Genomic DNA, 144,179 nt, shown 5'->3' on the forward strand with positions numbered 1-144,179 from the left:
AAAAAAACAGGATTAGGCGCAGAAAAATCTTTTTAGTTGCTTGCAGATAATAAAATAGTAATTGATAAGGCTCACAACAGTCTTTCAGTAAAGCACTGGCTTTTCACAATTCTAGAAATATATGAAAATATTACTAGTCATTTGGTTTGAAAAAAAAATTCACATGAATGATCCAAAGCAGTAATATAAACTTCGAAGCAGTTACTTTTGTTCGTTTTAATTCCAACTTCGCTCCTTATTTTCATCAGAAATTTTTATTTTGAATTATTACCCTTAAAGAACCGCTCTTATATAATATCTGGCTTATATTTTAGATCCATTTTCAAGGTTTTATTGCTGAAGTTAAAATGTGAGTTTAAATGAAAATAAGCCAAGCATAACTTTATTGTACTAAAATTTCAATTAAAGGTGTAAATTCCTATAAATTAAGTTTAAAATTTTTAGCTCTGTTCTTCGGACAGCTTTTGATTGGATTAAATAAAAAAAAAACTAGTTTTTTTAACTGAAAGTAAGGAGCGACATTAAAAATTAAAACAAACAGATATTACTCCGTGTATGAAAGGGGCTGTTCCCTTCTCAACGCCCCGCTCTTTACGTTAAAGTTTGATTCTTTCTCTCAATTCTACTTTATTAAACAGTAAAAAAAAGTTTAAGGGCGTTGAGAAAGGGACAGCCCCTTTCATACACGGAGCAATATCTGTTCGTTTAAGTTTTAATGTCGCTCCTTACTTTCAGTTAATAAAACTAGTTTTTTTATTTAATGTCTGAACGTCTTTGAATGAATGCATGTTTGATTTTGGCTCTCCGCACATAAATTATTAAAATGAAATTTGCCAATTAATTCTTTTTTGGCTAAATGGCTTTCTCTTAGTTTTGATCAGACGATTTTGAGAAATAAGGGGCGGGGAAGGAGGCCTAGTTACCCTCCAATTTTTGGTTACTTAAAAAGGCGACTAGAACTCTTAATTTTCAACGAATGTTTTTATTAGTAAAAAATATACGTAACTTAAGAATTAACTTACGTAACAAACTTCTATATTATTATATTTTCATTATGTATATAAGGGGGTTCGTCCCCTCGTTAATACCTCGCTCTTGAAACTCAAGCTTAAGTTCTGTCCCAATTCTTGAAGAATAACCGCTGAATCAGAAAGGCCGAAGAATAAATAGTTGTAATTACTAAAAATACTTAAGCATAAAGAGCGATGTATTTAGGAGGAGAAAAACCCCTCATATGCGTAATAATTTCTGTTCGTTTTAAATTTTAATGCTACTCCTTACTTTGAATTGAAAAACTTTTTAATGTTTAGTTTTTCCTTGTTTTTTTTTTATAGTAATGCTAGAAACTCCTGTGACCTTTTCATTGAATAATCTCTTCCCCCATGACATATTCCTCCAAGGAAAGATCCTCCCACATAGACCCCTCCCCTCAACCCCCAACCAAAAAAATACCCCTGAAAATGTTTGTACACTTCTCAATAACCATTACTGTATGTAAACACTGGTCAAAGTTTGTAACTTGCAGCCCCTCCCCCGGAGACTGTGGGGAGTAATTCATCCCCAAAGACACAGTTTTATGGTTTTCGACTATGTTGAACAAATGGTTATCTCAAATTTTTGATCCATACACTTTGGGAAAAATGAGCGTGGGAGGGGGCCTATGTGCCCTCCAATTTTTTAGTCACTTAAAAAGGGCACTAGAACTTTTCATTTCCGTTAGAATGAGCCCTCTTGCGACATTTTAGGAGCACTTGGTTGATACGATAACCCCTGAAAAAAAAACACGCACCTGTGATCTTTTTTCTGCCAAAAAAAATGCGAAATTCCATTTTTTTGTAGATAGGAGCTTAAAATTTTCGCAATAGGGGTTGATACGCTGAATACGATGATGTAATTTTCGTGAAGATTTTATGATTTTTAGGGGGTGTTTCCCCCTATTTTCCAAAATAGGGCAAATTTTCTCAGGCTCGTAACTTTTGATGACAAAGACTAAATTTGATGAAACTTATATATTTAAAATCAGCATGAAAATCTAATTCTTTTGATGTATCTTTTAGCATCAAAATTCCGTTTTTTAGAGTTTCGTTTACTATTGAGCCGGATCGCTCCTCACTACAGTTCGTTACCACGAACTGTTTGATACTAGACGTCCGAAGAAGATCAGTTTGTTCAAAAAACACCTAACGGTTGACTTTTGACAAGGATCTTAGGATCGCTGAGACATCCCTAGTACCCATATTGGAAGAAATCACCAATCCAGCATATATTCAGGACGAGTGGAGTGGTTTTGTCAACCTCCTATACGCCTTCAAAGGTTTTTGAGAACCGAAATTTTAAGGCGGCAAGCCTAAAAGTTTAAAATGTAAGTGGATCATTATGTTTTACCTTATTTTTATTGATTATAAAATATTTAAGCAGAACAGTTCCTAGGGTTGGTGGTGCCGGGTGAAAAATTAATTACAGCAATCTCCTCCTGTCTCAAATATAAGTAAAAAAGCCGAATCAAAGTTAGAAACTGGATTAAAGTGGTTAACGCCCAACCACCCGATCCCCAGTCGCAGTGCCCAGGACTTCCTGCCCCAGTTGTACACCTTTGAACGGCTCTGTAATTTAAGCTAGGTTACCATGCAAGACATAACCTAACTTAGAAAACAAGATTTGAGAAATACACGAATGACGGCATTGTACTTTTTTGCCAAAACTGGTTCTTTTATCTATGACCTAAAATAAAGTAAAAGAAAAAAGACAGCTAATTTTAATCTAGGTTTTTAAAATAGGCTCAATGATATTGCCCAGTTACGCTAGATGACGTTAGTTGTTTCTATTTTCAGAGACGAACTTTTGTTCCCCTTTTTAATGTTTGGCAAATACTTATATTAGAGGGAAAAATTTCCAGGGCAGAACTAGATTTGTTTTTCAACATAGTCTTTTTATAGTTTAATGAGACTTAATCTAGCGCTTCCCAATTTTTAGATCCGTCAAAAAAATAGGTGTTTTTCAAAATATGTGTCTCTTTTAGAAATGTTTAATGTTGGAGGTGAGCCTCTCTATCCACCAAGCCATTATTTTATTTCAAGAAACAAGAAATAATCACAGGGGCCCAATTCATATCCAAGTTGATAGCTGAAAGCCACTGTGGAATCAATTCATTTCCTGGTTCACGAATTTTGCCTTGGTGACAAGAGTCGCGTGCTCTTGTGCATTATCTTGGGATTTAGAGCCTCCTAGCCGAGTGGATTGGTGCGCTGGATTTAGGATCCTTTGTCCGAGAGGATGGGGGCTCGAATCCTAGTGTACCCAATTATTTGGTTTGGGACGGGGTCATTAGCGTGACTCCGTACGTCAGCCAGAGTCGACCCAGTTCTTAATGGGTGCCTGGAGTTATCTGGGGAAGGTAAACAGGAAGGGTGTGCGAAAGCACAGGATAGTTGGCCCCCAACCCCCCATTGCACTTCCTGGCCACCACCTGGCCACCACATCAGCACCACTCACAGAGAAAGTAAACACGCATTAAAGGGTTGTAAATTTCCGCTGGAGGAGGGGGGGGGTCTAATGAGCACTGATGTATTTTTCTTGGCGAGAAAGGGACTTTAATTTCTGGAAATATCAACTTTTCTCCTCTAAAACATCGTGAGAATGGTCCAATAAACTGGATTGATTATTCAGAACAAATAATTCCTGAGACCACACTGGTTAAGCATAACAAAACGAGGAATGTAGAACAATGAAGAAATAACGAGTTGAATCATAGTCAGTGAAAAAAAAAACATGCAAATATTGCGGATGAAAATTCTACTCAGCTGTCCATAGTCCAGGAAGAAGGATAATAATATATATGAAAGTCCACAGGAAAATACAAGAAGACAAACCTGAAGAAACTAGAACAAAATTAGAAGAGGTTCTTCCTTACACAACAGAGAAAAGGCAACTGGATAAAAACCCGTATGTTGAATGAAGGGTCGTATTCAGCATTTTTTTGTTGGGGGGTGGATTTTTTTGTGGGGGGGGGTGCAAAAACATTAAAAAACGCATAAAAATTGTTTATATTCATTTTGTTACGCTTTTACGAGTAGGACGAACATTTCAGGGGGATGGGTCAAACCCCCACCCCCTCTAGACATTGCCTTGGTTGAATGGCATATTTCGATTAGGAGTTTTGTGTAAGCCCTTTTTTAATGCTAGTGTTTTCACAGCATGGAAAATGCCAGAAGAAAAAGGAGGATTAAGTGTTTATTTTTGTTGCGTTTTTAAAAATAAACCTAATAAGTACGTAGGTAAAAACATACGTTTCTATAAACACCACTACTCCACTACTATAAACACCACTACTACACCACCTACTACGTTTCCACTACTATAAACCTCCACTACTATAAACTACGTCCTCCACTACTATAAACACCACTACTACACCACCTACTACGTTTCCATAAAACATACGTTTCTATAAACACCACTACTCAGGATTGTTCCTGCCATAGTTGAAAAAAAACTCTGAGTTTGTTTAAAGTAATAAAAGTGGTTTTTTTTTTTTTTTTTTTATTGTTCCAGGTTTGTTGTTCAGTTTTGATATATAGAGTAAAATCGTGAAGTTTTTCTTTGCACCTTCGAAAGGGATGCTGTCATTTGGAGATTGAGGTGCTAATGCATCTTTGTTCGCTTTTTTGATTCTACTGTCTATAATATTTGCACTTTTCTTCCGAATATCCTCTTTGTTTAAAAAATGAGGAATAATATGTTTAGTTGAAAAAAACTACAGATCAAAAGAAAACAAAGACGTATTTTTTTTATAATCGTTTCAAATTTGCTAATAAGTGAACAAACGAAGGAGAGGAAGTTGTGGTCTATTTAAATTGACTTATACACGAATTAAGACAGTGTGAGATCTCCTTTCTGCAATTTGACTTTAAGCTTTCTAAGGTGTTGAAACTAATATGGTATGGATTGGGGAGAGATGAAAAGGGGACAACTACTCCCATAATTAAAAATAATTGTTTGTATCTTCATTTAAAAAAAAAAAAAAAAAATTCTTGCCCTCCCCGTATTTTCATGAATCGACAACACTGGTATAAAATCTATACTATTACACTAATCAAGAGTTTCAATTAGTCTTGAGGGCCGTAATTAGTTAGCTAATTAAGAGTGCGGATATAAAACGGTACCTGTGACTTTTCAGAACTAAATAAAGGTAGAAAAAAAACTCGTTTAGGTTCTACTTCAATACAGCGTGTCGTATGCTGTATTTTATGACCGTTAGTATGTTTAAGCTGGCTAACCATAAGCGTTGGAGGTAAGGGGATGAATTTCTTAAAATCACGAATTACCTAGAAACATGCTTGCAAATGAAATCTAGCTTCGTTACTCTGAATTTTTCTAGTTTCTTTAATTTCATTGAGTTTATTTAGTTTCTATAAGGGTCTGAAATTTCGAATTTATATCGAAGTCATAACAATAAGCTCAATTGTAGTGATACAACTAGGTAGATCAAATTTAATCTTAAGCCCCAACCACCCGCTTTTGAGTTACTATTGTAGAATATAACAGCACGTGTACTATCAAAGATTTCCGACAACTTCTTAGAATTAGGGAAACTATTGTCCATCCATGTTTGTTCAACTAGAAGATTTCCATGTCCATCGCATGTGTAGATGCTACACAATCAGAGCCTTTTCTCCAATAGAATTGACAAAAGGGCCGACAATGATTGAAGTGGAGATAAACTCTGTATTAAGTGTTTATTGTTGTTTGTGAATTATTTCCGTTAGAATGATACCTAATGGGAGTTCCTATGCTGTGCCGAATTAGGTAAAATTGTTTGATTTTACTGCCAATTTAAATATTCCCAAAGGTAATTTTCTAGAATGAGTGGAACCTTGACGGAAGAGAGCTCACAGGGGCGGATCCAGAGGGGACCCTCGGCCTCCCCTAAGAATTTTTCTACGCCCTCATTTGTTTTGATTTCGTTTTTTACTCTTTTTTCTAAGTAAACTTGTCAATTTGGTCAATTGTTGGCGCTTTTGTCACATCCCCCTCCACTGACATTTTGCTCTAGATCCTCCTTTGAGGGGTCATTCACAAAGTAGTCATTTAAGAAGTGCTACCAATACCAAATTTTGAGAAAAAAAATATCTTATTCGATTAATTGGAAGGGTGGCTCGAATTGTTTGGTCATTGTTGGGTCAAATTTTTGGTCATTGTTTTTGTCAAATTTTTTGTCACTGTCGACCCGTAAATGTAGCAAAATCCCGGTTGCTATGTAAAGGAAGTCTCAGGACTGAAAAAATGGTATGTATAGACAAGAGGCTCAAATTTGAAGTGTGATTCGAGGCGTATTTAAGGTTTTCAGGCACATAGACAGAGCTTAACATAAAGACAGGCCCAAAGGCGTCGTAGAGAAAATAAGGAACATAGAAGCAAATCAGACAGGATTCTAAAAATATGGATGATTTTGATTGTCAATTAATGGAGAGATTGTCAATTAATGACAATGTCAATTAATGGAGACCATCTAGCCCTCAAAAGCCAACCATTACGAATGGTTTACAGTATTTTTGGTCCGTAGTTATTGGACGCCATTATAATCTTACAAAGCCTGGAACGCAAGACAAACTAAACAGCACAAGACACGGTCGAGGGGGTGTTCAGAAGAAAAAGCATATGTGTTTATTTTAAATTAATACCATATTTGACATTTTCAATTATTGGGAATTAATGAATTAGGCCAAAAGATGACTGTGGAGCTGTTTCTGAAACAATTAAGCAAGAATTTTCAACGTTTAAGCTTCAAACAATACTTTTACAAAACAGATTAACTGCTTTTTTAGATTATGAATTTTGATTCATTCATTTATTTTATTTATTGTGGGAGTTATGACGATATGCAGTTTCCAGAGGAAAAGTAAAGTAATGATGTTTTTTTCTTCTTCATATTTATAGTTGAGTATGGTGGTATTAGTGGTGCCGGTGGCCTAGCGTTCTTTTATTTTATGTATTTTGTTTTCTCTATCTCCCCCTCGGACAAGCTTTGCTTTTCAGGGGAGGTAGTAACCATTTTTTGTTTATTATCTGTTTAATGAATAAACCAAAAATAGAGACGAAGACCACACTGCCTTTCCATAACAAACAAATACAAAGTAGAAACAATAGGGAAAATCTTTTCAAGACAGTGGAAATCAGTTCTGTGAATATTTCGGCCTTATGTCCAAGGGCCGTCTTCAGCACAATAAGAGAACGAAAGAGAAAATATGTATTGTGAGAATTAAAACTAATAATGTTTTTTAAAAACTTTTTTTTTAAAAACAGCCCTAGCATCCTTACTTCAACGAAGTTCGAACCAGGACTGACAAAAAGAATGAAATGAGAACATAAATTCATTCAAACTAAAAAGAACAGATTGATTAAATGCAATTTCTCAGAGCCAACCATGCATTTGTTCTCTTTAGTTTGAATGAATTTATATTCTCTCTTCATTCTTTTTGTCAGTCCTGGTTGAAGTTCGTTAAAGTAAGGATGCTAGGGCTGTTTTTTAAAAAAAAGTTCTTTTTACTTATTTGCGATGTAAAAAAAGTAAAATTTGAACTTCTCCTGAATAATCGGACAGTATAAACAGATACATGGGGACAGAAAAAAGTATAAAAAAAAACTACTATACAAAACTTGATAGGGCAGCTGTAGGAATACTTGCCCATGGCCACTTGGCCACTTGGCCATGGCTGGCCATATATATATATATATATATATATATATATATATATATATATATATATATATATATATATATATATATATATATAAATATATATATATATATATATATATATATATATATATATATATATATATATATATATATATATATATATATATATATATATATATATATATATATATACATATATATATATATATATATATATATATATATATATATATATATATATATATATATATATATATATATATATATATATATATATATATATATATATATATATATATATATATATATATGTTATATAAAGCCTAATCCGTTGTGTGCTCCCCGTTTTCTCTTATATTCATAGTTTCTCAAGAAAAAAAATTACCTTCTACTGGATGTTTATTTTGAAAACGGTTTATTTATTTATTTATTTTTTTTCTTTTTTTTTACATTCAAACCATTCAAATTTCTATTATAAGCAGTGTGTTCACTAGATAAAATGTCGAGATACAGAGAGGCAAGAAATCTCTGGTGATTTCTTCTGACTTTCTTCTCGAATCAGTTTAATAACAATAAAAACGAAATAAGTTTCATTTTTCTATGTAATATTATTTCCATTATTTGAAAAGCGTCTGGGTGTCAGTATTATTAACTTACCAAAATCCAAAGCGGGGATAAAATAATGAAATGTTTCACGAATTGTTCCTATAAACATCTATAAACTAGCAAACATCTAGTTCCTATAAACTAGCAAACATCTCTTATTAAAAAAAAATAGTACGACCTATAAGATTATGAAAAGGTGATTAATTTGTCTATGTTTTTACTCTGCTTTCCAAAACAGCCTTAATTGATCATGTTCTCAATATTTCTTATATTTCATGTTCTTATATTCATAGCTAAAAAAAATTTCAAAATTAGGTTTTATTTGAATCTGATTAAATAAGAAAAACAAAATTATTAACTATTCATAAATAACTTAATAATATTATATATAGACCAAGTAGCTTTATATAAAATATTAAAATATATTAAATGAGATATATAAAACAATCGTTAAATTATGAATAATAGATATATTATAATAGTTTGTACATTTGTATATATATATATATATATATATATATATATATATATATATATATATATATATATATATATATATATATATATATATATATATATATATATGTATACATATACACACATATATATGTATATATATATATATATATATATATATATAGATATATATATATATATATATATATATATATATATATATATATATATATATATATATATATATATTTGTATGTGTGTGCGTGTGTATGTGTGTGCGCGTGTGTATATATAAATTAAATATTTTCCGACTGAATTTTATTAGGGTTCCTTTTCTTGGTACTTTTTATTCCAGGAGTTGAACTATTGCAACATCTGAAATAAAACACGTTGATGTTTTAGAAGATAAGTCATGTCATATACAAGGTAATCTGACCACTTCTTTTAGAAGCCTGTCATTTTCTAATTCACTTACATTAGCCAATTCATTAGTTTTTATCAGCTATTTAAAGTCACATGGCTAAGGTCGACGTAAACAATTCGCTTAGACTAAAAGCCCTACCCAGCCCAGCTTACTACTGAATCAGATGTCGTGCCAATTTGGAGTCAATTGTATGCTACTTAATAATCTGATATATGTGTTAAATCGACTAGCATATGACCAAGTGCCCAGACTAATTGACTAAATGGCTGTAATAGCCTCCCTTAAAGTTATTACTAATCTTTACCGTGATCTTAAATAGGTGGGATCAGTCCTGACAGCTGAATTTTCTTCTGTACAACTTTTGACAAGCTGCCCTGTTGGAATTTGTCTGCGAATTAATGAATCAAGTAATCACTATACCGCAGTGCTAAAGTAAAGCCTAAGTTAGACGTTATTTTAAGTGGTATTTAGTAGAAATTATTTCTCTATTATTAGTGTTTCCGTCGTCTTTTTTTTTACTAAAAATTATCAACAACTAGCAACAGTGTCTGTCGAGCGACAAGCAGCAAAAAGGAGTAATTGCAGCGTGCATTCTTCTACAAGGAACAGAGAAAAGAATACTCATCCCCGACCCAGGGGCGTAATTTCTACGGGACAGGAAGGGCAGCTGTCCCTCCCAGACCTCAATTGTCCCCACCCCCAGACCTCATTTAGCCCCTACCAGATGAGATTTAGTTTCTTCCAAAATCTTGTTAAAATAAGGTAAACCTTTATAATTTAAGCAATACAGAAATAGATCAGTTTTTTTAGTACATAGTTACCTTTATTTTACTATAAAGTATGTTAATAGTACTAAATTGTACCTTTATGATAACAAATTGATTTTTTTTTTGTTCTTACTGTAATTTTCACTTGATTTTGGAATTTTGGCTACAACTTTGCCCCCCTCCCAGGATTTTGACGAAATTACGTCACTGTCCCGACCCCGATGCAAAGTTTGAAGTCCCCAGTGCTACTTGGCTTAATTTGCTCTGCAAATTGGTGCCAGCAACGAGAGAGTAGACATCCTCCTCCTGCAAAATATCTGATCTTGAGCAGCCACGGCTGCATCTTCAGTTCTTATTCCTGTCTTGTTTAGGAACTGGTGTAAACTATAGGACCATGTGATCCTTAAACGACTCCGTGGTTGTTTCCGAGCCAGCGGCCACGGGGATGAATCGTAGACGATGTGACAGGGGGTTTCAATTGGCCTTCGAAGGAGATGGCCCTAGCGTCTCTGAGTGCGCTGCACTAGATGCAAGGAAAATGGAATCTGATTCATACGGGTCAGGAGGTTTGCGCTGCGAATGCAATCACACAAGCGTGGGAAAAACACCTGAAAGTTTCAAAACTTATCCAAGCGTCGCCTGGAAGCGGAAATGGCGCAAGTGAAGAACACAAAATTCCGAGAAAAACGTCGTTGAATGTTTGCAACCTTGCAAAACAGGAATTGTTTGAGAAAAAAACACGAAAAAACTACATGCTGAAAAGCATGGCAATTTAAAGGGATGGTGAGAAATTCCAAGCAAAATATCAGACAGTTTTGACACAATAAATTGCCAAAATGCTGTTATGCCAATTGTGATTTAACAGTTCGTCAGCTTGTCAGATACGTCAAAACCGTTTCAAGCGTATTAAATATCGGACTTGCGTACTTACGGTAAAACTGACCTGTAAGGTGTGAGTATAAACTGAGTAAAAATCATAAAGAAATTCAGATTTAATATAATAACAACTGCATGCAAAAGAATGATAAGAAACTGATACATCTAAATTTCATGATTATACCTTTCATTGTTTCCCCTGCCTTGATATGTGACAGCTTTCTCTTCGGGACAGCTCTCAACTCTAGCGTTCTTGGAACTGGGCGGTTTACTTGAAACATCTTTGGCAGTTTTACGAACTGCCTTGAAGCAAGTCCTGGCAAGTTCTTTTTGAAGACTTCTCTGTAGTAATTTAAATCAACAGCCGGTATGAATCTGATGAGAGGAATCTTTTGTCTTGTCTTTTGGAAAGTTCATGAACCAAATGACATGCTTTGGAACCTCAAGGTTCTCAGCTACCCTTACCTCTGAGATGCCTTTCTTTCTGCAATGAACATCTGCGAAAAACTCTTTGAGCCATACTCTTTTACAGAAATTGTGGCGGAATTTGAGCCATTTGACCTTTGAGAAAGGCACTACTGAAAATAGTCTGGGCACCAAGTTGAAGCTACCTTACTTATTTCCAACGTATATGTTATGTCCGGTACAACTTTTCTGAGTACATAGGTTTAGAGAATCAATATTAGTGATTCTGATTTGTCCAGGTCCAGCTTTCCGGAGGGGTGGCATTATAGAAAAAAAAACATGTTTAGAAATATGCATTTTTTTTTAAATTTTCAAATGATAAGAATAGAAACATGACTAATAACTTTGAGGCTAGACAGAACTCATACAGCAAGAAAAGTCACTTGTTATTTATGGAAGAAAAAAAAATCTTAAGTTGGACTTTTTGAATATTTTCCAAGGTTAAATGACATATATAAAACAATCGTTAAATTATGCAATAATAGATATATTATAATAGTTTGTACATTTATATATAAATATGTACATTTATATATATATATAAATACTTCTTTGTTAAATACTTCTGATCTGCTCCTGACAGAAATGAATGTTAGGCCTATATTTTGATTTCCAATTGAATTCTGATCTTGAATATAAATTTATCTCTCAGTTAGGTTATTTCGATTGTACATGAATGGGAAAGTTTTAAAATGGAATTAAAAAAAAAACCTAGTTTCAGTATAGTTTTTAGATCACTTGGGTTTGGGGTCTAGACTAGTCTGGAACACGGTATTTTTTCCACCTTTGAAAAGATAGAGTTCAATGCGAGTCTAGTTTAATATGAGGGCTGGCTAATTCAAAGTGAATTGTTGCCAATTCAACCAAGACTACAATTTTTATTTCAATTAAACGAAATTCTACCGTCTTTTTGAAGATTTTGAAAAAAGTCATGCACTCACAAGCACTCCCAAACCCAGGGCTTGTCCCTGAATTCTTTCTTTGGTTAAGCTACAGATTAGCTACCTCTGATGACTCAATTTCGCTTCGAAGTGCCTAATACGCTAATTCCGCTTACAAGCGTCGAAAGGGCAACTAGCCCCCTCCAAAGCTATGTTTTCCTCAAGTGCATCAGACAAATTTTTTTTTAATAAGCCATTTTGCTCAAAATTGTTTAAAGGCCAAATAACTATGCCTCCAGGGTTTACACACCTCCCCCCACCTCCTGGAAAGGCTGTAAGTGATGTATTTTGTTCATTGTTAACATATAAGGATTTTTATTGGAAAAGAGGGCATGTTGAATCCTGGGTCTCTAAAAAGGCTTAGGGTATTAAGATGAAACTTTAAGGAAATATTAAGAGGGATGCCGAACACAATCAAAACACTCAATGTGCTTGATGGTTGTGAAAAGGGAACATCAACAACATCTAAAGAACAACTAAGGTTATTAAGTTGAAAATTTCAAGGTATGTTGAAGAGATATTGAAGAAATATTTTAGTTAACGACGTCCCCCCTCCTTGCTCTGCTTATGTCCCCCTCTGTTCAATACTGATCACAATTTTAGAATTTTCATTTATTTCAAACTAGTCAAAGTATCTAATAGCTATATTTCCAGGAATGCCATGCCCCCATAGCCCCGAGGCAAGGATTATAAATAATATAATTTACCCATTGTTTACATGCATGATTAATCGTTAGGAAAATGCGAAAATATTTGATTCTGAGTGTATCCGAAAAAGGCTATGGGCACTAAGGTGAAACCTTGGAGAATGTTGAGGGGTATATTCTGCCAAATCAAAAGGCACTATGCGCATCCATTTTATCAAAAAGGAGGATCTGCAATATTTCAGAAAGGATGAGGGTATTGAGTTGAAACCTTCAGGACATATTGGGGGGAGGCATGAAAAGTGGTTGCAGGGCCACCAACTCCCTCTCATGCCTTTTTAATTGTAATCCCTCCAAAAATATCTGATCCAAATGCGTGCTGATTGTCAATGAGACGTATCATCATTATCTAAGGAGTGGAAGAAGGTATTAAGTTGAAAATTTCAGGGGATGTTGACGAGCTACAGGAAGGTAGCAAATAAACATACAGAAGATACTAATATAAATCAATAAATAAATATTGAAACGATTAAAAATTAAATTGAATAAGCGCTGAAACATAAAACAATCTGCTCTAACGGTAGAAGCTTAAAGCCTCCTGCGTCATTTGCGCTTTACTGAAAACGAATTTCATTATAATTATTTTCTTTTATGCTTACAAAACGGAAAATAAAATGAAGAGAAATAAAATAAAATCTTGAACTGCTGAACTGTTTGAATCTTGAACAGTGAAATAAAATCTTGAACTGCTGAACTGTTTGAATCTTGAACAGTGAAATAAAATCTTGAACTGCTGAACTGTTTGAATCTTGAACAGTGAAATAAAATCTTGAACTGCTGAACTGTTTGAATCTTGAACAGTGAAATAAAATCTTGAACTGCTGAACTTTTACTAATTAATACCATTATGCACCAAATCTACAGTTTTATTTTATTGTTTCATTTCAAAGGACTGTTCAAGACACATATAGTTTACAAAGCCTTTTTTTAAGTGATTTTTATTTGTTTTAAGCTTGATTCGCATATTGAATTTAAGTTTTACTCGTTTTAAGATTTATTTATCCATTTATATTAGTACCTGTTGTATGTTTGTTTGATTTGATTGTTTATACAATATCTGTTCGTTTTGGGCTTCATTTATCCTTTAATAGTAATTTCTTGACGTTTTGAGTTAGAATTATTATAGAAATTTATTTCTGCTGCTCTTAAGTTTAATATGGATATTTAATTTTCTTTAAAAACTTCTGTTTTGGAATTAAAAATATTAGTATTACCAAATGAGTGGCAAAAAATATTGTTGATAATAGTTTTCCTAACCACGTTCGCAGCATGTCAAATAGTTGCTTTTGTATCAAAAGTGTGATCTTAAAATCAATGAAGAACACTGATCATCCATAAATCTTAGCTCTTTTAACGACAGGCATTACTGAAATGCTGCTCTGGCGCGATAAATCGGTATCAGGAATTGGAAGGAACACTTGATATATCGAAAGACTGAAAAATAAAACCTTCAAATATTGAACAAGAATTTAAAACTTTAGAACAAGCATAAACATTCAAAACACAAAACTATATTCGTATCTGAAATTAACTGACAGGCCTTTTCATGAAGAAGAGAAGGTGGTTTTAATAGGGATAGGAAAGTATTCATCCAAACAATAGAACAGTAATTTATGTACGGCTAAGTGAGAGAAATATAAAGAAGCTTTAGAATACATCCAGGAAAAATGTACCTTAGCGCACGTATCATGCCTAAGTTTCTTGACACTTTTAATCGGAGAAGGTTAATATGGTTCTTAAATGAAACATTCTCACCGACAAGGATTCCTAGAAACCTAAAAAATATATTCTATGATCTTGAAATAATACCTTTAGAACTAGGAATAATAATCAAACCAAGAAATTGCAAGCCAATTCTGGAAAAAAAGAGACTTGGAAACATTTAGAGCGAGACAATTTGCTTCAAACCACTCATAAGCTCTGTCCGTCATATTTGAAGATTTATTATCAAATTATTTTGATCCCCCTCGGCACAAACAAGCGTACTATCATCACCAAATGGAAAAAAAATCATCATTTTTTTTAACACTCTCCAATTTTCCACAGTATATATATATATATATATATATATATATATATATATATATATATATATATATATATATATATATATATATATATAACGAAAAGAGAAATCATCAATGCAACAGCACAAACACATTATATATATATATATATATATATATATATATATATATATATATATATATATATATATATATATATATATATATATATATATATATATATACATATATATATATATATTCTTTGTTATAAAAAACCTTTTGTTGCTGCTTATTTTTTGAGCAAACCAACTAGGGTAGACTAGGAAGTGAGGCGTCCTAGCCGAGCGGTTCGCGCCCGAGATTTAAAATCCCTCGTCCGTGTGGACAGGGCTCCAAGTCCTTGTGTAGCTGGTTATTTGTTTTGGAAAGGCTATCAGTGATGTAACTCTGCAAGCTCAGTCAGAGTCGAGCCGGCTCAGATGAGTACCTGGAGAAATCTGGAGAAAAATAGGAAGTGTTGGATAATTTATTCCCCCGGCCACATATTACACTCCCAGCCGGAGGCAGTGATTTAGGCTACGCAGACCAGCATGCGATTTTTTTTCAAGGTCACATTTTGGTAGTTGAAGTTTGCGAGAAATAAAAAAAAACACAAAAATTCCTATCAAATAACAATTTTATAATTATTCCTAAAAAAAAGAAATTTGTAAGTTATGACTAATAAGTGAACTATTCCTAAGAATAAGTGATCACATTGTCAGAAATTCTAATTAAAGAAAAATTCTTTCTGATACACACTTCGCCATTATTCCTAAAAATAAGTTATTTGTGAATTATTGTGATTAATAAACTATGAGTGACATTTGAATTATTCCTAAAACTAAATGACCATAGAGTGAGAAATTTTAACAATTTATTTTTATCTATTCAATTTTTACTTATTCCTAAAAATAAAGGGTTACCGAAATATTGTGGCTAGTGAATTATGAGTTATAAATGAGCTTTGTCACTGTAAGAAACTTTTAAACAGAAAACGTCATTTCACACACATTTTACAATTATTCCTAAAAATAATTGGTGGTGAATTGTGATTGGTAAGAAAATTAACCCTATCACAGATTAAACTGTGAGAAGTTTTAACAAAAAATTGTTATCTCATACAAATTTCACAATTATTCCTAAAAATAAATGATTAGTGCATTACTGTGATTAGGAAATTATGAGCGACAAATAAATTAGTCCTAAAAAATAAGCGGCCACATTGTGAGAAATTTTAACCAAAAAGAAAATGCTATTCCATATACTTATTACAATTATTCTAAAAAATGAGTGAGACCGGAATTATTGTGACTAGTAAATCATGAGCGATACGTAAAATACTCCTAAAAATAAGTGATATTGTCAGAATCATTACATTAAAATAAGTTGTAATTATGTCTAAAAATAGGCAGGCATTCAACTGAATCTCCTTATACAAATTCCAAGATAATATGATAATTTATTATACTAGGAGTCTATTCATTCTGAAAGTATTAATCCGAAAATTATCCCTTACATTCGCGTTTATGGGTTTTGTATAAATATACCAAGGTGTCAAAAACTATTCGTTTGAACCCCCTTGTGGATTAACCATCGAGTCAGTCTACACAAGCTACTAAACTCAATAGGGCTTTTCGCACCGAACAAGAGGGTGTACCTTATTCTTTTGTCCAGAATTCAATAGAGGAGGTCGTTTATATGCTTCATCGTATTGTTGAAAGTTTGTTTCAAAGCAAAGCGATTCAGATCTAATATCCCTGCTGGGCTTGGAGAACAGGATTTAGGATCCTAATGATAGAGTTTTAGATCATAATTTCCGGATACTATCTTTGGATTCAACACCTTTTCTTGTGATAGACAATCATTAGTACTATTCTTGTGCTAATGCTAGTTCATGGATGTAACGAGATTTGTGGTAAAGACGGTAATAGGTAAATTTGCTGCTGAGTGGCTAAAGGGGTTAGAGAGGGGTGGGCTGATTATATTCAGAATTGTCTGAATGGAATGTCTGAATAGATTATGAAGGCTTGTTCGTTCATTTTAATGTCAGTAAAATTTAAGAATTTCGTATAAATACCTACATAATATATTATTCTCTCCAGGTGCTCTCCGGGTATTAGGCTTTACAATTGCATGCTGACTATGAGCTCTTAAAAGCACAAGTGTCAACTTTATTTTTATTACTAAATAAGTAATTCTAATGCCTGGGATTCAGCTCCACATGGTTTTGACAAAAAAGTTCCAAGTACCAAGGATATTAAAACAAAAAACAAAGTTGACCTTCTGGATCCTTGTTAAGTCTGTTCATGACCAAAGACCTCAAGTATCTTAGATTTTTCTTCTGGTTGCTTCAAACTTATGAAGTTTTTAGGGCAGTGCCACGTTTTATTCAGGATTGCCACGATGAACCATCACAATAAACAGCAAAACATATTAATTAAATTTTACAAGGTTTTTTGTTCATAAGAATTCATCCATTTACGATCTGTTAACTCCAAAAAGAACTACACATTCAAAGAAAAGCTAAAAATTCTTCAGCTGTTTGGTACTATATATTATTGGCTTATTTTTACCAACATTTCTTTTTTTCAAATTTAGTGCCTCCTAATACCATGGAAACATTTGAACATGATTTTTTTTTTTCAAATTTAGTGCCTCCTAACCTGATGCTATGGAAATATGTTTCACTAGAACTGAAATCCCGAGTTTTTTTCTAAGCTCAAAAGGTAGCCATGATCGTGTAGGTTTTCGCTTAAGCGTTTTAAACTATCAAGTTCTTTATTATTCTTTAACTATACATATTTAAAACTATTCACATAATATCCCCGGCAAGGAGACTGGCTTGAAAGCCGGGCGACAATACAAACAGTAAAAACAAACAAACCCAGAAGGAACGGATGTCATCACACTTCTCACTCTATCTCACACCAAAAAACAAATGCCGAAAAACATTTATTAAAATTATTATCAATATTTATCCGATAGCTGAAGGGCCGGGAGCGACTCACAGATTAATATTTACTAATTAGCAGAGCTTTGATTTTAGTTTTTAATGTTAATAGCGATAGACTCTGATCAAAAAAAGATTCATATGCGTTCCCATAATTCATTTCATTTTCATTTTCCTTGGTACCAGAGCAGTTCCTAGGGTAGGTGGCACCCGGAGGAAAATATGTTACATCCACCCTTTCTCGACTGAAATGTAAGCAAAAAAAGCAAAATCAAATTGAAATATTGGATCGAAGTGGACAGCCTTCCAGCAACGGCGGTCTCCACAGCCTTGGTGCCTGATGCAGATTACTCCGGTCGCCCCCCCCCCTCTGAACGGCTGTGCTTGTAGCTTTAAAAAAGATTGTTGCTGTTTTCAACCTTGAACATATCTTGTATGCTACACCTTCCTAGAAGATATTCACTAAAACTAGTAAAGCAAAAGTTCTTTCAATTGTTTTTCTGTTTCACCATTTATTTCCCCAACTTACCAAAGTGGACACACGACTCAGGAGTGATTAATAGACATTTCGCAGCAAACTCAGAATTCACTATTACAAAACTTAGTGAATGGATTTATAATTGAGCTATCGATTCTTTTGTTTGTAGGGTAGACTTAGCCCTCATGCCATTGTCTTTGTTCTGTTGATATGTATGTTCACTTATTTGTCTTTACTTTTTTCATTATTTTTATGCGCTTGTAGACAGTTTTTCAAGTAAATTAGATTAAACTACAACATATTTTGAAAAAGAATTAAAGTTGAAGACTGTGAAACATCCTATCCGTCTGGACTTAACACTAAACGGAAAAAATAAAAATAAAATATTTTATTGAAAGAAAATAGCCCAAAAACACTTTCAGAAGTAAAAATAGCCTCAGAATTTAGAGACATGTGAAATCGAACTAACATTCTTTCAGCATCTGCATCATCATTTAAGCCTACTTTAAAATATGAAAAAAAAAATTGTTTTGGAAATTCCTTATTTGTTGACAGTTACAGGGGATTTTCCGCCATCCCATAGTTCGCTAACAATGTTAGCTAACAGGCATTTGTTTGGACAGCAGAAACAGAATTGTTAGCTTACAGATATATTCTGCTATAAATTCTCCAACAAATATTCAATTTGTTAAAGATTTTCTCTAACAATGCTAGCTAAAAGTTTTTAGTTGGACTGCAGAAACACTATTGTTGGGAAAATTGTTAGCTAACAGTTTTTTGTTTGGACGGCGGAAAAACCCCTTGCATGACCCTATCACAAATTATCAAAGCTGCACCATTAAGGCCTTGAAAACCCTACCAACTTCTTAATTTACTTAGTAAGCTACTTTATAGGCTAATAGCTTTATCACTAGCATTCTTTTGCTTAATATAATAGCTGTTGCAGGCTCTGTTAAACATGGAGATCTGTCGAAAAATTCAGTAACGTCAGTTGGGGTGGGTATTCACCCCCCTTTTGATTTTTCTGTTCCTTTTTTGGTATGAAAATTGTTTTTTTTATTGCAAAATTGAAAAATAACCAATTTCCCCCAGATTAAAAAAAACACATTTTACACCCTCCCTCCCTAATTTTTTTGAATTGATACCACTGGGCAAAATATTCTTCCAGTCAAACTCTTAGCAGCAATAAACCAAAAGTGGTCTACACAGTGGACTTCCTTAATAATAAAAACAGAAGCTTAACTAAAGTAACTTTTAACCAAAAAGAACAGAAAAAACTAAACTTCACCAAATAAACTAAAAAATAAGATTATCATGACGATAATGATATATTCTATGTCGCAGTAAATCGACAAATCCAGCCAATTGATAAGGTAAGCCATAATTAATCAAACCTCAGGTAAATATTTAGTAATTTTTTATATTAGTTTATATGTTTTATGTATTTTTTATGTATTCATATATTGAAATGAAATACTTAGTTTCTTATAATCAAGTTTAATTTTCACGTAGCAATGCTTCGAGAATGATAATCATCACTGGACAAATGGACCCTCGAAATATTTATCTGGAAGGATCTGGAATCATGAAATATTAAAAATTAACTATAGGGATGTTTGGTCCAAATTTGATTTGGGTTTAAATCAAATCTCAGTGGACTAGAAAGTGAATAAACATGAATGATAGTAGAAGTAAAGAAAACTTTGATTAAATTAAAACTAATGTATTTTATATGTTTGAATCAGTATGAAAAGCAGATTACTTTGATATAGGTTAGGCCTAATCTGGGATTTAAAACGCTTCACTCCTGGTAGTTCCATCTTTCGTAAATTTTTAAGAGTTTTTCCTTCACCGGGTCTTGATAAAAACACCATCAGATTCCGAGTTTTGTTAAAATTCTTATTCCGATTTCCGGATTCTGGAATTCGATTCCAATACAGATTCCGAGTTTGATTTAAAAAAAAGTAAAACTCGTAAGTGTTTAAATAACAAGTGTTAAAAAGTCACCCATCGAAGGTAATTAGCATAAGAAAACGCGAGGAAATTGAGAAAAAGGAGTGAAAAAATCACATAACAGGGTTCAAACTTAACGAAAACTTGAAATTTAAATTGAAAATGGACGAGAACCCGAAAGTGGAGGTTGCGAACTTTCATCTACGATTGTGACAAAGGTTTAACTTAGAGAAAGATAAAGAAAGATTCCTTGAGAAAGGCTGGATGGTCGTTTTTTTTTATACTGGGGCAATTGCACCGATCACTTGATCGGAGCTCTGATGCTCTTTTCAGTTACAAAAAGGAGTGGTTTCTCTGTTTTGCTGAGACAGATACAGAGCTTGGAGATAAGAGGGACAACTATCTATTTATGATTACCACAAAACAATATTAGATACGGACAACCATTTATAAAACCTTTTTTTTTCCGAAATGAAAGTAAATAGTAGAAATCAAAAGTTTAAGACAAATTATCCTATCAGAAGTAATATATTTTTAATTATGTGAATAATCCAAAATTTATCCTTCATCGTCAACATCTATTTTCTTTAAATTAAAATATTTTTTTTTCTTCATTTTGATGGCAACGCTGGGACTTTTCAAATGCGGACCCGATTGGGCCCAATCACTCCAATCGCTTTTTATCTGGCCCTACTCCTCATCTACATTACCCTGTAGATCCTCTGTTTGAGGTCAGCTTACTGACGGTAAAAATAAGATCAGTGCTTTGGCACGCGGTTCGGGTCTCTTTGGATCTAAAATCGGGGTAGTAGCTTGCTAATTTTGGTATCAAAGAAATTAGTAGAAAAATCTATAAAGAAATTTAGGTATCGTAATAGTCCATATCAAAGGCGTATTCAGGATTTGTATTCGAGTAGGGGGTGAGGTCGGCTTACGTAGAAACTTTAAAAGCGCACCAACAATTTGTTTATATGCATTTTATTACATTTTATCGTCAAATAATGTTTTATTTTTGGGGTGGGGGGTCAAACCGTTTAAACTCTCTGGATTCAGCCTTGGCCCATATATCGGATACCGGTAAGATCATAACTTTCAAAAACTGCTTTGCTTGTGAATCATTAGTCAGTAATGTAGAGGAAAGAGAACAGGGAACAAATATGGCTTATTTACTACCCTATTCCATAAAAATAAAAAATACGAAGTCATAAGGATTAAAAATTTTGCCTTTTGCAAAGTATTCGTCGTTTTTTTTATCGAGTATAATCGCAGAATAAAACTCTCAGGGGCCCCACTCCTCGAACACCCATTAGGAGGTGATTCGTAATTACACCCCTGGATTTTGAAAACTATCTTTTTATTTCTAAATCGGAAAAGCTACCATTCTAAATTTGGAGGAATATCATTTTTGTATTTGGAAAAAATGTAAAAAATCCTTGCCCCGATAGTATTTTCGTGAATTTTCGTTAATTTTGTTTCGTGAATTTTCGTTTCGATAGTATTTCGTGTATTTTCGTGTTACTACTGCCGAGTACTAAATTTAAGAAAATTTTAGTATGAAATCCAATTTATTAGATTTTTTTAGAGCACCAGAACTAGCCCGCTACTAGCCCGACCTTAAATACCTTTGGGTTAGAAAATTAACAAACAGCTGCCCTGATTTCAGATCCCAAAGAGCACCAACCCGGGTACTGTAGACCCTATTTCTGGGAGAACTTTTTAGCAGATGGGATTTGGCTGTTACCTCTGAAGTGCAGAAGTTCTAGATCTCACTTTTTGGCTTAGCAGTAACGATTTGCGTTTTTCTCTATCTTAGAGTACTAGTAAGAAAGAGATTTAATTCACCCTTGTTATTTCTTAGTAATTGAATCTTCATCAAGTCTTTCCCGTTCCTACGGTCCTAATCCCTTTTTAATTGTCACTTCTTTTGTGCTTGTCTTATGTATCCCTGTTATTCCCAGGCTGATTATTTGTGATCTACTCTGGAAACTGTCCCTTATCGTAATAAATTAGGAGGGATAGGTAATTCCAAAGCCCCAAGGAGCTTAAACCATCAGTCAATTAGTGAACTGATTTCCAGTTTACTTTGTAATCCAGTTTGTTTTAGTCGTTTATAACTAATATGATCGGAGTTTGTCGTCTGAGATACATGCAGATAAAAAACTATGGAAGAAGAAATAATTGCCTTAATGCTCATGTAAAAAGATTAAGAATTTTGATAAATCTGATCAAAAAGCTGCTTAAATAATTGGAAGTTTCAAAGTTGATGTCACCACTATTGCTCAAAATCGAAACATACTCTCTATAAGGAGACTTCTAGGTTTCTAGATTAACTTCTGGCAACCCTGCTGATGGTAGCTTTATTAAAGCTTGCTGATTCGGGGGACAGAGATAGCCTGGGCTGGTTTTCTCTGGAATTTTAGAGAATCTCCAGTTATTGTGACTATTTAAGCTCCTTAGTTTCTGTGCATTTGTTGCTCAGAATTTGAGTTTTTCATTTAATTCAATGTAACTTGCAAATGGAGAGATGAATTTCGATGACAATTGAATAAAGATGCCTAAGAGTATGATATGCATTGAAACTGGGATGGAGACCCAAGCTTAATTAGGGTGAGGGGGAGGAGGATTTAAGTGCTAAAAAAGTTGAGCTTTTGCTTGCGAATGAAGTAATGGAGCTCAATGAAAGTCAAGCCAAAGATGTCAAAACCACAAGACAAATAATGTTTGGAGATGAAGACCGTAGCTTAATTAGGGGGAGGAGGCATTTAATTCAGTGTAACTTGCGAGTGGAGTACCGGACAGCAATGAAGATTGAACCAATTATGCCTAAGACCATGACAGCCATCAAGTTTTTATATGAAAACCCTAGCTCAAATAGAACGAGGGGGAGTGAGTTTTAAGTGCTGAAAAAAGTCAAGCTTTTTGTTTAATTTAATATAACTTGTGAATGGAGGAACGGATCCAAATGAAAGCTAGACCAAAGACGACCGTCACTCGAAACAAAATATTGTTGTACATCACGTTCTTTTGCAGTGGTTGCTGGCCAACAGTTTCAATGTTACATAGATTCATACAGCCCTCCATTTTGATCAAAAGCCATATGTAAAAACATTTATTGACCCCTTTGTCAGCAAGCGATCTAAGGGAAAAAGCGAAGGCTGATTAGGAGAAACTCATTTTAAATTCAGCCGTGGGTAAGATGTGTGAGAGTCTGCACAATAGGAGCCGTTTTGACGTTTTAACCTACCCAAAAGAATATGCCCGAATCAGTGCAGATCCAAATTTCTAATCATTTGAGTCCCGTTTGAAGTTTATACGGCCACCTCTTCCATAAAACCATATATGCTCCAGGGGCACAAGTTATAACCCTTCCCCTAGATTGAGGGGGGAGGGGTGTGTAAACCCCGAAGTTTCTGTTATCTAACCGTTGGACTATCTCAAAGAAAATGCCTATCTCGAATTGATTGGATGCATTTACGGAAGAGAGGGTTTTTGGGGGGCATGCCCTCTGATCACTTTTGACTCTAAAAAAGGCAAACTATAACTTTCAATTTCCAATCAAATGAGCTATCTCTGCAGTTTTATACCCACCCCTTGCACAAGAACCTTATATGCCTTTGGGGCATAACTTAAAACACTATTTTCTCGGCTCTGTGGGGTTGTGTCGACCCCATAGTTTTTGCTATCTCATGTTTGAACTATTTTTAGCAGAATGGTTATCTCGAATTTTTATAGGATGGGTTTGGGGCAAAAAGGGCGTGTGGGGTGGTGGGCGGTATTTGCCCTCCAATCTCTTTTGATTCTTAAAAAGTGAAACTAAAACTGTCAATTTCTAAGCAAATGAGCCCCCTCTGAAGTTCATACGACCACATACGACTATCATAAGAACCATATATGCCCCCTAGGGCATAAATTACAACGCTTGCCCCTGGGTCCTGAGGAGTTCTGTCGATTCCAGAGTTTTTGTCATCTGATCTTTGAGCTATTTAAAAACAATTATTGGATGTATTTTGGGATATATGGGTCTGGGAGGGTAGGTGCCTCGAATCACTTTTGACTCTTAGAAAGGGCACTATAGCGTCAGATTTCTAATCAAATGAGCCTCCTCCGAAGTCTATACGACCACTCTTTCTATATGGAGGGGCTCTGGGAAAAAACCTTGGATCCTTATGGCCTTTGCGTTCGTGGGGGAAAGCTGGTTGCCATCGGATCACTTTTGACTCTTTAAAAAGAAAGTAGAATTTTGTATTTTTAATCATTTGAGTCCCCTCCGAAGTTTATGGGACCACTTCTTCCATAAAAGCCATATGTGTCCCTGCGACATCAGTTACAACCCTTCACATGGGTCTGGGGGGGAGGGTATATTGTCCCCGAAATTTTTGTCATCTGAGCTTTGGACTATTTGAAATAAAATAGCAATCTCAAAATTTTGATCAGATACATTTGAGGAAAAGAGGGTATGGGGGGGGTACCTTCCCTTGTATGAGAACCTTATATACCCCCGGGACATAGTATACAACACTTGTCCCCGGGTTCTGGGGAGCTGTGTTGTCCCTGGAGTTTTTGTTACATGATCTTTCGTCTATTTTGAAAAAAATGCTGTATAAGAAATTCGATCGGACGTATTTGGAGAAAAGAGGCCTTGGGGTGGGTGGACTAGTTGCCATGGGATCACTTTTGGCTCTTAAAAAATGAATAGATCAATCAGCGTCTAATCATTTGACTCCCCTACAAAGTTTTTGCGACCAACCCTTCCACAAAAACTTTACATGCCCCGGGGAATAAGTTACAACCCTTTCCCTGGGGGGAGGGGGTATGTTGACCTCGAATTGCTTGTTAACTGATCATTGGGCTATTTCAATTAAACTGGCTATCTCGAAACTTTGATCGGATGTATTTGGGAAATAGAGGCTTGGGGTGGGTGGGATAGTTTCCATGGGATCACTTTTGGCTCTTAAAAAGGGAATTAGACCTTTCATTGTCTAATCATTCACCCCCCCCCAGCTTTTGTGACCACCTCTTCCACAAAAACTTTATATGCCCTGGGGAATAAGTTACAACCCTTTCCCTGGGGGGGGGTATGTTGACCCCGAATTGTTTGTTATCTTATCGTTGGACTATTTCAATTAAACTGGCTATCTCAAAATTTTGATCAGATGTATTTGGGGAAAAGAGGGTCTGGGGGGATAAATGCCCTCCAATCACTTTGACTCATAAAAAGGCCACTAGAACTTTCAACTTCCAACCAAATGAGCTACCTATGAAGTCTAAACGACCATCCTTTACATAAGAACCTTATATAGGCCCAGGGCATACCTTAAAACACTTGCCCCTGGCTCTGGGGGTTTGTGTCGACCCCAGAATCAATTTTTAGAAATAAAGCCATCTTAAAATTTTCATCGGATTGATTTGGAGAAAAGGGGCATGAGGGGCTAGGTGCCCTCGGATCCTTTTTACTCTAAAAAAGTAAGCTAGAATTTTCAATTTTTCAATCAAATGAGCCCCCTCTGAGATTTGTGCGAATACCCCTTTCATTAGAACCATACACACCCTCAGGGCATAAGTTTCAACACCTGCCCCTGGTGGGTTTTGTCGAACCCAGAGTTTTTGTTATCTGATCTTTGAACTATTTTGAACAAAATCGCTATCTTAAAATATTTATCAGATGTATTTTGGAAAAAAGGGCATGGGGGATAGCTGCCCTCCGGTCACTTTTGACTCCTAAAAAAGAAATTAGAGCTTCCGATTTCCAATCGAACGAGCTCCCTTTGAGGTTTTTGTTACCACCCCTACCGTCTGAAGTACCTCTAGGAGAAAAGAAATGACAAGTAAACTAATAATAAAACATTGGAGCCTTTCGTAGGTAAAAGAGGTTGTCCCCTCCTCAACGCCTCGCTCTTTACGCTAAAGTTTTTTATTATTTTTAAAAAGTAGAACTGTAACAAAGAGTCAATCTTTAGCGTAAACACCAAGGTATTGAGGAGGGGACAATCCCTTTCATATACGGAATAATTTCTGTTCGTTTTAAATTTTAATGTTGCTCCTTACTAGCGGCTAACAAAACTTGTTTTTTTTTTAAATTTAATTAGAATTAAGAGCCTTGATTCTTTCATCCTTATAATGTTGCAAACATTTTTCAGGATTTTGGCTGTAACCCTTAATTGATAAGCCTCTGTTTGACGACTAACCGGGGTTTTATCTTTACCAGAGTTCAGAAAAGTCGTGATTTTAAATTACCAGTAAAAACTATATGTATTATTTTGTGCTCAAACTTTTCTTAAATTCATAGTAACTTTTGGAGTGCATGATGATGATATGATGATATATTTATTCTAACTTAACACCAAACTACATACAAAAATTAACACGATTCAGCCAAGACCAAACGGTCGACGTGGGGTAAATCAGGTAAAAACACACACATATAACATCATTTAAGTTGACTATAATAAAAAAGGAATAAAAAAAAATATATATAAAATATTAATAATATTACGGAGCAGCGACTCATACCATGTTCATCCCAATAGGAAAATATATTACATTTGAATGTATATGGACGATATAAACAGGGTCTTAAATTCTAAGACTGTACATAATTCTTTGATTTTATTCTAAGTAGCTATGTTTTTGAAAGTCCCAGCCAAGCAAAACTTTTTGAGAACTCCTCCCTCATTAGCAATGATTTGGTGTTAAACAAGTTGTTTGTCGGGCAAAACAAATTGAAATTAAGCTAAATAAAAAAATCAGAGGTAACACTGTAGCGCTGCCTATAGTAAAGGCTATATAATTTCTGTTCGTTTTAAGTTTTAATGTCGCTCCTTACTTGCAGATAAAAAAAAACCTGTTTCTTAATTTTAATTCTGAACATTTTTGAACTAATGCGTGTTTTGATTTTGGCTCACCGCAAATAAATAATTAAAACAGGATTTGCATATTAATTTTTTTTTATAAATGGCTTTCCCATAGTTTTGATCGGATGATTTTGATAAAAAAGCGGTGGGGGAGGAGGTAGGGCTAGTTGTCCTCCCATTTTTGGTTACTTGAAAGTGTAACTAGAACTTTTTTTAAAGAACGTTTTTATTAGTAATAAATATACGTAACTTATGAATTAACTTACACAAAGAACTTCTATATTGGTATATTTTTATTATGTATATGAGGGGGTTCACCCCCTCGTCATTACCTCACTCTTTAAACTAGAGCTTGAATTTCCTCCCAATTCTTTAAGAATGAACCCTGAATCGCATTCCGTAGAATAAATAGTTGAAATTACTAAAAAATACTTTAGCATAAAGAGCAAGGTATTGTGGAGGAGAAGAACCCCCTTATACACGTAATATTTTCTGTTTGTTTTAAGTTTCAATACTGCTCCTTACTTCCAGTTGAAAAAAACTTTTTTTATTTATTTTCTCATTTTTAATTTATTAATCCTAGAAAATCCTTCGCCCTCATCATGGAAATTCTCTTCCCTCATGATAAGTTCATCCACAGAAAGATCCTCCCACATAACCCCTACCCCTGACCCACTCCAACCCCAACGCGAAAAAGTCCTCCTGAAAACCTCAGTACACTTCCCAATAACCATCACTATATGGAAAGAATGGTCAAAGTTAGTAGTTTGCAGCCCCTCCCCTGGGGATTGTGGGGGATTAAGTCTTCCTCAAAGACATAGTTATCTGGTTTTTCGACTTTGCTGAACAAAACGGTTATCTCAAAATTTTGATCCAGTGACTTTGAAAAAATGAGTGTGGGAAGGGGCCTAGGTGCCCTTCAATTTTTTTGATGACTTAAAAAGGGCACTATAAATTTTAATTTCTGTTAGAAAGAGCCCTCTTGCGATATACTAGGACCACTCTGTCGATACGATCACCCCTGGAAAAAAACAAAAAACAAAACACGCATCCGTGATCTGTCTTCTGGCAAAAAATACATAATTCCACATTTTTGTAGATATAAGCTTGAAAGCTCTACAGTAGGGTTCTCTGATCCGCTGAATCTGATGGTGTGATATTCGTTAAGATTCTATGACTTCTAGGAGGTGTTTCCCCTATTTTCTAAAATGAGGCAAATTTTCTCAGGCTCGTAACTTTTGATGGGTAAGGTTAAACTTAATTAAACTTATACATTTAAAATCATCATTAAAATGCGATTCTTTTGATGTAACTATTGGTATCAAAATTCCGTCCTTAGAGTTTCGGTTACTATTGAGCCGGGTCACTCCTTACTACAGTTTGTTACTACTAACTGTTTGATAGCATTCACAATTCTTTTAATTCTGCTTTAAGCAGACATATTTTGAAAACTCCAGTTATGCAATACGTTTTGAGCACGCTCCTCTCATTCGCAATGATTTGGATATTAAATAAGTTGTTCGTGTGACAATATCAACTAAACTTCAGTCAAATAATAATATTTCTTGAGATAGGTATTTGGGGAGCACTCACTCAACGCTTTATACATAAATTTAATTGAGAATGATTTAACAAATTACATTACAGAGCCAATGGTCTATAGAAATGAATCTATAACAAAAGTATAATTAGGTTAGTACCTGAAAAAGTGAGAATAGAATTAAAAACATACATCAAATTGTATTGCCTGAATGCATTTCCTATTTTCTTGTTGTCTTGTTTTCATTCCTAGTTGAACTTCCTTGCAGTAATGATTCTGGGTCGGTTTTCATTTTTAATTTTAGTTTTAATGGTTGCATTTTGTTGTGAGTCTTTTTTTAGTTTTATGTGTGCTTTGCCGAGGACAGCTCATCAATACAGAGCCTAAATATTCATTTAAGGTTAAGAGTTTCACGGTCTTTAGATTTTGGATTTTGTTTAGGCCTTTTCTAAACAACAACTAAAAATTTTCAGACGCGAATTCTTCCAGTTTTTTTCCTTCTTATTTTTTTGTTTAATTTTTTTTATCTTTTTGTCACTTTCATGTAGGTTCAGACGAATATGCAATCGTCTGTAAGTACCAGATAAAAACTTAAATCAATAAAGAGGCTAGTACATCAAATCTATAGATTTAGGTTAAAGTTTATAGATTTATAGATTTATTTATTTATTTAGTTTATTTATTTATAGATTTAGATTTAATTTAAAGTTTATCCAATGTTCTTTTGAATGCATACTATGAACTAAGTCAATCATAACAGATGTCTAATTGGCAGAAAAATAAGGATTCATTTTGGCTTTCATTTTAAGGAATGTTATCAGATCTGAATTTTCTTTTTAGAAAAAGCCCCTAGGCTGTCGTTTAGTAGTTATTCATTCCGATATTTCATTAAATGTTTTCAAAGGTCGAGAAAAACGAATCAGAGGAGGTTCCCTTGGTAATCGGTTCCAAAGCGGAGTGATTCTAGAAACGCTAAGGAAATTCGATTTGGAGACCATAAACGCCTAAGACCAAAAGAAATCAAATCAAACACTTTTGCCATCATCAAAAGTGCTTTGCGAGTTTTCCAAAAACCAATCACAAAATCGTGATGATATAATTTCCTTTGCTTTGATTCGCTAAGTGGGCAAAGAATCAATCAAGGCTTGGAAAAGAGATTGCTAAACTCAATTGCAGGGAAAAAGAGAGGAAAGAGGGTAATGGCTCTATTGTTTAGTCCCGGTAATTTAATATTGAACTTGTTTGTTCCTTCGCAAACAAGGTCATACATAAAATCATAATCTTTGGAGTGGAAGAGGTTTCTTAGCCAATAAAGAGTTTATACTTAATAAATTTTCAACAAATATTTCTTGGCAGACTCGATATATATATATATATATATATATATATATATATATATATATATATATATATATATATATATATATATATATATATATATATATATATATATATATATATATATATATATATATATATATATATACCAAATACAGTTATTGTACCCCAGCCTTACAAAGGTGTACATTTATTGGTGATCAGTACTTGATCCAGTTTAAACTGAAAATGATAAATCGAAGAGAAAATAAGAGATAGCTTTCCAGTAGATATCTGTTAAAAAAAAATGTGCTTTGATTTTATTGGTTCAATTTCCTGGCTTGTTATAATGATGCAATCACATTAATCCTTGAGCGTATGCCAGAAATAAATACAAGCTAGTCCCTAGAGTTCCCAGAAAGTGTCATATTTTCTTAATATTACGTAATTTCGCTCTTCCACATATTATTGTTATTCCATAGAAACGGGGAGGATTTCCGTCCCTTCTTCAAAAGACACCCACACTTGGACGCCAATCCTCAAGTGACAACATATTCTATGTTCTGTATCTTTAGATTTAGACAGCTGGGGTTAATTAATAAATGTGACATGTAAAGTGGTATTTATACAGGCAATACGTACAATTATTAGGACGGGAGAATAACCTACCAAATTCTACATTAAGTTTAAGTAATTAGTGCGTTAGGCTGCATTAGGGAAATTCCCTAATGCAAACGATTTGTTCAAATATATCCGTTTCCATGAAAGTCCAAGGTTACTTTTGTTATATAAAAACAATTTTTATCGTGACCCATAGGTAATTAGAATTTGTTGTTGAATACTTTCTAATACAAAGCAGACTAACTGATATTTGGATTGATAATAATTCATAGCTTCAGACCCTTTACAAATTTTTATTCTTTTTTTCCAGGCGGCACCTCTCTTCGCCTTATTCAAGCAAGTTGTATATTAAGTGGCAGAGACAAAACATACTTTTCTACAATGCTGGGCTTCAAAATGGCTCGTAAGGCTAGTTTTGATCATGTTGGGGATTGTTTTCATAACAACAATAAAAATTTTTTATTACAACAATAACAACAACATAAAACATCAATAACAACAACATAAAACAACAATAACAACAACATAAAACAACAATAACAACAACATAAAACAACAATAGCAACAACATGAAACAACAATAACAACAACATAAAACAACAATAACAGCAACATAAAACGACAGCAAAAACAACATAAAACAACAATAATAACAACATAAAACAGCAATAACAACAACAATAAAATTATTCGTTACTCAGTCAAGGTCAACGCTAGTTATTCCCTTAAAGAATCTGTAAAGTGATGTATATAGAGTAATTTGTACATAATATACGACGCAAGATGATATTGCACTTCTATTCGTAATTTTTTTTTTTGTAGAAAGGGGGAAAATTTTCATATAGCTCACATACGATGAGGCCAATAAATTTTTATTGAAAACATATTTTGTTTTGCGTGTTTAGATTTGAACAGCTACAGTTTGCTGATGAATGGGATCTGTAAGAGTAAGGTGATATCTATATAGATAATCTGTGTATATATACAACGCGACGATAAATTAAAAATTTTTACATCAGTTTAAAAAAATTATTACATTCAGCTACATAAAAATACATCAAATACGTTTTGTCTGTACAGGTGATATTTATATAATCTACAACATGATATTAAATTGCAAAATCTTACATTACATTTAAGTAATTATTATATTGAAGCACACTGAGTTACCGTTAGTGATATCTGTGTTGGTAATCTATATATAATCTAAGACTTGGACATAAATTATATAATCTATATCAAGTTTAAGTAATTATTATTATATTAAGCTACATCAAGTAGTTTGTAAATTGATTTATATGTTGGTAACCTGTGTATAATCTATGACTCAAAAATAAATTATAAATCCTACACTAAGCTTTATTTTTCAAATTGTGAACATAACTTTTTTTGTTGGGGGTGGGGAGGTTCGTCCTTTATTTTTCTCGAGGTTTTTTTTAGTTGTTGATAAAGTATGGACAAACAAATCAATTCATATATTTTTCGATTCTGTTTGCTGCCGCCTGACACTCATTACAGAATGGCCCAATTTTGACTGAAGACGCTTGTTTGCCTGCCATTCCACGCAAATTAACTGTCCTGTGTCAATATTCTAAGCTCTTGGTTCAGCCTGCGTAAGACCATAGGTCTTACGCAATAAGGGACCATATGTCCCTTATTCACCTCTTATTTCAGGCAGTTTAATGGTCCTATGTCAAATTCTAGGCAGTCATGAGTTGCTGAAAAGATAACGAACAAATATTGGTCCAATAAGAGAGGCACACTTACTCCCGCCGTTTACCCGTGCTATTTAACGAAACACTTGGAAAACTATTGACTCTATCACTATCTTTGCTCTACGACTATATACCTTGGTTCTTCTGCCCTTGGAAGGACGCATGGACGAATATCAGATAGACATATCTATTAACAAATGAACTAACATCATTTTTATACAATCCTAATAAGGGGGGGGATTAATTCCATAATTGCCTCTCGCTCAATTGGACTGTCTGTCTTGGCTTTTTCTACAATTAGTCATAACTTGATGTCCACAGCTATTACCCATTTTAATTCAAAAATGGGGAAAGGAGCTGAGACATGGCATGCACCAACCGCAACACTAAAGGCCATCGATGTATTCCAAACGAGGAGCCTGAGAAGCATCGAAGGTCTGAGGTGGTTTGATTTTGTGAATAATGAGAAACTGCTTCATTTCACCAAGCAGCCTCTGTTATCCGCCCAGGCAGCTGAGCGTACTTTACGCAGCTGAGACGATCTTTGGCTTAGACCCTATGAAAGCCGGTTGGAAGTGACCCCGCGGCCGACCAAAGAAACGATGGTCCGAAAACCTGTCCGAGTTCCTGACGGTGGCAAACGTCAGACCGAGCGATACACATATGCTAACTCTGGAACAAAGCGGATGGAGTAGGCAAGTATCAGTCTTTACGCCGAGCAGCGCCCGGCAGGAGACCTAAGTCGAGTAAGAAAGTCAAAGTCAAGCTTCTAAGTCTAAAAAGTATCATTATACTAAGTAAATTGATTCCTACAGTAAAGAGGGTATTGCCTCTATAGTTGCCACAATCTCTCTTATTGTCTTTCTTTTAAAGGGGTTTAATTAAAGTTTCCTTAAATCGCTAGCTCCTTCCCCTTTTCAAAAAACACATTTATTGTCTTTAGTAGCTTTTCTTTGAACTAATAACCACCATATTTAAGAACCAATCATTTACCACACTATTAGCACGTGGGGCCTTAACCAATTATTTTACCAACTCGACTGGAACAAAAAGAATTTAATATTTGGCGAAAACATAAATAAAATGCATTGACAAATAAACTTCAAATGCGAAAACTTGCAGACATGACATTTCATCGTGTTAAAATAGAATAGATTATTCAATTAAAATCTTTGGATTTAAAAAAATGCCCTTTCCCTCCAATAGAAACACAAAATTATATGACTCAGAAATAGAAAGCCCCTTTCTAGCCTTTTCTATGTAACAATCCACCTTCATAACCAGAATTCCTGTCACCTCTTTGTTTTTAAATAAAGATGGCGTTGGCAAACAAATCAAACAGTAGATCTCTGAAAGATGCTATAGTTATTTCCAAAATAACGTTTCACTTTATTTCTGTCGTAGGATTTTTGTTATTTTTTTTTTATTTACCTTAAGTGATGATTCTGATAAGAAGACTACAAGACCTATCGTTTGAACTTTTCAACTCTAAAATTTATACATTATTACATTATTTATACATTACATTGTGATGAGTAAAATGTTCTAAAAAGATAACTTTAATAAATGCAAGAAAAAAGTTGAGAAAAATAAATAAAAAATGATGAAATGCTGAAGACTATGAACCTGGTTTATGTAAAAAAAAAGAAAGTACCTAGTGACTTTAGAAAGACTATTCTAACCACTTCATAAGTATCAAGCCACTTTATATGAAAAGTCAAAACAGGGGGCCAATTCGAGAACATGTAAAGGGAGGAGCACAGGTTTGTTCGATTATTATAAAGATTAAAAAATTTAAAGTCAAGGGGGGAGGGGGGCTTGGTTTTCTTCAAATTTTTTAAACGAAAGTACAAAAAGAAGACTTTGTTTCAATCTAGCGGTGGCATTCAGGGTGCAAAATAGGTTTGAAAATAATGTACAGAAGATTAAGTCGCTTGGACTAGGACTAACGGAGGGCAAAGAGGTCATATTGGTAAACGAGAAAATCAGTCCTTTGGATCCCGTGACTTACGTAAGAAGTACTGTTAATAAAATTGGTGGATGCAGTGAAGACACAAAACGTAAAATAGCCATGGTGAAGGGTGATTTATCACAATTGAAAAAAGTCTTGAAGAATAGGAAAATAAGTCTTGGATCTACTATAAAATATTAGAAACAAAAACATTTGCAATAGCCAGGAATGGCTCAGGAATATAGGTACTTAGAGAGGTTGGAGAAGATATCAAGTGTTTTCCAGAGGAATCTTTTAAGAAAAATTTTAGATAATCATTCGAATAACCATATAAGAACAATAAGCAGTTCGAAAATACTGTTTGGTCCCAACTTTAAGTAAGGAAGTAAGTAACACGGCACTAGACCCTTAAGGTCCAAACCGACGGTGCTGATATCCGTTTCATCGCTCTTCATCCAGGAAGCGCAATGAGGGGTTGGGGGCCAACCATCCTGTGCTTTCAAACACCCTTCCTGCTTACCTTCCCCAGATTCTTCCAGAGCTGGGTCGACTCTGGCTGAGCTTACAGAGTCACGCCACTGACCCCCGTCCCAAACTAAATAACTGGTCAAAACTGGAATTGAACCCGTGCCCCTTGGACACGGAATTCCCACGCCAGCGTGCCAATCACTCAGCCAGTTTAAAGTGCTATATTTGAAAGAAAATTACACATTAAGATGCCTAATTAAGTTTACGAATTAAGGATGATAGATTATCAAAGATTGTACTTTTTGGCCATCGAACTTGGGCAATCAAAAAGCAGGTTGTCCCCCCAAACAGGATAGGAAGCAGTAATAAGGAAGGATTTAATATATTGTGGTCCATATACGTATGTTACTAATAAACCCTTTCTAAAGAATGTATCTTTTAGTTTCATTTTTTTAAACTTGCTAAAACTTGCCATCAAACTTGAAATAAAATACTAAAATAAGTCCTCCCATTTGCACTGGTCATCACGTGCCGAAACGTCCTTCATCGGCAACTGGTTTTCATCATAACACATTCCTAAATGCATGTGTAAGACTCATTCCAGCCAAAAGAATCTTGTAAATCTAGAAATCTATCTTAAAAAATATGACATATGTAACCCGATATTTTTAGTAATTTATTTACAAATATTTTCTTCGAAACAAGTTTTTTTCAAAAAAAAGTAATGAGCTCCATTCAGCCATGAACGAGCAAAATTTTAAAATAAATGACCAAGACAAACTCAAAACGAGCAAAAACTAACATTAGTAGGACCGACAACCCCCATCCCTTCTCCAGGCCAGGACATAATTTGCACTTTTCTGAAAAAAAGCAAATGACCACGGATTGTCAGTTTAATATAGGCTACATACAGATATTTATTCCTGAGAATTTTAATAATTTTATTTATTAAAGTAAACAAATGAAAACATTCAAAATGCATTTTGTGGTCTCAATGGGTTTCCAATCCATTTAGCCCCCTTCGAAGTTTATTCGACTACCCTTTCCGTACAAAAACTATATGTTCTGGGGCGTTACAACCCTTGCCTTGAGAGCTGTGTGTATGTGGGGAGGGGGCAAGGATTGTAATTTGCAAAGACATAATTACTAAAGCTTTCAACTGCGCTGAGCAAAATGGTCCTCTCAAAATTTCAGTTAGATCTGTTTGGGGAAATGATGGGCGTGAAGGGGCTGGAATTTCCCTCCAATCACTTTTGAATATTCAAAAAGGGAATAGAATTTCTGATTACCAGTCCAATGAAACCCATCCGAAATGTATACGACCACCCTTTCTATAAAAACCTTGTGTCCCCAGGATATAACTTACTTCTCTTTCCCTGAGGGCTGTGGGAGGGGGGTGTCATCCTCAAAGAAATAATTTCTGGACTTTCAACTTTGCTGAACAAACAAAATTGCCATCTCAAAACTTCGATTGGATGTGTTTGGGAAAATGATTGGAAGGGGGGCTGGTTGCCCTCCAATCACTTTCAACTATTAACTAGGCCTCTCAATTTTCAATTGAATATGTCCCTTTTGAAGTTTCTATAACAACTCCTTCTGTACAATGTGTCCCGGTGGAAACTCCCCCCCCCCCCAAAAAAAAATGACCGTATAATACATTGTTCCCACATAGCACAAAGTATTTTGTAAAAACAAAACCATGCATTCCCAACAATCATCTATCAAAGTCAAGTTATCAGTACTGTAGGTATTACAAAATTACCTGTATACCATTCAAGATAAATTAACAACAACGTTGAAGAAACAAATATTAATAAGAAGTTCTGCTAACAATAAAAATTTTTATTATTACTAAACGGGATTTTGATATATGCTTAGTGGATGATATCCAATATTTTTTCTAGTGAATAGAATTTTTAATACATATTCAAAAATCTTACTGCTATAATGCTCAAAAGATTTGATTTCATTTTATAGATCCATCATTTAAAATATCTGAAAATATTTGAACTTCGGAAAGTTTTATTTTAGTTACACTGACTCTAACGAGTTCTTTAAATTATTGATTAAAAAAAAAATTTCTGAGACAAGTAAAGAGTAAAGTTGAAACTTAAAATTAAAAAAAAGTATTACTTCACAGCGTATCTAAAATATATCGATAAAACTAGTGCTGATAAACCAATTGGTGATAAACCAACAATGTTTGCAAGATTACAGAAAACTAGCGCTTTACTGAAACACAAAACAATACAGGAGTTTTAGTAATTTTTATTGCACTTGGTATTAATCAAGTGACATATAGCAATCGCAAATTCTGTCGGTGTGTCAGTCTGTCGGCCTGTCTGTCTGTCGGTCGGTCCCGGTTTTGCTACTTTAGGCACTTCTAGATAAGCTAGGACGATGAAATTTGGCAGGCGTATCAGGGACCAGACCAGATTAAATTAGAAATAGTCTTTTTCCTAATTTCTCCATCTGGGGGGGGGGGGGGTTGTTGGGCCGGTTAATTCGGAAACAATAGAAAAAATGAAGTACTTTTAACTTACGAACGGTTGAAAAGATCTTAATGAAATTTGATGTTTGGAAGGATATCGTGTCTCAGAGTTCTTGTTTTAAAGCCCGACCGGATCTGGTGATATTGGTGGGAGTTGGAAGGGGGAAACCTAAAATCTTGGAAAACGCTTAGAGTGGAAAGATCGGGATGAAACTTGGTGGGAAAAATAAGCACAAGTTCTAGATACATTGACATAACTGGAACGGATCCACTCTCTTTGGGGTTGTTGGGGGGAGGGAGGGTTAATTCTGAAAAATTAGAAAAAAATGAGGTATTTTTAAATTACAAACGGGTGATTGGATTTCAATGAAATTTGATATTTAGAAGGATATCGTGTCTCAAAGCTCTTATTTTAAATCCCAACCGGATCTGGTGACATTTGGGGGAGTTTGGGGGGAACTTAAAAGCATGGAAAACCCTTAGAGTGGAGGGATTGGGATGAAACTTAGTGGGAAAAATAAGCAGAAGTCTTAGATACGTGATTGAATAATTGGAATGGATCCGATCTATTTGGGGGAATTGGGGGGGGGGTGTTGATTCTGAAAAATTAGAAAAAATGACATGTTTTTAACTTACGAAGGAGTGATTGGATCTTCATGAAACTTCATATTTGGAAGGACCTCGTAAATCAGATGTCTTATTTTAAATCTCAACTGTATTCAGCGTCATTGGGGGGGGGCCGAAAATTTTACAAAATACTTAAAGCGGAGAGATCAGGATGAAACTGGATGGGAAGAATAAAAACAAGTCTAAGATACGTGACTGACATAACCGGACCGGATCCGCTCTCTTTGGTGGAGTTGGGGGGGGGGGGGGTAATTCGGAAAAATGAGGTGTTTGTAACTTAAGGACGCAAACACAGAAACAAGAAGAACAATAGGAAATTTTTCAAGACAGCGGGAAACAAATTAGAATGAATATTTCAGCCCTATGTCCAAGGGCCGACCTCAGCAATACAAATAAGAAAAAAAACTTACAAGAGGAAATCAATAAAACTAAAATGAACAGTTTTTCAAAACAGTCCCAGCATCCTTACCTCAGCGAAGCTCAACCAGGACTGATAAATAAATTGTTATGAAACGAGGCAATTCATTGAAATGAAAGAAAATTATTTAAAAGTTATTATATAAACGAAAATTATTCCAGTTACTCGCCAAAGAGGTGTCTATCAAATACCATGCGACAGTGGCAAATTCTATGTAAGGATAACCCACCAGAATTTCGAGAAACGCCTACAACAACATAAAGATGATATCACCAAAGCTCTGAATTCTCATAATATTGCTTCTATTTCTTTTTATTCTGCTTTAAGTAGCCATGTTTTCGAAAATCCTAGCCACAAAATATTTTTTGAAGAGTCCGCCATTATTAGCAATGATCTAGGCATAAAGCAAGTAGTTCGAGAAACAATTGAAATCAGACTTAAAATTAATAATAATATTTCCTTAAATAGGGATTTAGGAGAATATTCACTGAATGCTTTATACACAAATTTAATTAAAAATGACCTTACAAAATATTTATAATATTTGTAATATTTTGTAATATTTGTATACGAATTCTAATAATACTCCTGTTTCTTTTGATTCTGATTTAAGCAGATTTAATTAAAAATGACCTCACTAAATATTATTAAAAACCAATAGATATTAACACAGAACCTGTCACAAATAGACCTATAAGATCAGCAGTGAAAAAAGCTAGGCTGGTATTAAAAACAGGTTTTTAAATCATTTTCTTTCATTTCAATGAATTGCCTCGTTTCATAACAATTTATTTATTCAGTAAACAAACTATCAAAGTGACAATAAGGAACTTGCATTACTTACGGCCCTTGCACCGTAAATGAAAGTTGCCAGTAAATCACCAAATCTGAGTATCAAATCAAACAAAGTATCAAAGTAACAATAATGAAGTTGCAGAACTCAGAGCCATTTCTCCAGGACTGGGGGGGGGGCTCAACCATGAAAGCATAGTTGTTTAGCCTTAGAACTATTTTGAACAAAATAGCTATCTAAAACTTTTGACCGGATGCCCTTTCGGAAAGTGGGGCGTGGGCTAGTTACCAATTGATCAATTTTTACTCTTAATGAAAACAGGAAGTTTCAGTTTCTGATCGAGAGAGCCTCCTCTAAAGTTCATTTAACCACCCCTTTCACTAAAACCTTATATTCTATTAATGGGCAAGTTACACAAGTTACATTCCTTGCCCCAGGGGCTATGGAGGATTTCTGAACCTCTAAGCTATACTAATTTGAATAATGGACTATGTTGAACAAAAAGGCTATTTCAAAATGTTGATAAGATGCACTTGCAGAAAATAGGCACATAGATGGGCTTTGATCACTTTCAATTCTTAAAAAGAGCACAATAAATTTCGATTTCCGATTGAAGGAACTTCTTCCAGAGTGTTTGCGACCACGCCTACCATAAAGCTTTTTATGATGAAGATGGGCTACTAGTATAGCTTACAACCCTTTCCCCCAAGGCTGGAGGGAGTTCGAGCCCGGAACCATAGCTATATGAAATTTGAAGTTGCCCTCAGTGCATAAGTTACAACGCCTGCACCGGGCTCTTGGGGGTTTTATCAGCCTCAGATTTTCGTTGTCTCATCTTTATACTATTTACTGCAAAATGGCTATCTAAACGTTTTGTCAGATTCATTTAGGGAAAAGGGGTGTGGGGTGGTTAGTTGTCCTCTGCTCACTTTTGACTCTGAAAACAAAAAGAAACTTATATGCCCGCAGGGCATTAGTTACATTCCTTCTCGGGTTTTGGGAGTAGAGGGTGAGTAGGTTGGGTGTTATATTGACCCCAAAGTTTTGTCATCTGATGGTTTGACTATTTCAAACAAAATGACCATCTCTAAATTTTGATTGTATGCATTTGCGGAAAAGAGTATGGTGAGGGGAACTTTTGATTAATCTTAAAAAAGTAAATATAACTTTCAATATCCAATCAAATGAGCCACCTCTGATGTTTATACGAACACCCTTTACATGAAACCCTATCTGCCCCCGGAGCAAACTCGCAACACTTTCCCCGAGCTCTGGGGCGTTGTGTTGACCCTGGAGTTTTTGTTGTTTAATCTTTAATCTATTTTGAACAAAAAGCCTATCTTAAAATTTTGATCAGACACATTTGGGGAAAAACAGGCATGGGGAGGGGGCTAGCTGCCCTCCAGTCACTTTTGACTCTTAAAAACGTCACTGGAAATTCCAATTTACAACCGAATGAACCCCCTCCGAAGTCTGTACTACCATCCCTTCCCTAAAAACCTTATATGCTCCTTGGGCATAATTTACAGCCCTTTTCCCCAGGATCTGGTGGGCTGTGTTATCCCTAGAGTTATTATGTGATCTTTGGTCTAATTTGAACAAATGCCTATATAAACATTCGATCAGAGGCACTTGGGGAAAAGAGGGTTGGGGGAGGGGTTAATTGCCATCTGATCACTTTTGACTCTTAAGAAAGGAATTAAAACTTTGAATTTCTACTTATTTGAGTTCCCTCCAATGTTAATACAACCCCTTCATCCATAAAAAACTTGATGTACCTCCAGGGCATAAACCACAGCCCTTCCCTAGGTTCTGGGGGGGAGAGTATGTTAACCCCAAAGTTTTCTTTATCTGATCATTGGAGTATTTTAAACAATCTGGCAATCTCAAAATTTTGATCGGATGCATTGGGGGAAAAGAGGATGTGTGGAGGGGGGTAGATACCCTCCGATCCCTTTTGACTTACAAAAAGGTAATTAGAACTTTCAATTTACAATCAAATAAGCCCCTTCGGAAGTTTATGCGAGCATTTCTTCCATAAAAACCATATATGCCCCCGGGATATAGCTTAAAACACTTGCCCCCCGGCTCTGGGGAATTGTGTTAAACCCAGAGTGTGGTTTTTGTGGAAACAGTGCTCGTATTAACTTTAGAGGGGTTCATTCGATCGGAAATTGAGACATCTAGCTTTTTTTAAGAGTCAAAAGTGACCAATGGGCAACTAGCCCACGCCCCAATTCCCAGAGGGCATCCAGTCAAAAATTTGAGATAGCCATTTTGTTCAAAATAGTTCGAAAGCCAAGTGACTATGCTTCCGGGGTTGACCCCCCAACCCCGTTGAAATGGGTCTGACCTACGGAACTTAATTATTGTTTGTTGGATGCTTTGCTTACTTTTGTGCTTAGATTTAGTGATATATGTGGTAACTTTGATTGATGGTGCAAGGGCTGTAAGTTGTGAATGTTGCTTATTGATACTTTGTTTACTTTGATACCTTGTAAACTTTGATCCTTTCTTTACTTCGATGCTTTGGTACTTTGATATTGTTACTTTGATACTAGTTTTGATACTTTGATGAAAGTTTGATGTTAAATAAAATTAACTTATTTTGAAATAAAATTTTTTTATTAAAAACTATTTGCAGTCAAAAAACGAACAGAAATTCATTAAAAAAAAATTCTGAAAAAGATTAGTTTTTCCAAGAAAAGATCAGCAGATATAAATACCTGTTAAAACTCAAATTCAAAACGACCAGAAATTGTGAAAAAAATCAATTATGAGTACAATAAATGAAGCCTAAAAGGGACAGAAATTAAAAAAACATTCATAACAAAAAAAAATAAAGCAATTACTAATACAAATGAGTAGATAAATCTTAAGACAAGTAAAGCTTAAATTGAATATGCAAAGCAAGCTTAAAACGAAAAAAAAAAATATTTTGCTATTGAAGCATAAATGAAACGCATAACAAACAGAAATTAAGTAAACATTCATAGCAAACAAACATACAATAGTTAGTAATATAAATGAGTAAATAAATCTTAAAACGAGTGAAACTCAAATTGAACATACAAATCAAGGTTGAACGAACAAAAATCTCTAGCAACAAGAGTTTGGATTTTGCCTCCTTCTCTACAAAGAACCTCCCTCCTCTTTCTTCTTCTCTAAAAATTTAGCTTTTTTTAAACGTAATATGTGTGCCCATAAAATAAATGGATTTATTAGCATCTTACTAAAATCGATTCTTCAGTACCCGGGTCGGTACAGATTTGAATCTATACTTTGTGTAGTAGATTAAAAAATTAATATGTAAATAAATATTAATACATTGAATCCTCATGGCTAGATGGATTAAATATTGATCAAGTGAAGTGGAACATTTTTTAAATTTTGTAACTTGCAAATCTTGTAAACTTTGTTTCGACCAGATTTCGACATCATGTAATTTTTTTGACAAAATCTGTTTCGACATCTTATAAATTTTGTTTTGACTAGAAATCGCAATTGCGCTGCCTATAATATTTAAAGCTTTAACGTGCGTACCTTTCTCAATAACATATACTAAATATAAACAACGAGCGAAATGCCTAACTTTTATTCTTTAGCATGAGGAATCTGGGGAGGTTGACATCCCAAAACGTAATTACTGGACCTTTCAACAATGCTGAACAAAACTGTTCCCTTAAAATTTTCATCGGATGTGATTTGCAGAATGATAAGCTTGTGGAGCAGAGGTTGGTCGCCCTCCAGTCACTATTGACTCTTAAAACGGGCACTAGATCTTACGACTTCCAATTAAATGAACCTCATCCGATCTGAAATTATGCAACCATCCATTCCATAAAAACCTTATATGCCCAGGGTATATCCTACAAGCATTGCTCCTGGGCTCTGGAAAGTTTTATCCAACCTGAAGGCGTTGTTGTGTGCTCTTTGAAGTATTGTGAACAAAATGGCTACCTCACAATTTTGGTCGGATGAGTTTGGGGAAAATAGGGTGCCAAAGGAGGGGGGTTAGTTACCCTCCATCACTTTTAATTCTTAAAAGAGAACTAGAACTTAAATTTCCAGTCAAATAAGCCTCCTTTAAAGTTAATGCAACCACCCCTTCGATAAAAAGCTTATATACCTCTGAGGCAGAACTTACAACCTTTGCCCCCCCCCCAGACTCTGGGGGCTGTGCCAACCTCACTGGCCTTGTTATGTTATCTTTGGGATGTTTTTGAGCATATCGTTATCTGAGATTTCTATCAGATTCATTTAGGGAAAAAAAACAAGGGGGGAGGGCTAGTTGCCCTTCGATACATTGACTCTCAAAAAGAACACAAAATCTTCTGATTCCCAATCCAATAAGCGCCCTCCAAACTTTATAAGACCACTCTTTGCGTAAGAACGCTATATACCCCAGGGTATGACTTACAACCCTTACCCTGGTGGCTCTGAGGGGGAGGATTGTCATTTACAGGACCTTTCAACTACGCTGGACAAAATGGCTATCTCAAAATTTTGACTGGATGTAACTGGGAAATAATGGGCGCGGAGGAGGGGGATGGTTGCCATCCAATCATTTTCAATCATTAAAAAGGCACTAGATATTGCAATTTCCAATCGAATAATTCCCTTTCGAAGCTTCTACGACAACTCATTCTATACGAAGTGTCCTGGTCTAAGACGAAAAAGGGGGTAGCTACCCTCCGATCAATTTGACTCTTACAAAGGGCCCTAGAACTTTTAATTAACAGTTGAGTGAGCCCTCTCCAAAGTTTGTACGACCACCCTTTCTATAGAAACCTTATACACCCCCAGGGCATAACTAACAACACTTGCCCTGAGTGCTGTGGGGGTTGTCATCCTCAAAGACACAATTTCTAGACTTTTAAACTACGTTGAACAAAATAGTTATCTCAAAATTTTGATTAAAAGTATTTGGAAAATAATGTGCGTGGGGGTTGGGGGGGTCTATTTGCCCTCAAACCACTTTTGACTGTTAGAAAGGGAACTATTACTTTGAATTAACAATTGAATGAGCCCCTTTTGAAGTTTCTACGACAACTCTATCTATACGAAGTGTCCTGGTCTAAAAAAAAACAAAAAACATTGAGTCCACATCACTGTCTAGTTAGGCAGCGCTGTTGTGCTGCCTAAGATAATTATTTAAGGTGAGTTCGCAATTATAACCCTCGGAGTAAGGAATCAATCTTCCGGTCTTTTATTGCGTATAAATTTTTTTTTTATGATTAACCTCATTTTACCCCTCAGTTCACTCTCCCACCTTTTCTATTTTCTCTTCTTAAGTTAATTTTATTTAAATAAAATAAGCTTAAAAATATATTCCCCAAATATTTAACTTTTGTTACGATCGAAGTTACCAGGATTAATTCAATCCACAGACCTTTTCTTTAAAAGGAGAATCTTCTTCACTAACGATCCAATTATTCTAATAGAATAATTTTAATGCAGATATCTTATGTTTCAATGGATATCCTTCCCAATGAGTACAATACCTCCAGTCTTGACACAAGTTTAACAAATCTTCCAAAAAAAACACATATACAACCACAATGCCACAGCTACGTAAACCATAATATACGGTATATTTGGACTACACAGGTGAGCCAGTGTTTTATGGTGGCCAAAAATGGGAAATATTTACATTTACCAATTCCCTATCATACCTATTTATTAAACAGAACACAGATCCTCTATAGCCATTGATGTTACATAAGCCGTCACATCGAAGTTAAAATTGCAGGATCTTCTTTACAGGGACAGGTAGTTGGCCTGCTGTCCAGCCTTGCAGCAGCGGGAGTCAAACCCCCGGTCCCGTACTGCGAAGCAGACCATCATTCTAATGTACTACTACATGGTTACCTATTTATTACCGGCTAAAAATGGGTGCAATATATGTGAAAGCAATTGGAGGGTAATCGTCCCTCCTCCCGTGGTAGATTTTTCCCTGGACACCCCTTAGCCCTCCCGGTATTGGATCATAATATTGAGGCAGCCGCTTTGTTCAGAGATGTCAAAATGTCTAATAAGTAGGACCTTTAGAAGTTTAGTTGACCAGTCTTAGCCACTTATATTTAAAACATATTGTTAAAGAAAGTCCGTCAATAAAGCAATAGTATTTATTGCACCAATATATATACATATATTATTGGATTTGCAAGACTACACAATAATTGGCTTATAGCAGTCTGTATTCGGAGACAATTAGCTTAGGCGTCGTTGAAATCTACATCGTAGCTATATTTTAATTAAATATTTCATATATATAGTTGGTATTTTGATTGGGTTAAGTTATGGTAGGTTACATCTTGCATGCATCCCCGCTATACTTAACCCCCCCCCCCTAATGTGCATATATATAGCACAAATTATATATATATAGTATATATATAGAACTATATATATAGTTCCAAAATAACTTTACATATACTCTTAGAGCTAACCCATAATAAAATTATCTCAATAAAAAAAAACGCAAAGAAATCAACTTAAAAACTCATTTCCAAAAAATAGTTTTCCAGAGATATATAAAGAACTATACAATGTAATAAAAGCCTTATGTAATACATTTTATGTTATATAATATAGAATATATTTTTCAAAATCTCTTGGGTGATAATTTTACAGCTTTTCGATTTTTTTGTTTTCATTGCAAATACATAAAAAAAGTATTTTTTTCCTTTCAAATGTGTTGAAAATCATTTTTTCGATCATTTATTCATCTTAAATTCAAAGATTGCATCAACAATCTTAAAAGATTGCTTGAAAAATTATCATTATTTATTTAAGAGGTTTTATTTGGGTGACGTTTTCTATATAACGAAATAAAATCAAAAGGAATAGAGTTAACGAAAAAGTTTCATATTTAACATTAATTTTTTTGTAAGTCAGAAATAAAATTAATTTATGGAAGCATTTCATTTTTCCTTTAATCTTGATTACTTTCTCCTTTTCGTTGTTGATGTTTCAACACATGAAAACAACACTGTTCAAAATATAAGTCGTTTTCAGTAAAGGACAAATGACCACTAAACCTCCTAGAGGGCTTGGGACAAGGGAAGAGGGCCACTTTAGTTTGATTGCTCTCATTTGCAAACCTAGATGACCTTGGGACAGCATTTTGTTGCTGCGATGTTGTTGATATTGTAACCAATAAAATCACACTGCTCCAAATAAATATCTTTTTGAGTGAAGCGTGAAATGATGCTCTGGCCTTTGAAGGGATTAGGGCCTGCTCTTATTGGTTGCAGTTTCTGTTCGTTTTAAGTTTGGAATACTTCCAACGATACTTCTTCTAGGGGAAGAAAGAGATGAAGAGCCAAAGAGGGTGGGGTAATCACTGTAGGAAAAAACAATATATTTTTGTACCATTTGTCTGGGAGAAATTGCCTACGGATTGTTCAGGGTACTGGCTCACTGATGGAATTTCAAACAGTAGACTGTACGAAAAGTGTTGTTCAATCCCGCTTTCTAAGGCTGTAACCGGAGAAAGGTTGAGATGGCTAGGGCCCGTTCTGCAGATGAAGGATGACAGATTGCCGAAGATTATCATTTTCGGTCAACCGTCAAGGGCCAAACGGAAAGCATGTCGTCCGCACTTGGAATGGGGGGAAGTCATGAACAAAGATATAAGGGAAATGGGAATTCCCTGGGAGGGTGTAAAGAAGGAGGATTTTATTAGGTTGGGGGTGGAGGAGAGGCGTCCGTAGCTGTGTTGGCCTCAAGCAGCTTGGTGCTGAAGTTAGTTGCTAGTAGTAGTAGTAGTATTGCTCGGGAATTGGTCCTGGCTCAGATTTGGGATGCATCCATAATTGTTATCCCGGGAGGTTTTTTTGTTTGTATATATGTATTTTTGTAACATTTTAAGAGTCGGACAAACACATTTTTGGCCACCATTTTTTACACCACTTGTTTTACACAACTGTTTGGGAATTGTTCCTGGCTTTGACCAGGGCCTTATCCGAGATTTTTGTTCCGGAGGGTTGTTATTTCTGGGGAGAGAGGGTTCACACAATTGTCTTTTTAAAAACACGTCAAAAATTTGTTTATATGCGTTTTTGTTACGTTCTTACAAGTCGGACAAGCATTTTTTTGGTGCGGGGGATTCAAATCACTAACCCTCCCTTGGTATGGCCTTGCCTCGGATCATGTTTTGCGAAATTTGAATTTTAAAAGTCCATGACTGTATTTTATGAATGAAGGATATTTTTCGAATTTTCAAAACCAAGGATGAGACTAAGGTCTGAATCTTCCTCCCTGTGATGGTATCTCTGGTTTCTAAGTGCCTATGGAAAAGCTCAATAGGTTCTATTTAAATGTTGATTTTTTTTTCTAACACATGCCCGTTTTCAATTTTTTGTTTTGTTTTAGGTTTAGCGGATGGGAAGGATTAATCTCAGAGAATGGAAGGTAGCTTGTTTTATGTCACTTGTTAAAATTGTTTTCTTTGAACTCAGGCTGGGTTTCAAATCAAATGTTGACATTTTCAGAGAAAGAAACTATTTCAACTTATTGTGGTTTTTGGGGAACAAAAGGGAGAGCGTGTAGAAAACTCTCACAGGATAAAATTGTTAATATTCACAAAAAAGGCTAGAATTGTTCTTAGACCAAATGAGGATGGGACCAAGTTCCCATCAAATGAAATCCGAGTTCATAAGTAAACTATGAAGAACGTGAATTACAGGAGAGTAAACCTTTTTCATACTCTTTGAAACGAGGTTGCTTCTTCCTGAATTAGGAAGACTATTGCAAGAGGGGGAGGGGCGTATCTTCAGGCTGCTTATGAGTTATCTGTTTTTACAGAACGGAGGAAACGGCTTAACACCAAAGTAAATTTAACCTTTTTAAGCAGACATGCTTTTATAGTTTTTTTCAGAAAGAATAGGGGGAGATTCATTCGAACTTAGGATGGTTCGAAGTCCTCCTCAACCTCTTAAATTGATATCTCTATTATTAATAGAATATAAACACGCGTGGCTTATAGTAAAACAGAACTTTTTCATACTCACTAAAACGAGGGAGGTTCTTCTTAAATCGAGGAGATTGGTCCTGGGGTTGGGTTTCTTCAGGCTGCTTACAGGTTTGTATGTTTCTACGGAGCCCAAGAAAAGTTTAAAATAATCAAATTAAATCTCAGCATTTTTTTAACACACATACAATTTAGATTTTTCTAGGGAGATGTCAATCCAAGCTCAGAATGGGGTAAGAGCCCTGCTTGCCTTTCCAAAGTGATACCCCTGTCCTAAAACAAACTATAAAAAAAAGCGGGGCTTATAAGAAAATAGACCTTTGTCATGGTGTATTGAAACGTGCTGGCTCCTTCTCGAATTAGGCAGATTGTTCCGTGGGGGGTACGGCGTCAGGTTGCTTATAGGCTTATACTAATTTTCCAAGTTGTTTGACAGAAAATCGGATTAATAATATGATAGCGAAATAGACAAAGTGGAAATTGACCGGAAGTATGTTTCAATGCCGAAATCTGAGTAAGTTCTTTTAATGGCTGAAGACACTCAATGGGATTATTAGTTTAACTAAAACCCCTTATGGAAACAATCGCTATTTGGATTATTATGTGATATAATTTTTTTTCAGAACATGATGTACATTATTGTTTTATAAATATAATGTGTACGCGGTCTTAGGGCTTGCTATTGTTTTGGTTAATGTATTATGCGTACGGCCACATTGAATGGCCACAAGGCCACACATATGGCCACAGAGTGAATGAAGGCTAAATTCGTATTGGTACAACCACGTATTCAAAAAAAAACTTACTATAAATCACTTAAGATTCTACAAATATTCCGGCGAGATTTTTTTTTATCAAATAGTTTGTGGTAACGAACTGTAAGTAAGGAGCAGCCCAGCCGAATAGTAAGTGAAACTCTAAAATACCGATAATATCAATAGATCATAGCAAAAGAATCTTCTTAATATACAGATTCTAAATATATGATATTCATTAAGTTTAGCGTTACCTATCAAAGGCTACGACCCCGAGAAGAATTTACCTGTTTTTTGAAACAGGGGGAAACACCCACTAAAAGCCAGATAACCTTATATCACACCGTCAGATTCAACGTATCAGAAAACCCTTTAAAAGGGGTTTTTAAGCTCCTATCCGCAAAACTGGGGTATTTTGTATTTTTTTTGCCAGGAAAAAGGGTTAAAAGGTTCAAAAGCTGTGGCTTTGGTGATGACGACCCTCCACTGCCTCTGGAGAAAAATCTTTAAATTAGGAAACTTGCCCATTGTTTACGTAAAATATTTGTTATTGGGAAGTTTGCGTACATTTTAGGATAGGGGAGGAGTGTTGAATTTTTTGCTTCGGGATTTTTTATACGGAGAAAATTGTCCATAGGGAAGAAAGTGTCAAAGGGTGAACTTTTCAGGGGAAACTTTATACAGGGGGAAATTCCTTTAAGAAATTATTTTTATTTGTCTGATGTTCTTTTTGCCGACTCGATTTTCCGTGTGGATATGTTAAGGATAATTGTCAGGGGTAAAGTTTCACCGGGATTGAATTGTCTAGAAGATTTTTCCATGGCGAGGGGGATCTTTCCGTGGAGGTTGAGCCGGATTTCACGGTATTCGGTGACCCCTCCTCAACACCTCACTCTCTACGTTACAGTTCGAATGTTGTCCCAATTCTTTAATAACGACTCTTGAAACGCATGGGTCAATTACTTAGAAAACTAAAAATGTTTGTTTTTTTAAGTACTGAAAAAGAATGAAGCTCTTCATGCTCTTCGCATGAAGAACGAGGTGTTTAGGAGGGGGTAACCCCCTCATATATGTAATAGTTTTTGTTCGTTTTAAGTTTTGATGTTGATCCTTACTTTCAGTTGAAAAAACTAGTTTTTTAGTTAATTTCTAATTGTTTTTAAATAATAGCGGAAAATCCGGCTCCCCCTTCATGGAAAATTCCTCCCTCACGTAAAATACCTCCATAGAAAGTTCTTTCCACATAAAATATAGCTCCCTCTCCCCCCAGAACGCCTCCACATGTAAAATTGAGTCGGCAAAGAGAAACTAAGGCAAATAAAATTAATTTTATACAAAAATTCTGGCAAATTCCTCAAGTAGAAAAATCCCTTTGAAATCCCCCCCCCCGAAAATTCACTCGCCATGGAAAATTCTCCCTTTGGAAGATCCCCAGAGCAGAAAACTCCCCCCTCCCTGAAAAGCGTCTGTATACTTCCCAATAACAAATGCGATACTTAAACAATGGGCAAACCTCATGTCTTACCGACCTTTTACAAGGGCTAAGGGGGGATGATGTTAATGACTATCTCAAAATTTAAAATATTTTGACCAGTCTACTTTGAGGAAAAAGAATTGGGGGAGGGGGACCATCTGCCTTCCAATCTTTTTGATCACTTAAAAGGGGCACTAGAATTTTTAATTTCCGTTCAAATGGGTCTTTTCCCGGTATTCTTGGACTATTGCATCAACGTAATCACCCCTGGGAAAAACAAATAAAACAAAACAAATAAACACGCATCCTTAATCTATCTTCTGGTAAAAAATACCACATTTTACCACACGGGAGCTTGAAACTTCTACAATGGGTTTTAAGATACACTGAACTTGAGGGCTGTGATTTCCAAGATTCCTTGACTTTTAAGTGGAGTTTTCCTCTTTTTCAAAAATTTTCTTTGGCTGGTAGATTTTGATGGGTAACAATAAACTTAATGAATCTTGTGTATTTGAAATCCTCATAATAATTAACATATTTTGGAACATCTATTAATATCAAAATTCCAGTTTGTAGATTTTCGGGTACTATTAAGCCATGTTGCTCCTTACTTACAATTTGTTACCACGAACTGTTTGATAAAAATCTTATTCTCGTATATTTTGTTTTGACTGCTTCTTTGTTTAAATAAACGTATTTTGAGCTCATTTATTGAAAAAGGTCTGGGTTGTTGAAAAAAAAAGACGCAAATACAACCAGATTTGATTCCAGTTGAGAAAACCCTGGTTTTGAAACTTTTGTTGAGGTCTGTTCACGGCCTTAATTTTTTCATCATTTGTACGGGATTGTCACTGTCTCTGACTAATTAGACTTAATGCTTATTTATTCTAAATTGTTGTAATATTTTATATCCTTAAAGTAATTTAGACACTGAAAATTATCCTCCCTTTGACAGAATATTTTAGTCTTTGTGAGTCCAGGTGTTAGTTTCAAGTCAATCGCTCATTAAGCCTCCTTCTAATATCCTTTTTCAACATCAAGAAGAATGCTTTCAATTGAAATTTGATTGCATAAGATCCCTCAGACTTTGACGAGTAAAGCCACTAAAGTGTACTTCCACTTTTCCACAATGTCTTTGAGTATTAACGCCTTGAACCCTCTCAAGCAAGAATCATTAGAGATCCCTCTCATGGAATTAGAATTGGTAAGTCACCCGGCCTTCTCTCAAAATGCCTCTTAAAGATGAAATCAGTCGATTTGCTATGAATAGGTGCCTGGAAACCATTGAAAGGGTGATATTAGGCGATTAGCTCTTATGAGTACAAATACCAACGTTTATTAGAAACGATTTATTAACACTTAGTTGCTGGATAGAGCTATGAGATGAGGGGGTCGGTTATTCTTTAAAAAGTAATCTAGTAGAAATGCTGTAATTGGCTGGTTGCCAAGATGCTAAGCTTTCTAATTTTCCTCTTGACAAATTTCAAGCATAAGAAATTCCAATTAAGCAATTATTTAGTCTGATATTCAGGGGCTATTTGCAATAACAACAGAGCATAAAGGTTAAGAAAACCATTAACCCTCCCCCCCCCTAGAAAGACCTTGGGTCCAGTATGCAAGTGCGCAGGGTAGAGGGCTTCAAGTCATATCCCCAGCCGACAAACTTCTACAGAATATTGAAAATTGTCATATAATTTCGAATATTTTGCAAATATTGTCAAGTTTTTAGTTTTTTGACATTTGTTCCAGCGCTCTCCAAATAGTGTTGATGAGTGTTGAGCGTTCTCCAAAATATATTTCTGTGTAAGTGAATGGACCAAAGAGAGTCCCATTGTTCAAAGTTGCAACTTTTATCTTTGACGCATTTAAAGCTGCAACAATGTTAACAACAGACAAAAACATAAACATACTATAATAAATATAAACAATACTATAATACAATAAACATAAACAATACTATAATATTATAAACATTTCTCTCAACCTTAATTCGGCTGTTTTAATTAAAACTACGACATCCGTCTTTTTTGTAAATTAGGCCCATATTAAGCTATAGCTCTATAAGATTATCCTCTTCTGTCAAAACTGGCGCTTGTCCCTTTTTTATCTTAATAACGGTACACGATAGGACAATTCAGATTGCATCATTCGATTCCTCGTGCTGAGTTTACCCACGACACTTACATAAATCATTCTCGACCAAAATGGCATATGTCACACTTTTAATTATCACAGACGAGTTAACTATAGGACGGTTGTGATCCCCTGGACTCTCCTCCAAATAGAAACCCTGAATCTGTTCGATAATCTAATTGTCTGTACTTGTGGGTTTTTTTAATTGTCTGTAATTGTCTGTCATTGCTAAAGAAATTGGAGCTTATCCTTTGCTCCTTTCTAAGTGGTGACGTTAGAAAGTTGGCCTACGGCAAAAAATCAACTTTTGAACTAAGACAGATAGAATTTTGTTTTCGACGGCAATCGATAGCTCTTGATGAGCTGATCAAAGTATATGTCATTCATTCTTTGATACAAAAATTTCTTCATGAGATATACTAGTTTGAAAGTTTCAAGGGGTTGATAACTTCAGTAGTAGGGTACACACTAAAACCAAAAATAAGCCGATACTAATTGTGAGACATGTAGGGGACTTGTAAGGAAAGGTCAGCTGTTAGCTCATAATCATCTTCGGCAGTGAGGGGTTCGCAAATTTTGCTATTTGGTGTACCTATTATTTGTTTCCAGTGTATTTGATGATAAGACATAGTTGGTTCCAGTGATAATTAACAGAGTGTCATCTATGGTATTTTGATCCTGAAAAGTTACGGATAGCTTTATAATACCAGCTATATTATATAAGATGTTCTTCCAAGTCTTGATCCGTCACGATGTCTACGATTGAAAAGGATAAAGTTCAACTGGCTGCAAAGTTCATTTAGTCCCTTCTTTCGCTATTCTTTTGTTATTGTTGTTTTTTCAACGCTGAGGAATAGCCTTTGATCGCAACGTAGGTCTAGTTATATTTAAATTTGGATTTCGCAGTCGTCCATCACATTAGTAACAGTTTTATTCAAATAAAGTACTTTCCTGTTCATAATAAGTTTTGACTTATTATTATCCTCATCATTTTATATTATTTGACCAAACAAAAATTGCAGAGACGTTTATAGGTTTCTTGAAAAGCTTTAGAGAAACTAATGAAATTAAAAAAAAAAATCATCTATAGGGGTATTAGTATTAATAGAGATGAAGGAGATTTTACAACTAGTTCAATTTATAATAGTTCAATTAAGGGGTAGGTAAAGTTTTCTAACAGTAGTCATTTACATGATACTCCTCGAACAGGTGACAACCGTGTAGGCAAAAGTCGGAATGAAGTCAATGCTGGCAGGAGTCAACGGATGGTGGCTAAACTTACAAATAAAAAAAATCACCCAATTTATAATGCATAAGTTTCGTTAACCAGTTTGTCATATCTAGATATACCGGATAAATCAGTTTGTCATATGTAGATATACCGCATAAACCGGTTTGCCGGTTTAAATATTTATTTTTAATAGATCTATTTGCCAATTCGATCTTATAGAGGAACATTACCTAAAGATTTTGGGGTCTTTTCTGTGATTATAATTTTCCTGTACTTTGGAAGTTTTGTTAAATGTGATTTTTATTTTTTTACTTTGTCTGTTATTTTTTTTCTCTTGCTTGTATTGTTCTTTTTCTTTAGATGATTAACTTTTTTTCATTTTCTTTTTTTTTCATTGATAAAGGCTCCCGGATGTGGAGTCGAAACATTCAAAAAATTTTTATTCATTAATATTTTGTCGTTGCTTTTGTTTTTAGTACGTTTGTCACTGCTTGATTTAAATTAAACCCCTTTTTCTCTCTTAAATTTATTTTATAAATTATTTTTATAATTTATTTATTTATTTATAATCTATCCATTTATTTTTCTTATAAATGGAAAAGCAGTGTGTTCCAAGAAATTATTCACCTAATTCACTAAGGCAAACTCTCTTTTAATTGCAGCTACGGGTGGTGTACATGAGAAGGGTGGTGCTCAAGGAGGGGGCAGAAAAAAAAATGACAAAAAGTATAATTTACGCGAAATATATTAAATAGCATTTATGGTATGTTAAAAATATTGTTATTCAAAGGAGGGCCAATACCAAAGCCCAAACCCAGTGTAAATGTCACTTATTGGCAGTAATACCGTGGTTAACTACATGTCACATTAGAAAATCATTCCATTTCTGTTTTAAGGACGTTAGATACCATAAATGTGGTCTTACGAGTTTCAGCTTTGGTTGACAGTCTCAAAGACAGAGGACCCCATAGCGAAATTTCCCAACACCACAGCAGTTTTGATAAAAATTGGTTGGGAATTTTAAATGAGTAACCAGTTTGAAAAGCTAACAAGAAACTCGTTTAAAAAAACGTAATCTCTGACTAATTGTCAATAAATACGATGTCTATTGAATGCACATACAGCATAATAATATGGATTCCGTGTCCGAAAAGATTTTAGTAAAGGCGGTTAGCATAACAAAGAAAATCTAAAGCTGTCAATTTATTCAGTGAAATTAAATAAAAAAAACAAGTTTTTTCAACTGAAAGTAAGGAGTGACATCAAAACTTAAAACGCACAGAAAATACTTCGTATATGAAAGAGGCTGCTTCCTCATCAACGCCCCGCTCTTTACGCTAAAGTTTGACTCTTTCTCTCAATTCTTCTTTCTAAAACAGTAAAAAACTTTAGCGTAAAGAGCGGGGCGTTGATGAGGAAGCAGCCTCTTTCATATACGAAGTAATTTCTGTGCGTTTTAAGTTTTGATGTCACTCCTTACTTTCAGTTGAAAAAACTTGTTTTTTTTATTTAATTTCTGAACGTTTTTGAATCAATGCATGTTTTGATTTTGGCTCTCCGCAGAGGAATAATCAAAACGAAATTTGTATATTTTTTTTTTGGCTCAATGGCTTTCTCATAATTTTGATCGAATGATTTTGAGAAAAAAAGAGCGGGGGACGAAGCCTAGTTGCCCCCCGATTTTTTGGTTAATTAAAAAGGCAACTAGAACTTTTAATTTTTTACGAATCTTTTTATTGGTAAAAGATTTACCTAACTTATAAATTAGCTTACGTAAAGAACTTTTGTATTCTCATGTTTTTATTACATATATGAGGGGATTCGCCCCATCGTCAGTACCTCGCTCTTTACACTAAAGCTTAAATTTTATCCCAATTCATTAAGAATGACCCCCTGAATCACAAAAGCCGTAGAATAAGTAGTTGAAATTACCGAAAATACTTTAGCGTAAAGAGCGAGGTATTAGAAGGAGGTGAGCCCCTCATATGGGTAATAATTTCTGTTTGTTTTAAGTTTTATTGCTGTTCCTTACTTCCAGCTGAAAAAGCTTTTTCACTTTTATTTTTTAATTGTTTTTTTTTTTTAAATAATGCTAGTAAATCCTGCTCTCCCTTCATGGAAATTTTCTTCTCCCATTGCAAATTCTCGAAGGAAAGTTCCCCCAGCATATCCCCCTCTTCTCAACCCCTCCCCCAAACCAAAAAAATCCTCCTGAAAACGCCTGTATACTTCCCAATAACCATTACTATATGTAAGCACAGGTCAAAGTTTGTAACTTGTTGCCCCTCCCACGGGGACTGTGGGGGAGTAAGTCGTCCCCAAAGACATAGTTATAAGGTTTTTCGAATACGCTGAATAAAATGGCTATCTCAGAATTTTGATCCGTTGACTTTGGGAAAATAATTAGCGTGGGAGGGGGCCTAGGTGCCCTCCAATTTTTTTGGTCACTTAAAATGGGCACTAGAACTTTTCATTTCCGTTAGAATGAGCCCTCTTGCAACATTTTAGGACAACTGGGTCGATACGATCACCCCTGGGGAAAAAAAACAAAAAAAAACAAAAAAAAACAAAAAAACAAATAAACACGCATCCGTGATCTGCCTTCTGGCAAAAAATGCAAAATTCCACATTTTTGTAGATAGGAGCTCAAAACTTCTACAGTAGGGTTCTCTGATACGCTGAATCTGATGGTGTGATTTTCGTTAAGATTCTATGACTTTTAGGGGGCGTTTCCCCCTATTTTCTAAAATAACCTAAATTTTCTCAGGCTCGTAACTTTTGATGGGTAAGACTAAACTTGATGAAACTTATATATTTAAAACCAGCATTAAAATGCGATTCTTTTGATGTAGCTATTGGTATCAAAATTCCATTTTTTAGAATTTTGGTTACTATTGAGCCGGGTCGCTCCTTACTACAGTTCGTTACCACGAACTGTTTGATACTTATTTTGGAGTGATTTTTAATGTTTTCAATGCAAGTGTACTAGACTATTGTCTAGTTTTGAATTTTAATTCGAAAATTCCAAATTAAATTTCAGAATTAATTTAAAAAATAATTGACTATTGTCCTTTTTTGAATTTTAAAATGGGAATAAGGCCCCAGGTGCTGATAATATGATTAATGAGTTTCTTAAATATGGTGGCTCCGAGGTTAGGAATAAGCTACTGAAGATTATGAACATGATTTTTGAAAAAGGGGAAGTACCCAATGATTTTAGGAAAACCTTAATTAAACCACTGTATAAGAAAGGTGACAAGAGTGAGTGTCGTAATTATCGAGGGATTAGTCTGGTTTCTGTAGGTAGCAAATTACTGAGTAATATGATAATTTTTAGACTGAGACATGCTGTAGACAAAGTTTTAAGGGAAGAACAATGCGGTTTTAGAAAAGGTTGAGGATGTGTCGACCATGTTTTCACTCTTAGGATAATAATTGAGAAGTCCCTTCGTTGTCAAACACCTTTGGTCCTCAGTTTTATCGATTATGAGCAAGCTTTTGATTCTGTTGATAGAAGAGCGTTAGCATAGGTCTTATCCTTATATGGTATACCACAAAAATACATTAAAGTGATTTGTTCTATGTACGAGAATAATACTGCTGCGGTTAAGGTAGGAAATGAGGTTAGCAACTGGTTTTGTATTAAATCAGGAGTTAAGCAGGGTTGTGTCTATCCCCCTTTATATGGATCATTTTGATGGACTTTGTCTTAAGGAGCACAGGAAAGGCAATTGGAGACCATGGAATCAAATGGGGAGGAAAAACGCTCCTGGACTTAGATTATGCTGATGATTTAAGCATATTAGATGAAAGTGTGAGCAAAATGAATGAATTTTTGGAGGTTTTGCGAGTTCAGGGTGCTAAAATAGGCTTGAAAATTAACGTTAAGAAGACTAAGTCACTAAGGCTAGGAATAAGTGAAGATGAACAGGTGACATTAGGTAACGAAAAGATTGATCAGGTTGGGAGCTTCAATTACCTTGGTAGCATTATTAGTAAAGATGGTGGGAGCAGTGAAGATGTTAAAAGTAGAATAGCTAAGGCTCAGGGTGTTTTTTCACAGTTAAAAAAAGTTTGGAAGAATCGAAAGATAAGTCTACAAACCAAGATTAAAATATTGGGAGCTACAGTGATGACAGTGGTCAAATATGGCTCTGAAGCATGGGCACTCCGAAAAGCAGATGAAAATTTACTAGATGTTTTCCAGGGAAATTGCCTACAGATTGTTCTGGGTACCCGGCTGACTGACCGTATTTCAAAAAGTAGGTTGTACGAAAAGTGTGGTTCAATCCCGCATTCTAGGGCTATAATGAAAGAAAGGTTGAGATGGCTAGGCCACGTTCTACGGATGAAGGATGACATATTACCGAAGATTGTCCTATTTGGCCAACCGTCTGGGGCTACACGGAAAGCAGGTCGTCCTTTTCTGGGTTGGGAAGATGTCATAAATAAAGATTTAAAGGAAATGGGAACTTCCTGGGAGGGTGTAAAGAAAGAGGCTTTAAATAGATTAGGTTGGAGGAAGAGCGTGCGTAGCTGTGTTGGCCTCAGGCGGCCTGGTGCTGCAGTGAGTTATTAGTAGTAGTAGTTGTAGTAGTAGTAGTAGTAGTAGTAGTAGTAGTAGTAGTAGTAGTAGTAGTAGTAGTAGTAGTAGTAGTAGTAATTCTGCCCTGTTCAATCAAAAAAGAAAATTATTGTTTCTAATGATTTTAGTTTCATTAAATTTGAATTTCTCAATCTCCGACACAAAACGGAAATTAATTGTTTTTTCTAAGACTTTTTTGGAAAATAGGTTTCTGATTTTAGTTTTCTGCCGTTTATTCTTTTTTTTCGAATCTATTTAAGTTACGGCGAGACCACCCAATCAATGCATTGGCCAAATGAACTAGAAAAGTTTATAATGGACAAGATAGGGGGATCCTTTATGGTATCAAACGTCCTCAATCCAAGCAATCAACTCCCAATGTGGCTTAAAACTATGGTTTACCTTCCTTATTTAGTCCGTGTCAACTAAGTGACGTCACTGATTTAATAATCTGAGAAGTAAAGGCAATTAGGCTATTTGAATGCGATAATTCTATTGACCGGAAAGCAGCTGCTCCGTAAAGCGAAAGTGTTGAAAGCAATTAAATATGTTTTATGAAAGCCTAATAAAGTTAATCACTTAATATGAAAAGATAACAGTGACTCAGATGTTTCTTTCAGACTTAAAATTAGTACTCATGTTGGCGAATACCATGTAAATTTGCGATGTTCCTTCGGTTGTAAGTTCAATTGATTTTCTCTCCCGGTTGTCAACTATTCCAGACATAGGAAACACGCGATTTATTTAATCATTCTAGAAAGCGATCAGGGAATTTGCCATGCAGGGAAAATGTAATTTTATGGAGGTTTACCCGTATGAAAAAAAGAAATTAAACCAAGTACGTCTTTATAAAAGGCTAATAGAGCCAGGTACTCAATTGTGCATAGGTGGCATTGTCTTTCCACTTCAGCGTTTATTTTGTGACATTTGTCACAAAAATTAAAGACCTTAAACTAAAGCTAGATAATTCCAGATAAGTGGCACTGATGCAACTAAGCTAAGCTTGCTCAAAACCAGTGGTGCCAATTGAAGTGGGAAGGGGGACTCTAGATTTCAAAAATACTTTTTTTTTTGCATTTTCACTGAAAACAATCGAAAACAATTACAATCGCAAAATGAGAGGGGATGGGCTGGAAAATTCTTGGGAAGGGGGGCAATTCTTGCTCAAGAATTCAATAAATACCTTTTTGTTAGTATTTCTATTGAAAACAAAAGTTGTCCCCTTGGATATTGAAAAACGCCTTTCCCTCGCCTCCACCAAGTGGCACTGACACAACTAAGCTTGAGCTTGCTCAAAACCAGTGGTGCCAATTGAGGTGGAAAGGGGGGCTCTAGATTTCAAAAATACTTTTTTTTTGCATTTTCACTGAAAACAATCGAAAACAATTACAATCGCAAAATGAGAGGGGATGGGCTGGAAAATTCTTGGGAAGGGGGGCAATTCTTGCTCAAGAATTCAATAAATACCTTTTTTGTTGGTATTTTTATTAAAAAATATTTTCTTCTGCGGCATTTTCATTGAAAACAGAAGTTTTCCCCTTGGATGTTGAAAAATGCATTTCCCTCGCCTACGCCAACATTTTTTTTAATTAGGGCTACCAATTAGCTAAAGCCTAGTGCTCAATTATGGAAAGATAGCTGTGTATTTACGTTTTCGTGTTTAGTTTAGTTTGTTTATGCGAAAAATTTACAAGTTATCAACTTCTCATTAAAAGAAGTGAGTGTGCTAGGAGGCGAAATCTATTGGGGTCTTGCTGCGGTGTAGTAACTAACATTATAACTTTTACCTTACACTAAATCGCCAAGAGAAAAAGATCAAGATTAATATAAAAACTATTCAAATGCAAAATGTAAAACGTAAGAAGCAACGATAAAAAATCATAAAGAAAAACAAAACTAGGAAAAACCAGCATGAACATATTTAAACCCCTTTCTGTCAATATTCGCATCCGGCGAAAAAAGCCCTAATTGATGTTATGTTAGTGTTAATTCTTTAAGAACAAAAGTTGGTTACGTCTAGTAAAATGTTACATTGAGCCAAGTGTTTAGAATAAAATATTATTGTTATTATAAACGCATTGTTCTGAATCAATTCTGAATCTGAATTAAATAAAAAAAAAACTATTTTTTTTAGCTGAAAGTAAGGAGCGACATTAAAACTTAAAACGAACAGAAATTACTCCGTATATGAAATGGGTTGTCCCCTCCGCAATCCCTCGCTCTTTACGCTAAAGCTTTTAATTGTTTTAAAAAGTAGAATTGTGGCAAAAAGTCAAACTTTAGCGTAAAGAGCGAGGGATTGTGGAGGGGACAACTCATTTCATATACGGAGTAATTTCTGTTCGTTTTAAGTTTTAATGTCGCTCCTTACTTTCAGCTAAAAAAATTAGTTTTTTTTTATTTAATTTCTGAACGTTTTTGAATTAATGCTTGTTTGGTTTTGGCTCTCCGCACATAAATTATTAAAATGAAATTTGCATATTAATTCCTTTTTTGGCTAAATGGCTTTCTCTTAGTTTTGATCAGATGATTTTGAGAAATAAGGGGTGAGGAAGGAGGCCTAGTTGCCCTGTAATTTTTCGGTTACTTAAAAAGGCAACTAGAACTTTTAATTTTAACGAACGTTTTTATTAGTAAAAATATGCGTAACTGAAGAATTAACTTACGTAACAAACTTTCATAACCTTTTATTTTTATTATGTATACGAGGGGGTTTGTACCCTCGTTAATACCTCGCTCTTTACACTAAATCGTAAGTTTTGTCCCAATTCTTTAAGAATGACCCCTGAATCAGAAAGGCCGTAGAATAAATAGTTGAAATTACTAAAAATACTTTAGCATAAAGAGCAAGGTATTTATCTCCTCCTAAATACCTCGCTCTTTATGCTAAAGTATTTTTAGAACCCCTCATATGCGTAATAATCTCTGTTCGTTTTAAGTCTCAATGCTACTTCTTCCTTTCATTTGAAAAAACGTTTTCATGTTTATTTTTCATTGTTTTCTTATAGTAATGCTAGAGAATCCTGCGCCCTTTTCATTGAATTTTTCTTCCCCCATGACAGATTCCTCCAAGGAAAGATCCTCCAACATAGCCCCCTCTCCTCAGCCCCACCCCCAAATAAAATAAAATCCCCCTGAAAACGTCTGTACACTTCCCAATAACCATTACTATATGTAAACACTGGTCAAAGTTTGTAACTTGCAGCCCCTCCCCCAGGGATTGTGGGGGAGTAAGTCATCCCCAAAGACATAGTTATTATGGTTTTCGACTATGCTGAACAAAATGGCTATCTCAAAATTTTGATCCGTTGACTTTGGGAAAAAAAAATGAGTGTGTGAGGGGGCCTAGATGCCCTCCAAATTTTTTGGTCACTTAAAAAGGGCACTAGAACTTTTCATTTCCGTTAGAATGAGCCCTCTTGCGACATTCTAGGACCACTTGGTCGATACGATGACCCCTGGGGAAAAAAAAACAACAAAAAAAACAAACAAACAAATAAACACGCACCCGTGATTTGTCTTCTGGCAAAAAATACAAAATTCCACATTTTTGTAGATAGGAGCTTGAAACTTCTACAGTAGGTTCTCTGATACGCTGAATCTGATGGTGTCATTTTCGTTAAGATCCTACGACTTTTAGGGGATGTTTCCCCCTATTTTCATAAATAAGGCAAATTTTCTCAGGCTCGTAACTTTTGATGGGTAGGACTAAACTTGATGAAACTTATATATTTAAAATCAGCATTGAAATGCGATTCTTTTGATGTAGCTATTGATATCAAAATTCAATTCTTTAGAGTTTTGGTTACTATTGAGCCGGGTCGCTCCTTACTACAGTTCGTTACCACGAACTGTTTGATCAATTTAAAACAAAACTCACCTGCAACTCCGGGGACGATGTTTAATCCTGCCTCTCGCACCACCTTCTCTATCTATATTCATCATACCTGAGGCAAATGTAGCTGAGTTACTGACACAAATTTACTGTTTTTGTTAGTCACGGGCTACTTTGTCCTGAAATGAGCTGTTAGTTAGCATTCATTTGTTTTTCAATCATATATTCATAATATACTAAATACACAAATATCTGGCAGAGATACTATAAGATCTATGGCTAGCTGTATGACTGCCGCATGTCGCACCTTTAACAAAATTGCTTGCAGCAGAAAAGTTTTGAGGAAGTTGGAGTCGTTGACGGATTCTTTCAATACAGTAAGTTAAAATCAGTTTCGACATTATCTTGATTATCTGAAACGGTCAAGTGTGTCGGGAGGAGGAATTATAGATCAAGCAACCCTCTACTTTGAATTCAAAAATGTGGTAAAAATGAAATCATTTTTTATATTCGAGAAGAACTTGAGTACTTCTTAAACAAATTTTATAGAAGCTATGACCCTTTTGAAAACATATTATAGGCCTAGCCCCCATCCCCTCAAATCAAAGCAGTTTCTACTGGTACCTGTGCAAAAATGCACTATACGTGATCTAGGAGTTCAAATTGGAAAGAATCTTTCACTGCTCAATTACGCGGATGATTTTGGCCTCCTCTCAAACCCTGAAGATGCCCAAAACATGCTTGATGGTGTGGTGACCTGGGCAGATCTGATTAGTTTGAAAGTTAGCACAGATGAAACAAAATTCCTGGCTATTAACCACAAAGAACCATTTTCGCTAGCTGTCAACCATGCTCTGGTGGAACAAGTCAATTGTTTCTAATATTTAAGCTCCGAGATCTTTAGGGACGGATCTTCCAACGCTGATATCCAACAGAGAATAAAGAAAACGCAGACAGCCCTTGCCTCCCATCAGAAACCTCTGTGGAATTGCCACGAAGTCAGTGTCTGAACAAGCGTCCAAATTTCCATGGCACTGGTCTGCACCGTTCTTCTTTACGGATATTAAATATGGGTAGCAAAGCCACAGCATGAAAATACACTGAAGATGGTTCGAGTATACCTGTCTACAAGGAATTCTCAACAATAACTACTTGATCCTATCTCTAACGCAGATTTACGCTGAACACACAACATTCGAATGGGTGTTGTGCTCATTATTACAGAACAGCGTTTGGAAGGGTTGGGCAGTGTATTATGGAAACCTCTGGAGTACCTACCTCGCAAAATACTTCAGGGTGAGCCAGTTAGCTCCTGGAAGAGACGCCAAGGAGGACAGCGTCAGAGCTTGTACCAATCGATTGGCTTAGAAATTTTGGTCACAGATGAACAACTCAGTGGCTTTCATTTGAGGAACAGCTGGTAGAAAACTGCCCAACATAATCCAAGTAGGTCTACAAGATCATCGATGATGAGCAAGGTGGAAATACCTTATTGCAAACAGAAATACTAGCATAAATATGACAGAGGTAGAGAGGATTGTTTTTTTCATTCTAGCGTTTGAACCCGCTGCGTATTGTCTTAAAGAAAGTTTATTAGAAAGTTGGTGTCTCTAGGTATCAGTACAAATAACTTCCTTTTTCTAACAGCCGACACTCACAAGAATTGTATTCTGTTCATCTTAGCTGTAAAAAGCTGGCAGAAGAAGAACATGATTCAAGGAAGTCAAGGAAGATCATTGATGACGATCGAGGTGGAAATACCAGATTCCCGCCAGAAATTACTCTCATGATGAAGGTCTGAAAAACCAAGCTAAAGAGCCCCTTGTTCTTTCTGTTTGAAAAAAATTGCCGCATTTATCCCATCCCTCCCAAAAATTCTTCGTGCAGCCGTACTAATAAACGGTCATTTTCATGCAGCCACTGTGTCAAGAAGTTGCACACTTTTTCCACAATTGGAATTGGAATTCCACATTAGTATACACAAAAGTGTATACCAATGTAATTGTGTATCCATATTTTGTCATACTGTTGAATCTGCCAAAATATCGCCAAAAAATCGGCCAAAAAAATAAAAATAGCCATTTTTTGGCAAAAATAGCAAAAAATAGTCATTACACTCCCTATGCTTGATGAATGGTGTTATAATTGTAAGTTTTAATATGATGTAATAATTGAAGCAATTTATACACGTTTATATTCAGACAAGATAATACAAAAAATACATAGTGAATCGATTTATTTCATTGTAAACGGGGACAATGTAAGTTTCATCGGATACAGCTGAAACCTCGTAAAGAAGAAACCAAGGCAGATAGTAACTGAAAGTTAAGATAATATTAGTTTATTTTGAAAAATTGCTTATTTTGCGTATTGTGCCAAATTGAGAATCGTGTCTTACTATTCCAACTAAAAAAAAGCCATAAGCTTTTTCCTATTTGTAATCTGGGTTGCAACTGTAGCTAGTCCAGATTGCAACAATAGCTAGCAACACGATAAGACCCGATAACATCCCATAGTAAAAACTGATCTGAGTTATATCGATAGCAAGCAGCCTAGTAAGAGACGATCACGTCCCATGCTAAAAAATGCATCTGGATTGCAGCAGTAGCTAGCAGCCTAGTAATGGACGATCACCTCCAATACTAAAACGTATAACAATCCATAGCTCCTAAAAATAGAGTCAAATCAAAACAAGAAGTGTGCTATTAGAGCCGCTTTGTCCAAAACCTCAATATAGGAAACTTACCGTTTTTTGGCTTGAACAATAAGCAAAATATATTAGCTTGAAAATCAAGAAAAGTGGCTGCAACCACGATATTCTGCATATGCGGATTTTTTCTTTCTTTTTTCTTTCCTCAGATATTTTATTAAAGAATGATGCTAATTTTGGTTAACTGACAGACGATAGATAAACGCTTCTTGTTTTATTAAAGATTAATTTTTCCCTTGTCCATTGTTGAAGGTTCTTTATTATTATAGCAATAAATCACACAATTTTATATTCGGTGGTGGGGGAGCAGAGCTCGTATACCAACGAGAAAAAGAAATACAAACAAAAACCAAAAAACAAACAAAGGTGCCAATTGGTGGGAGGGCACAGGATGACTTTCCACATATATTTATAAAACATTAGTTTTGGTGATTTTATTGAAATATATCCTTTTTTGGTGTTTCCATTGGAAAATAAAGTATAAAAAAACATAATTGCCCCCCTAGATTTTGGAAAATAAGTTTTGTCCTCCCCCTCCTCCTAATTTTTTTTTTAATTTGCGTCATCGCCTCACAGACAAATTAAGTACTGATAAAACTTGCTACTGTAACAAGTTCTTATCACTCCTTAAGTTGGTAATTGAAACAAGTGATTTTCCTTTTTATTAAGGGACAGTAAGTTTCATTTATAGGATTTTTGGCGGTTTCAGCCAAAGGCGGTTTCAGTTTTGGCGGTTTGTCCTTCACTGGGTTGCAGCTACTGCTGCAACCCTGATTGGATAAAAGAGAAATCATTCCTTAGTAAAACGGAAAAAGTTTGCCTATTGTCCTTAGCAACGCCACAGTTAATATCATTTAGAAATAGAGGAATGAATTCGAACGAGGTTATCTTAATGAATAGGGTAATTATAAAAAAGCTTTGATTAAACAAGCCTTTACGAAGATCGAAATGGAAAACTGCCAGCGTTGCTGAAAGTGTAGTCCATGGAGACTTCACTTAAAAGTTAGACAATTGGATATACTATACAATTATTCTACAATGTTATATAACTAAAGCTTTTCTGTAAGTTGATAATTAATCAAATTTTTCTTTTTTTTTCGAGGATGATTTTGAGTATAAATTTGGTTTGGACCCAGGACGCCTAGATTAACCTGAAAAAATCTTGGTAATTTAAAGTGCAGCCAATTCGCTAGAAAGTGGAGGGGGCACTGGTGGATTAAGGATTCGCGGAAACTCAAGCCACAAGATTTTTATGACACCCTTATTCCTCTTTTTTTCTGTTTTTCGCTCTTTTTCTTAAAATAAGTTTGTCAATTTAGTCAATTACTGACACCACATTGTGACCTTGTGACGGTACCCATCTACAAGACTTTGCTCTAAATTCGTCCATAGGGGGTATTTTCTCCCAAGTCTACAAAATTCTACTTTTCTGAAATTAATCTTAAAATTTGGAATTAGTTAAATCTAAACAGGACTTTTCATTGAAACTACCATACTATCAACATTCCTTAAAAGGTATTTTCAAAAGCTAGGGGGTCTACCAGGTCTCCTCCAATTGGTGCCTATGGTGTTTAATTACAATAGTTGGTTTTAAGCGTGTAGGCCCACTGGTGATAGCATTCTGCTTTCTTTACACCCCTAATATTTAAAGTACTGGAAAAGATAAGTATACAGCAGTTTAGGGTAGGCTATAACATAAACAGAAATACCAAACGCAAGATGACGTTGGTTATTTTTCTTTTCGGCAAAAAAGCCAGTTCCAAGCCTTACAAACTTCTCAAACTCCTTGGCCCACCCAACATTGCAAATATTTTTACTCCGTCTATTTCTGTTGTAGTACAATTTATAAAAGTATCTTTGAAACATAGGCCTCCTATCCCTCTCCCTCTTTGTTGGAAAACTCCTTGCAGACTTACTCTCCTCCAAAACACTTTTTTGGTCACCCTCATATAATGGTTACTTTCTTGTGGGGGATATGTCAAGTAGATGCGCTCTGTCTGTCCTAAATATTCCTAAATATAGGCCTACACAAAATTATTCCGCGAATCCTTCCACTAGCAAAGCCTCCTATGGTCCCCATCCTGTAGCATTTTTACTTTGTTGCCTCTGGGGTATGAGAAACAAACAAGAAAGCAGCTCCTTAAAATACTCTTCACCGTCACTTCTTTTATTCTTAGAAGCAACGAATTACTTAGCCAAAATGAGAATTTTCAATAGTTAATAGAACCTGCAAAATTAATATTTGACAAAGCAAGTATTATGAAAGTCTTAAGAAAAAATCTTCTTTTGAAATACCAGCTTTATTAAATTTTTGCCGGTACCACCTATATAGATTGTTTGCATGATTTATAGACACCTCGATCTTATTACTTCTAAATGTTGTTTACAAAAATGGGGGAACATGAAAAGCAGCAAATACACATAAAAATTAATGAGTTGTAGAAAATTGTGATTTTCTGTTCTTTTGGTGCCATACCAAAAAAATGAGCCTTGTTGGTTGCAACACTGATGTATCGACAAAACAGACAAGAAGCTTTTAATTTGCTAGACTTTATTGTAAAAGTTGGTCAAAAAGCGAAGGAAAGTCAAACTTCTTGTCTTAGCGAGAATAAACCTTTCCAGAATTCTGATGATACTGACCTTGAAGAGGAAGACGAATATTTTACGAAGATTGTTTGCTTGGCTTATAGATATCTCAATCTTATTCCCTCTGAATGTTGTTTGCAAAGAGAGGAGAACATGAAAAGCAACAAAAGCAAAAAAATTAAATGTAGAAAAGAAAATTTTCATTTTCATTACGTATGCCATTTTGGTGTCATGCCGAAAAATGAGCTCTGTTCTATGCAACATAGATGTGTCGACGAAACAGAAGAGATGACTTTTATTTGAAAACTTGTGTCAAACAGTGGGTCAAAAGAAGAAAAAAGTCGAACCCTTTCCCTTAGCGAGAATAAACCTTTCCAGATTTCTGATGATGCTGACCTTCAAGAGGAAGACGAATATTTTCCGAAGATTGTTTGCTTGGCTTATAAATATCTCAATCTTATTCCTTGTGAATTTTGTTTGCAAAGAAAGGAGAACATGAAAGAAAAACAATACAATTTAATAAGGAAAAGAAAATTTTGATTTTCATTACGTATGCCATTTTGGTGTCAAGCCGAAAAATAAAACACTGCTAATGTGTATCAAACACTTCGTGACAACGAGTTGTAAGTAAGAAAAGACAAGGGTGCTGGCAAAAAATATTCGGGGGGGGGGGGGGTAGACGCCAAAAGTAGCAGTGGTGGTCGGTGGACATTTTAGGTGGTTTAGGGCACCAAACTGCGACTTTACCACAAAGAGGACGAATTTGCAATCAATTTAAAATTCTGAGAAGCTAATTGATTAAAAAGTATCAATAACTATATTTTAGGCTTCCCAGTTGCAAAAGAAATAAGACCAAACGGTGGCAGTACCGGATTCAACCAAGTTGATTCACTTTATTTGTAATGAAATTACGCTACGTTTGGTGATCTGTAAATGCGTATCAGCTATTATAAGGGGGTGAGTCCTTGTTTAGGTGAGGGTAGGGTAGATTCCTACGTAAGCACATTTTACGGACAAACTGCTTCAGACAAACTACTCTTCCTGAGACTTCAGATAACTGTTTAAAGAGGTATGGGGGGGGGGTAGAAATTGATTAAAATGCTTCTCTATACAGCTAAAATGTTACATTCCCATATCTAAAAGAACAGAGGTGGAAAAGGCAAGGCGGGTTATCATCAGCCCCTCCAGGAAATTTCTTTGGGGTGGCAAATACTGCTAGAACTTCGTTTTCAGCAATTTTAAATGGTAATATTTTTCTTTTTCTATTTATATGAAGTACTTCAACGCATTTAAACGAATGTATGTAGATGTATTTATCAATACGAAAATCCTATTGTAGAGTTTGTGATGGCTTCAGTTATATAGAAGATCTAAAGTCTCACAGAATTTCCATCCATACAAGCAATAATACTACTTTTCATCCAGCCAAAATTCTCTACTAGTAATATTTACAAGGACTTTTCACCAAAATTACAATTCATTGTCAATTTTGTAATTATATTCAAATTCTATCCGAAATTGAAATTGCAAATTTAAACGTAGGACGATACTAATAAACGTACAATTAATGATTTACACATTTTAAAAGCAATTAACCAAAGACAAAAGGAACCGGTACCTCAAATTATATCTTGGTTAGGCCTGGATATGATTTGGAAAACAAACAGAAAAAAAAGAGACAGAAAGAGAAAGAGACAGAAACAGAAAAAAATTAAAAAAGAGTTTTTCAAGTGAGAGCAAGAAATAGATTTGAAACTTATTTGAAAATATTCTTTGTATGAAGGGGGCTGTCTTCACCTTAGCTCCTTACTCTTTCCTATGAAGCTTGGTTTTTTCCAAATTTTTGAGAAAATGTGCAATTATAAAAAAAGAAACATATTCAAAGCACTAAACCACTTTTGTTTAATGAACAAAGTGCTGAGAAGGTGGCAGTCCCCCTTATACACAGAGTAATTTATGTTTATTTTAAGTTTTAAACTTGCTCCCTACTTTAGTTGAAAATCCTTTTCTATTTGTTTAATTAAATTTCATGAAACTGTAAAGTTTTATGAATACAATACTTTTGGTAGCGTAGAAAAAACTATCAATAGTTCAATGATCTCAATTTGGATTTTGATAGATAATCAAACAGTTCGTGGTAAGGAACTGTAAGTAAAGAGCGACCCGGCTCAATGGTAATCGAAACTCTAAAAAACAGAATTTTGATACCAATAGATATATCAAAAGAATTGGCTTATTATGCTGATACAAAATATATAGCTTTTAATTGAGTTTAGTCCTGAAGAAAAACACATCGTCAGATTCAGTGTATCAAAGAACTCTACTGTAGAGATTTCAAGCTCATATCTACAAAAACGTGGAATTTTGTAATTTTTACCAGAAGAAAGATCATGGATGTGTGTTTATTTTTTTTTTCTAGGGGTGATCGTACCGACCCAGTGGTCCTAGAACATCGAAAGAGGATTCATTCTACTTCTACTTCACTTTTTATGTGACCAAACAAAGTGAAGGGTAATTAGGCCCCCTCCTAGGCCACTTTTTTCTCAAAATCGTTCGATCAAATTTTGAGATCTTTTTTGTTCAGCATAGTTGAAAGGCCCAATAACTATGTCTTTGGACATAAAATGACCCCCTAAAGCCCCTGGGGAAAGGATTTTAAGTTACAAATTTGCCCATTGTTTATTTGCTATTGGAAAGTGTGCATATATTTTTCAGGTGGGAGGAAATGAGGAATTTTTTGTTGGAAGAATTTTTCATGGAGAAAGAAGTTTCCAGGGGGGTGAATCTTTCAGGGAAAATTTTACACTGGTTGAATTTGCTAGAATTTCTATAAAAAATTTCTTTATATGTCTTGCTTTCTCTTTACCGATTCAATTTTACGCTTGGAGATGCTAAGGATAATTGTCCGGGGTATATTTTTGCCAGAATTGAATTGTCCAGAGGATATTTCTATGAAAAGAGGGAATTTTCCGTGGAGGTGGAGCTAGATATCTTGGTATTATTTAAAAAACGATCGGAAATTGAACAAAAAACGAGTTTTTTTTCAACTGAAAGTAAGGAGCAAAATTAAAGCTTAAAACGAACAGAAATTACTACGTATATGTGGGGTTTGCCCCCTCGTCAATACCTAGCTCTTTACGATAAAGTTTTCTTAGTACTTTCAAAAGAGCTATTTATTCTAATTAAACGGTCTTTGTGGTTCAAGGGTCATTCTTGAGGAATTGGAACAAAATTCAAAACTTTAGAGTAAAGAGCGAGGTATTGAAGAGGGGGGAGCCCCTCATATATGCAATAATATCTGTTCGTTTTAAGTTGTTTTTTTTATATTTAATTCAACAAAAACGTTTATTGAACGATACCTATAGGTATTCTGTTATAACCTTGCAGGGTATTATATCCAGTTGTTTCACAATTTAAAATTTTGGCTTTAATTTATATTATTATCTGCCTTTGCGTGCAGTTCAAAATCTTTATTTAAACTTTTGAATTCGGCTTTTAAGTTTTATAACTAAGGTCTGTTTTTATTATAAAAAAAAAATATCGCTCAAATCTTAGCCTCACCATTCCCGCTTAACTATGTTTTTTTAAGGAATAAAGTAATGTAAAGTTATCTGAAGAGGAACTTGCTCCATTAGTAGGTTCTCATCTTCCCAAGAAGAGGCGGATCTAGAACAAAATCTGGGGGTGCGGCCAATGTGACAAGGACGCCAATAAGCAAAATCTAAGGAGGGGGAGGGGGAGGGGGCAATGTGACGCGGGTGTCAATTAAAGATCAAATTGACTAATTAATTTTAAAAGAGAGTGAAAAACCCCCAAAAACAAGGAATGAGGGTGCCGGAAAAATCTTGGGAGGTCGGGATTCCCCCAGCCTCCTGTAACTACCAGTGAATCCACATGATGACTAGACGGAACAGGTGAAGAATGATCAAGCAGTTCGTAGTAACAAACTGTAAATAAGAAGCGACTCAGGCAAATAGTATCCGGAACTCTAAAAAAGGAATTTTGATAACATTTCATATAAAAAGTAGACTTTTTATGTCGATTCTGGATATATAAAATTCATAAAGTTCAATGGATCAAATCTACAAACCTGAGAAAATTTATCTGATTTTCAAAAAAGGTTGAAACACCCCTAAAAAATCAATTGGTATTATTGAAAAGCACATTGGCATGGCACATTAGATGTGCCACGCCAGAGAAACCTACTGTGGAGGTTTCAAGATCCTATGTGCGGAAGTGTGGAGTTTTGCGTTTCTACTTCTGCTTGCTGAGAGAGGGATAATAGTGACCCTCCCGTTACGACAATCTTTTTTCTATGTAGCATAAAATGGTTAATTTAAACTGACTGTGCCACAGAGGTGGAAAAGGAGGTTGCAGGGATCTCCAGCCTTGCCAGTAAATGTATTGGGGGGTGGGGCAAGTGCTAACAGAAGCTTTATTTTCGGCTATTAGTGTTATTGAAAATTATTTTAAATTACTTAAATTTACTGAAAATAAGGAATTTTCAATAAAGCCATTCCAATAATGCCCCTTCCATCGTGACAATCTTTTTCCATGTGGTATAAACTATTATATTCACACTGATAGAAGTACAGAGGTGAAAAGGGAAGTAAGAGTATCATGAGATTCGCCAGAAAATTTATTAGGGGGCAGGGTTGGCGAGCGCTTACAGGAGCTTTGTTTTCAGCTATTTTAAATGGTAATAATTCACTTTCCCTATTTTTATACAATTTTCCAAAGTATGTAAATATATGTATACAATGTATTTAAACACCAGAAAACCCTAGTGTAAGGGTTGCGATGGATTCAGCCGCTTAGAAAATCAAAAGTCACCCAGAATTTCCATCCATATGAACAATAATACCCCTCTACATTCACCCAAAATTATGTCGTCAAAATATTATTAAGAACTAATTCAACAATTTACTGTTCATCGAAAATTTTGAATAAATATTCAAATTTTGTCGAAAATTTTAGTAGAAAAACTGAAAAGGCGGGGTACAATTAATCAGTTTACAATTATTGCTATAGAAAACTTAACAGCAAGAAATCGGGAGTTTATGGGATTGGTTCTCCGTATCATATTTTGGTCTATACACCAAAGGACTAAAAGTAAAATTTAATAGGAACTAAAGGAAAATTGAGTAGGAAAAGCAAGCATTTTTTTCAAGGGAAAGCAAGGAGTAAAACTAAAATTAAAAGCAAACAGAAATTATTCCGTATTCTTATACGGAATAATTTCAACTTCTTGACCTTCTAACTCAGCTTTGTCTTTTTTTGTCCCAATTACTTCAACTTCAAACTTCCAATTAGTTCAAACTTCAACTTCAACTTCAACTTTTTCTTTATTCAGCTTAAAAAATACAAAAACAATATTATGTCCCAACGGAGAGCAGAGCTCGTAACCATTGTTGAAATATAAGAGCTTTTGAACTGGAAAAGAAGCTTTTTAAAGCACTAAATAACTGTGTGTAAAGAGGTAGGGGTTGAGGAAGGAGCAGCCGACCTCAAATGCGAAATAATTTCTGTTTGTTTCAAGTTTTAATGTTGCTCCTTACTTTTAATTGAAATTTTTTTATTTAATTTTCCTCAGTGTAACAACTTAAGTTTTACATGAAACATACAATGCGAAAATAGATTAAATAACATCGGAAGGAATTCTAAAACTAGGGGCCTCTAGTCATATGACTCGATATCACATAATGTACTTTTTTGCATCTGCGTTTTGATGCATCAACGCGTTACCTTTTGTTCCGACTCGTGCAATTTTTTAACGTAAAACGGCTCACGGATAGCGGATGCAGGATAATTTGCAAAAATGTTCACACAGGAATGGTCACAAGAAATGTTCAAAGAAGCGTACAAAATATCATGAGACATTTAAAAAGCATAAATATGATATACGTTTATTAAAAAAGAAAACAAACACTATTCGCCATTCGCCTGCCAAGAATGGCAATAAGCTTGGAAAGGCAAGCAAGGTTATCACCCTCAGCTAATTAAAACCACATTCATATCGCGCTACTCAACACAAAAGAAACTCAACTGATGAAGGAAGAAATGAAAAAGAGAAAGAGGAAAAGACAAGAAGAAGACAGAAAAAAAATAACAGCAAAAAAAAGCTGCGGGTATGAGACCAGCTTCAAATGCATCATTAATCCAATCAATCAATTTCAGACTGCCATATCCGTAGATAGTCCTTTTTTTGAACCCAAATTGGTTTTCCATTAGAATTTTATTCTTTTCAATATAATAGCTTAACTGGACATGTACCGCTTTCTCATATAACTTGGAGAAAAATGAGAGAATAGATATAGATCTTTGATTCGATGGGTCATGTTTTTTCCCTCCTTTATGAAGAGGAACCACCCTTGCAATCTTTAGTGCTTCAGGTAAGACTCCAAGATCCAGAGATAGGTTGATAAGGTGCGTCAAGACAGGTAAGACTCTCGTTTTTGTGGCTTTTAGGAGTTTCAGCGAAAACTCATCCATTCCGCTGGAGCTCGACTTTATCGTAGCCCGGGATTTTGCCACTTCTTTTTCCGAATATCTTGCAAATTCAAAGGAATTCTCACTCGCAGGCTGCCTTTCATATGCATAGGAATGGGCTAAATGAAGTTCTAGAAGCTAAGAAAAATAGTCAAAAGGCTAACCTACTTTAGCCTAGACTAGTTATGCCTGATGAAAAATCGAATTTTTATCTTCTATACTCATTTCCCTGGAAATATTCCCCCAGGCCTCGCGTAGTAAAATCTTGCGTTAAAACATGATCCCCATGTTGTTTGTCAAATTTTAATGGAAAATTTCTGATAGACTTGATAAGTTTCTCAGTTATTTGTAATTATGGTTCTACAATGCTTTCAGTTTAGAATGACGTTTGCGATATTCAACTGTTCAGTAGAAATATTTCAACGCAGTCGCTGAACTGTTGTGGCCCCAAACTTACCGCAAACGACGGAAGAAATTTGGCGGATCACACAAAAACGGCCGTTTTCGCGTGAAATCGCATGAGTGGGAATCAAGTATTGCTGTTATCAGCAATTGTTAGAGACAAAAGCGGCAATTACACACCCGACATTGCAGTGCAGTGAATTATATACGTCTAGGGAATTTCATGCCTAGAAATTTCAGCAGCTCACCCCCCCTCTCTCTCTCTATTTTTGTTGCAGTATTTATAAACTCTCTCTCATTAATTAATTTTAGAGATTAAACCCATTGCTTCTAGCCGATAAAACTATCTTTCTTAAATTAAATCAAGTTCTTTCTTATTCTTTTCCTGACACAACTTATCCTATTCAGTAACTTCTAGGCTCTCAATAACTTTTCTATGTAAGCAATAATACAATAAATAGATAATACCCATGCGTTCAAATTTGTGTAATTGATACAGTTAAAGTAGGCGGAGCGTTTCCCCAAGAGACAAACTGCGCCACTCAGTTTAATCGCCCAGAAAAACTGTCAGGAAAAAGTTGTCACCTGTCTGTCATTCATTAACTAGGCTATGATGGAACTAGACACCAAAGTTGACAAAAAGCCTAGCTTCTACAGTATAGATTACTTATTGGCAAAAAGTGAAACAGCTAAAGAAAGTTTAGAGAACTCGGACGAGCAAGGTATTTTGATTTCTGTAAACATGTAGGTAAGGCAACTACGCAAGAATTTATGCCTATGCGGGAGCAAGTTCCCCCCCCCCCCAAAAGTAAAACACAGGTACATTAGACATATAGTACGAATAGAATGTATGTTGGGGGTGGGGGCAGAGAATCCCCTCCTGTGTAGCTTTCACATGTAGGTAGATTCATATAAAAAAAAACATGGTCAGTTACAAGACGTCTTTTGAGGATTAAATAAAAAAAACAAGTTTTTTGAAATGAAAGTAAGGAGCAACATTAAAACTTAAAACGAACAGAAATTACACCTTATATGAAAGGAGCTTTTCCTCCTCGACACCCCACTCTTTACGCTAAAGTTTTTTATTGTTTTAAAAAGTAGAGTTTCGAGAAAGCGTCAAACTTTAGCGCAAGGAGCGGGGTGTCGAGGAGGAAAAGCCCCTTTCATATAAGGAGTAATTTCTGTTCGTTTTAAGTTTTAATGTCACTCCTTACTTTCATTTCAAAAAACTTGTTTTTTTTATTTAATTTCTGAAAGTTTTTGAATTAATGCATGTCTGATTTTGGCTCTCCGTACATAAATTATTAAAATGAAATTTGCTATTAATTCTTTTTTTTGGCTAAATGGCTTTCTCTTAGTTTTGATCAGACGATTTTGAGAAATAAGGGGTGGGGAAGGAGGCCTAGTTGCCCTCCAATTTTTTCGATTACTTATAAAAGCAACTAGAACTTTTAATTTTTAACGAACGTTTTTATTAGTAAAAAATATACGTAGCTTAAGAATTAACTTACGTAACAAACTTTTATATTCTTATATTTTTGATTATATATATGAGGGAGTTTGTCCCCTCGTTAATACCTCGCTCTTCACACTAAATCTTAAGTTTTGTCCCAATTCTTTAAGAATGACCCCTGAATCAGAAAGGCCGTAGAATAAATAGCTGAAATTACTAAAAATAATTTAGCATAAAGAGCGAAGTATTTATCTCCTTCTAAATACCTCGCTCTTTATGCTAAAGTATTTTTAGAACCCCTCATATGCGTAATAATCTCTGTTCGTTTTAAGTTTTAATGCTTCTCCTTACTTTCAATTGAAAAAACTTTTTCATGCTTATATTTTCATTGTTTGTTTGTTTAATAGTAATGCTAGAAAATCCTGCGCCCTTTTCATTGAATTTCTCTTGCCCCATGAAATATTCCTCCAAGGAAAGATCCTCCTACATAGCCCCCTCCCCTGAAATCCACACCCAAACAAAAAAAATCCCCCTGAAAACGTCGGTACACTTCCCAATAACCATTACTGTATGTAAACATTGGTCAAAGTTAGTAACTTGCAGCCCCTCCTCCAGGGACTGTGGGGGGTAAGTCATCCCCAAAGACATAGTTATTATGGTTTTCGACTATGCGGAACAAAATGGCTATCTCAAAATTTTGATCCGTTGACTTTGGGAAAAAATGAGCGTGGGAGGGGGCCTAGGCACCCTCCAATTTTTTCAATCACTTAAAAAGGGCACTAGAACTTTTCATTTCCGTTAGAATGAGCCCTCTTGCAACACTCTAGGACCACTTGGTCGATACGATGACCCCTGGAGAAAAGAAAAAAAAACAAATAAACACGCATCCGTGATTAGTCTTCTGGCAAAAAATACGAAATCCCACATTTTTGTAGGTTGGACCTTGAAATTCTTTCTATAGGGTTCTCTGATACGCTGAATGCGATGGTGTGATTTTCGTTACGATCCTATGACTTTTAAGGGGTGTTTCCTCCCATTTTCCAAAATAAGACAAATTTTCTCAGGCTCGTAACTTTTGATGACAACGACTAAATTTGATAAAACTTGTATATTTGAAATCAGCATAAAAATCCAATTCTTTTGATATATCTTTTAGCATCGAAATTCCGTTTTTTAGAGTTTCGTTTACTATTGAGCCGGGTCGCTCCTTACTACAGTTCGTTACCACGAACTGTTTGAAAGGTGCCCCATGACATTGGATGCAATGCTCCTAACTATATAAAAAGGATAAATTACCTAAAAATGGGATAGAGTTAGATATATGCATCACTTTATTCCCCTGTACTTTTTAGAAAAGTTCCTAGGTCTTGACAACCCTCGCCCTCAAAGAAATAACGTTTCTAATGGTTCTATAATTTCACATGAGGATATTTGCATCGAATTGGATGGTTTAAGATAATAGATTTAGAATTAAGTATTGAGGCCGAATACTGAAAATTTAACGCCAACAGGGGTTCACGCTAAATTTTGGAATCTAAAGTAATGGTCGTAATTTCAAGATTATAGCGAATTAATGGCAGAGTTACATTTTTCATTCTTCTCTAGATCCCTATTTGACAAGGGAGTAGCTCCGGCATTTTATTTGTGGGCTAGAGGGGTCCATATCCTAATAGTCAAGGGGCATGGGCTATACAATATTTTTTCTACAAATTATTGGGGGGCAACTGACCCCCCTTTTCCTCTCAGAAACAACGCCTCGGCTGTTTAACATTGCATATAACCTCCTGGTTTAAATTAAATATAACCTCTTGGGTTAAATTCTGGACCAATTACTTTTTAAAATTTAGCTAACACCAAGTTTAGTATATGCAGGAACACCGCCACAGATTTTGGAAAATGCCTTTTTTCATATTTTTGTTAAGAACGGAAAAAAATCACTGCCCTTCTCCTCCCCCTAAATTGAAATTGTGATATTTTCGTCGGATGGAGTTCCAAAAGAAGGGGTTCGAAGTCTCTGACGATTTCAAAGATGCTGTTGACTCTATACATAGGAAGTTGTTGTGGCTCATAGTCAGAAAAACCGGTCTGCCTCAGAAGCAATTTTTAGATTTTGAGAAAAAGGTTATAGTTTCTCTTTGAGAAACTGTATGAACAAAAAAAAAAGGCTGTTTCCAATTTAACTGCAAGTAAAGCCAGCCCTCCAACGTTTGCAGGGATGTGCCAAATATCCCAAAATATTTAATTGCATTATTCACTGTGTGACGATGAAAATGACCACCCGAATGAGCTTCAGCCTGGAGTCTGGTGGCAGATCTCTGGGTGATTCTGGTTTCGTCAACGCCTAGACACTTACGATACCCGAAGAGCTTGTTGAAGCGCTAACAGTCATGAGAGGAGAAGCCAGCAAAATTGGGCTCAATATCAACTGGAACAAACGAAAATCATGTTTATACACCCACAACCATCTCAAACGCCCCCTCTTGCAGTCACAGAACGTAAAGCAGAGTAGAAGTAGTGAACGACACCATGTACTTTGGTCCCATTCTGTCAAGTGATGATTCAGTCGAGAACGAGGTCAACGCACGAACCGCTAATGCAACTTTTGCCCTAGCAAGGCCCAACAAAATCAGGTGCAACCCTCTCGTCAGCTGCCTCACAAAATTTTAGATGTTCAACGCATTTTTAAGCTCAGTTCTACTACAAGGCAGAGAAACTGTACCGACAGCCACCATGGGCTTAAAGAAGCTAGATGTGAATCAAACCAAAGGACTCCGAAAATAGAGGGACTCGGTTTGTATAATTTAATCTGCAACGCCAACTTCCTGACCCATACGAACCGAATTCCATTTTCCCTGCACAGCACACATTGAGATGGTACGACCACCTTTTCCATTTGTCAAAAGAATTTTCACATCACATCGCCTATGAATCCAACCCTGTAGCCGCTGGTGGAGACAACCACATGGTCGTCCAATTATAAAGTTGTCCGATATTCTACATCAGTTCCTAAGCACTCAGGAAAAATGTTTTGAAGATGCCGATTGCTCGAGAACTATCCTGTAGGAGGGTGTCTGCTCTATTGATGCTGGAGCCAAGTCGGCGCGCAAATTGTGTCAAGTAAGTTACGTTACTCCCGAAAACAACTACACCTTCAAACAAAATTTATAGATCCTATTTTTTTTTTTTCAACATTTTTTTTAAGTAAAAACATAGCATAAGAAATTTTTTCGTTTTGTTTGAATTTAAAAACTGAGATTTTTACTCGTTTTCTGGCTTAGATTATTTAATATTTAATCAAATTTAAATTAATTAAATTTATACTTAATAATTAAATTTAAGCGTTTCTGAATCCACTGCAATAGGAAAAAATGGGCAGGACTATTTTTTCTATTTGCTTGGGCTATAATTTGAAATAAAGCCGAAAATGAACAAACTGTAGATCTTTTTGAAAATGTCTGAAGCATGACAAATGTATAAGTTTGAGGAATTGAAGTAGCTCTAAGTTTACAAAACACTTTATGAATATACTGGCCTAATTTAAATTTTTTTTTTAAATTTTAATCCTCCATGACGGTGTTGTACCATGTAGAGCTAAAAAAGATGCTGCCATGCGCTGATTGTTGCCACACATTTATTTTTTTAAAGTTGATGCTTGCTAATACCAAAAACTCCATTACTGTATGTCCATGTGTTTTAATTAAAAATTGAATTCACAATTTCTCCAATTGTCCAATTTATACAGCTCCGAAAAAGGCTTATGCCAGCTCTGCCTGTCAGTGAGACTATCTGTTCTCCGTAGGCTTATGTTAGTTTCCATTTAACTAATCACAAAATCAGATTTCATTTCAACTGTCCTTGATACTTAATTGTCGATGTGGATGAAAATCTGATGTACAATTTTACGTTTCTAAAGGCTTTAAAGCTTTTTTTGAAACAAATATCGTCGAATTTAGGCCAAACTTGACTTTCAAAAAGAAAAGAGACTAATTTTTTGAAATATAACTTTTTCTGTTAATTTCCCAGTGTTTTCACCATAACCCAGCTAAAAATTGATGAATTAGCTCATTAAAGAGTTAATACTACGTTACAAAATTCTCCTAGTGCTGTTTCTTTTTGATGCAACATTAAGAGATAGTAATGATTAAAAGTAATTCAAATTTTATTATCCCTAAGTGTAAACATTTTTCTGTGTTTAACTAACATCAATAGTTGTTTATTATATGTCATTTGGGTGAAGGGGCGCCACTGAGGGCGTGTTTAGAGTTTACTATTTCATATATTCTGAACTACCGATCCAGATTAACGTATCATAGTTCGTTCTGGTGTTGGTTAATTATAACTAGAATATATTAGATTTCAGTAATAAAATGGAATGCCCATGATTAAATAGGTATATTTAGTCAAACCAGATTGTCAAATAAGTTTTCTGGATGGGGTTGGATTATTTGAACCTTAAGTTTTCTTGCCCAAGTTTCCGAACTTTTCAGCAGAAGTCGTTCACATCAATTTTTGCATGCAGACAAGTACACTAATAAGAGAGGGGATGCATGCCCAGAATAATTAGCTCATGATTTATCAGACTTTATTTTATTTATTTTTGTTTATTTTTTTTTGGTTAGCCTATTCACTTTTTGGACAAAGAGAACGGCAAAATGAGAAGTTTTTCTATAAGTGACAGCAAATAGCAAAGGTAACCCTGAGATGAAAAGATATTTAGGGAATAGGTATATGAGGGAGACCCACTGGTGGATCTAGAGCAATATCTTGGGGAGGAGGCAATGTGACAAAGGTGTCAGTAATTGACCAAATTGATAATTAAAAAAGGAATAAGAAAATAAAAAACACGGAATGAGGGCACCAGAAAAATCTTGGGGACTCGGGGCCCCCACCCCCTGGATCCACACTTGGGAAAGCCCCAATAAGTCGCGGTTCTAACAAAAGGATTTAACCTGTTCTTCGCTAGAATTTTTAATTCACATCTTTAAAGGTTTACTTCTATTACCTGTTTTTTTTTCTACTGACGATGGAAAGATTGTGTTGAAAGGTAATAGGTTGATGATGGCAAACTTTTTCTGCTTGGCAAAATAAACTTTGCCGGGTCACGGCTTATGAATTGTGCCGTTTTGAAATTCAGTGGCAGATACGAGATGCTGGGCAGGGACGACCCCACCCAATGTCTTTTTTATTTATTTTCTAATTGTTGTCAGTGCATGTAACCTCTTACACGTTTACCACAGAATTGCTATCTCCACAGTATGCAACTAAAACATTTGCAATCCCTAACTGAATAGATTTTTTGCATTCGAAAAAGCTTTTGTTAAGTCATGAAACAAGCTTCACAGTAAAGTATGAGGGGTGGTGACGATTTCCATCTTACTAAAGTCCCTTTATGCCCTTATATGATAATTCTCCTTAATTTTAAGTTTTTACTTTGCTCTTTACTTTCATATGAAAAACAGTCTTTCTATGTGAACAAAGCCCTGGATTAGCAAATTTTGAAATCAAAGCTTAGAGGGAAAATACACGGAGGCTTGGGAAATTTTTTTGTTTTGTTTGAATTTTAAAAATCGAAATTTTTACTCCTATTCTGGCTTAGATTGATAAAGACTAGTGTTCTTGTATTCACTGAAATATCCGGATCGGTAAAAGATGGACTAGTTTTTTTTTTCTAATTTCATGTTCTAGAATTTGAAATTTAAAGCTTAGAGTGAAGAAATATAAGTCCTTTTAAAAAAGCATGATGCATGATGAATGAATAAGTTAAAGGAATCGAAGTAACTATAAATTTACAAAACAATATTGACCGGGATCGGGATATTTGATATCCCTTCAAGACGGTTTCACACCTTGTAGAGCTAAAATAGATGCTACTTTATTAAGCATTTAAGATGTTGGACGTTTCTGCATAATCAATAGCAGTTTTGAAACATAGTCCTGCTTCGAAGCAAGAACGAAAGAGCAGATGGCATTCGAAATTGAGATTCCCTTCATCGAGAATGTCAAGATTTTGGCAAATTTCCATGTAATCTCTGAGTCTTCATATAATTAGCAGATTTTTGTTCAATTTTTTTGCCCCACCCCGATGTGACTGTTTTTAGTTCAACTTGTATTCCCAGTAATGAATAGATGGCGCGCTAGCATATGCTATAACAGTTCTTCAAGTTTCTACTCGTTGACAACTATCTTTCGATTATGATGATGCGGTACCTCAAACTATTTTCCGAGTCTCAACGTCGGCTGACTCTCACAAAGACAAGTCTTCAAATTTCCCAGGGGACAATATATTATTGTCAACTGAATCGAATCTGTGGTTTGACAGTGACATTTGTGAAAATTTACGTCCCTCTTGTAGGAAAGCTTATCAATTAAAGTAGCTGACACCATAGGGAACTTTCAAAGCGGTGAATTGGCTCAATTAATAATTCCTTTGAGCTGATTCTTAGCATTTTGTCCATCAGGTGCGCTAGAGCATCTTTAGGGACTGTCCTTTCCTCAATTTTATCAGAAAAAAAAACAAAATTTACACTACGATACAAGTTTCAAGCTCTTCAAATTATGGCAAGGCCGCCAAATCAATTTTAAATATTTTGGCCGCACAAACCAAAAAGGTTCATAATGAAGGAGAAACTAGAACTACGTTGCATGGGCAACGTGAGGTGTTGCGGCAACGTTTGTTCGACTTCGTCGAACAAAGTGTTGCGAGAGCACCACTGTGGTTTTGTTCCCTGGCTTCGATTAAACGATGAAGTTGCTCATCTGTAAGGATCTTAAAATAAACAAGTCCCCTACATGCCTTACCAATAGAACCAAATTGGTCTTACCATCAAATACATCGGAAACAAATAATAAGTACACCAACTAGCAAAACTTGCAAACCCCTCATTGCCGAAGATGATTATTCGCTAACAGCCGACTGTTGCTTAAAGTTCCCCTTTATGCCTCACAATTGGTATCGGCCTATTTTTGGTTTCAGTGTCTACCTTACCACTGAAGTTTTACCACTGAAGGAATTTTTCTAACAAAAAATGGATGAAATATACTTGAATCAGTTCATCAAGAGCAACCGACAGCCGTCAAAAAAAATCTATCTGTCTTAGTTCAAAAGTTGACTTTTTTTTTACCGTAGGCCAGGTTTCTTACGTCATCACTTAGAAAGAAGAAAGGATAAACTTTTCTTTAGGAATGAGAGAAATTTTAAGGTTTAAGAGGCACATCTGATACCATTTCTTTACTGCAATCCGAAGTGCGAAGAACCGAATGATAAACTCACCTGAAATCACGAACAGAAATGGTTAGGAACAATAGATGACAGCAGTTTCGGACCCGTGGGAAAATGCCACTTTTGTTTCTGTAAATTTTACTATTTATCACTCAAAGAAGATATATTGGCTCTGGGGCTGGGTAATTGCCGCATATATTTAACGCTTATAGATTTTAGTCCATCTTCAATTTGAAACCGGTGCCTGCCTGCTTGCCTGCTGGAACGAGCTTTCCACCCGAAAGCAGAAACATGGTTTGATGAAACACAAGCTTGACTGCAAAACTTCAGATAGTTCTCTCTGACATAGGCTATAAAACTCCACCCCACTGCACACACTATAGTCTCCGGCTCAAGGACAAGCAAAAACCATCCTTTTTAGCCCCAGGCAAGAGTTCTACGAAGCTTTCCAAAATGCAAAGGCATATTCCACAATCTGACCTAAGGTCCACACTTTCCGTAAAAACCGCAGAGGTTAGACTCTTACCACTTTCTAGGAATAAGCTGAAATCAGGGTGCTAGGAACAAAAAAAAAAAAAAAAAAAAAAAAAACACGACAAAACCAAAGTGTTGTTCTTGCAACACAATAAGGTGATTCTTTTAGGTATCTTAACGCCTCACTGCCACAGAGATTATTAAGAAAATGTAATTTGAGGATCTATTTTGTCACATACTTATATTCAATCCTTTTGTATCTTAGGAATATCCTTTGGGATTCCAATTGCCCCTGGAAAATCTAATCTAATAGTTTAGAGAATTTCTCCAAGAGGGGGGTTGTTAGGATGTTTCCACTAAAGGTGTTTAAATACTCACTTGATTTGCAATCCTAGCGATATCAATAAAACTGAATCAAGTGTGAAATTGCTTGGAAGTAGCAGATATTAAACCTATATTTAGATGAAGTTAGGGCTCTGATACCATTGAGCAATCACTTTGGGATAAACACTAAGGAAACCTGATAGAAGACGAAGAGGAAACAGAAGTCTTTTTCTGAGAACAATGACAAATTCATAACATTATTGCTTTTTTTCTTTTTTCTTCATACCTCGCTATTTTTTGGTAACTTTGTACAGTAAACAAAAGTTAAATTTTTATTACTATTATAAGAAACTATGACTACTACTGCTACTACTAATAGTAACTCTCTTCAAAATCTATTGTTTGATTTGTAAGTGACTCGATTGCATTTTTGATATTTGTAGAAACAATAAATGAAGTCTTTAACATACAAAACAACTCAAAGCTATCCAACAAGTCCATAAAACTATTGCTTTTTTTCTTTTTTCTTCCTACCTCGCTATTTTTTTATAACTCTGTGCAGTAAACAAAATTTAGATCTTTATTACTATCATAAAAATCTATAACTACTACTGCTACTAGTAATAGTACTCTCATCAAATCTATTTTTAGATTTGTAAGTGACACGATTGCATTTTTGACATTCGTAGAAACCATAAACAAACAAGTCTCTGAAAACAAACAAAAAAAACTCAAAGCTATCCAACAAATTCATAAAATTATTATCTTTTTGTTTCTTATCCTTTTTTTCTACCCCGCATTTTTTTAAATTTTGAGATTAAAAAATAAGAAATATTGATTAAAAAAAGAATATTTTATTTATAAAACATTTCCGCAATGTGACGGTCTCACACAACGGCTACAATTAGTTTTAGGATGGGGTTGATAAACGACGAGACAGCATTTTAGACAATTATAGAAACTATAATTGAAGCTTTCTGTAGCTCTTTACCTATTTTCGCTGTGCAGTGTTTCTCTATCTACGGCCGCAGTTTCCCTCGAAGCTGCTACAGTTTTCAGTAGTTGGAACTAGAAATTATAAATTTGTATGATTAGTATGTAATTTTGTTGCAGTAACATCAATTCAACAGCTTGATTCTTCAACAGAGAGTTACCAGGACGAGAAGATATTGAACGATCCTTTGTCACACAGTGACTGCAGGAAGTCCCGAAGAAGCCGAACGACCTTCACCACATTCCAACTTCACCAGTTAGAAAGAGCTTTTGAGAAAACCCAATATCCTGATGTTTTTACAAGGGAAGAACTCGCAATTAGACTTGATTTAAGTGAAGCACGTGTTCAGGTAAATAATTTTAGTATTATTGGTATTATTCGTAATTACCAATATTTGGAAATGTTGGCAATAAAATATTTCAGGTAATATTTTATTAATTCAATCGAAGGTAATAATTTGCTGCGATATCTAGAGGTAAAAGCAACATTAATATAATATTTCTTATTCCGCGTTCCAAAAATCTTGACAAAGGTCAAGCTAACGGTCTTTAATTGTTGGGTAAAAGCTGTTTTTTTAAATACTGAATGTTTTCATGTTCGATAAGGAGAGAACTCCCAGGGCCCTAGCTAAGGCCGTAGCCAGTTTTTTTTCGTGTTGGGGGAGTGGGATCACAAAAGTATTTTTTTTGGGGGAGGGGTAGAAAAATTTCAAAAGCGCATAAAAAATTGTTTATTCACTTTTGTTACATTTTTACGAGTCATATAATTTTTTTAGGGGGGTTCAACCCCTACCCAGATTAGGCCTTGGCCTTAGCCATAAAAGGGCCCAATACGGAATTTTTCTTTAAATGCATAAATTTGCGTCAGAGGTTTCTTTTAATTCGGTGAATAGTTGAAACTTTTTCTTTTAAGCCTTTTATGACATATTTTTTTCAATGAATAGAAAATAATATTCTAACTGGGTAAGTAAGAATTTGGTAGTTCTATTTGCATATGTATTTCTAAAATAGGAAATAATACATAGGGGCGGAAAAAGGTTATGAAGAAATTTGTCCTTGGGCCCTAGGCATGCGCATGCACAAATGTGTCACTTGCGACGCATCATAGTTCATTTGATCAATACTTTGCTTGTAATACCTTTGGGAGAAACACAAAAGTATGCTTTTAAGAGGAGGTTTCTAAGTTTTGTCCTTCATTCAATTTGGGTATATAAAAACGACCTCAAATAAAGGAGGTTGGAGTAATTTTGTTTTATTTTGCTGGTCATGCAGATTATCTTCTTTAAAATGCACCAGCTTTTATGGGTTTCAGGAATTTCTTTCAGCATAAGTTAATTTAAATTAGAGTTTAGGGTAAACTAGGGGGGACTAAATTAAAGCTAAAAAATAACACTTGCAAATGAATATTTTTTCTCCGTTAATTTCTTTCTTAAATTTTTTTGAAAGCTTTTAATAAAATTTAATTTAAATTCAAAATTTCATTTTTAAAGATCTTTATTTTTAATTTTTTTTTCAATATTTTAAATGTTTCAAAAATGTTCAACTCTTCTTCAGGGTTGCCACTTGGACATTTCCTCTGACAAAAATAATTGTTTTCATGATAATTCAAAAAATAATTTTAAACTATTGAATGATTTTTGAAAAGATTTGATTTAGTTTTAGGTTTTATACATTATTTTAGATTTTCTTCGTTTACATTTAGCGTTGAAGACGCCTTGTTTTATACAGGCCAAAGATCCGTGTCGTTTCAGTTTGTCTTTTCTTTCTACTCGCCGTAGTCCCGTTTGTTTCTTCATCTTGAGATTTTCTTTTCTCTCTTTGTTTTAAAAATTTTGAAGTTTAAATTTGCAATAAATTTCATTGAAAATAAGATTTAAGAAAAATCTTTCGGAAAGTCACTTTTCAGAAAGAACCCTTGGCAACACCGCTTAGACTTTTCAATTCATATTTTTCCTTTTCTTGAATCTATTATCAATTCCCCTATAAGTTCATGATCAATTTAACTAATTAAAATAAATTACCCTATTTCCTGATACGTAAAGCCATGAATAGTACAACCGTTGTCCATTAAAATATTACAATCTCTCCTTTACATCGGCATACTGTTAACTTATGCTTCCTAAAGAGGCTTATGTTCTATTCATTGATAATCCTTATTAACTTTCGTTTCACAGGTAAGAGGGGCTGGAGACTTAAAATAATAAGAGGATTCCGAAATAGCATTGTATCGTATCTCTGACTTTTTTTACGTTATGGGGATATTGTCAATGAAGAAAAAGCGTAAAATGTACTATTTGAATTCTAAGCTGGCAGTTAAAGTGTTATTTTTGAAATAAAAATCTTTAATGTATTTAGGCTATATTCAATATTGAAATATTCAATAAGAAAATTTAGGTGACATTTCTTGATATGAAATGTTTTCTATTTTGATTTTCTTTCAAATCATTTTAACGATCAAGTTGAATGGCAGACAGAAAAATACCAGATAGTACCATGGCCAGGGGTGTGTGGATCCTCTAGGGCAGCAAGTACAGAGAAGAGCCTCTTTTAGGGAGGTATTTTAACGTAGAGGGTTAAAACGCATCAATATTCTGAATTTTGTATCAATTGCAAAAGATATATCATAACGATAAAGATTTCTGAAAAAAAGAACGACGCATTTTTGAGGCTATCAACGAATTGGTTGAGGTAATCCTCATAAGATTGGAAGTGCTTTTCAGATTGGTCCTTGGTCCAGTGACATCACTTTGCATAAATGTATGGGGAGGGGGGTAAATGCATTTTTCAACATCTAGCAGTGGGCCAATTTGGTTGCTTTTTCAGTGTTTTCAATGAAAATACTTGCATTTTGCAGTGAAAATAACAATAAAAGTTATTTTTTTAAATCGAGGTTGATGGAGGGACGAAAACATCTAGGGTAAAAACGCCCCTCCTTCTCCCCCTCAATTGACGCCTTTGCATGGGCCATAGATAAGTAGTAAGTCAGAATGAACAATGTTCGAGAATGCAAACTGGTTAAATTTTCTTCAAAAGCCCAAATATTTAACATGATGGTCGATTATGGTGCCGGGTTAAATTGCCACCCTAGTTTTTATTGCCTCCTTCAGATTCTGAAGAACATCTTTTTTCTTTATTTTCATTGAAAAAAAAATCCAAAAATAAACCTTTTTGGGTATTTTTGCTGAAAAAATGGACGCAAAAACTTGCTCCTCCCCCTAGATTTGGAAAAATAACTGTATTTTATATTTTTTTAAAGAAATTGAAAAAATCTTTGACCCCCTCCCTCTTTATTTTCGTGAATTAATGCCCCTGCTTTAAAGGCCCTTGAAATTCATGTAATTAGGATCATACGGATTCTATACTTTAATAAACTTAAATATAAATTGCAGAGGGAAGATTAGAAACCATATTTCTACTGCTCTCTAATAATAGATATTTATTAGTAGAAACAAGACTTAAAGAAGAGACCACGCCTTCTTCTTATTTGGAACCAATAGCCAAAACCGAATCTGTTAATAGGTACTAAAATGAATAAGATAACGATCAGTATTCTACTTTAACCTCATTCAAGTTATTGTAAAAAATGACGGACTAATTCACCAATTAAGACAGGCCACTGCACCAATTAACGGGGGGAGGGCCTAACAAAATTCTATCTAGTGTCATGATATGTGCAAATAAATGCATATAACATATATTAAGCCAAGTACATATGCAAAATAAATATATTTTCGCGCAAAAATAATGACTTCAACCTGGTACAAGGTGATACCATTTAGGTGAGATTTATTTTTTCAAAACCATTTCAAACCTCATAATAGATGCATAGCAGTCTGCTATATAATGACTAAGCTAAAATAAAAAGAAATTAGCCAAGTTGCAAATATAAAGATCGCTTTTTACATTTCTAGAAGAAGAACATTCAGACATAAGAAAAATTATTTCCTTGAATAATTGGGAGTAAAGAGTTGGTGCATCTGATTATCTTCTTCTCAAAAGCAAATAATCCACGGCTCACGACAAAAATTAAAATAAAATACAGGAAAATACAAACTTTGCGGTTATCAAATGGCTAAGCAAGACTGAAAATAACTTTTGCATAATCCCCCCCCCAGAAAAAATAGCCTACTGGTTCCACCATGTCTCAAGCAATCCTAAAGGTTTTAGTTATTTCTACGTCTTTTTATCCTAATCCAGACTGTCAAGCTTATCTCTTATCTTGGGGTTACCTGATTAGTTTTGTGCGCAAGGTCTTTGGGTATTCGGAGGAAATTTTTGCCTCAACTTAGTCAACCTTTCGTGATACATATATTGACTAGGCTTGAATCAGAAAGTAACCCAGTTATTTTTTTGGAGGGGGGATGTTCGTAAAAAAGGAAAACTGTGTGGGAAATTCATAAACATGTTCTCAAGTTCAGAAGAGTGCCTTGTACATATTCATGTAGTTTCTGAACTTCAGAAACTACTTCTGAACCTGAACCTGAGAACTTCTGAACCTGAGACTGTTTCTGAACTTCAAGTTCAGAAACAGTTCTCAAGTTCAGAAGAGTGCCTTGTACATATTCATGGCGTGAGCCGTTGCACTGGTAAGGAGCAGCTTTAAAAGTGATTAACCCCTTACAGTTGATTGTCCAGTTACTTATCTACCATGCTCCTTATCAAACAGTTCGTGGCAACGAACTGTAGTAAGGAGCGACCAGGCTCAATAGTAACCGAATCTCTAAGAAATTGAACGTTGATACCAATAGTTACATCAAAAGAATGACATTTTAATGCTGATTTTAAATATATAAGTTTCATCAAGATTAGTCCTACCCATCAAAAGTTACGAGCCTGAGAAAAGTTACCTCATTTTAGAAAATAGGGGGAAATACCACCTAAAGTCATACGATCTTGACGAAAATCACACCATCAGATTCAGCGTATGAGAGAACCTTATTGTAGAAGTTTCAAACCCCTATCTACAAAAATGTGGAATTTCGCATTTTTTGCCAGAATACAAATCACGGATGCGTGTTTATTTGTTTTTTTCCCAGGGGTGATCGTATCGACTCAGTGGTCCTAGAATGTCGCGAAAGGGCTCATTCTAACTGAAATTAAAAGTTCTATTGCCCTTTTTAAGTGACCAAAAAAATTGGAGGGCACCTAGGCCACCTCCCACGCTCATTTTTCCCCAAAGTCACCGGATCAAAATTCTGAGATAGCCATTTTAATCACCATAGTCGAAAAACCCAATAACTATGTCTTTGGGGACGACTTACTCTCCCGCAGTCCCCGTGGGAGGGACTGGAAGTTACAAACTTTGACCTGTGTTTACATATAGTAATGGTTACTGGGAAGTGTACAGACGTTTTCAGGGGGATTTTTTGGTTTGTGGGGAGAGGGTTACCGAGGAGGATCTTTCCACGGAGGAACTTCTCATGGGGGAAGAGACTTTCAATGGGGGGGGGGGGCTACGCTAAAGTTTACTCTTTACGCTAAAGTTTCTACTGTTTTAAAAAGTAGAGTTAAGAGAAAGAGTCAAACTTTAGCGTAAAGAGCGGGGCGTTGAGGAGGAAAACCCCCTTTCAAATACGGAGTAATTTCTGTTCGTTTTAAAGTTTTAATGTCGCTCCTTACTTTCATTTAAAAAACTTGTTTTTTTTGTTTAATTACCGGTGAGGAGCAGCTTTAAAAGTGACCAACCCCTTAAAGTAGATTGTCCAGCTATTTATCAATCAACAAATATAGATCTGTATTGCCCCCTGATTTTCCTCGGCTTAGAGCAAATCATTGAAACAAACAAAGGGATTAATCGTTCTAATAGAAAGTAACTGAATTCCCACCAATATGAATCTTAGGAGTAATATCTTGGGCGTGTAACTTAATAATTTGAGTTGTTATGACAATCATTATTCTATTGGCTCGATGATGATATCGTAATGTTTATTAAATGATATATTTTTACGTAACAGAGAAACAGAGGAACATTCACACAAAAAATAATTTCTGAGCCCACAATGTCTAATCATGACAAAACACAAAATCGCAAAGAAAAGAAGAACGAGGGCAGTAAACGTTTTCACATAAATCCACAGATTTTGTTGCACAATCAAATAAAATATCTGATAATAATCTACCTGGAAGGCGATTAGCTTTTAAGAGTACTGTAAGTAAGATAAAATTGTGAAATGTCATTTAGACTTGTGTCTTTTATTCAGTTACCCTTTCACCGTTACTGAGAATGGGTCATCATATTTTAGTTTTGTGTTTTGTTTTAAGGTTTGGTTTTCTTCTATTTTTATGAGTTTATTCTGCACTGAGGACAGTCAAGCGGAGGTCTTGACCAAAATAATTGAAATTATTGACCAAAATTGAAAAAATTTTCAATTTTTTTCACTGGCTGCTTATTGTCCTAGTTTTTCTTTTCTCTTTTTCTTCTTTTCTTTGCGATTTTGCGTTTTGACATTCACACAGGTGAAACAAACCGATGCAATTTTATTTTTCGTTCTTCTTACTGGCTTGAAATTTCACCTAGGAAGTTTAAGAACCAACCTGTTTTTAAAAGGGCAGGGATATTTTTTTTTTTTTTTTTAATACAAACCAATGAAACTAAATGACACTTTCAACCATCTAGTTACAGAAAAAGAATCTCTCTTTTTCTTTTCGTTATATGCTTAGACAAGCACACAGTTTATCAGATTTTTATCATATAATTATTTACCATATTTTTGCGTATAATGTGTCGTACTTTTTGTTTAGTTTGCATTTTGTTTATAATTTAAGCCACCTACCCAAAATACTGTTTTATTTCCATTCCTGGTTGGTATTTTTACAATTGAGATAAATTTTTCTTATTTTTAAACAACCCGGTGTCGAAGTTGAAAAAGAAATTCTAAAAAGTTTCACTTTTTGGGGGCGATGTTTTGTATTTTGGTGATTTGTTTGTACCGTCTGTCTTTACAAGCAAATTTATGTCTATTTGAAATTTAGTCGAAACCGCACCATACATCGACAAAGTAGAATCTATAGCCTACATTTGCGATAACCTAGGCCTGGTTTAGTTGTTCAAACAAAAACTATTTTCTTGAAATATAACATTTCCTGTTACTTTCTCAACCTTTTCAATATTAATCTAGAAAAAAATTGATGAGTCCTAGTCTACCTAAGACTAAGTTTGATTTAACTAACCTAGGCCAAGCTTAATTTTTCAAAAAGACAGTGTTGGTTATTTCCTTGAAACTAAATTTTTTTCAATATTAGTCTGGAAAAAGTGATGAGACCTAGTATACCTAGGACGATGTTTAATTTAACTAATGTAAGCTAAGTTTAGGCGTTTAAACAGAAAATATTTCCTTGAAGTAAAGCATTTTCCGTTACTTTCTCAGTGCTTTCAATGTTAATCAAACAAATTGTTTGAGTCCTAATTTACCTAGGACTGAGTTTCATTTAACTAACCTAGGCGAAGTTCAATTTTTCAAAAAGAAAATGTTGGCTATTTCCTTGAAATATGGAATTTTCTGTTACTTTCTCAATGACTTTAGTATTAACCAGAGAAATTGTTGAGTCCTAGTTTACCTAGGACAGAGTTTAATTTAACTAAACTAAGCTAAATTCAATTTTTGAACAAGAAAATATTGAATATTTTTTTGAAATATAAAAATTTCTCTTTCAATATTAATCCAGAAAAAGATTATTGGGTCAATTCATTCGAGAGGTTCCAGAAATAGTGTTTTCCTAAGTCCTACTCAAAGGTGCCTGCAGAAAATTTTGCAGGGGAAGGGGCAGATATCAGAATAGCAGTGGGGGGGAGCACGGTAATATATTTTAGAATATATTTTCTTTGGAGTGAGTTTATTTTCAACACAGTTAGAAAAAAAAATCCTCAAATGAAAATAACAACTAACTTTGCATGCAAAATGAAAGGAAACTCAGCAAATTTGAAACGACAAGGATTCCTGGCAATGAGATCAATCCTTTTAATCAATAAAATATTTAATTAATATTCATTTAATCTTAATCCAGTATTTTCCAACCCTAGAGTAAAATAAAATCACACTCAAACCGAAATTATAGAAATTTTATTGTCTCCCGAGAATACAACAGGTGTAGACTAGTCTTTATACAATCTCCTAAGCCTTAGAAGAAGCTATAGAAGAGTTAGAGATAGGTACTTAAAAGTGGCCTCCAATGGGATATTTTAGGCTCTGAGTTCATTTCTGAAAGTTTCATTTATCTTCCCTGGATCCCTAAGATCTCAAAAGACCCCAAAGTGGCATTTTGCTGGGATCTTAACATTTCTGAGGGCCCGTACTCAAAACTGACCCTGCCTGCATGGATGGTCATGTAAAATATATTTCTTTCATAGCAGGTTAGTTCTTTCCTGTGAACTGAAATCAATTACATCTTCAGACATTTGAAAAAAAATACATAATTGCTAAAGAAAAACTAAATTTAAACTTACAATTCATGTGTCAAATTGACCCTTTTTCTTTTGATGCTCAAATTCAACTGATAAAATGAATAGGCTCAAATAAAATTGTTTATCAAAAGGAAATCTTATCGAATAGTCCATTACAACGAACTGCAAGCAAGTGGCATCTCTGGCCATTATTCACCAAAACTAAAATCGGAATTCTGATGACAATTGACACATCAAGAGAATTGGCTTTTTATACTGATTCTAAATCTGTAAAATTGGCTAAAACAGAATTTGGCAAAAAACAGAATTTGGGTGACAATTGACACGTGAACAGAATTGGCTTTTTATGCTGATTCTAAATATGTAAAATTGACTAAAAACAGAATTTGGCTAAAAACAAAATTTTGATGACAATTGACACAATTAACAGAATTGGCTTTTTATGCTGATTCTAAATATGTAAAATTGGCTAAAAACAGAATTTTGATGACAATTGACACATCAACAGAATTTGCTTTTTATGCTGATTCTAAATATGTAAAATTCATCCAATTTATTGTCACCTACCAAAAGCTACAAATCTACCGCTCCTAAAAAGGCGAGCGGTCATAGTGAAAATTGCTTCATTAGATTAATCATAGAGAACCCTGTCGTAGAGGTTTCAAGCTAAAATCTACAAAATATGGAATTTATATATTCTTTTCCAGAAGGAAGATTTTGGATGCACGTTTATTTTGTTTTATTTTATCCTAAGGACTGATCATAAAGTATAATCTTGTCGAAAATTGCTTTATTAGATTCATTATATAACAGAAATATGCCTTTAAGCTGCAGTCTACAAAATGTGGAAATGTAATTTTTTTTTTCGATTTTTCTAGAAAAAAGATGCATGTATGTTTGGTTGATGGATGTTTATTAAGATCGATGTACATTTTTTTTTGTTTTGTTTTTTTCCCCTGGGATGATCGCATCAAATTAGAGATCCTAGAAAATTGGAAGAGAGCATAAACATAACTTTAACATAAATTAAAAGTTTCGATAAGTGACTATACAAATTGTGTCATCGGTAAGTTTTGTTTTCTTCCATTTTGTAAAACCAATGTGCGACATTGCCCAAAATAATTTTGCGATCAATTAAAAATTAAATAAATTAATTAAAAATTCTGCGCTACTAATCGATTTAAAAGTACCAAACAACTGTGTTTTAGGATTCCCAGCTACAGAGGCAGTAGTACCAAATGATGGCAGTAGCCTACTGTATTTGAGTAAGTTAAAAATCACACCATCAGATTCAGCGTATCGGAGAACCCTACCGTAAAAGTTTCATGCTTCTATCAACAAAAAAGTGGAATTTTGTATTTTTTGCCAGAAGACAAATCACGAATGTGTGTTTATTCGTTTTGTTTTTTTTGTTTTTTTTTCCAAGGGGTGTTCGTGTCGACGCAGTTGTCCTAGAATATCGCAAGAGGTCTCATTCTGACTGAAATTGAAAGTTCTAGTGCCCTTTTTAAGTGACCAAAAAATTGGAGGGGACCTAGTCCCCCTCCCACGCACATTTTTTCCTCGAAGTCACCAGATCAAAATTTTGAAATAGCCATTCTGTTCAGCTTAGTCGAAAACTTAATAAATATGTCTTTGGGGATGACTTCTACCCCCAGTCCCCGGGGGAGGGGCTGCAAGTTACAAACTTTGATCATTGTTTACATATAGCGATTGTGATTATGAAATGTACACACGTCTCAGGGGGACCTTTTCGCATTGGGGTGGGGGCGGGTCGTGGGGAAGAGGCTACATGGGAGGATCTTTCCATAGAGGAATTTTTCATGAGAGAAGAGAATTTCCATGAAGGGGGCACAGGATTTTCTAGCATTATTAAAAAAAAAACAATGAAAAAATAAATAATTTTTTTCAACTGGAAGAAATGAGCAGCATTAAAACTTAAAACGAACATAAAACATTGCGCATATAAGGGTGTTCGTCTCCTCCACAATACCGTGCTCTTTACACTAAGGTATTTTTAGCAATTTCAACTATTTATTCTAAGGCCTTTGTGATTCAGGGGTCATTCTTTAAGAGTTGGGACCAAATTCAAGCTTTATTGTAAAGAACGAGGTATTGACGAGGGGGTGAACCCCCTCATATTCGTAATGAATATGTAAATATAGAAATTCGTTACGTAAGTTAATTCGTAAGGTACGTATGTTTATTATTAACAAACACGTTCGTAAAAAATAAGAAAATCTAGTTGCATTTTTAAGCAACCCAAAATTGGAAGGTAACTAGGCCTCCTCGCCCATTCTTTTTTATCAAAATCGTCCGATCAAAACTATGAGAAAGCCATTTAGCCAAAAACAAAATAATATGTAAATTTCGTTTTAATTATGCATGTGCGGTAAGCCAAAATCAAACCATGCATTAATTAAAAAACATTCAGAAATTAAATTAAGAAAACAAGTTTTTTAAACTGCAAGTAAGGAGCGACATTAAAACTAAAAACGAACAGAAATTATTCCGTATATAAAAGGGTTTGACCCCTCCTCAACGCCTTGCTCTTTACGCTAAAGTTTTTTAGTTTTTTAAATAGTAGAGCTGAGAGAAAGAGTCAAACTTTAGCGTAAACAGCCAGGCGTTGAGGAGGAATCAACCCCTTTATATACGGAATATTTTCTGCTCGTTTTAAGTTTTAATGTCGCTCCTTACTTGCAGTTTAAAAAACCTGTTTTCTTATATAAAATATTGTATAGCATCGCGTTTATTGATGTGTAATTGCGCATCAACTATCGTGAAGGAGGGAGGGGGGTCATTTTGAAGGTGGGGGTGGGGGCAGATACCAAAAGAGTCCATTTTAATACCTAAACTGCTACCTCTAAGTGAATTTTCAGACACATATAGAAAGAGTATGGTGGGGGGGTAGGATTCATTTAAAATACTTTTCTATGTAGTATAAAATATTACATTCCCACGCCTATCGGAACAGAGGTGGAAAGGACAATGCGGATGAGGAGCCTCACCATAAAATTTCTTTCGTTGTGGGGGGGGGTCCGATGCTACTAAGAACTTTGATTTCAGTTTAAATGGTAATATCTCCTATTTATTATACAAATATTTCAAAGTATTGAAAGATGATGTATAATGCATTTATTGGTCATAAAATCCTATTTTAAAGATTATGATGGCTTCAGTCACATAGAAAATCAAAATTCGTCTAGGAATTCGTCCATGAACAAAAATACTAGTCTTTGCAAATTTTGACAGTATATTCAAATTTTGTATCATTGAAATTTAAATTGTAATCGAACATTTGAATTCTTAAGCACAAAAATTGAAAAAGTAGGTGTCACTAATTTATTTACAATTATCGACATATCCATTCTAAAAGCAATAAAACAAGCATTTGAGGGGCCAGCGCCGCACATTATATTCTGAATCAAAAATGAAATTTCAAATTTTTGAAATATTAAAAGAAATTTTTAATTTTTGAAGGTTTTTCAACTGAAAGTAAGGAGCAACTTTGAAACCTAAAAGAAACAAAGATTTTATATGAAGGGGAATAACTCCTTCTCAACTCTTGTCCATTTTTAGAACATTTACTGCAACACAAGAGCCATTGAATTGAAAAGAAATAGTTTTTCAAAGTACTAAAAAACTTTAGCTTAATGAGCGAGGAGTTGAGGAGGGGGCACCGCACTTATATACAGAATAAATCCAGTCCACTTTAAGTTTTAAAGTTGCCCCCACTCTTAGTTGTTTTTCTACTCATATTTCACCCCATGGAAAAAAGGTCAATATTTCAATGCTCGCCTTCTGTTTTTTTATGATGGGCTGAAAAGCATAGTGAAAAATATTTTTGGAAGACAGTAAAAAAAAAGAATGTCAAGTAAAACATAAGTATATAAAAGGGACAAAGTAAAGTAATTTCAAAATATACACAAAAAAAAACCTACTTATGAATGATGAGATAGGAACTCCTAACATTCATTTCTATCGAGTAACGAAGTGTTGAATGGACTTTTAAAAATATCACATTTTTGAGCTTTCATATCAACGCCGATATATTTAATGCTCTCAGACTCAGACAGTGTAACGTTTTCAAAGTAGTTGGTTGAAAGTCACGCATTGAAAATGCGTGATTAAAAAAATCGAATAAGATAATCAAATGATTAAAAAAATCAAATAAGACTTGGTGTTAATAAGAAATACTGTACTTGCTGAATGTTACTGAGTAATATTGATTATTATTTTTATTTTAATAAAGTGGGTCAATGCAGTCACTCCTGGTAAAAAAAAGTAATAATGAAACACAAAAAAACATATTTATTTCTGGGAGAAAATAACTTATTAAAAATTTATTATTATTATGACTTCAGATATCGGCTCTACGGTAAACAGGCTTGCTCAACTCGACGGCGTATATCGCCTTTATAAGTTGTTTGCCTTCTTTTTCTATAATCCATCTTATATATTTCCTTCTTATTGTTGTTGTATATGTATATATACGGCCTGCAAAACGGCTTTCAATAAAGTCATTCATTCAGTCATCAGGATTATCGCCTTTATAAGTTGTTGTCCTTCTTTTTCTATAATCAGTCTTGTATAACAAACAAATGCAAAGTTGAAACAACAGGGAAAATCTTTTCAAGACAATGGAAGTCAATTCTGTGAATATTTCGGCCCTGTGTCCAAGGGCCGTCTTCAGCACAATACGAGAAAGAAAAAAATATGTATATATAAATAAACTTACATTAAAATGCGAAAATTAAAACTAATAATGTTAAAAACTTTTATAAAACAGCCCTAGCATCCTTACTTCAACGAAGTTCAACCAAGACTGGCAAAACGATTGAAGTGAGAAGATAAATTCATTCAAACAAAACATAACAAAGTGATTAAATGCAATTTTTCAGTTGCATTAAATGCAAATGCAATAAAGTCATTCATTCCAGTCATCGGGTTTATCGTCTTTATAAGTTGTTGTCCTTCTTTTTCTAAAATGATGCAAACTATCTTAAGTACTAATAACTAGAGATGTTTACTTCAAACTCGAAACAAATACATTCGGAATAAAAAGCCGGTTCTTTGATTTAATGCAATGAAGATCTAGGTTCTTATGCTTTCATTATTGAATTAAATAAAAAAAAACTAATTTTTTTAGCTGAAAGTAAGGAGCGACATTAAAACTTAAAACGAACAGAAATTGTTCCGTATATGAAATGGGCTATCCCCTCCGCAATCCCTTGCTCTTTACGCTAAAGCTTTTAATTGTTTTAAAAAATAGAATTGCGGCAAAGAGTCAAACTTTAGCGTAAAGAGCGAGGGATTGCGGAGGGGACAGCCCATTTCATATACGGAGTAATTTCTGTTCGTTTTAAGTTTTAATGTCGCTCCTTACTTTGAGCTAAAAAAATTAGTTTTTTTTTTATTTAATTTCTGAACGTTTTTGAATTAATGCATGTTTGGTTTTGGCTCTCCGCACATAAATTATTGAAATGAAATTTGTATATTAATTCTTTTTTTGGCTAAATGGCTTTCTCTTAGTTTCGATCAGATGATTTTGAGAAATAAGGGGCGGAGAAGGAGGTCTAGTTGCCCTCCAATTTTTCGGTTACATAAAAATGCAACTAGAACTTTTAATTTTTAACGAATGTTTTTATTAGTAAAAAATATACGTAACTTAAGAATTAACTTACGTAACAAACTTTCACAATCTTATATTTTTATTATGTATACGAGGAGGTTTGTACCCTCGTTAATACCTCGCTCTTTACACTAAATCGTAAGTTTTGTCCCAATTCTTTAAGAATGACCCCTGAATCAGAAAGGCCATAGAATAAATAGTTGAAATTACTAAAAATACTTTAGCATAAAGAGTGAGGTATTTATCTCCTCCTAAATACCTCGCTCTTTATGCTAAAGTATTTTTAGAACCCATCATATGCGTAATAATCTCTGTTCGTTTTAAGTTTCAATGCTACTCCTTCCTTTCATTTGAAAAAACGTTTTCATATTTATTTTTCATTGTTTTCTTATAGTAATGCTAGAAAATCCTGCGCCCTTTACATTGAATTTTTCTTCCCCCATGATAGATTCCTCCAAGGAAAGATCCTCCAACGTAGCCCCCTCCCCTCAGCCCCACCCCAAAACAAAATAAAATCCCCCTGAAAACGTCTGTACACTTCCCAATAACCATTACTATATGTAAACACTGGTCAAAGTTTGTAACTTGCAGCCCCTCTCCCAGGGATTGTGGGGGAGTAAGTCATCCCCAAAGACACAGTTATTATGGTTTTCGACTATGCTGAACAAAATGGCTATCTCAAAATTTTGATTCGTTGACTTTGGGAAAAAATGAGCGTGGGAGGGGGCCTAGATGCCCTCCGATTTTTTTGGTCACTTAAAAAGGGCACTAGAACTTTTCATTTCCGTTAGAATGAGCCCTCTTGCGACATTCTAGGACCACTTGGTCGATACGATGACCCCTGGGAAAAAGAAAAAAAAACAAACAAATAAACACGCACCCGTGATTTGTCTTCTGGCAAAAAATACAAAATTCCACATTTTGTAGATAGGAGCTTGAAACTTCTACAGTAGGGTTCTCTGATACGCTGAATCTGATGATGTCATTTTCGTTAAGATTCTACGACTTTTAGGGGGTGTTGCCCCCTATTTTCTTAAATAGGGCAAATTTTTTCAGGCTCGTAACTTTTGATGGGTAAGACTAAACTTGATGAAAATATATTTAAAATCAGCATTAAAATGCGATTCTTTTGATGTAGCTATTGATATCAAAATTCAATTTTTTAGAGTTTTGGTTACTATTGAGCCGGGTCGCTCCTTACTACAGGTCGTTACCACGAACTGTTTGAAAGGATCACCGTTTACCTACTATTCATCCCTGTAAAGAATTCATTTCTTTTACTTCGAACAAGTCAAAGAGAAAAATAATTGTGGAAAACCGGAAAGGAGTATTTAGAGCCCATTAGAAACCATATTTAAAGAACCATATTTATATAGAACCCATATTTGCAGACAGCCAGCCATGGCTCGCCACACAATTTTCCATGGTTTTCCCTACTCTGCTCTCTTTCCTGATGCTTGACAAGTTATTTCATTTTCATAGATGAAATAATTTCACAGATTACTTGTTGAAATTCCTGCTTTATCAAAAAAAGAAGAAAATCATTATCACATGTATGAAAACACTTTTTACTCTATGGTGCCTCAGGGACATCAGTCAAAGAGAATTTAGGGGATAGGGGGAAGGATTTTTTCCCAATTTTGTTAATAAAGATACAAAGGTGGGGGAAAATATTTACAATGAAAATAACAAAAGAATTTGTTTTGAAAATATTAAGGGCGAGGGGAAATGGCCCCTTGTCCCCCTCCAATTGGGGCTACTGCATTATATGGCCATTTTATTGTTTTTGGGACATAATGTCCATTTCTCCTCTGATATTTAGCGCGTTAGCCATATTTTTTTCAATGTATTTATGTGTTTCGACGATTAATATACGTTTACTTTTATATATATTACCTTGTAATTACCTTCTAATTAACTTTTAATTACCTTCATGGCCATAATGCCTAACCTAGCCTGTTCTTTCGAAACTTAAAGCTTGACGAGTTGCTTTATCTCCAGTGAAGAAAGAGATGCTCTTTTTGTTGAAATTTTCTCTGTCTGGAAGTGCACTAAGCCAGAAGGCCATTTTTTCGCAGAAAAAAGAAAAAAAAACAAAAAACAATACACTATGTATTAAATCCCTTTTTGTTGCTAGTTTTTATTTTTATTACTATATGTAATGAATTACATATAATTTATTTTATATGTTTTACATTAATATATATTTATATATTTTTATATATTTTATTTTATAGTACATTTTTATTACTTCTATATATACTATTTTTATTACTATATGACCAATTTACTGTTTTCAGAGAAAAAAAAAAAAAAAAAAAAAACAGGCAGCATTGTCATTCTTCCTTTGATGTTGCAGACGGTTATCACTTTTTCCTAAACACATTTATATGTTTCTATATTACAAAGATAATGATTAATACAAAGGGGGAAAGACCTTTTTAAGTTCATTTTTCCAGTCTGTTTGATAAATCATGTTTGTATCCTTGATCCTTGTAAATTGCTCTAGATGAAAAATTCATTTCTTATCTAATTTTTAAAGCATTTCTTTCTTTTGTTCTAGAGCAACACTGGAAGGATCGGGAATTAGTCCTGTCTTTCACTAAATGTGAAAAAAACGAGCGTGGGAGGGGGCCTAGGTGCCCTCCGATTTTTTTTGTCACTTAAATAGGGCATTAGAAATTTTAATTTCCGTTAGAATGACCCCTCTCGCGACATCTTGGAACCACCAGGTCGATACAATCACCCCTCGGAAAAAAACACAAGAAAAAAAAACAAATAAACACGCATCCGTGATCTGTCTTCTGGCAAATAATACAAAATTCCACATATTTGTAGATAGGAGCTTGAAACTTCTACAATAGTGTTCTTTGATACGCTGAATCTGATGGTTTTATTTTCGTTAAGATTATATGACTTTTAGGGGGTGTTTCCCCTATTATCTAAAATAAGGTAAATTTTCTCAGGCTCGTAACTTTTAATAGGTAAGACTAAACTTGATGAAACTTATATATTTAAAATTAGCATAAAAATACAATTCTTTTGATGCAACTATTGGTATCAAAATTCCGTTTTTTAGAGTTTCGGTTACTATTCAGCCGGGTCACCCCTTATCTACAGTTCGTTACAACGAACTGTTTGATAAATATGTTGCTTCATCTTTGTCTTGTCACGAGCACAGTATCGTCAAGGCTATTCATTGGATCAGCTACCACAAGTTGACCCATTAAGGATAAGGCTTCGAACCATGCACAGCTCCTAGATCCTTTTGATATATAAATAACCATTCGGTAGTATAGGCCTCAAGCAAAAAATACAATTGAAAATTATTTATACAAGCTATGTAAGTTTATAAATAGAATATTTGGGCTGAAATTTATTTCATAAGTTGCGCAAGTGCAATAATTCTTCTTACTATTTCAAAATTTAGCGGCAAAGTTTATGTAGATGTTGACCTAGCAGACTGTCAAACAGTTCGTAATAACGAACTGCAGTAAGGAGTGACCCGGCACAATAGTAACCAAAACTCTAAAAAACAGAATTTTTACAACAATAGTTACATCAAAAGAATTGTATTTTATGCTGATTTTAAATTTTAAATTTCATTAAGTTTAGACTTGCCCATCAAAAGTTAAGAGCCTGAGAAAATTTGCCTTATTTTAGAAAATAGGGGGAAACACTCCTTAAAAGTCATAGAATCTTAACGAAAATCACACCATCAGATTCAGCGTATCAGAGAACCCTGCAGCAGAAGGCTGTTCCCTCCTCAACGCCTCGCTCTTTACGCTAAAGTTTGACTCTTTCTCTCAACTCTACTTTTTAAAACAGTAAAAAGCTTTAGCGTAAAGAGTGGGGCGTTGAGGAGGGAACAGCCCCTTTCATATACAGAATACTTTCTGTTCGTTTTAAGTTTTAATATCGCTCCTTACTTTCAGTTAAAAAAACTCTTTTTTTATTTAATTCGTTCACAATCAAATACAAACGCCAACGGCCAAGATATATCAAAATTAGTTTCAACGTTTCAACCACATCATTTTCCGTTCTGTTTGATAAATCGAGTTCGTATTGTATCCTTGATGCTAGTAAATTGCCCTTGATGAAAAATCCATTTACTAACTCATTTGTAGGAAACTATTTCAATAAGATTTTTAAACAAAGGGGGAAAAGAATAGAGACTCATTTTGAACTCAATTTCATACCTTTTCTGTAATATCTGTTTTTCCATTGTTAAGGATTAGGAATTTCCACTCATCTCTTAATACTGGAGTAAGTGGTACTGATTAACTTTTAAGGAGGAGAACCTTGAAAAGAACTACTTCTGTTAATCGACAGATGGCGACCAAATAATAAACTTTGATTTTATTTCTAAGGATAAGTCGGCTAGGTAATTCAAAAGGTGGTATGTTACACAATGTACTGCTTATAACATGTGTTTTGGCAAACTCTTAGCATCTTTTCTTCTAAGCCACCAGGAAAGGCTCTCCAAGGTGTTTAAAACAGAAAAAGTTGATTATTTAGGTTAAAAGTTGGTAAATTTATAGTTTTTCCTATTACTTCGCTAGGTAGAAGAGACCACTCGATACCTCTTTTTGTGTTCTTTCCAAATATACTAACTACGCTTGACTATTAGCTATTGATATTATAAAAAAATCTTACGTTTAATCAAAGACTTTCGGAGAATTTAACTAATAGGGATTAATAGTTACTTTAATATTTAATTAACATTTAATTTAATATTCAATTTAATATTTTAACTTATTTAATCAAATTAGTAACTTCGCTTCGCATATTCCATTTTAAGCACTTAAAGGACGAACGTTTTTCTTATATTTTGCAGTAATAAATAGTTTCCAAAAATAATAAAACTACTTTAACACAATTTTAAATACTTACTTATCTTATTCCTAAAAGGGCATTGCTTCGCTTTACCGCTGTCCTTTGATGTATACTCTATATACTCAAATTACATTTTACGATAGCGCAACTTTTTTCTTCTTTACTGTTTTACGGCGAACACCAGTCACTCGGTGGAAAGAAAAGTATCACACTAATTTATTAGATAGTGTGAATATATGTATATTTATCAATTAGAAAGGGAGGGGGGCTTAAAGTGAACCAATGAATTTTTTGGAATGAGATCAGTAAGCATTTATGGTTGTTTTAAAGCAGAAATGGGATTTTTTGTAATCGTTTTCTACTTGCAAATAATGAGGAACAAGTTTTCAGTATAAGGGTCCCTTTAGGGTGTCAAAATGAAATTGCAAAAGGGAACGATTAGCATATTTGGAGACCATAAAAAGACACATCTTGTAGTGTGTTCGCCTATTACCTAGCAAAAGTAATGGAACAACTAAAAATTTAGAATAAAAGTTAGTTTAACAGGTTAATACCGCATGACACCTTAGGTATTACGGCATTCGATGTTGTCATCCTCCCAATTTTCACTGAAGATTTTTGCTAAAAACGTTGTTTATGGAAACAGTCGTAATTGTTGATCTGAATGATCCAACAGTTCGTGAAATCCTTCAAGTCTAAACTTATAACTCCATTTGGGGTAAAATTTAAAGCAGCATTTAAAGACATACAATGACAAAATTATCTTAAAAATAAAATACTGAACTTTGTCAAAAAAAAACTTCTAATCAGGCATAGGCTACACTCCAAACAGATGTTCTGTACCAACTCTGAAAAATCGGCATACCAATCTTGTTAGTAATATCACAAGGAAAAGATTTCTGGTTAGAAAAAAGAACATGGCGAACAAAATTCAGATTATGTTGACCTCTTAACCAGATTTTTAATTAATGAAGAATTCTTTGTCTCAAACTCCTGTTAACTCCTCCCGAAAAGTAAAACATATATTCAGGTTCACTTACTTACACCAGCGCTGCCAATGCGGTGGAACTGTATCTTTTTTGGTATAATTCTTTCGGAAATCTTTTCTGGCAAATAGTTTGGTAAATTTGAGCTATATTCGCCTAGTAAAGTTATACTTTTCAAAAATTTCGGAGCTCTTCAAGTCACCTTTAAAGATTTAAGCAAAAGAAAAGGGATTTTCATATATCACAAAGGCTAGAGCCGCTGGTTTCTCAAGATTCATTTTTTCGTTTTGTCATGGTAGGCCAGTTCGGTCTTAAATATTTACAAATATAAAATTAAGTAAACTAATTAAATTTAATTAAAGTAAAAACTATTTAACTGTGAACAATAATTATAGTTGTCAAAGAACTTTTAAAGAATATTTGGCAAATACTGTGGCTTATATTGTGGGTAAGAAAATAACAGGTCTATAGCCCTTAGAAAAAAAAAGTTGAACAACAAACACTCAGACATTTGGCCTTTATCAAAATAGTTGTCTTCAGCGTTGAGACAGAAATAATTTAAAAAATACCACTTAAGAAAAAAAAAAGAAAGAGAAAGTATCAAATCAAAGTTGAATTAAATAAAAATATATATTATCTTTATTTATATTCCTTTTTGATTTAAAATTTTAACTTTCCTTTTTGAGTGCTATGTTTTAGGCTATTTTTGTATGAACGCTGAAGGCGCATAGTTTGGTATAAGCGAAATGCTCAAGATTTCTTTATTCGTTTTGTCATGGTATAAAATATTTTTCGCCCTAAATGTTTTCGCCTGTTCGGTCTTAAATATTTTACAAAATATCATTAAGAGAAATAACTAAGTATAATTAAATTTAATCATGAACTATCTAATTTGTGAACAATAATTATAGTTTTCAAAGGCACTTTTAAATAATTTTAGCAAATGCGGTGGCTAATATTATGGGTAAATTTCCAATAAGGTTTCAAACTTTCGCGCAGAATTCCATCAGTTGAACTTCAAAAAGTGTACTGTTTAATCAATTTCTGAACAACTAATGTATATTTAATTCATAGGTTTGGTTCCAAAATCGGAGAGCAAAGTGGCGAAAAAGGGAGAAAGCATTGGGTCGTGAGTCCCCAAACTATGTACCAAATATTGGAACTCGTATTCAAGGTATACATATTTTATTATTTTAAAACGTAGGCTTTATTTTCAATCAAACTATTTCATAAGGTTAACATAATTATTAGATTAATTAATTTTACTTTACTATAAAATTAGCTTAATTATTCAATTATTGGATTGATTATTTATTTCTAATACTTAAATTTAATTAAATAATTAAATTAATTTACCATCGAGTTATTTCATTAAATTATTTTACATTAGTTATTTTCACCTCACAATCAAACCGGTTTAAATTTTAGGTAAACTCTGCTAAAGCTACATCTTAAATTTAGGGAAAAATGATTTTTCAATAAACAAAAAAAATTAACTCCGGTTTGAATGATAAATGTAGGCTTTGGTTCAGGGACATGGCACCATTTCGCTTTTGATAAATCCCTCTAAAATTATCTTTTCAATTTGACTTCTCATATTTTGAGGAGTAAGTTTCAAATTTAAAGAATGTTTGTATTTCTTTAACAAGAAGAAATATTACCACGAAAGCTAATCCTCAGTGAAATGTCACTTAAGAATATGTCAATAGCTTACCCTCATCAAAAATATAACTTCACTCTCCGTGACCAAAGAACACAAGCCATTCAGAAATGAGTCTAGTTAAATTCTAATGATGCTGCCATAGAACCTTTTATAATAAGATAACTTGTGATTTTGCTTGACGTTATGTAAATCTTATGGAACAGATTTTGTCCGTTAAGGAGGCCATACCGTGTAAACTCAGGCTGTACATCGAGTTTTTTGTTGCGTAAGCTTATGTTACGCTATGGAACAGTTAGTATCGAAGCAACAAAATTTAATTTTTGAATTTAATTTCTAGGTTACTAAAAAAATTAAAAAAAATTCTCTTAACTACTGCATTTTCTTATTTACTAAGATAAAATTCCAATTTTATTTATTAACACAATTTTCGAAGTAAATCAGTCCGACTATAACATAACATGCAATTTTGCTTGACGTTATGTAAATTTTATGGATCAGATTTTGTCCGTAGAGGAGGCCATACCGTATAAACTCAGGCTGTACATCGAGTTTTTTGTTGCGTAAGCTTATGTTACGCTATGAAAAAGTTAGTATCGAAGTAACAAAATATAATTTCTGAATTTATTTTCTAGGTTACTACAATAATTAAACAAAATTCTCTTAACTACTGTATTTTCTTATTTACTAAGATAAAATTCCAGTTTTATTTATTAACACAATTTTCGAAGTAAATCAGTCCGACTATAACATAACATGCGATTTTGCTTGACGTTATGTAAATCTTATGGTGCAGATTTTGCCCGTAAAGGAGGCCATACCGTGTAAACTCAGGCTGTACATCAAGTTTTTGTTTGCTTAAGCTTATGTTACGTTACGGAACAGTTAGTATAGATTTAACAAAATTTAATTTCTGAATTTAATTTCTAGGTTACTACAAAAATTAAACAAAATTCTCTTAATTACTACATTTTCTCATTTACTAAGATAAAATTCCAATTTTATTTAAACTCAGGCTGTACATCGAGTTTTTTGTTGCGTAAGCTTATGTTACGCTATGAAAAAGTTGTTATCGAAGCAACAAAATATAATCTGAATGTAATTTGTAGGTTACAAAATTTTCTTATTCCACTAAGATAAAATTTAAAATTTTATTTATTAACACAATTTTTGAAGCAACTCAGTGCAACTGTAACATAACCTGCGATTTTACTGTAAGTTAGGTAAATATTGTGGAGCAAATATTGTAAATAAGGAAGCAATGCCATATAAACTCAGGCTGTATATCGAGTTTTATGTTGCGTAAGCTTAGGTTACGTTATGGAACAGTTAGTATCGAAGCAACAAAATTTAATTTCTTAATTTAATTTCTAGGCTACTAAAAAAAGGTAAATGGCTGAAGAAACTTTTTTCAAGACGTTGACTACTGTTCCGCTTAAACCAAATAAACTGGTATAAACGACATTTGCCCACCCCAGAATTTAGGAAGTCACAGAAATTACAGGGATATAGGGGGGAAAATTCCAATCGGGATTGTTATTTTCACCGGCCTACAGACGTTAATTCCGAATCAGCCCCTGTGGTGATTCAAAAGGCCAATGTGTGGCACTTTTTATCAAAGTAATATTTCAAAATCGCTCTATTACAAGGAATTGATTTTAATCAATTATTTCAATATGTTAGCCCATTTCTTATTTTGGTCCGAAAATACCTAAAAGTTTTCGATTTTTTCTATGGTTTGTTTATGTCGCCTTTACAAAATGCTGAAATTATTCAAGTTTTGAAGTTTTATCAGAATGGTTTTTATCTTATGCTGAAGGCCAAAAAAGACGTTATATTACTAAATTATTCTTGTTTTCTTTACCAAAATATTTTATATTAACTTTTTAAAATGCAAAATTTGTTAGGGTGTTGACCTGTTGAGATCAGAATTGATTTTTCTTATGCTGAAGGTAAAAAAAACATGTTATATTTCCAAATTATTCATTTGTTTTTAGTCAAAATAATTTATATTGCCATCTTTAAATTCAAAAACTGTCAGAGTTTAGAGCTTTTGATACCAGAATGCGTCTTGTTTTCTGTTAAAGGCAAAAATGTGTTACGTCCTAAATTACTTTTGCATTGTTGCCAAAACACTTTATATTACCTTTAAATGACAAAAGATTGGGAAAGAATCTTAATAGTTTAAAAACCAACCGCGAAACGCAGAAAATTTGCAGGAACAAGCTCGATCCTCAGGAAATCCTGGGAAAGAGGCTTCATTGATGCCGCACGGCATGATCTAAACGGCGGTCAGAAACACCAAAAGATGGGTTTCATGTTTTTCAGTATCAATGAAAGACAAAGCAGGTCGTCCTCGTCTGGATTGGGAGAATGTCAAAAATAAAGATTTAAAGGAAATGGGAACTTCTGGGAGGGTGTAAAGAGGGAGGCCTTGAATAGATTAGGCTGGAGGAGGAGCGTGCGTAGCTGCGTTTTCCTCTGGCGGCTTGGTATTGCAGTGAGTTATTAGTAGTAGTAGTAGTAGTGTCAATGAACTGTTTGCATGGACAGCAGCGGACTTGCCTTAAAAAAACCTTGGATGTGTTCACAAAGTTGTTTGGAAAGTGTCTCAGCTTATGAGTTTACCAGTATTTGATTTTTTTGCTCTCATTATTTGATATTAATATATTAATTATTCTTTTTTTATAAAAAAAATATTTTGTAGGCTTTCAGTTTATGTGGACATTTGCATAAATATGAGAAGGAATTAGAAAATGCTATAGGTTAATCCATATTTACTTTATTTTTCTAGGATTTCCTGAGCTTCAACAAGTCTCTGGAATTGTTGGATTTCTCCCACAGACACGGATACCCAATGAACCATTTTGGAATAATATGTCCAGCATCATACCCCAAACAGTCAATCCTTTATTTGCTATGGCGCAGTTACGTGAGACAACCCACTTCTCAAACTCCATGGAGCATCTGAATTTCAACCCAGCATTTAAGTCTTTTTTAACCCAATACTTCTTAGGAGGTCCAAATACCTCATTACTGCAAACTCGTCCAGTACATGAGCTCAAAAGAGAAGTGGAAAGACCTGAGGATCTGCGAACACGAAGGCCGGATTCATCATTGTCTGAGCTGGATCCATAACTGTGCATTTTGGCTGTTCAAAATCAAAACACACTATATAACTTTTGCTAGGTTTTGTATATGTAAGCCATATTTTTTTTGGAGTTCGTCACGTGGATGTATTTCAGGCGAAAGTGCTTAAACTCAAGCACGCTCCAAGGACCATTAAACCGAAGTTAAAATTTTTAGAACCACGATATATGCTCTGTAATTTTAGTATCATATACCATGATTTAGTAACCTCTGATTTGTGTTTAGAAAAGTAAACTTAATACTAAAACAACAAAACACAAACCTAGAAGTTGAGTAAAGTACACAGCTCTGTTTCCATGGATCAAGTGGCTTTAACAGTACATACATAATTATGTCCATTAAGTGTCTTTCACAATCAAACAAGGTCTTTCATACCAGGCCAATATTAAAATCCATGAAACCATCATATTCATCGTCTAAAATCATGTTAAGCCAACTATTTGCAAATAAAAAGTGCGGTATTTAACACTAAAAGCAACTAAATTTTGGTCCAAGGCTTATATAAATAAGGTTAACAATTATACCGTTAATAGAATTAATAAGTTAATAACCATAAAAGAGGATAGTCATAACGAGATTTTTAGGTGGTCACACGAAATTAGACTATTTTAACACTAAAAGCAACTAAATTTTGGTCCAAGGCTCATATAAATAAGGTTAACAATTATAACGTTAATAGAATTAATAAGTTAATAACCATAAAAGAGCATAGTCATAACGAGATTTTTAGGTGGTCGCACGAAATTAGACTATTTTAACACTAAAAGCAACTAAATTTTGGGCCAAGACTTATATAAATAAGGTTAACAATTATAACGTTAATAAAATTAATAAGTTAATAACTGTAAAAAGCATCGTCATAACGAGATTTTTAAGTGGTCACGTGAAATTAGACTGTTTGAACACTAACAGCAACTAATGATTGGTTGAAGGTGCATATAAAATCAAAACACAACATTTAAATTTTTTAAGTTGTGAATTATTTACACTGAATTTGGTGGCTTTCACACTTGGATATTAGAGTTAAAAGGAAACTGGGACAGTTGAAAAACTGATCTTAATTCAAGCATGTTTCAAGATCCGTTCAGTTGACGCCTCAAACGTTGGAAACAGTGCCATTACTCAACCATTTCAATCCCATGTATTCAATACCCTTTTTTTACGCGTATTTAGGAAATTATCATTAAAATCACAAAGCTTAACGGTCCTTTCCAATTACACTGTACATGCATTCACTGTTATGCAATCTTACGGAACAAATTTTGTGCGTGTCGTGGGGAGTTCCAAGTAGACGTGTCGGCTTCTGCACATAATTTTAAGTTATGTAAGCTTATATTTCGTCAAGAAAAAGTCAACACATTAGCATAAAATGGAATTTCTGGATCAGAAATTAGTTTATTTTGAAAACAAATTAATAAACTTATCGTAGACATCCTTTAGTGATCTGAGCTCGAAACTTCGTCTTACTTACAAATTCTTAATTTCCAAATATTTGTTTATAATGATTGAAATAAGATTAGAAGGTAACTGGGATGAGTTTACAAAGTTTTATATCAGCCTATTGTGAAAGGACTTGCTGTGAATGGCTATACGTCATATAACCTAAGTTAAATTGCTTGGAAAATGACCTAGTCAGTGTGAAAGTCGCTTAAGCCATTTACGGGGTCAAATGAGAACCAGAAGATCAGAACGTAAGCACTTTTTCCTGCTTGTTCAACATTATGCCTAATCAAAGACAATACATACGTATTCTAAAACTTAGGCTAAATACTCAAAGACTTTTAGTTCATGCACTCTAATTTAGCCTCAATTTTCACATTATTTAACTTTTGATTTAAACGCGTTACTTTTAAAAAGTTTTAAATAGACCTTTGCATAATAAATTAAATAAATAATAGATACGTGTGGATCAGACTCAAACCCAATAGGGAACAAAATTATTGATAACGATCACAAAAATTGTTAGATAGTTTTAAACTGACTTTGGGACACTTTAAAAGAATTGGTGACAGCTCTGTATATCTGGGTATTGGACTTAAAGTACTAGGTCTAAGGAAGAGTGTTCGAAAGCACCAGTCCCCCACCCCGTTGCACTTCCTGGCTGAAAGGCCGAGAAGCGGAGATCACCACTGCCAGTAGGGACCGTAAAGTCCAACACTGAACGATGTACTTTTTCCTTTTTTCTTTTTTACTAGATGGTTGCGTCAGGTAAACAACAGAGCGTCTTCACTCTGCACCGAATAATACATGGGATGTACACCCGTATAACCTTTAAAAGTTTTAAAAGTACCGAGCGAGTGATTGCCACGGATTTCATCCGGCAGTGTGTTCCATGCTTTAGGACACGCGACGGACAAATAAGAGTAAAAATCAAGCTTCTTGTTCTTCTTTGATATAGAGTATTAAGTTTGACTTCTTCCAGAGCCTATCATAGCTCATGCGTAATTATTCGTGCACTGAATTAGGATTATGAATATTTCACAAATTGGAAATTATGACCCGTAGTCATAACCTTATGTTCCACAATTTAATATCTTTTATTTTGAAACTGGGGAAATCGACTTAAAATTATAAACGCGTCTATACGTAGTAAAATACATTTAACAAATTTTGTGAACAATAGACTACTCTCCTTTTCCCGCAACCCAATCTATTAGCTTCAAAACCAATTATTTGATATTATATATATATATATATATATATATATATATATATTTTATATTAGTAAGTTGGAGACGAGAATATATATATATATATATATATATATATATATATATATATATATATATATATATATATATATATATATATATATATATATATATATATATATATATATATATATATATATATACTAATTCCGTGGCCTAGGGTCATGTGAGCATTAAATTTTATATATTGATTTTTCTCGTCTCCAACTTACTACTATAAAATCACATAAAAAATGTTAATTATGTAACCATCTTATGTCTCGCACAATGCTGCTATCTCAAAAGAAAGGAAATTCAAAGAAAATTTTCTCCCCCCCCCCTGGAAAAATACCTCCCACTTAATAGCAACACTCGTTTTCTTCAATTTAAAAGTATTGGAAATATCCCCCCCCCAGAAAAATTCCTCCCTCTGGGAAATTACCCCCGACAATTGCCCCTGGAAAGTTTTCTCCACATGTAAAATAGCAATCGTGGTTTTAAATTTAAAAGTATTTAAAAATTAGGTTAGGATTATTAACTTACCCATCAGGCATTGTTTAGATAACGAATATCCAGAAAATGTGAATAACGTAAATGGAAGAAACTGTCAGGTATTTGGGGTCAGGGGTTTCTAACTTCAGACAGCACGAAAAGTATTAAGAGGGCATTGGAGGGGTGGGGGGTAATTCTATACTTAGAACCTTCACAAGCGTGTAGTCAACAACTTCTTAAAGTTTCTTGGCGATCTAATGAATAATGTGGCAGTTGATGTTTTTGATGGTTTAAAAGTCATTTGATTCTATATATATATATATATATATATATATATATATATATATATATATATATATATATATATATATATATATATATATATATATATATATATATAACTAATTCCGTGGCCTAGGGTCATGTGAGCATTAAATCTTATATATTGATTTTTCTCGTCTCCAACTTACTACTATAAAATCGCATCTTATTTTTTGGCACTTAATGTGTTTTGATAGTTGATTCGAGGATGAAGATTTAAGAGCTTCCTTCAGCCATACGTAAATAGTCTCTTTGATGTTTAACGTTTAACACTGTGATTTATATTAATTGTTTTCGTACAATAAATTTGTCCACATATTGTCAGATTCTCGTTTTGAACTGGAGAATAACCACTAGTTTGGAATAAATACCTAACACTAGTGCCAAATACCAAACAAAATACCAAACACTAGTTTGGAGAATAACCACTAGTTCGGAATAAATACCTAACACTAGTACCAAATACCAAACACAATACCAAACACTGGTTTGGAGAATAACCACTAGTTTAGACTAGTTGGAATAAACCACTAGTCTGTATTTTTTATTTATTTATATTCTTTGTAATTAGTGGTACCTCAGTCTGGTCTCCCTAGTGTCACTAAGCTAATACCTTTTCTGAATCAAGTATTCGATCTTTCTCAATTAATGTTTCGATGTTCACTTTGAAGATGCTTATTAAGACCTATAATTTAATTTTTGACAGGTTTTACCGATTTTACCGTTTTATAGATTCGGTAAAATTCCATTTTACCGAATCTAAAACTGTGATCTTTATGCGAAATATTGAAAAAACAGCTTTTCAAGAGCAAGTAAAGAACGACATTAAAACTCATATCGAACAGAAATTAACATGTGTGTAAGGGGGAGGGGTCCATCCCCTCAATCCTGGCTCTTCATGTCAAAACAGAAACTGACCTGTATGTGAGGGGGTGCCACCCTCAATCTTTTATCTTATGTATATGATAAAAATAGCTGAAGGTCGTTGTCACATGAACTCCCGGTAATTCAGAAAGTCCATTGAAATGGACTGCAGTCATGATGTATTGAAAGTTTAAGGTCAATACTGTTCAGAGAGATAGCCACAGACCATTAAAACGTAAATGTTTATTTTCATTGCCCTGGGAGTTCACTCAATCAATTTTATATAGAAAATGAGCTCACCCATGGAAGCCAATACTGTTGTAACGGTCGAAATTTTTTAGTACACCTTTTTTTAAGAAAGGCAAAGGAGGGGCAGGTGATCCTTCACTTATTATTCACTCACAAAACAGCCATAAAACGTTCAATTTCCAATCCAATGAGCCCCATTCCAAAGTTTCGAAGAATACCCCTTCCAAAGGAAGGTACTGTATATGCACATAAAGTCTTTCAATTTTATTCTACTTTCCTCTCAAACTTTCTTGGAAAATTCAACTTAGTATACTTATTAAACATTGTGACAATTTTGGACAAAATGACTACCTTAAAATCGTCATTGAATTTCATTTAGATGTATGGTAGGGATGTTACACGAGAAAGGTAAGGAAACGACTGGTGACTCTTCAGTTAATTATACTCTTAAAAAGAGCTCAGAATGTTCAATTTTCAATAGAATGAGCCCCTCCAAGGTTCTAACACTGTCCCTTTCTCTTATGCACATGTTGTCTTTTGATTTGGTTCTACTCCCCTTTCAACCATTCTTAGAAGTTTCAGCTTAATATATTTCGTGGACCTTCGACAATTTCGAACAAAATGATTTCCTAAAAAATTTGTATTGATTTCCATTGTGGTGAGGGGGAGAGTCAAAATGGAATGGGGGCTGGATGCCCCCTACTCGCTTTTGTTTTTTAAAATTGGCAAAAGAGCTTCGATTGAATTATATCGATTTTATCGATAGAATTTTCTATCGATTTTATTGATAGAATTTTCAACCGGTTGAACTTACTCCTTTCATGTGAAGATGTTATGGACGACATGTCTTTTGATTTGACTCTACATCCCCCGGAAGTTTTCAACTTGATAACCTTAGTTCTTCATGAGACATTTGCCAAACTTTTTTTCTTAGCGGAAATTATTTATTATATTAGTCCTCTGCCTCCTTTTGTGTACCGTGCATTTTTCCGATAATAATCACGTCGAACCAGGGTTGTCAAAAGGTGAAAAACAATCACAAAATTCTGGAAAGAAAAAATCACTAAATCAGAGAAAAGTCACTAAATTCTTGAAAAAAACACTAAATCAGCAAAAATCACTAAAACTATAATTTAGCTGCTTCAGCAATTTATGTTCCAACGATCCTTTTCTCAATGTTCTAGGACAATTGTTTCGAGGCAATCACCTCTGAAAAAAAAACGAAAAAAGCACATCTACGATCATTTGTCAAGGAAGAAAAACACTAAAATTCCGCATTTTTGTGCACAGTCAACTGAAATCTCTGCAAGATAGTTTTCTGATATGCTGAATTGAATAGTAAACTCGATTCACCAGTTCTTTCGAGGTTGGTTTGCCTATTTTTCGAAAATGGAGCGAATTTTTCAGACTCTTATCTTTTGGTACATTAATCTTAACCTATTGAAGTTCGCGTATTTCTAAACACCGTAAGTAGTGGATGGTTTTAAAGTCACAGGAAAACCACAGACGCTACTCTCTTCTTCTTTGCCGTTAATCACAAAGAAGTTTAACGGTGAATACCTCAGGACAGGACGCAGGTGTTATTGATTATTGGTCGATTGCGCATATCTGATTGTTAGGTAATCCTACCAATTTCTCATTCGGTACTAGGCTCACCCCCCCAAAAAAAATTCCTCCCTGCGAAAAGTTTCCTCGGAAAATTTTCTCTCGAGGGAAATCCCCCCACAAGGAAAATTCCTCCCCGAAAATCTCTCCCCCGCGGAAAATTCCCCCCAATCGGATAATTTCCCTCCAGATAAGTCTTTCCCTTCGCAGAAAATTCACCCTCATGCGAAATTGAGAGGCCATCAAGAAAGTGTGATAAATGAAAAAAAAATAATTAAAGAAGGAATTCTGGAATATTCTACAAATTTTCCAAAATATTGGCAGAATATGTAGTATAAAATGTCTTATAATATCTTTTTTAAATTTTTATTTTAGTTTCTTTTGCGAGTTTCTGGGAAGGTTGACTTATCATAGCAGGGAAGAATAAAATTCAACATTGGGTAAAATTCAAAATTAAACAATAAATAGAATTTCAGTTATGGTGAATTCAATACGCAGAACGTGCCCTAGCCATCTCAACCTTTCTTTCATTATAGTCCTAGAGAGCGGAATTGAACCACATTTTTCGTACAGCCTATTGTTTGAAATACGGCCAGTCAGCCGGGTACCCAGAACAATCGTAGGCAATTTCCCTGGAAAACATCTAATAAATCTTAATCCGAGTTTTGGAGCGCTCATGCTTCAGACCAGACTAATGCCTCGATAATTACGACACTCACTCTTATCACCTTTCTTATACAGTGGTTGAATTAAGGTTTTCCTAAAATTGTTAGGTGCTTCCCCTTTTTCAAAAATCATATAAATTTAGAATAATGGATAAATTTTAATTCATTTATTAATTACTTTTTTTACTTTATACTTTATACCTTGATGCTAATACTGACCTTTATAGAAGAAAAACTGATTACAGACTTTCATGGCCGACTGACTTTTCAATAACAAGACAAATCTAAACTAGGAGCTTACCAGAATCTGTATTCTAATAGGCAAAAATATCCTCTAAATGAGGGGGCGAACTCAGTTGGCAGAGTGGTTGTACCCCTACACTCCTGAGATGACTCTCAGGTCACAAAAAAAAGTATCAGAAATACAGCAGAAAAACTTAGTACTGTAATTAAAATAATCTATTTTGATTTTTTACATAATAACCACTGAAATGTTATAAATTAGTTCCTCACAACAGCTTTTAAACTTTAAGTTTTTTGCCCACAGACTAATAATCCACGCATCGCATTTACAAATATCCCGATTCTCTCCCCTAACCAGGAAGAGCTTTGGGTGCTTATGGGAAAACCATCAAACACTTCCCCTATTTCTCCCACAGATTTCTCCAGCCATCCATTTGGAGCTTGATTGACCCTGGCTGAGCTTACAGAGTCACCCGTCGCAAACCAAATAAGATTGATTCACGATGAAACACACATACAATTATATACTATATTACTCACCCACAGGCTCTTTGGCTTGTAAAGGGGAGGGAAGACACACGAGCACTAGCTCAGAGATAAAAATTAATCAATTACTCACAGAGAGAAAAAAAATAGAACACAAAAACTAAATAGATTAGATAGACTCCAATAGATCCTGCATAAAAAGAGGATACAAGAAAAAAAGTAAAAAAAAAACTTTTAAATAACCAAACATTTAAAAAAATTATTTTGAACAACCTAAAAGAATGGTACCTTCAAGCTGATCCAGGCATCGACATTCGACACAAGATGACTCGACATTACAGGATTACAATCTGACTTTTAAGAAGGGATAAGAGGAATATGAAAATAATTTTTTTATTACGATGATTATAATAATTTTGATCAGAAGTAAAATATGGCAAAACACTTAAGGGCTAGATGAGGTCCCCATGAAGCTCTGAAAAGGTAAAACATGCTCAAGAACGAATATTAAGTGACTGGAAATCGGGTAAAGGGGTAAAATTGAACAATTAGCTTCCTGAAGGTGGTTTCTACTAGCATTATCACAATTTGCTGCAAAACAGCGACGCACGCTCCTCCTCTATCCCAATCTAATCAAAGCACCCTCCCCAAAAGTGCCCATTTCCCTTAAATCCTTAGCAAAAACATCCTTCCATCCCATTCGGGAACGGCCTACTTTTCGTTTGGTCCTATACGGTTGGCTCACAAGGACAATCTTTGGCAATCTGTCACCCTTCATCCACAGGACGTGTCCTAGCTATCTCATCCTTTCTCTCATTATAACTGTAGAAAGTAGAAAGCGAGATTAAACCATTTTTTTCGCAGCGTTTACTATTTGAGATACAGTCAGTCAGTCGGGTACCCAAAACTATCGGTAGACAATTTCTCTGGAAAACATCAAGCAACTCCTCCTCCATTTTTCGTAACGCACACGCTTCAGAACCGTACTTAACCAATGTCATCACTGAAGCTTCAGATATTCTAATCTTGATTTGCAAATTTGCAGATTCATCTTCCTATTCTTGCGAATCCAGCACGCCAACTCCTTACCTAAGAGAGCTTCAAAAGACGCATTCCTGAAAACACTGTGCATGAAACTTCGTATAATTGGTCGAAAACTACACAAAATTAAGCAACCTTCAACATTAAACCCCTATATGAGGCATTCCCCCATATAACTTTACAATAAAAGATCAACTCCAATTCCTTTAATAATCACAAAAGCTAATAGTGACCGTTTGATCTATATAATAACATGGTCGAATCAAGTTCAGATGAGTTACTTCACACAGACAGCTTCACTTAATAACCCATCGGAGTAAGTCGGTCAAATAGAAGACGGAAATTTGATTTTAGGCTTTTCCGGCCAACTTATGAGAACGACATTACGCCTTTGGCGAAAGTAAACTCTTTCAGCCTTACACAAACAACTATGCTCATTTAGTTAGGATTAAGCGTCTTGTGTAAATACGACTTACAGGGTGGAAAACTTGTCTCTCCAATCTGTCAATTCCTGCTTATAAATTACTGTTGATACTTAATTTCTTTGATTGGAATGAAGAAACTGATGACAATATAGGAGTTGCCGCATATGGATTAAGTATACGGACGCAGTTAAGTATGCGTAAGTGCATACTGATTTTATTATATCCCCCTCCCGAACAATGCTAAAGATTAGCTTCCTAGCAGTGTTTTTACTCAAGTATTTTACTCGTGGTTACGTCTGAAAAAAAGTGTTTTAAGATGTTTTTAACACTGTTAAAGTATTTAACAATCATCGTAAAGAATAATATTTTATTATATATATATTATGTATTAGTGTGCAAAGACGTATCCAGGGGGAGGGGCTAGCTTATAAAAACGTAACAAAATTGCATACAAACAAATTTTTGATATATTTTTTAATTTCTTCGTAATCTCCCCCCCCCCGAAAAAACATGACCCTCCCTGAACAAAAAGCTTGGATACCACTCTGTTAGTGTTTTATGTATATAAAAGTCAATAAATAGTAATAATAACTTATTCGTACCCTCTATGAACAAAAATGCACACCAGAGGAGTAGTCTAAATAAAAAAAAAACGAAGAAAACACACAAAGCAAAAGACAAAAACACACAAAAAAATACAAGAACTAAGCAAGGACAACAATAAGGGAATAAAAAGAGAACGCCATTCTCACTCGACAAATTACGAAGCAAAAGAAAAATAATTTCCTTCATAATAGAAACAAACTTTAGGGGGCCTATTACGAACGTTAACTTATAATTTTATTACGAACTTTAACTATAACTTAAAATTCTCCCACTTTTAGCAGTTATATTCAAAGTTACTCTAACTTGGCCTAATACAATTCAAAGGAAGGTTAACTATTTTACCACACCACTTACGAAAATTAATCGACAGCTTGTCCATATATATATAATTTATTAGTAATATATTATAATCAAACAGTTCGTGGTAACGAACTGTATTAAAGACCGAACCGGCTCAATAGTAACCTAAAACTCTAAAATTTGGGATTTTGATACTAAGGGATTGAATTTTGATACTTCGAAAGAATTGGATTCTTATGTTGATTTTAAATATATAAGTTTCATCTAATTTAGTCTTACCCATCGAAAGTTACGAGCCTGAGATAATTTGCCTTATTTTGAAAAATAGGGAGAAACTCCCCTTAAACGTCATACTATCTTAACAAAAATCAACCATCGCATTCAGCATATCAGAGAACCCTACTGTAGAAGTTTCAAGCGCCTAGATACAAAAATGTGGAATTCGGTATTTATTGCCTGAAGACCGATAACGGGTGCGTGTTTATTTATTATTTTCTTTCTTTATTTACTTTTTGCTTTTCCCTGGGGTTGATCGTATCGACCCAGTGGTCTTAAAATGTCGTGAAAGGGCTTTAGCATATTGAAAGTTCTAGTCCACTTTCTAAGTGACCAAAAAATTGGTCACTTCACGTTGAGGAGGCTTTTCCTCCTCAACACCCCGCTCTTTATACTAAATTTTTTACTGTTTTAAAAAGTAGAGTTAAGAGAAAGAGTCAAACTTTAGCGTAAACAGCGGGCCGTTGAGAAGGAAAAGCCCCTTTCATATACGAGTAATTTCTGTTCGTATTAAGTTTTGATGTCGCTCCTTACTTTCAGTTAAAAAAAACTTGTTTTTTTTTTAAATTTATGATTGTAAAGAGTGAGATTAAAATGAACGTTACAAAACAAAGGATGAATTACCTTGCAAAATATGTGGAATGGATCGTTTATCAATCCCTTGTTGTAAATGCTACATTAGAAATTGCGCTTTACCGTTGACGACTCAATTTTACATTACATTTAGGGGTACTTGTATAATACATTAGAAATATATTATAATTATTGTAAAGAGTAATATTGAAATGAACCATACAAAACAAAAGGATGTTAAAATTACCTTACAAAATATGTGAAAGGGATCTTGTGTCCATACCTTGCTGCAATACCAATCGCGCTTAACCCTTGACGACTCAGTATTCTGTTGAGTTTAGGAGTACTTCTATGATATATTGGTTATATATTGTGATATATAACCAATGTACCAGCCAGGACGGTACGGACTGTAAAGTCTAATGCCGTATCCTTTACCTTTTTACCTTTTTTATATATTGTGATTACTGTAAAGAGTGAGATTAAAGAACATAACGAAACAAAAGGACGAATATCCTTACAAAATATATGGAATGGATCTTGCATAAATCCCTTACTGTAAGTGCCACATTACAATTTGCTTTTTACCCTTGACGACTTAATTTCACGTTATATTTCGGGGTACTTATATGATATATCAGTAATATATTATAATTATTGTAAAGAAATAAGATTAAAGAACCTTACAAAACAAAAGGACGAATTACCTTACAATTCACGTTGTATTTAAGGGTAATTATATGATATATTAGTAATATATTACAATTATTGTAAAGAGTGAGATCAAAATGGACCTTATAAGAAAAAAGGATGAAATATGCAAAATATGTGGAATGGACCTTGTGTAAATCCCTTACTTAAGTGTCACAATATAATTTGCACTTTACCCTTGACGACTCAAATTCACTTTACATTTAGGGGTACTTATATGATATATCAGTAATATATTATGATTATTGTAAAGAGTGAGATTAAAGAACCTTACAAAACAGAAGGACGAATTACCTTACAAAATATGTGGAATGAATCTTGCATCAATCCCTTATTGAAAGTGCCACATTACAATTTGGGTTTTACCCTTGACGACTCAATTTCATGTTATATTTCGGGGTAGTTATATGATATATCAGTAATATATTATAATTATTGTAAAGAGTAAGATTAAAGAACCTTAAAAAAACAAAAGGACGAACTACCTTACAATTCACGTTATAGTTAAGGGTAATTATATGATATATTAGTAATATATTACAATTATTGTAAAGAGTGAGATCAAATTGAACCTTATAAGAAAAAGGATGAAATATGCAAAATATGTGGAATGGACCTTGAGTCAATCCCTTACTTAAGTGCCACAATATAATTTGCACTTTACCCTTGACGAATCAAATTCACTTAACATTTAGGGGTACTTATATGATATATCACTAATATATTATAATTATTGTAAAGAGTGAGATTAAAGAACCTTACAAAACAGAAGGACGAATTACCTTACAAAATATGTGGAATGAATCTTGTATCAATCCCTTATTAAAGTGCCACAATACAATTTGCGCTTTACCCTTGACGACTCAATTTCATGTTGCATTTAGGGGCACTTATTATGATATATCAGTAATATGTTATAATTATTGTAAAGAGTGAGATTAGAGAACCTTACAAAACAGAAGGACGAATTACCTTACAAAATATGTGGAATGAATCTTGCATCAATCCCTTATTGAAAGTGCCACATTACAATTTGGGTTTTACCCTTGACGACTCAATTTCATGTTATATTTCGGGGTAGTTATATGATATATCAGTAATATATTATAATTATTGTAAAGAGTAAGATTAAAGAACCTTAAAAAAACAAAAGGACGAATTACCTTACAAAATATGTGGAATGAATCTTGCATCAATCCCTTATTGAAAGTGCCACATTACAATTTGCGTTTTACCCTTGACGACTCAATTTCATGTTATATTTTGGGGTAGTTATATGATATATCAGTAATATATTATAATTATTGTAAAGAGTAAGATTAAAGAACCTTAAAAAAACAAAAGGACGAATTACCTTACAAAATATGTGGAATGAATCTTGCATCAATCCCTTATTGAAAGTGCCACATTACAATTTGCGTTTTACCCTTGACGACTCAATTTCATGTTATATTTCGGGGTAGTTATATGATATATCAGTAATATATTATAATTATTGTAAAGAGTAAGATTAAAGAACCTTAAAAAAACAAAAGGACGAACTACCTTACAATTCACGTTATACTTAAGGGTAATTATATGATATATTAGTAATATATTACAATTATTGTAAAGAGTGAGATCAAATTGAACCTTATAAGAAAAAGGATGAAATATGCAAAATATGTGGAATGGACCTTGAGTCAATCCCTTACTTAAGTGCCACAATATAATTTGCACTTTACCCTTGACGAATCAAATTCACTTTACATTTAGGGGTACTTATATGATATATCACTAATATGTTATAATTATTGTAAAGAGTGAGATTAGAGAACCTTACAAAACAGAAGGACGAATTACCTTACAAAATATGTGGAATGAATCTTGCATCAATCCCTTATTGAAAGTGCCACATTACAATTTGGGTTTTACCCTTGACGACTCAATTTCATGTTATATTTCGGGGTAGTTATATGATATATCAGTAATATATTATAATTATTGTAAAGAGTAAGATTAAAGAACCTTAAAAAAACAAAAGGACGAATTACCTTACAAAATATGTGGAATGAATCTTGCATCAATCCCTTATTGAAAGTGCCATATTACAATTTGCGTTTTACCCTTGACGACTCAATTTCATGTTATATTTTGGGCTAGTTATATGATATATCAGTAATATATTATAATTATTGTAAAGAGTAAGATTAAAGAACCTTAAAAAAACAAAAGGACGAATTACCTTACAAAATATGTGGAATGAATCTTGCATCAATCCCTTATTGAAAGTGCCACATTACAATTTGCGTTTTACCCTTGACGACTCATTTTCATGTTATATTTCGGGGTAGTTATATGATATATCAGTAATATATTATAATTATTGTAAAGAGTAAGATTAAAGAACCTTAAAAAAACAAAAGGACGAACTACCTTACAATTCACGTTATACTTAAGGGTAATTATATGATATATTAGTAATATATTACAATTATTGTAAAGAGTGAGATCAAATTGAACCTTATAAGAAAAAGGATGAAATATGCAAAATATGTGGAATGGACCTTGAGTCAATCCCTTACTTAAGTGCCACAATATAATTTGCACTTTACCCTTGACGAATCAAATTCACTTTACATTTAGGGGTACTTATATGATATATCACTAATATATTATAATTATTGTAAAGAGTGAGATTAAAGAACCTTACAAAACAAAAGGACGAATTACCTTACAATTCACGTTAAATTTAAGGGTAATTATATAATATATTAGTAATATATTACAATTACTGTAAAGAGTGAGATCAAAATGAACCTTATAAGAAAAAGGATGAAATATGCAAAATATGTGGAATGGACCTTGTGTCAATCCCTTACTTAAGTGCCACAATACAATTTGCGCTTTACCCTTGACGACTCAATTTATTGTTGCATTTAGGGGCACTTATTATGATATATCAGTAATATATTATAATTATTGTAAAGAGTGAGATTAAAGAACCTTACAAAACAGAAGGACGAATTACCTTACAAAATATGTGGAATGAATCTTGCATCAATCCCTTTCTGTAAGTGCCACGATACAATTTGCGCTTAACCTTGACGATTCAATTTCACGTTGCATTTAGGGGCACTTATTGTATATCAAATAGTTAGTGGGAACGAACTGTAGTAAGGAGCGACCCGGCTCAATAGTAACCAAAACTATAAAATGGAATTTTGATACCAATAACTACATCAAAAGAATCACATTTTAATGCTGATTTTAGATATATAAGTTTCATCAAGTTTAATCTTACCCATGAAAAGTTACGAGTCTGAGAAAATTTGCCTTATTTTTGAAAATAGGGGAAAACATCTGGCAGATCAAACAGTTCGTGGTAACGAACTGTAGTAAGGAGCGATCCGGCTCAATAGTAACCAAAACTCTAAAAAATTGAATTTTGATATCAATAGCTACATCAAAAGAATCGCATTTTAATGCTGATTTTAAATATATAAGTTTCATCAAGTTTAGTCTTACCCATCAAAAGTTAAGAGCCTGAGAAAATTTGCCTTATTTAGGAAAATAGGGGGAAACACCCCTTAAAAGTCGTAGGATCTTAACGAAAATGACACCATCAGATTCAGCGTCTCAGAGAACTTTACTGTAGAAGTTTCAATCTCCTATCTACAAAAATGTGGAATTTTGTATTTTTTGCCAGAAGACAAATCACCGGTGCGTGTTTATTTGTTTTTTTTTCCCCAGGGGTCATCGTATCGACCAAGTGGTCCTAGAATATCGCAAGAGGGCTCATTCTAACGGAAATGAAAAGTTCTAGTGCCCTTTTAAGTGACTAAAAAAATTGGAGGGCATCTAGGCCCCCTCCCAAGCTCATTTTTTTCCTAAAGTCAACGGATCAAAATTTTGAGATAGCCCTTTTGTTCAACATAGTCGAAAACCATAAAAACTATGTCTTTGGGATGACTTACTCCCCCACAGTCCCTGGGGAAGGGGCTACAAGTTACAAAATTCGTTCAGTGCTTACATATAGTAATGGTTATTGGGAAGTGTGTAGGCGTTTTCAGTAGGATTTTTTTGTTGGGGGGAGGGGTTGAGAATAGGGGGATAGGCTGGGGGAGCTTTACATCGAGGAATTTGTCATGGTAGAAGAAAATTTCCATGAAGGGAGCGCAGGATTTACTAGCATTATTTAAAAAAAAACAATGAAAAAAGAAATATGAAAAAGTTTTTTTTCAGCTGGAAGTAAAGAGCAGCATTAAAACTTAAAACGAACAGAAATTATTACCCATGTGAGGGGCTCACCTCCTCCTAATACCCCGCTCTTTACGCCAAAGTATTTTTAGTAATTTCAACTATTTATTTTACGGCTTTGGTGATTCAGGGGTCATTCTTAATGAAATGGGACAAAATCTAAGCTTTAGTGTAAAGAGCGAGGTACTGACGAGGGGGCGAACCCCCTCATATATGTAATTAAAAACATGAGAATACAAAACTTCTTTGCGTAAGCTAATTTATAAGTTACGTATATCTTTTACTAAAAAAAAGATTCGTAAAAAATTAAAAGTTCTAGTTGCCTTTATCTTAATTAACCAAAAAATCGGAGGGCAACTAGGCTTCTTCCCCCGCTCTTTTTCCTCAAAATCATTCAATCAAAATTATGAGAAAGTCATTTAGCAAAAAAAATAAAAAAAATATGCAAATTTCGTTTTAATTATTCCTCTGCGGAAAGCCAAAATCAAAACATGCATTGATTGAAAAACGTTCAGAAATTAAATAAAAAAAACAATTTTTTTTAACTGAAAGTAAGGAGCAAAATTAAAAATTAAAACGAACAGAAATTACTTCGTAAATGAAAGGGGCTGCTTCCTCACCAACATCCCGCTCTTTACGCTAAAGTTTTTTACTGTTTTAAGAAGAAGAGTTGAGAGAAAGAGTCAAACTTTAGCGTCAAGAGCGGGATGTTGGTGAGGAAGCAGCCCCTTTCATATACGAAGTAATTTCTGTTCGTTTTAAGTTTTAATTTTGCTCCTTACTTTCAGTTAAAAAAACTTGTTTTTTTTATTTAATCTGCCAAAAGGCAGATCACGGATGCGTGTTTGTTTGTTTTTTTGTTTTTTTCCAGGGGTGATCGTATCGACCAAGTGGTCCTAGAATGTTGCGAAAGGGCTCATTCTAACGGAAATGAAAAGTTCTAGTGCCCTTTTTAAGTGATCAAAAAATTGAAGGGCACCTAGGCCCCCTCCCACGCTAATTATTTTTTCAAAGTCAACGGATCAAAATTCTGAGATAGCCATTATATTCAACGTAGTCAAAATCTTATAACTATGTCTTTGGGGACGACTTACTCCCCCACAGTCCCCGTGGGAGGGGCTACAAGTTACAAACTTTGACCAGTGCTTACATATAGTAATGGTTACTGGGAAGTGTACAGACGTTTTCAGGGGGATTTTTTGGTTGGGGGGAGGGATTAAGAAGAGGGGGATATGTTGGGAGAACTGTCCATCGAGGAATATGTCATGGGGGAAGAAAATTTCCATGAAGGGAGTGCAGGATTTTCTAGCATTATTAAAAAAAAAACAATGAAAAAATAAATATGAAAAAGTTTTTTCAACTGGAAGTAAGGAGCAGCATTAAAACTTTAAACGAGCAGAAATTATTACGCATATGAGGGGCTCACCTCCTCCTAATACCTCGCTCTTTACGCTAAAGTGTTTTTAGTAATTTCAATTATTTATTCTACGGCTTTTGTGATTCAGGGTTCTTAATGCATTGGGACAAAATTTAAGCTTTAGTGCAAAGAGCGAGGCACTGACAAGGGGGTGAACCCCCTCATATATGTATTAAAAACATGAGAATACAAAAGTTCGTTACGTAAACTAATTTATAAGTTATGTATATCTTTTACAAACAAAAAAATTCGTAAGAAATTAAAAGTTCTAGTTGCCTTTTTAAGTAACCGAAAAATCGGAGGACAATTAGGCTTCCTCCCCCGCTCCTTTTTTCTCAAAATCATTCGATCAAAACTATGAAAAAGCCATTTAGCCAAAAAAATAAATATTCAAATTTGTTTTAATTATTCCTCTGCGGAGAGCCAAAATCAAAACATGCATTGATTCAAAAACGTTCAGAAATTAAAATAAAAAAAAAACAAGTTTTTTTTTACTGAAAGTAAGGAGCGACATTAAAACTTAAAACGAACAGAAATTACTTCGTATATGAAAGGGACTGCTTCCTCATCAACGCCCCGCTCTTTACGCTAAAGTTGTTAACTGTTTTTAAAAAAAAGAGTGGAGAGAAAGAGTCAAACTTTAGCGTAAAGAGCGGGGCGTTGATGAGGAAGCAGTCCCTTTCATATACGAAGTAATTTTGTTCGTTTTAAGTTTTAATGTCACTCCTTTCTTTCAATTCAAAAAAACTTGTTTTTTTTATTTAACTTATCAGTAATATACTACTACTACTACTAATTACTCGCCGCAGCACCAAGCCGCCTGAGGCCAACACAGCTAAGCATGCTCCTCCTCCAACCTAATCTATTCAAGGCCTCCCTCTTTACATCCTCCCAGGAAGTTCCCATCTCCTTAAAATCTTTATTTATAACATCCTCCCAACCCAGACGAGAACGACCTGCTTTCCGTGTAGCCCCAGACGGTTGGCCAAAAAGGAGATCTTCGGCAATCTTTCATCCTTTATCCGCAGAACATGGCCTAGCCATCACAACTTTTCTTTCATTATAGCCCTAGAAAGCGGGATTGAACCAGACTTTTCGTACAGCCTACTGTTTGAAATACATTCAGTCAGCGGGGTACCCAGAACAATCCGTGGGCAATATCTCTGGATAACATCTAGTAAATTTTAGTCTGCTTTTCGGAGCGCCCATGCTTCAGAGCCATATTTGACCACTGCCATCACCGTAGCGTCCAGTATTATAATCTTGGTTTGCAGATTTATCTTCCTATTCTTCAAAACTTTTTTTAACTGTGAAAAATACCCTGAGCCTTAGCTATTCTAATACTACCAAGGTAAGTAAAGCTGCCAGCCTGATCAATTTTTTCGTTACCCAACGTCACCTTTTCATCTTCACTTATTCCTAGCCTTAGTGACTTAGTCTTTTTAACATTAATTTTCAAGCTTATTCAGTAATATATTATAATTACTGTAAAGAGTGAGATACTGTAAGAGTGACCTTACAAAACAGAAGGGAGAAATTACCTTACAATGCACGTTATATTTATGGGTACTTATATGATATATTTGTAATATATTACAATTATTGTAAAGAGTGAGATCAAAATGAACCTTACAAGACAAAAGGATGAAATATACAAAATGTGTGGAATGGACCTTTATCAATCCCTTACTGTAAGTGCCACAATACAATTCGACCTTTACCCTTGACGGCTCAATTTTACGTTACATTTAGGGGTACTTGTATGATTAACCCCCTACCTAATTTTCTTCCAATATATTTCTTTGACCCTTGATCCTGATGAAATATACCAAAGTAAGATAAAAATAAAATACTTCTGAAACAAATTTGGGTTATATATTTTCACATTAGACGGGAGAAGGGAGGGGTGAACCCTTTCTGACGACTTGGTTCCTCAGTAAAACCATCTTTTCATATTCTTTTGTACTATCAACCGTAGGTCGTGAAAATAAGAAACCACCGGTCTAACATATGCCTAGCAACGCCTTCCAACGGGTGAAATTTAATAGACAGTCTAATTGACACCTAATGAGGCGTAGCTCAGTATTTCGATGGGACCACGTGCTTTTTTTAAGAAAAAGTCAAAAAGTTCAAAATACTTGGTAATTGTAATATCTTCGATATTGTTTTTCTGCCAATTTGTCTTTTGTATAGTAGAGTACGAGTTAGTAGCACCACAACCATAGATACGAAGCAAGATAAGGATATGTTGGACATGAGAGGCTGGTCATCCCCAATGACCACCTTGCAACATTTTTTTTTTTTTTTTTTTTTGGAATGGTTTCAGCTTTAGACCACTGGCAGCTCGGCAAAAAAAAATGAAACTCAAGCAATTTCCACAAAATGGGTCTAGTATCTAAGATCTCAGATTAAATTTGCTCTTTTTCAGGTAAATCATTACGGCACGTCGTCCTTTGCGGACACAGGATATCTCGTAGTTATTGGATGACTTGCCTTCATATCCAGAATCCAAACTTGGCATGTCATCAGAGGATGATGCTGATGATCGACTGCCGAATCTTCCATTTTCAAATGCCGAATCACTAAGCAACTTACTGGATGGAGAGTTATCATCAAGTGACAACGAAAGCGATAATCAAGTGGACAGGGTAATGGAAGCGAACGACGAGCCAGAAAAAAGTAACGACAAAGATTCTCTTACCCTTGGAATCATAGTGAAAAAGTGGAATAAGGCATTTGAAGTTAAAGATGGCGAGCCCTTCACCAAGTCCATGGGGCCCATTGAGATAGAAGCTTTACATAATCCAGTTGGTTTTTTCCTCGAGCTGTTTGATCTTTATCTAACTGACCAGATCGTATTTCAAACAAACCTATATGCTACTCAGAAAGGTGTTTCGTACACCCCAACTACTCGAGATGAAATGAAAGTCTTTCAGCAATAAGTATTCTTATGGGTTTAAAGAGAGTACCATCTTATCGAAATTTCTGGTCAAGTCACGATGAACTTAGAGATAATTACAGCTCCGGGCTGATGAATATAAGCCTTTTCAGGTGGCGTCTTGCTCATCGTCATCTTAATGACAATTTGATCTTACCTCGGAAAGGAAGTGACAACTATGGCAAGCTCTACAAGATCAGACCTCTGATTGACAAACTACGTTCAAGCTTTCGAAGGACTTGCAAGCATACCAAAAAGCAGATCATCGATGAAAGCATGGTCAAATTGAAAGGACGCATTGCTTTCAAACAGTATATGCCTATGAAGCCAATAAAACAAGGCTACAAGATCTGGGTCAGATCTTGTAAACACGCACGGTTTTGTTTGTGATTTTCTGATCTACACAGGGACCAGAACCTCACAGGCATATACTGTTCAGTAATCATATTTCAGTTCAGTAAAACTCATGAAAAAAATGAAGAACATCAAGCTCTACTGCTGTGGCACAGTTCGTGCAAACCATGAAGGTCTTCCCAAACTCAAAGCCAAAAAGAGCTGAGACGAGGTGATTCAGACTACGCTGTGAGGTCATATGGAATCCCCTGTGTACGTTGGAAGTACAAACGATGCCTACAACTTCTTTCAATGATTCACAAAGGAGGAGAAGTGATACAGATTGCTAGGAAGAAGAAAGACGGATCCGTTACCAAACATACATGCTCAAACGAGGTTGTCGAGTACAATAAGTTCAGGGACTGCATAAACAAATCGGATATTTTCAAGTCTCTCTATACAATAAACAGAGAAAGCCAAAAGTGGTGGCACAGTATACTCTGGCACCTAATTGACATTACAGCGGTCAATGCCTTTGTCTTATTCAAGTTACCCACTATACCAGATGCTAACAAGATGATGTTGAAGGAATTTAGATGTCACATTGTCACTGATTTGGTCGGAAGTTATTCGTGCAAGGGTGAGAGAGGTCCACTATTCTGAAAATAGGAAGTTATCTCCAAATCCAAGCCTTATGTTCCTCCAGAAAAGACATTGGATCAATCAAAGCACTCACCTGTTCAGGGTACTTCAAGAAGATCTGCTCAATGTAGTGCAAAGATTGGGCCCCGTTGCACGAAATGGCAGTGTTCAGTTTGCAAAGTTCCATTGTGCATGAACTACACTAAGAACTGTTTTAGCTCTTTTCACCAGATGTGAGGTTTCTTACGAATATGTGTCAAAGTGGTTTCTACCAGAGAACACCTTATGTTTCATTTCAAAATTAGAATAAATTTTTTTGAGTTCAATATTTGTTGGTTCATAAGCCCAGGGACATAGAAATGGTGAAAAAAGTAGAATTTTCTGACGATTTCATAATTCGTGCCGGAAAGGGTTACAGTATAAGGGTTCTGCGTGCCTAATGTGTTAGGTACAATAATTCTGAATCCATATTATGAAGTAAGAATTGTTTTCTAACTTCACACTGTCCGAATAATTTACCCCCCCCCCTAATGTGCAAATGTATTGCTCAACTTATATATTTTTCATCTATTCTGTCACTTCTCTTTGTTTTGTCAAACGCTAAACTGAAAGAAACTACCAAAAAAATGTTTCTATAATGCCCCAATGGATGGCTAACTTGAGCGGTAGGGGGTTTATTATACAAGTATCCATTTAGGTTACAATTTTACGTTGAATACAGGTTAAGCGTGTGTGGTAAAATTTCGAGAAGCTACCGAAGAATTAAAAAAATAGATTTTAGAAACTTTCAAAAACAACAAGGTATTTGTGTACAAGGCCTCGTAGATGCACAAAAAAATGCCCATATTGCCAATCTATTTAAGCGCCACCCTGGCACTGAATAGTAGTATAGCAATAGGTACTAAACCCTCCCATTGACGGCGAGTGAACCTACTTTTTCCTAAATGCTCTTAATATTCCTGATTAATTGCCACAACAAGCTGAGAAATATCCCTTTGTATCCTTTTAATTCGTTCATTCAATTTGTTCAAATTGTTCTTCGTATTCTTTCAATTTACTTGAAACATTTCGCTTGCCCTTTCACAAGTATTTCTTTAGCTGAATGTCTCCATGCTAATATAAATGCGGTCTCCATTCTTTCTTTCCTTCAACCAGATTACTAAAATTAATGGAATAAATACTTCAGCAATTCGTCTCAGGAGCAGTAGCGGTTCTAGGCCTAGGCAGGGGGAAGTAGCAGCCCTCTGGTTTATCTGACATTTGACAATAGATTCTTTTTTTTATGTTTTTACATTTACAGTGGTATATCTCCCCCCACCCCATATTACTAGTCCTAAAACTGCTACTTTTCAAATTGCACTGCGTCAGATAGCAATTTGTTTGGTATTCTTTGAAATAAGATATCACACTTTGAACATAAAACTTCTATTTATGAAATTTTTTTAATCTTCAAAATCAGTTATGCAACGTTAGTTTAAAAATTTGTGACTGCATTTTGGTGGATATACCAGAAAACCGAGTCAAAAGGCAGTCAAAACCGAGACAGTACTGCAACTGAACTTGAATACCAGACACTCCTTAAAGAGGTTGCGCCAGGTTTCCCCCCAGGTTACCTGGGTTATTGCAACATGAAACATAAAGTGGGGATACTTTGTAGCGAAAACAGTTTCTGATTTTATGAATTCATAGTTTTTCTTCTTGGGGAAAGAGAAGGGTGGTTGTGGTGTACCAGTGAAGATGTTCTCCCAGGTTTCCTCCATTTCATGTTTTTCTAACATAATGGTTTCAACTAATAACAATCACACCGGTGCCCTTAATAATAGAGGCCTTGTTGTCGTGTCCAAATTACTTCATTGATTCTCCTAAGCACCAAGATTATCAAGCGGCGTTCCAGTTTTTAACCACCATTAAATTTTTTTTATTAACAAAAATAGCAAACTGTAGTCCTAAATTGGGGATTTAGGCTCTGTTTGGCAAATCGAGACCCAGGGATCGATCCCCGCTGCGGCAAAGCTGGGCAGCTGGCTTGTTACTTGTCCCTGTAAAAATTAATCGGCAGCCTTTGATTCTTTAACCCACCGAATTCCTTTTTATAAGCTTTTTCCTTTTGGTGCGTTCCTTTGGTTCAAGTCTAACATATCTGGTAGACTAATTTCTGTTGATCCGCTATTTCAGTCACTATCATGCATTGAACAAGGGGTGCCTCAAGGGTCAATCTTAGGGCCAATATTGTTCTTAACATGTATAAATGACCTAATTTTGTAGTTACAAATTAAAACAGGCTCTATTATTGTTGTCTATGTCGTCCAACCTTATTCTGTAGGCCTACCCGTAACCATAATTTGCATTCCTCACAGATGATACCAAACTTATTACTTCTGGGAGAACAGCGGATGAAATTCATACAAAGTTAGTGGACTTGTTCGAGAGAGTTTGAATTTGGCCTAAATCTCTCTTGCCTAAATGTTTCTAAATCTAGTTTTTTTGTTTTTTCTCGCATATAAAAGGCTTGTCCTAAACAATCTGAAATTCATATATCCAAAGGCTTTATTAGTAGACCAAAGGATGGCCATGTCCTTTTCCTAGGTATCCTCCTAGATGAAAACTTATCTTTTAAATTCCTTATTGACATGACTAAAATGAACTGCTACTACTACTACTACTAACAACTCACCGCAGCACCAAGCCGCCTGAGGCCAAAGCAGCTACGCACGCTCATCCTCCATCCCAATATATTCAAATTTCTCCATCTTTTCACCCTCCCAGGAAGTTCCTGTTTCCTTTAAATCTTTCTTTGTGACATCCTCCCATCCCAGACGAGGACAACCTGCTTTCTGTTTAGCCTTAGACGGTTGGCCAATTAAAATGAAGATATCCAGAAACCTCGGTATTCTAAGAAAATTCAAACATGTTTTTCCTGGACCAGTTCTAAAAATCTGATTTCACCATTTAGTTAATTCTTATGTTTCTTATTGTCCAGTCATATGGATTTTCAATTCTTATTGCCCAGCCACATATGGATTTTCAATTCTTATTGCCCAGTTTACTTTTCCTTCTTTTCTCAAATCGCTTTTAAATATTTACAATAAAGCTATAAATCTTATCCAGGATGTAAATCGTTCGACAACTAAGCCGTTACTTGATATTGAAAAACTTTTTCTTTCTTGTGCGTAATTACGTACAAAGAAAAGCAAAAGCGCTTTTCTTCAGCTCCATGGTGATATAAGTAGATCCCTTACATTTACGTCTTCTTCTGTGTCTGATCAGTCAAATTATCAGCTCCGTAGTTCTCGGAACATTCAGATTGCGCATACGTCAACATTAAGATCCGATTTAATCCTTTTGTTGCGTGTCATTTGACTTGGAACAACCTTTTCGACACGGCTCGAGAATGCCACTCGTTTGGCACCTTCAAAAGAATTGTAAAAATGTTTTTGTTTCTATGTGATTATTTTTTCCTTGAGGTGTATAGTGTTATCCGATTTTTTTTTATTTATAATTTTATTATTATAGTTATAGACACTGTGATTATGCCTATTTTTTATTTATGAATTTTTATAAAGCGAATGCTTTACATATTAAGTGTTTAATAGTTTCATGTTTTGAGATTTGATACATAATCAAATTTTTGTGAGGATTTGCCTTTGTGAGGATTTGTAGAGTGTAGCGTTATTATTGTATTGTTATATTGAAAATAAATTTATCTATCTACCAAAATTTAGATGCCAAGGACCAGGTCAGCACCAGGATGCTGAAGAACAGATTTTGACTTGACTATAATTAAATTTAAAAAAGTGATAGTAAAGTGATAGTTCTTCAACTGATAGTGAGGAGCAACATTAAAACTTAAAACGAACAGAAATTATTATGTATACTAGGGGCGTCTTCCTATCGTGAATAAACCGCTCTTTACGGTTAAGTTCAAAATTGGTCCCAATTCCTTAAAAATAACTCCTGAATCACTAAGGCCGTTTAATTAGAATAAATAGGTCTTTTGAAGGACTAAAAAAAGTTAAGCGTAAAAAGCGAAGTATTGACTAGGGGTCAACCCTCTCATACAATGTAATAATTTCGTTGTGCTTTAAATTTTAATGTTACTCCTTACTTTCACTTGAAAAAACTAGTTTTTTATTTAGTTTCTGGCCGTTTTTTAAACAACGCTGTGAGATCTGTCTTCCCCTCCATGGAAAATTCCTTTTAACCACGAGAAATTCCTCCATGAAAAGATCCTCCAATGTACTCCCCTACCCTGTGTACTTCCCAATAACCAATACTATATGTAAACAATGGGCAAAGTTCATAACTTGCAGACCTTCCCCCGAGGACTTTGGTGGGTTAAGTCATCCTCAAAGACACAGATAAAAGATTTTTCGACTATGCTGAACAAAATAGCATTCTCAAAATTTTGATCGGTTGACTGTGGGGGGAAAATGAGCGTGGGAGGAGGGCTAGTTGTCCTACGATATTTTTGTTCATTGATGGAGTGACTTTCATTAAAATCCCTTGATTTTTTGGGGATGTTTCTCCTCTTTTCAAAAAATTGGGCAAATTTCATCAGGCTTGTAACTTTTGATGGGTATCATTAAATTTGATGAGTTTTACAAATTTTGATATATATTAAATATATTATATGCCTCAAATATAGATTACTTAAGTAGTAAAGTAAATTGACGAAGTACTACCTATTAGGAGTCTGTACAGAAAAAGAAATTTGTTGTGGGTTAGAAAACTTCTTGGCGAAATGCTACTCTAATTGTTTGTTACAAAGTTGTAAGTAATCAAAAGTATATCTTGGATTCATTTGTTTAATAGAACGTGGGTATGTTTTAACGCGCAATCCTAACAAATCGTTGAATTTTTTATTTAAATTTACGTTGATACATTTATGATACTGAATCTTCTATCATTATGACAAAAGTCTACAAATTGATTTTTATTTAAAAACAAAAATCATATTTTAGCACACACACACACACAATAAAAAAAAAATCAAATCTGTTTTCTGCTTTTTAAAAAGTCAATCAGAAGGATTTGGTCAAATTTCTAAAAAGGACACAAAAATAACTACAGTGGGGCGAGGGGGAAAGCTTTGATTGAGAAATTACCCCCTCTAGATTCTGAAAAATAACTTGTTTTTAATCCCTTTACTGTGCTGACTGGAACAGTTATATTGGCAGGACTGTAGGGAAAGCAGCTTTACAGAACCATAACCAGGATTTTTATTATGGTTTGGGGGGGGGGGGTGTCACACAAACACCTTCAAGTTTCATCTAGATCTCTCACTCTAAGCGTTTTCCAAGATTCCGAGTTTCCAAGATTTCCACTTCCCCCCTCCTCCACCCAATTTTCCCGGATCCGATCCAAATTGAAAATAGAGCACCTGAGACATGAAATCTTTCTATATATCAAGTTTTGTTAAGATCCAATCACCCATTCGTAAGATAAACATACCTCAATTTTCCCTTCCTCCAAGCCCTCCCCCCCCCCAAAAAAATAGCCGAATCTGAGAAACGACTGTTATCAAATCAATTTATACAGCTCCTTGACACGCCTACCAATTTTCATCGTCCTAGCACGTCCAGAAGCACCAAACTCGCCAAATCACTGAACCACTCCCCCCAACTCCCCCAAAGAGAGCGAATCCAGTACGGTTATGTCAATCACGTATCTACAACATTTGCTTATTCTATCCACCAAGCTTCATCCCGATTCCTCCACTCTAAAAGTTTTCCAAGATTTCCGGTTTCCCCTCCAACTCCCCCCAACGTCAACAGATCCGGTCGAGATTTGAAATAAGAGCTCTGAGAAATGAATTTCTTCTAAATATCAAATTTCATTGAGATCCGGTCACCTCTTCTTAAGTTAAATATACCTAAATTTTTCTAATTTTTTCAAATTAACCCCCCGCCTCCCCAGCTCCTCCAAAGAGAACGGATCCGTTCCAATTATGTCAATCACGTATCTAGAACTTGTACTTATTCTTCCTATCAAGTTTCATCCGACTCTTCCACTCTAAGCGTTTTCCAATATTTCTGTTTCCCTCCTCCAACCCCCTATATCCTCAGATCCAATTCCAGTCGAAAATGGAGCATTTAAAGACATAAGATCCTTCTATATGTCAAGTTTCATTAAGATCCAATCACCTATTCGTAAGATAAAATACCCCAATTTTCACGTTTTCCAAGAATTCTGGTTTCCCTCCAACTCCCCCCAATGTCATAGGATCTGGTTGAAATTTAAAATAAGAGCTTTAAAGCACAAAATCCTTCTATATATCATATTTTATTCAGATCTGATCACCCGTTCGTAAGTTACAAATACCTCATTTTTCCAAATTACCCCCCCCCCCCCAACTCCACCAAAGAGAGGGGATCCGGTCCAGTTATGTCAGTCACGTATCTTAGACTTGTTTTTATTCTTCCCATCCAATTTCATCCTGATCTCTCCGCTTTAAGTATTTTCTAAGATTTCTGGTCCCCCCCCCCCAATGACGCTGGATCCAGTTGAGATTTAAAATACGAGATCTGAGTCACAAAGTCCTTCTAAATATGAAGTTTCATGAAGATCCGGTCACTCCTTCGTAAGTTAAAAATACGTAATTTTTTCAATTTTTTCAGAATTAACCCTTCCCCCCTCAATTCCCCCAAATAGAGCGGATCTGTTCCAATTATATCAATCACGTATCTAAGATTTCTGCTTATTTTTCCCACCAAGTTTCATCCCGATCCCTTTAGGTTCTCCCACCCCAAACTCCCCCCAATGTCACCAGATCCGGTCGGGATTTAAAATAAGAGCTTTGAGACACGATTTCCTTCTAAATATCAAATTTCATCGAGATCCAATCACCCGGTCGTAAGTTAAAAGTACCTCATTTTTTCTAATTTTTCAGAATTAACCCCCCCCCCCAATAGCCCAAAGACAGTGGATCTGTGCCGGTTATGTCGATCATGTGTCTAGGACTTGTGCTTATTTTTCCAGACATGTTTCATCTCGATCCCTCCACTCTAAGTGTTTTCCAAGATTTTAGGTTTCCCCCTGGCAACTCCCCCTCCCCAATGTCACCAGATCCGGTCGGGATTTTAAATAAGAGCTCTGAGACATGATATCCTTCTAAATATCAAATTTCATTGAGATTCGATCAGCCGTTCGTAAGTTAAAAATACCTCATTTTTTAATTTTTTAGAATTCAACCCCCCCCCCCCAAACTACCCCAAAGAAAGCGGATCCGTTCCGGTTATGTCAATCATGTATCTAGGACTTGTGCTTATTTTTCCCACCAAGTTTCATCCCGATCACTCCACTCTAAGTGTTTTCCAAGATTTTAGGTTTCCCCCTCCCAACTCCCCCCCAGTGTCACCAGATCCGGTCGGGATTTAAAACAATAGCTCTGAGACACGATATCCTTCTAAATATCAAATTTCATTGAGATCCGATCACCCGTTCGTAAGTTAAAAATACCTCATTTTTTCTAATTTTTCAGAATTACCCCCCCCCCCCCAACTACCGCAAAGAGCAAGGATCCGTTCTGGTTATGTCAATCATGTATCTAGGATTTGTCTTTATTTTTCCTACCACGTTTCATCCCGATCCCTCCACTCTAAGTGTTTTCCAAGATTTTAGTTTCCCCTCCCAACCCCCCCCCCCCCAATGTCACCAGATCCAGTCGGGATCTAAAATAAAACCTCTGAGACACGATATTCTTCTAAATGTCAAATTTCATTGATATCCGATCACCCGTTCGTAAGTTAAAAATACCTCATTTTTTCTAATTTTTCAGCATTAACCCCCCCCCCCCAACTACCCCAAAGAGAGCAGATCCGTTCCGGTTATGTCGATCATGTATCTAGGACTTGTGCTTATTTTCCCCACCAAGTTTCATCCCGATCCCTCCATTCTAAGTGTTTTCCAAGATTTTAGGTTTCCCCTCCCAACTCCCCAACCAGATGGTCAAATCGGGAAAACGACTATTTCTAATTTAATCTTGTCCGCTCCATGATACGCATGCAAAATTTCATCGTCCTAGCTTACCTGGAAGTGCCTAAAATAGCAAAACCGGGACCGACAGACCGACAGAATTTGCGATTGCTATATGTCACTTGGTTAATACCAAGTGCCATAAAAAGGGAAATAAATTTTGGCCTAAAAGGTTAATTTTCGCTTTATCTTCAAATGTTTATATTTTTCTTTATACAGGCTACAGGATCCTTCACTTTAAGCTTTAAAACAATCTCAGTGTTACTAAAAGAAAGGGGGAAACCAAGTAAAAATTTACAAAATTTAGAATAAGAAACTTTAATGGGGGAAAGATCAGAAGGTCTGAAATTACGGAAGAAGAGGGACGGGAACAATACGTGAGGCAGAGCAACAGCGCTATACATACGACAAAGGACGTCCCGACGGTAAAAACCCCGAAAACGAATTAAAAGACCAAATGCCTTGCGTAGTTTCATCTGAACATGCTGAACCAGGACTCGTTTAAAATCTCTTTTCGAAGCAGTATAAGGTAATCCCAAATAAGTGACTATTGGCGACGACTGAAAAATAACACCATTGCCGCAATCAAGAGTCGCCCTGACATTATCCTGTAAAAAATTTACAACAAAAAATTGACATTTTTCAAAACTGATAGAAAGGCCCAAACCTTTTAAACAATTAACTAAAATATTAAAATTAGAAACAAGACTAGACTTGGACCGGCTTAGAAGGATAATGTGATCAGCATATGCAATATAAGACAGATTTCGAGATAATGAAACAAAAGAGCAAGAAAGAGAATTAAGGGCAGTAGCTAAACATGAATTGAATATATAAGGAGAAATAATTCCTCCTTTTCTAATTCCTCTACCCACTTGAATTAATTTGGACTGAGATGAAGACGAACTCGGACAAATAAGGATCTTTAATCCAGAATACCAAGAGCGAAGGACTCGAATGACAGCTAGGGGCAATCCAGCATGGATTAAAGCGAGCAGTGCAGATGCATGAGAAATGTTATCAAAGGCCCCTTTGATATCAACCAAGAGGGCGTATAGCGGTTGACCAGAGATTCTCGCTTCTTCAATAACTTTGCTGAAAGTTATTATTTTCAGAAAATTATATTACCTACGGAGGGGCGTAGAGGACTCCGGGACTACATCTAGATCCATTATTGAGACAAATCTAAAACTACCCTACAGATCGCTTTAACATGAAATCTATATATTTAACATTTAAAGACTGTGGAGGTGAATCCAGATACATTATATAGAGAACTTCAAGATCATGCTATCATCTTTAAGATCAAGACCCTGGACACCTCCTCCGGATGCCAGACCAATAGACCTCCAAAACACCACTCCAATAGCAACAAGGACATCTCTGAGCAGCACACTTGAGGGAAGATTGGAGGCTATTCACTGACGCCCTGTAATCTTCAGGAGGTGCTAAAAAAACAAAGATAGGTTGTGCTCCAAAAATAAGTTTCCTTTAAAAAAAAGAGCACAGCATGCTTAAAGACAATTTCAAAATACATTATTTCTTCTTAAAAATAACTACTTGACGCCCAATCGGTGTTATTACTTATAAAATACAGGATATACACACAAACACACTCATACGGTATTAGCTCACCCCAAAACATAAAACCAAACCTCATGTTGTTATTCCTAGAATTGTCCAATTTGCATCTAATATTATTGCTTCTGATGTATTTGATAGCGAAAACAATTTACTTCTATATCTTGTACACATTAGTATTTTACTAATAACTGCAAAACCACGTCAATGTGCTGTATCATTATTTACATTTGCTGCGTAAGACTTTTATGAAGACATATTTCCCTGAAATGTATCGTGAACAAATATAAAATCGGTCAATTCGCAAAAATATACAAACCCTAACCCCTAAGGATAGTTATGGTTTGTGACTCTTTTTTTAAGTCAATCTCTGTGATAGAGGGGGAATCAAAAACATTGAAAGTCTGAATCTTACCTGGCCTTGGAGTTCTTAATCCACGTTTTTTTTTGCTGTAGTACCGGCCTATAAGATTTCCAAGAGAATGTGGACACTGTAGTGCAGCAGGTAGACTGGAGTAAAAAGTCATTCATGCCTCAAAATATCTTCTAACTATGCCCTTAGCTCAAAATTACTTGCCCCGTACAAAAGCACCAATTCACAAAAATGAAAGGGGGCTCAGAATTTTCCATTTTCTTGTATGAATATACAGAAGTAGTTATTTTCTTATAATCTAGGGGGATTCTAGGGAAGGGGGAGATTGCTCCTTCTCGCAATTGACACACACTGTCCTATAAGTTTCGAGTTTTTTTGAGTACACCCGTTTAAAGGTGTCTTTTCTCTCTGAAACTCTGTTTTCTCATATCCCACACTTAAAAGTACTTGTCCCGGAAGTTTTAAGCTAATTGGTGAGAAACGAGCTTGCTAATCTTTTTTCTGAATAATTTATCATGCTTGAGGTGTTAAAGACTTCAATTTTGCCTCATATCATTTTAGGTTGAAAGTACTTATGATTCCACACTGAACAAGGTGCAATGTGTCTGATTTATGCTAAAAAGTGGTTAGTGGCGAGGTGTTGGGGGAGTCAGGGTCGGACTTCGTGTCTCAAATCATAAATTTTAAGTCACGGCATACTTATTAATCGAACAATGTACAATCTTTTCATTATTAACTACCTTCCACAAAATATTGTGCAATCGGAGGGGTGAAAGGTGTTTAAAGGGCGACTACTAGACTTTAGCTTCCCAACCTCACAAATTGAAAATGTTTGCGTGATCCTGTTCAAACAAGGTACAAAAAGACTGCTGCTCTGCTAAAAAAAAGTTGGTGTTCAAAAGGTGAAAGTGGATATCCGAGGGACCAAAGGCCTACTTTCTGTATCCGGTAGTATAGATATAGAATCCTTATGTGGCGTTGACATACCAGACAAATACACTAAAGTGATTTGTAATGAAGTTAGCTGCTGGTTTCGTGTTAAATCAGGAGTTAAGCAGGGTTGTGTTCTATCCCTCTTTATATGGATCATTTTGATAGACTTTGTCTTAAGGAGCACACGAGAGGCAATTGGGGGTCACGGAATCAAATGGGGAGGAAAAATTCTTCTGGATCTAGATTATGCTGATGATTTAAGCATATTAGCTGAAAGTGTGGGCAAAATAAATGAACTTTTAGAGGGTCTGCGAGTTCAGGGTGCTAGAATAGGTTTGAGAATTGATGTTAAGAAGACTAAGTCACCAAGACTTAGAATAAATGAAGAAGAACAGATGACGTTGGGTAACAAAAAGGATGATCAGGTGGATAGTTTCACTTACCTTGGTAGTATTATAAATAAAGACGGTGGAAGTAGTGAAGATGTTAAAAGTAGAATAGCAAACGCTCAGGGTGCTTTTTCACAGTTAAAAAAGTTTGGAAAAATAAGAAGAGAGATCTGCAAACCAAGATTAGAATATTAGAAGCAGCAGAGATTACCATGGTCAAACATGGCTCTGAAGCATGGGCACTCCGCAAAGTAGAGGAAAATTTACTAAATGTTTTCCAGAGAAATTACCTACAGATTTTTTTGGGTACCTGGCTGACTGAAAGTATTTCCAATAGTAGGCTGTATGAAAAATATGGTTCAATCCCGCTTTCTAGGGCGATAACGAAAGAAATGTTGAGATGGCTTGGCCACGTTCTGCGGATCAAGGATGATAGATTGCCGAAGATTGTCCTTTTTGGCCAACCGTCTAGGGCTAAACGGAAAACAGGTCGTCCTCGTCTGGAGTGGGGGGATGTCATATATAAAGATTTAAAGGAAATGGAAACTTCCTGGGAGGGTGTACTGAGGGATATGTTGCATAGATTGGGCTGGAGGAGGAGCGTATGAACCTGTGTTGGCCTCAGGCGGCTTGGTGCTGCGGTGAGTTATTAGTAGCAGTAGTAGTTGCGTGACGTTGCTTTGAACAACATGCATAGACTCCATTATTCTTCTAAAATGTTGACTTTTTAAAAGTGGCTGCAGGCTCAGTCTCTACCTCAAATCACACAATGACTTTGAATTATTTTATCAAAATTGCGCTAGTCAAACGCGAACAAATCACTAAACAGACCTTGCATGTTCATTTTTACCAACCTTCCTTTCTTCTTAGTAGATTTAAATAGATCGCAATTGAAAAGATTTACATTTCAAAAAGTATCAACGCGAAAATCGAAGAAAATTGAGAGATTACAGGATCTACTGCTGGAAGTGGCTAAGAAGACTATCCCTTTCAAGACACTGGACAACAAAACTAGAAATGAACCAGTATGGTGGAATGAAGTGTGCAGCCTAAGTAAAAAGACACTCAACCAAGCTTCTAACAAATACAACAAGATTCTGACAATCGAAAATTATAGAAATAAAATATTGGCCCAGGCAGAATTTAGAAAAATAATAAAAGAAGGTAAAGAAGAATCTTGGAAGCAATTTGTTGAGAATCTCAGCTTCAGAGATCCATTTGGGAAAAGTGTACAGCTTCATTAGAAAGATGAATAGGAGAGAATTTTACCATCATCCACAGAGGCCAACAACCTTCCAAGGACAAGTGATTGCTGATAGCAAAACAAAAGCTGAAGCAGGATCAAAGGCCTTTTTTTGCGTCAACCAGTTGGTTTAACCAATGACAGTTTTGGTTTAACCAGCTTGTATGTTTCACGCAAAAATGGAAAACCAATACACATGGTTGAGCTCAAACAAAACTGCTTTGCAAAAACACTCTTTTTACTTGTCGGATTGGGCAAAAGATTTCAAACATAGAACATCCGTAAAGTGTTAAGTGTCATTCTATTATAATTAAATGATTTAGCACTGGCTTAATTTCCTCTGGATTTGACATATTTCACATTAATTTGAGGTCAGAGTGAATTGAAAATGATCTAAAAAACCCTCTGGTATATTTGAAGACATAGTAAGGGTCTATATTAGTGGAATCTTTGGTTAAATTGTTCAGGTAATATTTTGGAAAATGTTGTATTCATACTGTAAATGCAAAATCATTTATAAAATTTCCTAAATGATAAGACTTTAACTTTGTTGAGCTACCCTAAACAGAGGATAAAATTCTAGTTTGACTTCATTTTGTTTTGATTTGGAATTCTACTAGCCTACCAGGCTATATATTAAATTTCCTGTCAAATTCCAGTTTAGCTACTTTTTGCTATCTTTGAAAGGGGTTATGTTAGGAGAATGAAATTTTCAGTGATTAATCCATTACTAAAAACATGCTCTGAGAAGCTATTGCTAAGCTTATGTGATAACCCTCTTCAGTTTTTAAGTCTGGGAATTTTGCATACTTGACTGGTCTGTAACTATTAAATTTTTGGTAAAACAACATCTTACCTTAATTTTCAACAAGCAGTTTCTGTTTCTCTGGTTTTGGCTCTGAAAATGCAATTCTTGTTATTTGAGTAGAATTTTAAGCCATATCAGTGTTTCATATTTAAATATAGGGAAATGTATTTCCTGAAAGTTTCCAGATCTTGGAAACTTCATAAATTGAAATTGAGCAAAGTTATGACACTAAAAACACTTTTTTCTTGTCATTTAAGTAGAAGATTTATTTTGCAAGGGTTTCACTTTTACAAAA

At 34.8% G+C, this 144,179-nt stretch overlaps 1 protein-coding gene and 1 long non-coding RNA gene across 4 annotated transcripts; one reads left to right on the top strand and one right to left on the bottom strand.

The window, feature by feature from the left end:
• Window positions 1–13,524: 13,524 nt before the first annotated feature.
• Window positions 13,525–98,017, bottom strand: LOC136038261 (uncharacterized). Of its 3 annotated transcripts, none has more exons than XR_010620163.1 (4): window positions 97,942–98,017; window positions 84,798–84,874; window positions 62,195–62,328; window positions 13,525–13,730 (listed from the first exon to the last, which is right to left on the bottom strand). It is a non-coding gene; the product is annotated as an uncharacterized LOC136038261 (long non-coding RNA). The 3 variants fall into 3 exon arrangements; XR_010620161.1 differs by lacking the exon at window positions 13,525–13,730 and adding an exon at window positions 48,176–48,259; XR_010620162.1 differs by lacking the exon at window positions 13,525–13,730 and adding an exon at window positions 51,242–51,639.
• LOC136038260 (retinal homeobox protein Rx2-like) lies at window positions 74,920–109,496 on the top strand. Its single transcript, XM_065721376.1, has 4 exons — window positions 74,920–75,058; window positions 84,920–85,149; window positions 105,732–105,831; window positions 109,112–109,496. Exons 1-4 carry the CDS (start codon window positions 74,947–74,949, stop codon window positions 109,453–109,455), a joined length of 786 nt encoding a protein of 261 aa, XP_065577448.1. The 5' UTR covers window positions 74,920–74,946; the 3' UTR covers window positions 109,456–109,496.
• Window positions 109,497–144,179: the final 34,683 nt, after the last annotated feature.

This window comes from Artemia franciscana, chromosome 17 (genome assembly GCF_032884065.1).
Source record: "Artemia franciscana chromosome 17, ASM3288406v1, whole genome shotgun sequence".
NCBI classification, from domain to species: Eukaryota; Metazoa; Arthropoda; class Branchiopoda; order Anostraca; family Artemiidae; genus Artemia; species Artemia franciscana.

Bases quoted from the DNA above. Each gene is read 5' to 3' on its own strand.
- LOC136038260 (XM_065721376.1), top strand. From the start codon at position 74,947: ATGATGGAACTAGACACCAAAGTTGACAAAAAGCCTAGCTTCTACAGT. The intron at 75,059-84,919 runs GTATTTTGATTT...ATTTTGTTGCAG, and splicing joins AGAGAACTCGGACGAGCAAG to TAACATCAATTCAACAGCTT. The intron at 105,832-109,111 runs GTATACATATTT...TTATTTTTCTAG, and splicing joins TATTGGAACTCGTATTCAAG to GATTTCCTGAGCTTCAACAA.